This window comes from Peromyscus californicus, unplaced genomic scaffold, assembly GCF_007827085.1.
Source record: "Peromyscus californicus insignis strain IS unplaced genomic scaffold, ASM782708v3 Scaffold_9__1_contigs__length_137607984, whole genome shotgun sequence".
Lineage (NCBI taxonomy): Eukaryota > Metazoa > Chordata > Mammalia > Rodentia > Cricetidae > Peromyscus > Peromyscus californicus.
The window spans coordinates 481,228-592,500 of NW_026294617.1; the positions used below are offsets into that span (position 1 = coordinate 481,228).

The 111,273-nt window shown below is 37.5% G+C and overlaps 2 protein-coding genes across 2 annotated transcripts; both read right to left on the bottom strand.

Moving 5' to 3' along the window:
• Positions 1-558: 558 nt before the first annotated feature.
• On the bottom strand, positions 559-30,935 carry Cpa3 (carboxypeptidase A3). The gene is made up of 11 exons (XM_052732108.1): positions 30,868-30,935; positions 30,650-30,725; positions 27,576-27,700; positions 16,498-16,600; positions 16,291-16,392; positions 14,693-14,794; positions 13,225-13,335; positions 11,850-11,940; positions 10,686-10,888; positions 8,458-8,542; positions 559-746 (listed from the first exon to the last, which is right to left on the bottom strand). Exons 1-11 carry the CDS (start codon positions 30,933-30,935, stop codon positions 559-561), a joined length of 1,254 nt encoding a protein of 417 aa, XP_052588068.1.
• A 6,894-nt stretch (positions 30,936-37,829) lies between these two features.
• Cpb1 (carboxypeptidase B1) lies at positions 37,830-63,427 on the bottom strand. The gene is made up of 11 exons (XM_052732110.1): positions 63,363-63,427; positions 63,197-63,272; positions 55,852-55,976; positions 49,999-50,098; positions 49,805-49,906; positions 48,871-48,972; positions 47,885-47,995; positions 47,712-47,802; positions 46,692-46,894; positions 40,184-40,268; positions 37,830-38,017 (listed from the first exon to the last, which is right to left on the bottom strand). The coding sequence occupies exons 1-11, from the start codon at positions 63,425-63,427 to the stop codon at positions 37,830-37,832; spliced, it is 1,248 nt and encodes a 415-aa protein (XP_052588070.1).
• Between the last annotated feature and the right edge of the window lie 47,846 nt (positions 63,428-111,273).

Genomic DNA, 111,273 nt, shown 5'->3' on the forward strand with positions numbered 1-111,273 from the left:
TATTTTGAAGATATAAACAATGTTCACTTCTATCAGAAAAAATACATGTTTGAAAGGCAAATTACATATTTGAAAACTGAAGATACAGTTTCCTTTCATCAGATTGAAGAACCATTGATATCTGTATTTGTTAGACTATTAAGGCTAACAAATAACAATACTATTGTCAGACTATTAAGGCTAATTGAGAAATGCTGAGAACATGGTTTATTAAAAACAGAGGATATTTTATAAAGCATCAGAATACAATCTGTTTATTTTTTATTTTGGGGATTACAACACAACATTTTCATTTCTTACAGAAATATCACTTCATAGTATTCAAATTCTGCTTTCTATCAGGCTAAAATTTTACTTACAAAGAAGAACTGTAGTTAAATGGATTTACTCAAAGTTATATTGTTATGGTGCTATTGGGAGTAAATAAAAACAAGAAGAAAGCAACGCAGGACTTCATGAGCAAGAGAAGGATGGATTCAGGTGACGCAGAAGGTTGTCTTTCCAGGGAAAGGCTCCCCCAAAGAATTAATTGGTATATTCCAAACCAAGGGCAATTCATTAGGAAGTATGCTTGAGGATATACTTAGCAATAAATTTGACAGAAAGCATGGTTTCTTTACAAGTTGGTTTTATCCGTGATTCTGGAAGAAGGAAACCAAATTTGCCTTTATCACGGAGCTCAAAGGCAAATGTGTGTTTGATGCCCAGGTCATAAGCCCAGTCTAAAGAAGAACCTGATGTCGGGTCTGCAAAACAGAATCAGTAAATATTTCATTAGAGGCAACTACTGAGGCTTTTTTCTTTTTAAGACATGGGAATTGCTGGCGCAGAGAAGATAGCTCAGTGGGTAAAGCATTTGAAATGCAAAGATGAAGTCCTGAGCTTGGATTCTCAGTACTCATCAAAAAGCCAGACATGGTGGCTCTTGCCTATAATGCCAGTTTTGATAGGATCCCCATGGTTTGTTGGCCATCCAGTTTAGACACTGGTGAATTTCAGTTTTCATGGGTGACCTTGTCTCAAAAAAATAGAGTATAAAACAATAGAGAAAGAACCCAATGTTGGCCTCTGGCCCCTAAACTCAACACACACACACTCAAAATTGCATGTGTAAAATTAACAATAACAGTAATTATATATATATATAGTTGATTGCTGTAATGACAAAGTAGTATAAATGGTACAGAATGCATTTGTAATCTACCATATATTTTAAATATGTACTGCATTCAAAAATTTTAATTTTTTTCTTCTTATTTTTTAAAATTAACATACAAAGTAATTTCATTATGACATTTTAATATGTATCTGTTGTTATACTTTTTTCACACTTTTGATCTCCTGTTATTTATGCTGTCAGAGAAAATTGTTTATAGTTATAAGACCAAGAAAGTTCAAATTAACTATTTTAAGGACATATTTAATACTCAAATCCAAATTTTATATCAATTTCTGTGAAACTTTACTAAAGATGCCATTATTTAGTAAAAAAATGTTTAAAGACAAACATCTAGAGAGAGGTTTCTCTCTTTGTGTATGTATTGTATGTATTTACACTGTGTGAAAATATATGCTAAATATATGATTGCATACACCTACTATACAATATACTTATACAACATATAATAAATGCATGTATATGTTTTCCTTTGTGTAATGGAATAGTACTTTTGTGTTTAAAATCATTGATATTTTAGGATATGCTTAATTGATACCAATATCTTAAGTTTAAAAATAAGAATTTAAAGCTTTTATGAAGAAAGAAGGGATATTTGGGTGGGAAGAGACAAACCAATTATTCAACAGCTACTTATGAAATCTCTAACATGTCCAATAGACTTTACATGGGCTGAGCACAGTAATGGACCCATCTAGTCCCAACAGTATAGAGGCTTAGACAGGGACATGGTATGAGGCCAGTGTGGGCTACGTTGTGAGACCTTATCTCAAACAAAAATAAACAAAACCAAAAATAAACATAAAACAACAACACAATAGCTACCCAAAACAAGCCCCAGAACAATGTATTTATTTGGTCCTAGAAAGGGCAGGCAATGCAAGTTTACAAAGATGACTTGTGCTTTTAGGATCTTGCAGTTTAGAGGAGAGACAAAGGTGAAGAAAACTTTAGTGCCATGCACAGCTGTAAATGCCACAGGGAAGAAGTCCCACTTGATAAAGATTTAAAAGAGAAGCAATATTGTGCTTACTGAGCAGGACTCATATTCAAACTTGTCAAATTCACTTTCATGATGCAGAGCGTATTAGAGGGCTAAGAAGGAGAAATATACATTTTTTTTCCAGGTGGAGGTAGAGAAAGGCATTCTGGCAAGTGAATTCTAACAGTGAAAAAAACAGGGGCATTCTAGGGACCTGTGAGGTCTGTTAAATAAGCAGTGATTTGGAAACCTTGTAAATCAGATGTGTTCAGACTTTTTTGAGAAGCAATAGGCAGTTTCATACTCTTTATAGAGTACGGGAGGCAGGGGTGGGAGGAAGCTTAGGTTATAAAGCCTAGGTTAGAAAGTCTAGACACCAAATGTTCAGCATTGTGAAGTGAAAGGCAGAGCTAAGATAGAGACAACATATCAGGTATGATAATGGGGTGGTAGATGACATAATTTGATTAAAAAATGACTAAAATTTCAGTCTGAATAGTGGGAAAAATCTGCATTGTTAACAAATTTGGGTGAAGTAGGGAAATGAGAGGATCAAAGAGGAGAAAGGGAGTGAAATTTGGCCTTATTAAGAAGACATTCAGGAAGGAAGCTGGGGAAATCAAGCTGTTACTGACAAGGCATTATGAGTGGAGGTGATGCACATATGCTTGGGATTATTTCCTTGTTGGTGGATGGATCTACTTCTCATTACTAATGTTTCTTAGGTTTTGCTCTGAAATTTATTTTATATGATATTTAACATAACTTCTTCCTTCTTTTTTCTTAGTTTTTACCATTTTTTATTTGAACCTATCTGTATAGATTAGAAATAAGTTTCTTATAGATGGCACATTGATGAATAACAATGAGTTATCTTGAGTCTATACACATTGAATGTCAGATGAAATAGTATTTTTTATTCAATCATGAGGACAGATTATTATTATATTATGTATGAACGTATGCATATATCTCTATCATCTACAAACCCATCTTTTTCTCTCTATTCCTAGTCCACTATTCTTCCTTTCTGCACTTCTCAGCCTTCTTCTGTTTTTGTTTCTTTTGTTATTGGAAAGATTCCTTTAGCAATTATTTAAAGGAAGATCTGAAGGTAATAAGTTCTCTTTGTCTTGTGTCTATTTCCCCCTTTGCTTATGTTTAGAACTTAAGTTGCTAGGTCTTTCTTTTCAGCATCTGAAACTAGAGTGTTCTTTTTGATCTCCACGGTTTCAAATGGATTACAATCAAATATTTTTGGATAAGTCAGGACACACTTTTCATTGAAGAAGTTTATAGGAATCAATTCTACTCTTGTTCCATGTTCTGCATTGTGGTAAGTATTAGGGATTCTGGGAGGCTGACTAACTTATATTAACATAACTATAACTCTTTTTAATTTTTTCCTTTTATTGAAAACAGATATTTTTCACATAATATATCTTGATTACATTTCCCCTGCTCTCTGTTCTTCCCTATTCCTCTCCAACTCCCCTCCCATTTGGATCCACTCCCTTTCTGTCTCTCATTAGAAAACAAATAGGCCTTGGGGGAGATTGATTCCCAATTTTCTAAGAAAGTGACATATTGGTTTCCAAAGTGGCTGTACAAGCTTGCATTCCCACCAACAGTGTAGGAGAGTTCCCCTTGCTCTACAACCTCTCCAGCATAAGCTGTCTTCAGTGTTTTTGATCTTAGCCATTCTGACACGTGTAAGGTGGTATCTCAGAGTCGTTTTGATTTACATTTCCCTGATGATTAGGGATGTTGAGCAATTCCTTAAATGTCTTTCAGCCATTTGAGCTTCCTCTGTTGAGAATTCTCTGTTTAGTTCTATAGTCCATTTCTTAATTGGACTGTTGGGCATTTTGATGTCTAATTTCTTGAGTTCTTTATATATTCTGGATATCAGCCCTCTGTCAGATGTGGGGTTGGTGAAGATCTTTTCCCAATCTGTAGGCTGTCGCTTTGTCTTGTTGACTGTGTCCTTTGCTCTACAAAAGCTTCTCAGTTTCAAGAGGTCCCATTTATTGATTGTTTCTCTCAGTGTCTGTGCTACTGGTGTTATATTTAGGAAGTGATCTCCGGTGCCAATGCATTCAAGACTACTTCCTATTTTCTCTTCTACCAGATTCAGAGTAACTGGATTTATGTGGAGGTCCTTGATCCACTTGGACTTAAGTTTTGTGCATGGTGACAGATATGGATCTATTTGCAGCCTTTTACATGTTGACATCCAGTTATGCCAGCACCATTTGTTGAAGATGCTTTCTTTTTTCCATTGTACAGTTTTGGCTTCTTTGTCAAAAATTATATGTTCATAGGTGTGTGGATTAATGTCAGGGTCTTCAATTCGATTCCATTGGTTTACATGTCAGTTTTTATGCCAGTACCAAGCTGTTTTTATTACTGTCGCTCTATATTAGAGATTGAGGTCAGGGATTGTGATGCCTCCAGAGGCTGTTTTATTGTACAGGATTCTTTTGGCTATCCTGTTTTTTTTGTTTTTCCATATGAAGTTGAGTATTGTTCTTTCCAGGTCTGTAAAGAGTTGTATTGGTATTTTGATGGGGATTGCATTGAATCTGTAGACTGCTTTTGGTAAGATTGCCATTTTTACTATGTTAATCCTGCCTATTCATGAGTATGGGAGATCTTTCCATTTTCTGACATCTTTTTCAATTTGTTTTTTCAGGGACTTAAAGTTCTTGTCATATAGGTCCTTCACTTGCTTAGTTAGAGTTACCCCAAGGTATTTATATCATTTGTGGCTATGTCACTCTTAGGCATATTCCCAAGGAATGCTGAATCATATCACAAGGGCACATGCTCAGCTATGTTCATAGCAGCATTAATTGTAATAGTCAGAACCTGGAAACAACCTAGATGCCCTTCAACCGAAGAATGGATAAATAAAATGTGGTAATATACACAATGGAGTACTCAGCAGAGAAAAACAACAACATCATGAAGTTTGCAGGCAAATGGATGGGTCTAGAAAAAAATCATCCTGAGTGAGGTAACCCAGACTCAGAAAGACAAACATGGTATGTACTCACTCATAGGTAGATACTAGATGTAAAACAAAGGATAACTAGACTGCTAATCACAACTCCAGGGAGGCTACCTAGAAAAGAGGACCCTAAGAAAGACACAGGGATCGCCCAACAACAGAGAAATGGATGAGATCTACATAAGCAAACTGGACGTCGGGGGTGGTGGTAATGAAGGGCAAGGGTTGAGGGAAAGAGCTTAGGGGAGCGGGAGATCCCAGCAGAGAGGGAGAACAAGGAAAAAGAGACCATGATAAATGAAGGCCCGATGGGAATAGGAAGAAGCAAAGTGCTAGAGAGGTCCACAGAAATCCACAAAGATACCTCCACAATAGACTACTGGCAATGGTCGAGAGAAAGCCTGAACTGACCTACTCTGGTGATCAGATGGCCAAACACCCTAACTGTCGTGATAGAATGCTCATCCAATGACTGATGGAAGCAGATGCAGAGATCCACGGTTAGGCCCCAGGTGGAGCTCCAGGAGTCCAATCAGCAAGAGAGAGGAGGGATTATATGAGCAAGAGATATTGAGACCATGATTGGAAAAAGCACAGGCACAAATAGACAAACTAGCGGAAACACATGAACTGTGAACCAATGGCTGAGGAGCCCCCATGGAACTGGATCAGGCCCTCTGGATAAGTGAGACAGTTCATTAGCTTGAACTATTTAGGAGGACCCCAGGCAGTAGGACTGGGACCTGTCCTTAGTGCATGAGCTGGCTTTTCAGAACCTAGGGCCTGTGCAGGGACACTTTGCTCAGCCTGGGTGCAGGGAGGAGGGCACTGGACCTGCCTGGACTGAATCTACCAGGCTGAGCAGAATCCCCAGGGGAGTCCTTGCCCTGGAGGAGATGGGAATGGGGATGGGCTGGGGGGAGGGGAGGAGGAGGGAGGACAGGGGAATCCATGGCTGATGTGTAAAATTAAATTAAATTATAAAATAAAAAAAATTTTAAAAAGCCACAAATTATGTCTCATTAAATTGTATAAATAATGCCAGACTGTTCTGTTCCATACTTGTTAACTAATTCTGTAATAATAAAATCAATTTCTGTTGTAAAACAAACAAACAAACAAAAACAAAAAAAGAAAACAAACAGGCTTCTAAGGGATAATAATAAATGAAACAAGATAAAGCAAAAATTAACATATTGGAGTTGGGCAAGACAAACGGAGTGAGAAAAGCCCAAGAGAAGGCACAAGACTCAGAGTTTACACACTCAGTAATTCCATAAAATCATTAAGCTGGAAGCCATAACATATGCATAAAAGACCTGGTGAAGACCCATGCAGGTCCTGCTCATGCTGCCTCAGTCTCCATGAGTTCATATAAACTATTCTTACGTTATTTTAGAGGGCCTTGCTGTCTTTATGTCCTCCATCCCTTTTGGCTCTTAAATTCTTTCTGTTCCCTCATCCAGAGGGTTCCCTGAGTCCTGAGGGGAGAAGTTTGATGGAGACATCCTAATAACTATAACTCTTGCCAAAAGAGAAGAAGTTATCTTAATCCACAGAGTCTGGTCTTTGGGAAAAATCAAAGCATGTTTTTGTTATTGTTGATTTTATTTCTTGAAAATAAAAAACACTGGTTAGTCACAAAACCCAAATAACAAAAGTCATATGCATAGAAGTGAGGACTTTGGTTTTGTTATAACTTTACTTTGTATTTTCTTTGCCAATCCTTGTAACTGAGAAGCAGTATTTGATCATGGTTTGGGGTCTTTTTGTGAGGATTAATTTAGATCATGTGAATCAAGTGCTGAACCCAGTGACCAGCTTATGAGTCAACTAACAACTACAGATGATACTTAGAACGGAGTCTGAAACTTGGCAAATTATTTCTTCCTGTTTTTGGGAATGGGGGTTTATATGAACATAGCCATGCTCATTTTTAACGTATTGTCTGTGGCTGCTTTTAAATTATAATGCCCCAATTGAGTAGTTACAACAGAGGCTATTCTGGCACTAAAGTCAAAACAAATAGCTGACCCTGTAGAAAGTTTGCTGATTCCATGTAAAAAGAATAAGAGATAAGAAAGTTCCTTAAGACTAAGCAAACTAAGTAAAAACCCAACAACAATGAAAGTCTATAATATTGAAGAATTAGAAATTGGGGTGAGAAAATAAACAAAAGAAGAGAACTCAAATCTTATCTCCTTTCCTACACTACCACACATACTCTTTCACCTGTAGCAGGAAGAACAGATCAGAGGGACAAGAGAATACGAGTCAACACACCCACCCACCATAGATTAATGGGAAGATACTACTAGAATGGAGATAAGACCAAAGAAGAGATGATTCAATTCAAGTTAAGTAGATGAAACAAGATGTGGCCTCTGCCCCAACTAATTCTTGTTCTGCTGAAGATGAAAAATTGGTTTTGGGGAACAGAAAGGTAGATAAAGTAAGCTATAAATTTCTATTGATTTAATAATTTATCTTAATTTTATAGCCCTGTAAAAGTTCATATTAATTTGTCTCAAAAACTGCCCTCTCTCAGGAGACAGGCACATCCTGTCTTTTAGGTTCACATGTAATATAGAATCTCTTGTAACAGCTGGAGTTTACAATCTACAAATTTGGTATATATATGTGACAGGAATCTAAAAAGTTCTTATTAATAAAATCAAACCTGAGCCAGGTATTGGGGTGAACTGGAAGATCAGAGAACCAGAACAAGCCACAGCTACCTCACCTCACTGGATCCTCAGCTGGTCTTGTTTCTTCAGACTGGAGGCCTCTGAGTCCTCAATCAGGATGGGCCTCAGCTGAACTGCTGCTCAAAAGCCTGAATGCTTAACCAGGCCAAATGCTTAACCAGCCAAATACTTCTAGTTTCTGGTCGTCAAGCCTTTCTGCTTTCTACCACCACTCCCTGGGATTAAAGGCTCACTTTCTGGGATTAACAGTGTGAGTCACCATGCTTGGCTGTATCCTTGAACACATGGATTTCTGCCTCTGGAATGCTAGGATTAAAGGTGTGTGCTACCACTGCCTATCCTCATATTTAATATTGTGGCTGTTCTATCTCTGACCCCAGATAAGTTTATTAGGGTGCACAATATTTTGGGGAACACAATACCACTTTCTCTCTCTCTCTCTCTCTCTCTCTCTCTCTCTCTCTCTCTCTCTCTATATATATATATATATATATATATATATATATATATATATATATATATATATATTTACATAGACATAAAGAAATAGTCATAGTAAATGACAGGAAAAACTTACAAATTGTTGATGCTATTGGACCGTAGATGTAACGGGTTTCATATCTAGTTGAAAGAACATCAGTGGCAATCCTTGCAACCTTGAACTAGAGAGGAAAGTGAGAGAGGGTTACAGAATGCTATATGAATACATTTTTTAGGAGTTAAAAACTAATTTTACAGGTTATTTAGCATTTGAAGATCAAAATAAGATAAATGGCTAGGTAAAAACATTGTCAAAGTACAATCAATCAATTATATGGAATTTTGTGTTTTCTCTCTCTCTGTATCCTTTTTTAAAAGGGTTGAAGATTTATTTATGTAAGTATATGAATGTTTGAATGTTTTTTCCCATGTGTATGGATGCCCATGGAGGTCAGAAGAGGGCAATAGATTCCCTGTAACTGAAATTATAGATGGTTGTGAGCCACCATATGGGTGCTGGGACTCAAACCCTGGTCTTCTGCAAGAACAAGTGCTCTACATAGATAAGCTATCTTTCTAGTCTGGTGTGTCCTGTCTTTCAGACTCTTTTTGGCTTCAGATAATGACCCTTTCAAAATCATTTTCTCCCATCCCTTTCTCTGTAATAAGTCCATTATTGATACAGAACTTTTTTGACTTGTGCTAGCAGAAGAGAGGTAGTTGATTCATTTTTGTTTTAATCTTCATTGACTGGACTCGTGTGTGTGTGTGTGTGTGTGTGTGTGTGTGTGTGTGTGTGTGTGTGTTTGCATGTGTGCATGTAAACACTACTTGGGATCTAACACAGGACACTGCACGCTAGCCAAACACTTGACCACTGAACTACATCTCCTGTATAGCTTACTCATCTTTAAAGTGGTCCTGTTATGTTAGGGTTTCTTTTCTGGCATGGCATTTCATCATGTATACTCAATTGTTTGTGGGAGGGGAGTAATTGTTAGGATGAACATTAATGGATATAGTCTCTAATATATTTGAACTCCAAATGAGTGTTTTTTCATCACTATGTATAAATGTATATAATTAAGAAATATATTTTATTTAATATATAAATAAATTAGCTGTTTTATAAAACCTTTCAGTTTACTTAGAAAGGCTTGCTGTGTATATCTGTGTGCATTTTCATCCCCTCAAAGTATGCAACTGCCTTGTTGTATCTGCACAAATTAATCAACTCCTGAGTTCAGATTCTTAGCTAGATTGGATCATAAGCTACAGTGTGATCACAGAATACTTTTGTATTTTCTTAACGTATAGATGGAATTAATGGCTGCTTGAAATCTCAGATTTAGTTAACATTAAATGTCACTGTGATGAATACAATTGAGTGAGTTCAAGATTAAAAATCATGTCCCAGTTTTTTCTTAAGTTGATTTGAACTGTCGGAGCCACAACATTGACTGGATGCACTGTCTGCTAGCTACTGTGTGATTTGGGATACCAGACCCTGTATACTGCCCATATTATCTTCTATGGTAATTCAAGATAGTTACCTATGTGCAGGTTAACTATGTGTGCATGGTGTTCTTTCTAAAACTTATGTGATTAAATCAGTTTTCATAGAAAAAAAATCATGTTCAGTGGATCACAGATTTGAAATAATATCATATTCTTACTGACAGAGCACTATGATATTCGTAGTGTTCTTTAGATAGTGGAAGAATTCATATTTTAAGATTACTAATAGAGAAAAATATATCATGGATCTCCTTTAGTCTGGTGTCCAGAGGTTAGAACTAGTTACTATCTCTGCTGCTCAATTAGGCATTTGCCCTACATGGTTCTATAGTATGCCCCAAAGAAAGTATTAAACAGTATTTATAAAATGACTGCATATATTAGAATTCTATATCTAGGCCATCTAATATTAGAATTCTATTCTTGATGGTCTAGACATTTCTTATAAAATTTTCTTAGAATCACATTTTAATATTTTACTGTGTTTACAATTATCAAATAAAAAATCTAAAGATAATTATTTTAACTACAGAGTAAACTTCATTACTTCTTTTTCTGGTATTTGAAATGTGAGGCCTTAGTGTGGTAGCAAAATTGTATTTCTAGGATTTGGGAAGTTGAGGCAGGGTGGATGGTGAGTGTAAGGTGAGGCTGAGTCACATTGTGCATTCAACGCCAACCTGAGTTACATAGTAAGACCATGTCTCAAAACAACCAACCCAACAAAGTGAAACCATTTCAGCATATGTCAAAGTTGATGATGATATAAATGTACAAACCACTATATATATGGTGTATTTTACATACCAGGTCATTGTGGTTGGGTGGCAGTTTGGATGTATAGCCATAAGGAAATAATAGCATTTGGGAGTAGGAATGGAAGGTGATATAAGCCTTGATTGAGTTCAGATGGCTTCGAATGAAGTTGGTGACAGCTTTTGTCTCTTTCTCAGACTCTGGTGCAGGGCCCCTGTAGACATCCTGGCATGGGTTTTTGGTGTTTGGAGAAGCTACAGAAGAAATGTGGATGAGATCACAATGTGCTGGTTACTAGCACCACCCTTGCCTCTTATGATATGGGTTTACCCAATGCTGAAAACTTTGGACATCTCTTGTTACATGATCACTAGAGGTTTTATGTACACAAGTCCAAAAAACTGTGGAAGTATTGTTAGCCTTATTTGCCCTCCTTTTATAGGTCATAGTAAAAAACACAAGCATCCCAAGGCTTAGAGCCCATATCCATACCAGTTTCCATTCAGCCTCAGCTCCGACTCTTGGAGAACTGGTATAAACCACCTGTCTTGAGTCCAAATTTTTTTCAGTTTCTTTCAGGAGAATTCTCTATATTAGGGATAGCTGCTGCTATTCAATATGCATTATGGTAGAATAGAGTTAAAAGTTGTGGTGACTTTTTAAAAACCAAACTAGGCAAAGAAGAAATGCCCAAATTGGGACAGAGGTATGGTCTCCCTAAAGTCTGTAATGATAAAGATGTGGTTGTATAGAAATGAATGCATCATCTGAAGTAGTGGGTTTAACTGGGCACTGTATTCCTATTATACTTTTTAACTGCCCCATCTCAGATGGTTCTTTGTTAAGCACCTGAAGAATCATTACTTGTATGTTGGTTTTAACAGCTGGTATTTCTCAACTTCTTTCAGGTTAGGAAGTGGTAGGGCTCAAGATCACCCAAGATTACCTGACTTTTGTACATCTGAGGTGTGTGTGTGTGTGTGTGTGTGATGTTCAATAAGAGGTGGCTCAATAGATACATAACATCTTTTCCCACTTTCTCCCATAGAAAGTCTTCAAAATATCCCATAGTATTGATGATTTTCTTCCATTTAACAAATAGGGAAATCAGCACTCACTCAGGGATCTCTATTATTGCTGAAATCAGTAGGTGGTTTATTTGAACTCAAGGTCTACATGCAAAAACATTTTCTTGACAACAAATCTGCAACTCACAGTCCCATGAGACATCGAAGTTCCTGTTGAGGTCAGTGCCAATGCAAGTGGAATTCTGGTTCTTGGAACGGTTTTTTCTCCACATTCGGTTCTGCCAGAAGGGACATCAAAGCATGTAAACATGGTCAGCTGAACTTTTCAATGTGACCATCTCAGATTCTCTCTGTAGGTGTCTTGTAGGTGACATCAAGAGATTTATTTGAAATCTCTATAGTTAACTTGAGCTCCTTTATTATAAAGAAATGTTGTTTTCTTACAATTTCTAATATTTTCAGATACATAATTTTTAAACTTAATGTTTTAAGCATTGATGAAAATTGCCATAAGTTTAAAAATGGTTGATTAGTTTTCTATTAGAAAATGATCATTACCTGTCTGAGAAAGCAGCAAAATGTTTGTATTATTTTCATAATACCTGAGCAACCAGACCATCACAATTGATCAATGGACAGAACATAAGAAACTTGGACATGCTCAGCCCTAAATGGCACTACCTAAATGGGATATCTGTATCACACCTTTCCCTTCAAGACTGAGAGACCTCTGGGGAAGAGGGACTGGAAAGATTGTGAAGAGCCAGAACTGGTAGATGACATCAAGGAAACTGTTTTGTAGACACAACAGGACAGATACACACGTGAACTCATAGTGACATGACAGCATGCATAGGATCTACACTAGCTCAAGCCAGACAAAATTTCAGCATGGAGTAGGGGAGGTGGGCAGGAAGTCCTACCCTAGCTGAGGAGCTATGGATATTTGATTGCTGCTAGGAGAGAGAGTCAGTTTTCTTTAATGATACTGGATATATCAAGCACTTCAGGGCAAGCCCCATGCTCCAGAGTATTCGACTAACACAAACTGGACTTTGTGTGTGTGTGTGTGTGTGTGTGTGTGTGTGTGTGTGTGTGTGTGTTAAAGAGAGACAGAAAACATGAAGTTGGGTGAGTAGGGAGGTGGGAGTGCATGTGAGAAGAGGTGGGAGATGGTAATAAGTAAGATAAAAATACATTTATGAAATTCTCAAAGATTAAATAAAAACATTACTTTAAAAAATTTAAAAATAAATCGGGGCAGCGGTGGCACATACCTTTAATCCCAGCACTTGGGAGGCAGAACCAGGAGGATCTCTGTGAGTTTGAGGCCAACATGGTCTACAGAGCGAGATCCAGGACAGGCACCAAAACTACACAGAGAAACTCTGTCTTGAAAAACAAAAAAACAAAACCAAAACAAAGCAAAAAAAATTAAAAATATACCTCTCTGAACTGGAATCAAATAGTTACCCAAACCTTAAAATAGAAGCAACAATAAATAAAAACCAGTGACTAATACATTACATAAATGCAACAAACAAGCATATATACAGCAGTACCTGTGTCCATGACCAAATATATCCATCTACATTGAATATAGGCAGAATATAAAAGGTCATCCGGTCCAAGAGTTTGGTCATGATTCTATTTTTTCCATAACTCTTAGTTGCCTAGAGGAGGTAGAAAGTTAGGTTGCTATTGAGAAAGCTAGATTCTATTAGCCATAGCTACTTACCACTCTTTGAGTTGTTTTCCAAGGCTAGATGGTTTTAAACATTTTAAAAAGTAGATGAAGATAAATGAACCACATAGATTATAGGAAAAAACACTTTTTAAATGCAAAGACATGAACTGAAATGAACATTCTTTAAAGGTTGACTTAATTATTCATACTGGAAGCTGCCAGATATAGCCTGTATAACCACAGAAGAAATACAGCTAAGTGAAAGTTAATAGCACCAGGTACTTGATAAGGTCATTCTCTTATGTCCCTTAAATAAATATAGATCAAGTCTGTGAACGCAGGGAGATAGGAACATTGGAGAAGTTTCATAAATACTTGTAAATATGAATGAAGAAAAGGCCTTTTTAGTGCTGTGAATTCAACCCATGTTCTTGTGCACATCAAGCATGTGCTCTACCCACCAAAGAAATTCACATGTATATGTGTGTGGTGTACCTATGCCCCTGTGATTGAAGGCCCAAGCTTGACAACAGGTTCAGATGACTGCCTCAATTTCTCTCTATTCTCACTGAATTCAGAGCTTGACAATTTAGCTAGAGTGGCTGACAGAAGGTCCCGAAGATCCTTTGTCTCTGCCCCCCATCCAAGTCCCCTCCCCCAGTGCTAGGACTGTAGGCATGAGCTTTGCCCGTCATTGTTACAAGAATTATGGACCTCATGCTTGTGTGGCTAGCACTTTACTGACTCAACCATTTCCCTGGCCTCAGAAAATTAATAAAATTAATATAAATATCTGGCAATGATTTATGCTTCCTAGAAATCACAAAATATTAGGTTCAATTTCTAACAATAATGATAAAATAAAAAATTTAAATGTCACAAATTTAGAGATTGACCTGTCAGGGTTTCTATTTTCTGGCACAAATTCTTCGTTATCTGAGCTTTCATGGCTATCAAAATTCTCAAAAACAAAACCAATGAAATATGTAAAGCAAAACTAAAGGTTTATGTTCTGAGTTTATCAAAGAAAATTAAATTTTTAGTTTATAACATAAAATTGGTATCAGATTTTTACATAACTGCAGGATAAAATCAGTATTATAGCTAAAAGAAGTTGCTTTCACTATCATAAACTTTCAGGTGAAGTTTAAGGAGTTTGAAGGAGGATATGATTCTATAAAAACTGCAATGATGAATAAAACTCAGGCCTTATATGTGCAGGCAGAGGCAAATGTAGATTTCTCTAATTAGGTGGAGCACCAGACTTTTGGAAAGGAATGTTGTCATTCAGTAAAGCATTGGAGACCAGTCAGAGAGATGTTGATTGTGATCGGTTCACTTGCCTGATAGACAAACCACTGACAGAAAGCTGGGGAGACCCATTCTCGTGCATGAATGCCACAGTCCATGAAGATAGCCTTTCTTGTTCCATCTTTTTTCCCAATCTGTTGAAATGAGGGATTATTTTGCATTAGCCCTCATATTAGTCCCTTGTCATTTCAGTGGTTCATTTTCTCAAACATTATTTTCCTTGCCTGTTGTTGAACATGAACCGTGATTATGCATACTGTCCCCAGGGAAGATAATGGCTGCTATTCTGACTATACATAATTCATCATCTGTTACAGGATAATTTTTTCAATAAAAGTTTTTCCAAGGTTCAGAACTGCTTTTAGGGTTCTTAAAAAGCAAACAAAACAAGAAACAACTCAGTCAGGCGCTAGAGACATAGCTCAGCAGTTAAAGTACTTGCTACTCTCACAGGGGGCCTGAGTTCTGTTCCCAGCATCCATATCTAGTGGCTCACAACTGCTCCAGCTCCAGGGCAACTGACTTCCTCCTTTTGACCTCTTGGATACCCATACTCACATGTCCATATTCATATGCAGATATCCAAACAAATACATCCTTAATAAACAAAACGCATCTTCAGAAAATGAAATTTAGTGTCAGTGAGAAGGCTCAGTGGATAAAGGCACTGGTTGCTAAGCCTGATGACCTGAGTTCAGTCTTTAGGACCCATATAATGAAAGGAAAGAACTGGCTCCAAAGGTTGTTCTCTGTCATCCACATGTGTCATGACATACATGCAACTACACACACACACACACACACACACACACACACACACACACACACGCACTAAAAAGTTAAAAACCCATAATCTCTTCTTGGACAGGATGCCACATGCATACCTGCAATCCCACCACTCCTGATTTTCAGGTCAGCCTGGGGTATGCAGCAAACTAAATCTTGTGTCAAAAAATATCCTTGTTCCCTCAAAAATAAAGTTTTTCTTACTCCATTGTTAATGTTCTGTGCTGAGATAAGGACTGTAAAGCTAGTTTGTAAACTGGATTGAGGTCTGGTACTGTATATGTAGAGAGGGGTACAGGACCAGTACCTGATATTTGAAGGACTTCTGTTTTAAATGGAGTTCAGACTTGGTTTTGGTGGTTGGAGGCATTGAATGAATGGTGATATAGGTTGTGAATGCCTTCTCAGTTTTTAATGAGCTGCTCAGGCAGCAGAATCTTTGTCCCTTAGCTCTGTTGCTTTAACTACTATTCTGGTGTTACACATGCAGGATATTTAACTTTTTCATCATGGCATTCATTCACCATTTTTATTCCATTTTAATGGACTGGGAAGGAGTTGTAGACAATGACACTGCAAGGCATTGTAACAGAGCTTTCCTGTGAAATATTTCTTGCTTTGCTCATTCATGATCCATATCAGGTGCACACTCCTGGTTTTTTTTTTTTTTTTTTTTTTTTTTGATTGCATAGAAGATTGTAATATATGTTCTTGAGTTGACAGTTTGAATATTCAAAAAATGACATGTTTTCCAATTTCAAATTTAGTTCAGCTGCCACAAAGTGACTTTTGTGTCCATGTTTTAAAATAAGAAACTAATTAATGGGTCTTGAATTATTTTTACCTTGAGAACATATAATGGGTTATCTTCAACAGTTGATCCGATTTTAATTCTTGAGACCATTTCAGGATGTTTCTCTACCATTTTTTCAGTCCAAGAAACAATCTTAAGAACAAAATCAAATTTGAAGAATTAAAATAAAGGAAAATTGCATAACAACGAAAGAAGACAGTTATTTAAAAAGACCGTAATAGGCATTGTACACTATACCTTGTCCCAGTCGTTGTACTTTGCATAACTATGCCTGCCTGAGACTTCATCTTTCACATCAAACTGTTTCTCTATCTCTTCTTGTAGATCATGTATCAGAATTCTGTTAGTCAGAGAACGATAAAACACATTTATCACATGAACACTTTTATCATAGGAAAGGGAACGTTTTATCTTTCATTTGCAGGAAAATGCCTCTTCCTCTCCTCTATCTAGAATAGAGCCCACTTCCTCATTGCTCTGCTGAAGCCATCTCCTTTGAATAAGTCGTTGCATGGCTTCTGATCCCCCATCTATCTGAGCTATCCAGAACTTAAAACAGCCTTGCCCAGAAGTAGAGATTGTAGTAAGTATATATTATGCCTGACATTTTGAAGATTTTTTATGTAAAACATTTCACTAATAAGTTTGATATTGCTTATGTGCTTAAATAGTATTTGGCATATATTTAGTTAAATAAAATTAATTATATCTATTGCTTTTTTCCCTTACAATGAAATACTGGCATGTTGAAATCATATACCTGACTCATACTGTGACATCATAATGCTCCTAGCCTCCAAAGTGTGCAGAGGCACATCTATACCACACAGGCAATAGTGGGTATTCTCATGCACAAATCTCCAGAACAGATTTTATTGCTTTAGCTTTTGAAATTTGGGGAGAAGCTTGAATAACAATGATGGTAATAAAACTGGGGACTTAGCACTTAGCACAAGCTAAGTATTTCTCTAAACTTTTATGTTCATTAAGTCACTTCATCTTCACAAGGGATTTTAAAATTCATTTTACTGATAAAAAAAATCTAAGGCACAATGTGTTCAAATACATTATCTAATGATAGAGCTACAATGTGGGTGGCTAGTTTGCTTTTCAGGGGCAAAAAAAGTCAGGAAAAGTCAGTGAGAGGGGTGACACTGTTGGGGTCAAAAGGTTTATGCCTCTACTTTAAATTTACATCTTTTTTTTTGCATCAATACATCTCAGTATTCCAAGATCTTATAGACTGGAGAAATACTGGCCACTCAAGGTCTGCCTGTATTTAATTTTCAGCTCTGACTTCCATTCTGAACTTCTCATAAATGCATCAAACTACTTACCCTTAATTTTTCTCTTGTACTCTATCCTAAATGTGTTTAACATGGACCAGATTCCACTTTACATACATTATTTGATCCTGTCAATATTATCACTATTTAAATAATCAGGAAGTTATTGCTCAGAATTATTATGCTTATAATTTGTAACTTGATACACAATTTGTTTATTTATTGAATGTGTGTGTGTGCACACTCGTGTGTGTGTGTGTGTGTGTGTGTGTGTGTGTGTGTGTGTGTGTGTGTGTAGTTCAAAGGCAACTCAGAGGAGTCAGTTCTCTCTCCCCATGTGGGTATCTGAAACCAAACTCAGACACACCGACTCATCAGCACACTCCTTTACTCACCTAAGCACATTGCCAGCCCTGTAGTTAAAATGTCTATGTATTTGGAGTTGGGAATTAGAATCCAAAATACTTCAGCTTTGTTTCAAAAGTTCTGTTTTCATTATGCACACAAATATTTTAATGTATTTTTGTTTGTGGATTTACTATCAAGTTTTATGAACTTGTTTTTGAACTCATGTAGTAGGAAATTATATGCATAATAAAATCTAATGCTGAGTAAAGTACTTCTTTATTCTTATCTTCAAAAAATCTTTTGTTGGAATAATTTTTTATTTTAAAAATTTGTTTTTTGGTTTTTTTAAAACAGGGTTTCTCTGTGTAACAGCGCTGGCTGTCCTAGAACTCACTCTATATATCAGGCTGGTCTCAAACTCACAAAGATATGCTGCCTCTGTCTCCTGAGTGCTGGGATTAAAGGTGTGCACCACCACTGCCCTGCTTTGTTAGAATAATTTTAGAAAATAAAATCATCAGAAAAGTGGTTTCTTGATAAAAATTTTGATATTAATTTATGGATAAGTTTGAGAAGAATTTGGCTAAAATTGTACTTTTGGATATTTCAGCAAAATGTTGTATATTTTGATTGCCTTTTTGTATATTTTAAAACTAGTTTTGTAAGTGGCATTTTCTCTAGTAAACTTTTAAATTGGTTATTATTAAGATTAAAATACATTTGTTTTGGTTACACTTATGTATTGCCTATTTTATTGGTTTTAAACTTATTGGCCTTCTACTTTTAAATTACAGCTATGTATTAAGGGTTTCCTATGCAATTACTTTCTCTGTGATGAACTGTGTTTTTTTCTTAACTTTTCCCATTACTATTTCTTTGCTTTATTGTGTTGGTTAAAACATAGAAAAATAGTACAACTGGAAGAGGGCATTGTTTGTTTTTTTTAAATTTTGCTTTTGATTGGAAAAAAGTCTATCTATCATTCCCCATTAAGTATGATGTTGAATGCCACTTGTGATTAATATTTTAGGGTATACTTAGATGATGTTTGTATTATATCACATTAAGGCAAAGTTGCATTGATGTCTATTATAGCTTCCTGAGTGTGTTAAATACTGTGTTATAGCTGCAGAAGATTTACAAACATCCTTTTTGCTTCTTTTACATACAGTTTTAAAATTTGTGTTTAACCTAGAAGGAACAGATAAAGTGAGTCTCTGGGAAAACGACTTGCTTAAAAACAAGCCTTATCAGAGGACACAGAAAAGTAAAGGTACCTGACAATATGACACAATGAGCATAGAGGATTCTGGATATTCGTCTAAATGGTCCAATGCCTCTGGGTAGCTCCTGTACCCTCTAAGGATGTCACTCTTACAGTATGAAAATCATGATTATAATGACAGTCTTTTACCTAACGAAAAACTATAGTCAATATATTCTACTATGAGGCACAGAAAGCTGTGGATTAAAATAGAAATGTTTTTAAAATATTTAAAAGAAATAATTGAAAATTTGTGACAAAGCTCTCTGTGTCTGAATTATGCAATTGTGTCTAAATTATGTAACTTCTTATTGACTCTATATAAAGGTAGTGTCCTGCTATTGCTCATGAGATGACATTTTCTGTTTGTTAGCAGCAAATCCTGAGCTTAAGAAGGTGCTATCTATCCTTTAATGTGCTCTGTAGTCATTTAGACATACACTCAAGTCATCCAATAAGTGCAGCAGCTTAGGTTCAAATGCTTTTGATTTTGAAACTCAGTTCTACTCTTGATGCTAGATCTGACCTTGAGCAGATTAAATATTTCTCTGACCTTCATTTTTTTCCCTTTTCTAATGAGACCAAATATATCACCAAGGGTTATGAAGAAGAGGAATGAATAGGTGATGAGTTGTGCTCAGCATTCCTTAGGCATCCACTGATCCTAAGAACAGTGAGGTTGTTTCACAGTTGGCAACCACTGTTCAGAGTTAACACCCTTTAACTATATTTGACTATTTGTAGTCATGTAACTCATTGACACCCCCCCCCCAATTTCTTATGTTGCGTTAAAACACTGCAAAGGTCCTCTACTTGGTTTCTTTTTGTGAGTTGGCTTATAGATCTGGCTCTGATGCAGAACACAAGAGTAGTGTACTCCTAATTAGAATTTATTTAGCACATAGTAGCAAACACCACCTACAAATGTGAATTCTTTTTAGGAGCACTGACAGAATCATTATGCACGCATATTTAACTCACTGTCTGCTTCACATTTTCCTTATAAATTTTGGATTTCTGAGGATTTAAAGGTGTAAGAGCAATTTTGGATTTGGGCATGTGGCACTAAAATTCCTGAAGAGGCTTGAAAATGTGTTTTGCAGAGTTGCTACAGATACAGTTAATTGTTTCAACCTCTAAAGAAAACACATAGCTTTTGTCCCACCTGCATTAATAGAAGTAGGCTAATCAACAAAAGTAACATTTTGGGATCCCAGAAGCTGATTCACAATTCAAGACCATATTAATCAGTCACAGTAACCTTATATCAAATAATATTTTTAGACTTAACACTGGTCATTTCAGCTCTCATGATAAGTACAGCAAAAAGATCCATGTAAGTGGAAATATAATCTTTCCACAAATACAGCTGCATGAGGACACAAGACTATTGCTGATATAGACTACAAGTTATACTTAAGGCTGGGAATTATGACCTAGGGCCAGATGTCATTTTTATAAACCCTTCCACTAACCAGAAGCCAGATTTAACAGAGAGAATCAAATTACTTTTTTTTCAAATATTATTTCCTAGATTTATTTACTTTGTTTGAAAAAAGTTCCAATTCTAAATGCAGGAGAAGTGATAAAGAATTATCACTGGGGATGTAATAATACAAACAGGTGATGTTTATCAAGTCTTCATTTTGTGTCAGGTACTATGCTCAGATTTTTTTTTTTTTTTTGGTTTTTTGAGACAGGGTTTCTCTGTGTAGCTTTGTGCCTTTCCTGGAACTCACTTGGTAGTCCAGGCTGGCCTCGAACTCACAGAGATCCGCCTGTATGCTCAGATTTTTACCTGTATTTTATCATGTCAACATTGTCAGCAATGGTGGTTGTGTATTATCACTCCATTTTACAGAGGACCTTAAATTTATTTTCACAATTGTCATAACATAAAGCAGTTGAGCAGGAATTTTGAAGCTACAATGTCCAACTCTGTTGACATTGTCAGAACTATTACACAACAGTGCTTTCTTTTCTAGGTGAGAGCTCTGGGCTCTGGCTCCCAAGTCATAGTCTTCTTGGTCTTCAGAAATTCTTGGAAGGTTTTCCAGTCCCCCTGTTCTCATGGGAGACTTGACTCAGTCCCAGTCTTTCAAAGTGAATGAGCCCCCACTTGGTTCAGAGAAGTGGCCAGATGAATCCTACTTCCTCAATTTCAAGGCTAATTTTAGAGAGTATCAAAGAAAGATGAGATAACTATGGGTCAGTCTCTAACTGCTCTGTGTGTGTGTGTGTGTGTGTGTGTGTGTGTGTGTGTGTGTGAGAGAGAGAGAGAGAGAGAGAGAGAGAGAGAGAGAGAGAGAGAGAGAGAGAGAAAGATTTTTAGGTTGTTTTCTACAACTGGTCTGGGCTCCCTTTGATGTCCATGTTATAGCAGAGCTATTTAAAAAAAATACATATTTAGGTTCTATAAAATTGAATTTGGTGACTTCCTAATTGGGTTACCATGTGCATTAAGCTCAGAATTTGCTGACATGGATTTTTTAATATCTGAGGCATATCATGTGTTGAAAAATAAACTCTGTGGTATTGACTTGTTCTCTAGAGAAAGGGAGAACATCTGATAGGAGCCTTCAGTTCTCTGTTGCATTGAATGTGTCTGTGTGTGTGAGCTCACGTACACATGCATATAAATGGCCTTTCCTCCTCCTGTGCTAATAGAAGGAACCAGCCATATAGAATCAGTTCCTCCTTATGAATCTGTGAAGTAGCTGCTTTTAATGCCCCCATTTTAAATAGTGTCAAATATCTGACTTGAATGAGCCTGGCTGCTGGCAGTTTTGCTTCAGAATATTTTTCCCCTTATCTACCACTCTCCTGCTTTTTTTTTTTTTTGCCATGATCTTAAGCTTTTGCAGGCAAGTTCACAAGCCTGCTATATGCTTGAGCAAATAATATGTAGACGATCAGAGCAGGAAGAAAAATGAATGGAATAGCATACTAAGTAAGTCATTAGCTTTATCTAATTGAGACAATTATTTAGCAGGGTGGATTTATGTTTGAAGCACAAATTTGTATCTGGATGAATATTATTCGGTAATTAATCATTGATGTAGAGTGTTGAACATCACTGTGTGAGTCTGTATACTTCTACCTTGCATTTCTGTGTAATCTTGTATAGTTCTTATCACAATTTTATTCTGTTGTCATTTGAGTTTTATTGTATTAACAGCTGGTTTCTGAATTAACTTATATGAACAACTTTATTTTCTAATTTTAACATTTGATCAAAGAAAAGACAATGCTAGAGATTATCTCAATGTGTAAAATCCATGAAAACATTTAGAGTTTTAATTGCAGATTGAAATATGGTATCTGCCCTCTGACACCTAGTCCAGTATATGCATTTATTATTAAACATGCATTCGCCAGTCTGCTTGGGCTTCTTAGTGTACACTGGTTAGTTGCACTTTGTATTTGGCCTTTTATGACTTTGTAAAAATATAAATAAAAAGGAACTAAGCATTCTATTTTAAAATCAAATCTGTTTTAGCAACTGAATTTTCTGAAAATTAAAAAAATATCATGCATAAGTGCTTTAAACTGAAAAATCATTTGTGTGCACTGCTTAATGAAGAGTGTCTAAGTGAATCATGTGTCCAACCAGTTTCTGTGGTTTCAGTCAGCCTGGCATTTTGTTCTTAGAACTCTCCTCTGTTATTGACTGACACATAGTAATGCACATAATTCATATGCAAATAAAATTATGGATTTGAATACAGAATTTGAAATTTTTTTTGTTTTTAAAGATCACTTTCCACTTTTACATTTATGAGGGAGATATTTAATTACATATCTTTCCCATGTGTGAAGCTAAATTGAGACACTTTCTAGAAACCCTGTTGTAGATAGATAAGTCTAATTTTAGCAAATAGTTTAACATTTTGCTTCTTGATGCAGGAAGCAAGAAACTATCTGGGTCAGAGATTAAATGACACTTATTGTGAGTATCTTATTTACACTTTACAGGATCAGGGCCACTTCAGGACCCAAGAGGGAAAGGATGAGTATTTGATTAGGTGTATGGTATCAACCTCTGCCTCAGTCTTCCAGTGACTCACTTAACCATCTATAGTCATGTCAAAAATTGCGCATTTTGTCTGCATTAGAAGAATAATAAGGAAAACAGAACTCTTCATTTTTTGATCCTGCTGTTCAAGCCAGAAAATACAGAATTTGGCTGAGCACTATTGTATTCTAGTTTGAGCTGGAACTTTGCGAAATTGATATCAGATCTCTATTAATTATTTAAAGTGAAGGGTGTAGCCCACTGGAGCACAAATCACAATTGAGAAGTCAGGTTTTGGAGTGAATCCATGTAGATGATGTGAGGTCCTTGTGCTCATAGAGCACTAGAGAAAGCTTGCAGGCTTTTCTCTTTAACAGAAGGAATTTATACCTGTTTTCTGCCCAGAAAGCTGGGACTGGATGTAGTTAACAATCTGGGGGTTTATTTATTTATTTTTTTATCTGTAGGGTTAGGCCTCATTCGATACCCAGAGATTGCTGAGTATTATTTCTCAGTCAGTAAAACCCATTCTTAATAAAGAGTCCCATGCATTTTGCAAAGGAGTCTACCACATCCTTCCTTCCTAGACTCTTATTCTGGCCGTTGTTTCTTAGTCAATAGAACCTATTCTTATGGAGGAAGTTTCAGGTACTTTGCAAAAGAGTTTTGATGCAACCATGCCTTAAGTTTAATCATGATAATTGTTATGAGGAAACTTTTTTCCAAAGTTGTACTATACTTAAATAAGTCAAAAATAATCTTCTCAGGGTCAGACTCTAGAAGTTTGAACTCAGATAACTACATCATGTCAAACCGGATTTCCTTCTGGCCTCACACAGCTCATTTATCTGCTGGCTATAGTGTTTACAGGTACCCCCACAAATCTAGAGACACAATGACCAGTATTAAAGGGTGGAGGAGTTGTTTCTTTCAGATGAAAAGATCAAGATGCAGCCAAATTTAGTGTAATATGACAGAATGTCCCAGGGGTTTCTGCAATCTTAGGACTGAATCTGAAATCTCTGCAAGGTACCTGTTTCTAATTTTAATGATTCTATTTATGAAAATTTAGAAGAATATATACAAACATATTAATCAAAAAGTTTGAATGCTCAACTTTCTATATTTGCATCACAGTCTTCTTGAAGCAATAGCAAAAACAAAATCAGTGATCAGTAATTAATTCAATAATTTCTGCTATTAAAAACTAGAATCAAGAGTATTTTTATATTTGCTTTTATTTTAAGCAATAACATGTTTATGATACTGTAAAATATCATAAATACGGTTAAGCTGTGGTGGGTCACAGCACACCTTACTATGCAATACAATATTATAGACATTAATATCTTTACTTTATTAGAAGCAAAAAGGCCTTTTGAATAAAGCATTAACTTCCACAGTGAAATATGCTGTAGCAAGTTCAAAAGGAAAGAGGTAGCATTTATTGATGTTTGACATGATGATAGTTCATGGTGAGGTTAAAAACGCATCCCTCAATATCATCTGAGTGTTTGAAGGTATAAAAACACAGTTTATTTTCTAAATTGTGAATTGGTTTATGATATTCATCACAAGGATATTATCTTGTTTGTATCAATGGTCCCAGGACTCAGACTGGTATATGACCCATGGTTGTTGTTCAATTATAATTTCTTTTTACTGTTCCAGGGGGCAGAATTATTTACTCCTTAACTGGTTATTTAAAATTCTTTCTTCTGCAGTTTAAGTCTTATTCTATTACTTTGCTTTTGTTGAGGTCAATTTTCTTTCCTAAAAATATAATTAATTTATTGATTATTCTCTCTCTCTCTCTCTCCTCTCTCTCTCCCACACCCCCCCCCCCCGTGTGTCTGAATAATAAATTTCCTTTTATATGTCAGGACAATTAAAAAAAGAAGACAGTGTTAGTCATTACCCATAGCTCACGAACCCTGGGCTGATTACTAATCAGTTATGATGATGTGCCCCTGCTTAGGCTGTCCTGCTTGTTCATATCTGAGCTCTCTCCTTATGGAGCTAGAAGATGTAGGCTACTGTCATTTATTTAGATCAGAGCAAATGTAAGATGGAGAGTAAACTGCCAATAACCCTATCACCTCTACAAATATACTCCAATAGTCTGAAAGAAACTGTAAATTTTATCTTCTATACACATCACTTTAATGTTTGGCAGGCCCAATTTTACAATAGTTCCATTGTATGGATGTAACTGTAAAATATTTTACTGAATGAGGTAACCTAGACCCAGGAAGACAAATGCCAAATGCCATATACTCTCTCCTATTTGTGGAATCTAGCTCCAACTCTTTAGATGTAAGTAGATAACCTGGAATAAATGCAGAAACCAGGAAAGTAGAAAGGGAGAAAAGGATAAACAAGGAGAAGAGCTTAACCTGAGGAGGGTACAAGGAGAAAGCAGAGAAAAATAACACTAAGAATATTTGAAAAAGCTGTAGAAAAGCATATATATTTTTTTTTTTTTTTGGTTTTTCGAGACAGGGTTTCTCTGTGTAGCTTTGCGCCTTTCCTGAGACTCACTTGGTAGCCCAGGCTGGCCTCGAACTCACAGAGATCCGCCTGGCTCTGCCTCCCGAGTGCTGGGATTAAAGGCGTGCGCCACCACCGCCCAGCTAGCATATTGTTTTATAAACTTACTTAAACACACCCACAGAGTTAATGTTGAGTTAATAGAGTTCTGCCACATGAGGTGATAAAGGTCCTCCTATGGAGCCACAGACTAACAAAGCCCCCAGTTCCAGTCAAGGCCAGCCTCCCTTCATGCTGTTGGTCAGGGGTCCAAGGCACGCCCCCAGAAACAACATAGGCTGTTGCCCTTACCCTTGGTTGTCTCCCAGACCTTGAAGGTAAGACCTATATTTGAAGACACTACACATTTCAGACACAGGACTTGCTGGAACGGATCTGGAAACCTTCTCCCTGAGGATTAGCTTTTACCATATCAGAAGGTGTATGCAAGCTGCCAAGGGAGAGAAGCAATTAACAGTCCTACCTGCTTGAAAAACCTAAGAACCATAGCAATGACCATCTGACAAGGCAAGATATCCCCTAGTGACACTTTTATTCTTCCTTCCTTTCTCTTTTCTTTTTGTGCTTCTTTTTTTTTTGGTCTTTTGAGACAGGGTCTCTCTATGTAGACCAGACTATCCTTGAACTCATAGAAATCCTCCTGCTTCTTCTTCCAGAGTGCTGGGATTAAAAAAGCATGTGCCATCACGCCAGGTTACTGGCACTTTTATATTAAGAGTAAACAATAACTGTTTAGTTGGACTTAAGGCTCATTCAGTAGGAAGGAATTCATAGCTGGAGAGGTCATAGAGCCTAGAGCAGTGGTTCTCAACCTTCTTAATGCTGTGACCCTTTAATACAGTTCTTCATATTGTGGTGACCACAAACATAAAAATGTTTTTGTTGCTACTTCATAACTGTAATTTTGCTACTGTTATGCATCATAATGTAAATAATTTTTGCCCAAAGGGTCATGACGCACAGGTTGGGAACCACTGCCCTAGAGAAAAACCTATTACTGCCATTTCCCTAAGTCAATATTGCTTCTACCTACATTCTAAGCACTTATCCATATACCCATAGACTTAGCTCTAACCCTTCACCAAAGAAGCTTCATTTTGCAAGAGATGGGATCTTGCAGAGATCCACAGCTGGTCAACATCACAAAGAATAAGTAACTGTGGGGTGCCAAGCCCTAGTTTGTATATCTAGGATACAATCTTTCCACTTAAGTTGAGGAAAACCTTGCAAGAGAGGGCAGAAAGATGGTAAGAACCAGAAGATCAGGATTTCTGAAAGATGGTGACTTCTAGATATAACAGATTTGCTTTGCCCATGAAATCCCAACAATATAGTTGCCTACACAAGGTCTGCATAATGATCACAGCAGTCAACACGCCAACATGGATAAGACAAATTTCACAAGACCCATTACTAGGTGAAGAGCTACAAGAAGTCTATAACTGCTGAAAGAGGGATAATCAGTTTTCTTCAGGGATGAGACTCATGATAGGTTATATAGTCCCATGTGGTCAGCTCTAAACACATGTACTTATGAGCAACACTAAGTGGTCTCAGTAAGTATATGTGTGTGTGTGCGTGTGTGTGTGTGTGTGTGTGTGTGTGTGTGTGTGTGTGTGTGTGTGTGTGTATCAATAATTATAGAAGATGAAGTCATGAATTCCAGAGGGTGCAGATGGAAGGACACAGGAAGAGATGGAGGATGGAGAGAGAGGATTGGAAATGATGGAAATACAGTGTACTCATGTATAAAATTCACCCCCCCAACCCTCAAAGATTTATAAAACATCCTAAAGATTTCAGAGTTACTCAAACTCTATGAAACATAAATAGAAATTTGTCCAGGACTTACTCATAGTTCATTTTGTGTTGTTCCAAGGTAGACTGGATAGTTTGAGATTCCTTCTCACTAACTCGGAAATCCACTGTCATATTAGCAGCAACATCATGGATAGCATCTGGATACCAGAAATCAAGCTGCAGAGACAAGCTCACTGTTAGCTGTAGCTTGTTTGTTTACCAAACATGTATACAGTTAAAAAGCTGAGCGTGGCCATGCATATCTATAACTTCAGAACTGTGGGGATAAAAACATGACGATTTCTGGGGCTTGCTGGTTACTGGGTCAGGGAGAAATCCTTTCTCAAAGGAAAAAGGCAAAGTGATAAAGATATTTGAACATTTCTTCAGGCCTCAATTTTCAAATGAGTATCATATAGGTTATCCCGAAACAAGAGAGCATGCATTATAGCACACAGAGATACCACACACACACTGACCATGTATTATGCACCATAAAATGGTGTAGAGCTCTTTATAACTAATAAGCTAATGAAAAATGTTTTGACAAATGTATTGAAGAACTGTTGAATATTAAGGAGTAGGAAATAAATTAATTTATACTAACTAGTGTTTTAGGACAATGCACTTGTCAAAGCCAGTAGAAGAGACAACTTCTTTGGTTAATCTCCCTTTGCTTCTATCATTTTGGATGTGAATAGGATTATTTCATAATTGATTTAACCACAGCTGTCTGTAATCTGGCTTTTAGAACTTTTTGGCTCCTCCCATGGATTTCTCTGTGAATTCTGGAATTTCTAGGAGGTTTGTATTTATCAAGAAGGTGTACTTTATTAATTTTATTATTTTAATAATACATCCTTGATTAAGTCATTGGAACTGATTATTTTTCAGTGTTCCTTAATGAAAAAAAAAACCAAAAACATGGCCAATAGGATTCCCTGGTGAGTACTCTGGATATAGTGAGGTGAATATATATCCTTAGACATTCTGAGATTTCGTAAGTGATGATTTCCTCTTTGCTATGTTCCCATAGCTAATTTCAGCAATTTGATTAATAAGCCCACAAGGACAAAATTCTGGTTAAAATAGAGAAGATTCCAGTTCTTGGGTTTCTTTAAAATTACAGTCACTTTTGGAGCCAAGTGAAGTACAAATTCTCCATCTAGGGGATGGAAGAGAGAAGCCCCGTGTCTGCCTAAGAGATGCAAAGGAGATGCTCAGTCTCCACCATCACACCCCATCTGGGAGATGCAAAGGAGAAGCCCAATCTCCAGCATCATATCCCACCTGGAAGATGTGAAGGAGATGCCCAATCTCCACCATCACACCCCACTTGGGAGATGTGAAGGAGATGCCCAGTCTCTACCATCACAACAAGACTGAGGCATGTTCGAGTTACCTTTGATGTCTCTTAGTTACATCACACGCTAACTCTTGGGCAGTCTATTATAGGACAACATGAGGTTTTTATGAACCAACCAACATGTCTATTTACTTTGAAACATCATAGCATAAGTTGGACACATCAGGGGTTAGTTTATGGGCTAGATATCAGCATTACACAATAGCAATATCTGTGTTAAAGAACGAAAACTTGGAGAAAAAATTTCAAGCTCAAAGAACTGTTGTGAACATTTACTAAGTAGCAAGCACAGAGGTGGATGTCACAGAAGTGTCTCACAGGAAAATTGTAAGAGGAGGTTTTGTGTAGCAGACAATGCTGAGTACACATATTTCTATTATGTTAGCCAACAGCAGAGGAAAGGGCAGGATGTCCTCACTTAGATAGAGCAAGGCAACTTCCTGCAGGATATATTGACCCATCTGAGTCTTGTAGAAACAGAAAGACTTAGTCAGATAAAAAATTGGAAAATAACATTCCTCATGAGAAAATGGATACAAGATTGGTGAAATTGTGATGTCAGTGGATCTCTAGGGGCAGGAAACAGAGAGGAGGGGTTTAGGACTAAAGAGTGTAGCTATGTGGCAAATCACGGAGGACACTGGCCACACCAAAACCCACAGAAAATGCTTTAATAGGTTTTTTTTTTTTTTTTTTTTTTTTTTTTTTAAAAAAAAAAAACAAAACAAAAAACAAAACCAGAAGCCTGTGGTATCCATTTGCTGCTGCTGTTGCTACTGGAAATCAGCTGCATGTTACAGAAGAAGAGGTAGATGCCCTGTGAGCATCTGTAACTTGCCTAAGTCCACAAAGCCAATCTGGCTCTAAAGAGCATGCCATCCTCATAGACATTTTCAAATTAGGAAGCATAGCTGTCAAGTTTTAAGATTGCGGTGAACACTTGGCTTTGTGGGAGGCAGGACTAATTTAATACCCTGGATGTGCTAGAAAACAGACATTGGAAATGCTCCAGGACAGGCAGGATGGACTTGCCATTGGCATCAGAGGAGGTGGTGGTGTGGATGTGAGGAATACTTAAGAATTAGAATTGACAGAACTTTTTTTTTACTGTTTTGACTGAAGAGATGAGTGTGACTAGAATGAAAGCCAGGCTTGGTTCTGGGTTTAAATGTGATGTGTAATCTCGGCCCTTTCACTTACTATCTTTCTACTTCAGGTCCTGTGTCTTAAAGGTGTTATTTGCTGGTAAATATGAAACAGAAGGTCACTGGTGACTTGTATAAAAGGAGTGGCTAAACCATAGAGAATGTCCCTTTTTCTGTTGAGTTTAAGGAACTCTTTACAGTTAAGAATATCCTTTGAAAGTGTACCCACTCTTAGCAAAGCTAACTTCAGCCAGTACTTTACTCTCATTAGTTTGTACTTGAACAGAAGTCACCAGGAGAAATTGGAGTGGATGTTGGGGTTAGGTTGATGCAGAATACAGACAGGAGAGAAAGGGGGCAATGAGAAAGGTGCCAAGAATGTCCCTTGTTTTACAAATTTATTTAGAAGCTGTTGGTTGTGAAGCTGGAAGGAAAAGCAGTCAACTATGGAAACAAAACTGAGGTGTTGGCTACTGATGAGTTATTCTAACGGTTCCTGTCATCTCCAGTTGTTTGTCAGCCTTTGGTATCCCTGTGGGCATTGAAGATAAAATGAAAAAGAATATCTCTTAGAGAATAAAAAAGAAAGATATAACACCCCTTTGAATGCTTTACCTCAATGGTTTCGGTCAAGTCCTTTAAGACACTTGCTTGCTTTTCATCCTGGGGCTTCACACGGAATACCTTCTCCCTTCAAGTAGTCAAAAGACAAAAATCAAAGAAGTAAAAAACCCAATCCAAAACAAAACAAAACAAAAATTCAGTGAATTGTAAAGACATGTTCCTTCATTTTCTTCTCACCCAGAGACTGGACCAAAGGAAGGGAAATTTACCTGTCAAAGCGGACAGAAGCAGTAGCAAGCGTGGTGGAGACAACAACCATAAGCAAAAAGAACTTCATGGTTCTTCTTTGCTTGACCGGCTCCCCTCTACTGGTTTTATACCTCAGCTTTTATCTCAATGAGCAGCTGATTTCCTTTGGGGCTTCGAGGGATGAACTATCCTCCCTCCTCATATTTTTACAGTTGAGGGGTGGGCAGGCATGTGAATATCCAGGCTTCTTACTACTTTCTTAATAATAGGAAATACACACTTCTCAGAAAAAGAATGGGAAGAAAATTACTTTAGCAGGTAAATTGCCCAAAGTGATAGGATGGAGCTAGTTACAGAGCTGGTACAGGGACTTAGTTCTGTTTGTTCTAAAATACTAGCCTCTCAGTAAGCTTGAATTGAACAGCAGATGAAATCTATTTATATGTTTTAAACACAAAAGTTATTAATATAGTTAATTTTTGTGTGTATGCTTATATGTGTGGAGTGGAGTTTGTGCACGGCATGATGTGTGTGTGGACTAGAGGACAACTTACATAGAGAACAGATTCTATCCTTCCATCATGTGGTTCTGTGGGGATTGGACTTGGTGGAAAGTGCCTTTAATCATTGAGTCATTGAACTGGCCTCTATCTTCATCTTAAAATTTACAATTATAACCTTGAATGGATTTGAGTAACTGCCAGAGAACTTTTATGCATAGTCTTAAGTAATGAAACTGTATAGAGTTATGGTTGTTTTTCTTTTCTTTTCTTCCCTTCCTCCCTCCTTTCTTTCTTTCTTTCTTTCTTTCTTTCTTTCTTTCTTTCTTTCTTTCTTTCTTTCTTTCTTTCTTTCTTTCTTTCTTTCTTTCAATCTTTCTTTTCTTTCTTTCTTGTCTTTCTTTTTTTCTTTCTTTCTTTTTTTCTTTCTTTCTTTCCTTCTTAGGGGTGTAGGGACAAGGTATTGCTATGTAGCCCAGATTGGCCTTAAAACTCAGAAACTTCTTGCCTCAGTCTTATCAACTCTGGGATTACAAGTGTGTGCTACCATGTCAAGCTTGGTTACATATTATAATTATCAAAATAGTATTATTGGAGGATGTCCTTATTACTGAGGAGGAGTGGATACTCCATTCAAGAGAGCTTCATGTGTTCTCCCAAGAATCTTGTCTAAACACTGAGGATAAGAAAGAGGAAATTTTTTTTACAAATGCCTTATGTCTTCATTGGTCAATGTTGCCAAGGATAGAAACTCTCAGAGGAAAGGCTTGCTCTGTTGCTTTTTGCCACAGATGTGTTGGACAGGGGCAAACAGTAAAGGAAACCTTGGTTTTAGATTTAGACAAACTTAAAATGGTTCCTAAAACTCTCCTGTACCAAAGTGTACAGTGTCTTGCCTTGATTCCTTGTCTGTAAAGTAAGGATGCCAAGAAGATGCTGATGAATAATGGTAGGGGTTACCTGAGATAGTGTATGTAATTGAGTTGGCATCTGGTAAAGGGCTATGAAGTATAAGCTCACCTTCAGGTGCTATGAAGAGACAGGCCACTGTCAGGGCAGAGCTGATTGGTATCAGTGTGTATCATGTGGTAGATTTAAGTAGAGACAGTAGTAAGATTTAGGGATGAAACCTCTGCATTTATGTTGATGTCTCCTACTTCAAGAAACAGAACTGTTTGTTTCTAGGTACTTTATCTTCAGATTTAAAAACCTGTAATTGACCACTGAAAATTATTTTGCAAACTGTAAGAAAGTGAAAAAACAAAACAAACAAACAAACAAACAAAAACTCCCTTAATTCTGGCAGTCTAAGGCATTTTTTTGAAGTTTTTTGTTTGTTTGTTTGTTTGTTTTTAATTAGTCACTGAGCCTGATGACCTGAGCTGGATCTCTGGGAACTACATGGCAGAAGGAGAGAACCAACTCACCTGGGCTATCCTGTATGTCTGCATTTTCCTTGTACAAAGTTGGGAAGAGGCTTGATTTTTCCTAGGGATCTAGATGATTTGAGGACATGATAACCTCATGATAGTTCTGTGCTGATAAACTAAGTGCATCTTTAGACTTGTAATATCTATTGTCTGTTGATAACTCTGTGTTTCTGGTAATATCTTGACCTACCATACATTCAGTGTCACTGTGCCCCACAACCCATTTACCCTTTGAGCAATGGGCAATAGATTTCAGGAATATTCAGGAAACTTTTACTCAGAATGTGTTATTCCTTGGCAGAGTTTAATGCAGCCTCCTATCACCATATCAAAGTTTATAAAAAGGCTTGTCCTATATGGAAAGTAGAATGAATAGCTATGAGAAGTCATGTCATCTCAGGATGGACAATGTCAGCCTGTGGTATTTCACAGGATAAACGAGTCTCTTCAAATTAGAAGTTTAATACTTCACATAGCAATAAGCTTCTATCTTTTGGAGCCTCAGGCTCTTAGAACTTTTATGGCCATGCTAATCTAAGCACATGTTAAGATATTGTTTCATTTTTTAGCTCTACCTTTCCACTCTCTAACATTATTACCAGAAAATGGAAGTGAAAGTTTCTTGCGAGTTAGTAGGATCTTTTTAATGATTTTTCTTCTTAAAATTCAATCTAATGAACTGCTAGAATATCTTTAGATATCTCACTAAAGAGTGCGCTGAGAGGAAATGCTGCAGGCTGCAGAAATATAAAGTAGAAATTCAGCTGACTATGGCAAAGCTATTACCTGGAAGAATCAAGAAATTTTTCCAGAGGAAGCCAAGGCTCAAGGAGTATTTGGTGTTGTTTTGTAGCCAAAAGTTTCCCTGTGTCCTGCCTGGTCCACAGCTGCTCAGACCCAAGTAAACACACAGAGGCTTGTATTAATTAAAACTGCTTGGCCATTAGCTCAGGCTAACTACTGACTAGCTCTTATACATAAACTCAGCCCATTTCTGTTAATCTATATGTCACCACATATTCCATGGCTTTACCTGTGTGCCATTACATGTTGCTTCCTGGATGGCGGGCTAGCATCTCCTGACTCAGCCTTCCTCTACCCAGAACTCTCCTTGTCTGCTTATCCTGCCTGTACTTCCTGCCTGGCTACTGGCCAATCAGTGTTTTATTAAACTAATGTACAAAAGCATTATCCCACAGCATTATTTGGCTTCTAATATATCAGCTGTTTTCTGCTATGAATTTCATGTGCACTATCATAGCTTCCCCAATTGATTCTTTTCCTAAGAACTTCTAAACAGTGTGGAGTGATCATCCCTTGGGCATATACAACTAAGGTATTTGAATACAGTCACATAGGCAAGGCTTCCTGCTTCCAGGCTTTCTCCTACTTTTTAGCATTAGAATTCAGATGTTTGCCTTCCACAACTATCTCCTTTAGCAATCACACAAAACCAGGACCAGCTCTGGAAAAAGCATCCAAGGACAAATGGCAGACAGAATAAGCTCTCCAGACCATCTGCTAGGTAAATATCCATGTGGAGACATCGCCTAGGCCAGGTTTAAGTTAGGAACATAGCTTTGCTTCTTGTGCAAATTAAGCTCAAATCCCCTTTCTCTCATAGCCCGAGTGGCACCTTGGAGCAACTTACTTAGAGCAAAAGGGCTTTTTCATACCAGGTGCTTCAAGCTGTGACACAAGTTACCTACCTATTGAGTACTTTTTCCCTACCCTGCCAGAAAACAGTGGCAGAAAAAAAGGGCAGTTTTATTTCAGTGACTCATAAACTCTTTTACCTAACCATTTCTAAGATTGTAGTTTGAGCACATTTATGATAAACTCATAGTGTTTCACCTAACCACTTCTAAGAATATATTTTGAGCACATACATTCCTTTTCTGATTTATTAACAGCTTCCAGCCCTTATTTGACCCCACCTCCTTTACTCACTCCCCTTTTGGGTTGCAAGTGAAGCTGATTATCAATGCTCTTATGGGGACCTTGAAAGCCTCTCATTGTATTGTAAAAGAGTTACTACTGCTTGTAAGATATGGAGACCAGTTCCCTGGGAGGACTGGCAAATTTTGTCTCAGAAGAATAAAGTGAATGGTCTAAAGAGCTAGGTGTACTTAGATTCATTCCCTCAGATTATTTCTTGCCATTCGTAGCATCTCTTCAGGAAGCCCCAGGGAAAGACTATTAGAGGTTGGACCCTAATATCCTTTGTTAAGGGAAAAAAGTGCTGGATTTAGTGGTAGATACTGAATTTATCATTTTTTTTCCTATGGTGCTGGGAGTTAAACCAAGGTATTGGATTCTGTAATTTAAAAAATAATATTGATTGGTTGATTGTGTGTATACATGAATGCCGTATGTGGAGGTCAGAGCATAACTTTGTGGAGTTGGTTCTCTCCTTCCACTATGTGGGTTCCAGGGCTTTGTAGCAAGTGTTCTTACCTGCTAAGACATCTCAATGGTCCATAATGGCTTGGGTTCTTAAAATCAAAGCAAAGTACCTTATAGATGCTGTAGAGAAATTTGTCTTCATTAGTTTCAGAAAAAGGTAGCATTTTTTTAAACAAATATGCAAGTGTGATGCAGGAGTGACTATCTGCTCCAATGAAACAGTTTATCAAAATTCCATGTGACCCCAAAATTAACTTGATAATTTTTCATGGTTTTTAACCTGGAAAATGTGTCTTTCATCAATTCATATGGATCATTTTCAAAAACAGACTATATAGCACTGGGTGTTAGATATGCAGAGATTACGTAAGTGTAACCAGAAAATGTCCTGCTAATTTTTAACTAAACCAAGACAGACACACTTCAGCGCAGTCAATAATGGTTGTTATGGGAGCTTGGAGCTTCAGGAAGGGCTCTGGGGTGGAACTGGGCTCACCAAGTGGAAGAAGAAGCTTTCTCGTGAGCTAAGAGTGGGTGCTCTCACATGGGCAAGGATGAGAAGGGGTAGGTCAGCTGGGCAGGTGCTCACTGGAACAATGTATTGGAAAGGAGTGAATCAGACTTCTGCTTTTTTGTTTTTCTTGATATATCTTAAATGCACAGAACTCTTAGCCAACTGCCTGTTAGTTTTCATTAGATAGAAAATTATAGCAAAAATGGCCTGAGTGTTGAAAAGCTCAAATACTCAAACTCCTGATAATATTTGCATGTTTGTTTTCATATTCCTTACTATCCTTAAATTATCTCTCCAAATTTTAGAAAAGTCCACATGTATTCCTTGACATTTCAAAAAGCGTTCAGTTTACGACTTTGGATTGTTCTTATTTATCTTCATGATTTGCATAGTTTGTTTGCTGCATTCCTTAGTTAGGCATCAGTATTACTGGCCAGAGGCAAGGTAAGAGAGTGGCCTGTGGAACAGGAATTGCATACCATTTCATCAGAATTTCACTTTTAACAACAGTTGAATTAGCTCTGGAATTTATAGCAGGAAGCTGTAACTGAAAAAGATGGGCGAGAGCTACATATGCACATCCATGGGAACATATATAACATATATATATTATGTATATATATATTATGTATATATATTATATATATATAATATATATATATGGGAATTTACTTTTTGCACTTGAGGATCTCTCAATTTAAATGATGGATTCCTAACTGCTTTGATGACTGATGAGTTGTAGCAGCTGTACTGCTGCCATCTTGTGGGAAATCAGGGCATTAGTCAGTTTTTGGCTTGACAGCTTCTCCCTGACCCCAGATGGCTGTGACTTTTAAATGATTTTTTATTAGAACATTGCTAATTTTTTTCCCCTCCCCACATTGCTAATTTTTAATGTATTATGTTCATATTATATTGAATATGGAAGCATATTTTCTTGACACTACATGTTTTTTCTATAAGACACTCCCAAATTATAAATTAGGTACATATTATTCTACTTTAAAAATTGAACTTGGCATGATATATTAGCTCACTTTCTCCTAATTCCAGAAAAATATCAATTCATGTGTGATATGTAAATCACAGAGGGACTTTTGACCCTTTTATTGGCCCAGCTGGTCTGGCCACCATCTCTTGTCTTCTTTTCAATCTGCTGGCCACAGCCAGCTGTTCTAAGAAGACTGTAGCAATGTCATTCAAAACCTCTTCCATGGTTTCCCATGGTTCTAAGACCAATGCCTCAAGTTTACACAGGGGTCTTGACTTTGCGTGATGTGGTTCTTCTCTTCCTTCCCAAGCCTACCTGTGCCTTCTCCATCAACTCTCCCAATTCCTTACTCACTAGCTTTCTTCCATTACCTTTAGAATGATCACAGGAAGTTGTTTGTCACTTTGTACAGCTTATTGTGACTCATTTACCCATATTATAACATGTCTTCAAAGCCTTTTACCCACAGCAGGATGTACACACCTTATGTTCTTTATGAACAGTCTAGACTTATGTATTTGGTATATCAAATAACTAATTATCTTTATTAGTTTTTATTTTATCAATTAAAATAAGTAATTATTTTAGTTGATTACTTGTGCAATGTCTGTCTTGTCTAATGGCCCATATATATAGAATAGGAAGATGTGTAATCATTCTCTTTCATTGTTTCATCTTCAATTGCTTAGTAAAACTCATGGCATGCTCTAGGTAATTCATTATGTCACTTGAATGAGCTGAGATAAAACTTAAGCCAAGATGTCACCTTTCCAACTGTACTAAGTTTTACAATCTCCCACTTCCCTCTATATTTCTTCTTAATCATAAGCTTCCCATTATAACCCAGGTTCTCTGCCAGTGTAGGCAGCTCCTCAAGGACTAGCTTCTTCATAACTGATCACACCAGCACCAACACACAGATGGCTTGCTCATTGTTCAGTCACCCTCCATCTCAAACAGGCAACCCTCTGTTTTCCAGTAAAATGATTTTATTAGGATGAGTTTTGGAGGTCCAAGTATGTCAATACATGCAGAAAATGAAAGAAAGATTAGAATCTGCAAAGCCTCCAAACAAACAAAAGTCAAGACAGACAAGAAATGAACAGTGAGCATTTTGAAATAAGGTGCGTTGTGATCCTCACTAATAGAGATGTTCTAGGACATAATTGGCTATGTACTTGACTGCAAGCATTGTCTCCTCACAGGTTTCGCGGATCTGGGACTCAGGAAGGAGAAAGCCATAGATGCCTGTATCCCGGAGTTCAAAAGTGAAGGAATATTTGATTCCTTGGTCATAAGCCCAGTCATCTGAGCCCCCAGCAGCAGGATCTGAAATAAGAAAACAGTAGGGGAAAAGAAATCAGCTTCTCTCTTTAACTACAAATTCTTCACTGTAAAAAATATTATGGATAGGCTAACCATCTACTCAACAGAAAAACAAACAATTTCAAAAAATCAATATAATTTTGCCCCAGAATTATTTTGTGAGAATGATCTCAGAAAGTATTTTTAGTGACATGAAATTCTCAGTGCAATTACATGTGGTTGGAGAGTGCACTATGAATAACTCATTAAAGAACGGATGTCTCCCAGGAAAGCAAGGAAAGCAAGGAAAGCTGAGTAGTAGGAGGACAGTACCCAAGTTTGTAGAAACCTCAGAATTATGAAACTTGACAACATGAGGGCAAGGGTGCCCCTCTTCTCTTTTACTGCTAGAGATTGAACCTGGGGCCTTTTTCATGTTAGGCAAGGCCTTTAACACTGAGACATGCTACTCCTATCCCTAGGTTTTCACTTTTTATCTTTGGTGTCTGACAACTGGCCTGGCACAGTTATTCATTTAGTTAATTCACTAAATTATAATTTTGTTGTCACTAATATATTTGTTTATTATTGTTCATTGATTTAAATCAAGAACTGAATATCTCTCACTGAGCTGCAGGGCCATGTGCTCATCTTTAGAGATGCTGGGACAGAGGAGAGACATTGTCCCTACCTCTTATTGGCTTGCACATGGTGGCAAGATAAAGCTAATTTAACTCATCTGAATAAACCCATGGTTAAAAACAGGTGCACAAGTGAGTCATTTCTGTCAGAACTACCTTAAAAAGACACCTTACAAAGTAAGGCCACAGAAAGCTCTATTCCATCCTCAGCCTCACCAAACACAACAGCTTAGGCTGGAGCCTCCTCAGCTGCAGTGGAGGCCTTTTGATGACAAGGCTGAGTCTTTTTTCCTTGTGTCTATTTCAAATCCTTTCAGAACTTGGGCAAAAAGAAATCATTGGAAGGTAGAGGAAAGTAGAAATAGAAACTGAAAACTGGTTCTGCAGAATGTGCCTTTTAAGATAATTTCAAACTCTGCAGTGACCACAATGCTGCGTTCCAACTCAACCCACCCACCTCTTTCTGTTTTGTTTTTCTTCTGTTTTGGGGTGTGTGTGTGTGTGTGTGTGTGTGTGTGTGTGTGTGTGTGTGTGTGTAGAAGATGGTATTGAATCTCTTGGAACTAGAATTACAGGGGGTTGTGACTCAACCATGTGAGTACTGGGAAGTAAACCTGGGTTCTTTGTAAGAGCAGTTTCATTCTCATATCATATGTGTTCTAGTCCCTCCTTTCTTTTCACCTTTAAGACCTCTTCCCTACCTTACCCTCTTGTCCCCTTCTCTAGTTCTCTGGCGTTTATATACACTGGCTCTGGAACACATATACACATATGTAAAGCCAAGATCTGCACATGAGTGAGAACGTGTGGCCTTTGTCTTTCTAGTCTACGTGAGCCTACTCCATATAACATTTTCTAGTTTCACCCATTTTTTTCTTCAAAATTGATTTCGTTTTTCTTTAAGGTTAAATAAAATTCCACTGTATTCATCTCTCTCTCTCTCTCTCTCTCTCTCTCTCTCTCTCTCTCTCTCTCTCTCTGTTACTTATTTGCACACATAAAGGAATTGGGTTCCTCTGAAGAGTGGCTTATTCCTCAAGAAACCCTCCTTCTTACCCACAATTACTCCATACTGTGTTTTCATCCTGTAAAGATTCTTCAGCTAAACATCTTAGTTACTACTTTAGGAATAAGATCCTCAGCATGCAGGGCACTTGGGTTGGGTGTGTTCTTGCTTTGTAATCCTAATGTAGCACTTCTTAGCACCCGTGTCTTTCCATGCTTGCTATGGTGACTTCCACAAAGATTTCTTTGGTCTACCTAGTCTCTCTTATCTTTCCTGCTTCCCTCCTCTGCATCCTTCCTTTATTTTTATTTTAGCACCTACTGAAAGCTTGGCACACAGTAGATGCCCAAGAGATACATGCAGAAAGCAGATGTTACTGTTGTTTGGAAAGAATATTTATTTCTCTATATATCTGTTTGGTAGAAAAATATATTTTTCATTTAAAAATCACTGTGTGGTAAAGTTATACATCTTAAATGGTGAGAAAAGAAAGGTAGTGGGAAGCATGTGGTTTTTTTGCATAGTTCTGAAGCCAAGACTCACAGATTGTTGTTGCTCCTGGGCCGTAAGTGTACTTGGTGCCATGCAGAGTGGCAAGCTCCTTGGCCGCACCTTTCACCAGCGCATTCTGAAGAAGAATCATCAGGAAATGAATAAATGAAAGTAACCATGCCAAATAAACACAACCCCTGTACCCTTGTTTTTTTTTTTTAAAAGACATTTATGCCACGTTTGGGTTAATATTTTATACTTTTTCAATGACTGTTTCAATTTTTCCAGCTTAGTAATACTGGAATTCATAAGTAAGTCTTGTGAAAGGATGTCTTCCCCAATGTAAAGCAAAGGCCAGGAAGTCTTTATGCTATGACAAAGGTTGTTGATGTCATTGCATAGGAACAAAACATACGCCAAAAGGCAAACAAAACAACCATGACTCGACATGTGGTAGGTAGAAAGCCAACATTGAGTCATTACAGGATGGTATGAATTAGGGCTAGAGTATTAGCAGCTGAGCACACAGTGATTGCTTAGAAAATGTGACTTTGGAGTCAATTCCTCTGCCTGAGACTGACATTAACTTCAAAGGGCTGTTCTTTTATTGCTGTCACTATTAAAGGAACATTTAGTTTGTGCCTCAGCCTCTGCTGTCCCTGTCCTCAGCTGCTTTCTCATATGGACGTTTATCTCCTGGTAACCACTTTTAGGGTTACCACATCATGTGTCTTCAGTGGCTTCAACTTCTTCTTTTGGCAGAAAGGCTCATTGTGACCCCATCCAGTCTCAAATCTCATCTCATGTTCTTTCTGAGGTAGGATTTCCTAAATGGTCCCTGCACCCTTCCACTTCCTCACTTTACGCTGACTTTAGGTATTCTTCTTCCTTCACTGGAATGCTCTTCCCCCTCTTTGCTTAGACAGAGAATTTCTATCATCTCTCAGGTTTACTTTTATGTTATCTTCTTTGTGAATTTGCCCTCCATTCTTTTTAATTGCAGTGGTCTTTCTTTTGCAGCAGCCCCCATCTATCAGAGCTCTTCCGGTCTATTGAAATCAGTAAGATTTGTGGCTAGTCTTTTTTATTTTTCTTTTTAACTTTTGTTCTTTGTTCTTTTTCTATATAGCTCAGGTTGACCTTGAACTTAAACTGTCATACCTTGATTAGGGTATTCATCTCTATCCTCAGCAGGCCACTCAGTAAAGATTGGGTGAGTGAATCCTGTGCTGGGGTTCAGAGTCATTTACAAATGGGTCAGATCTGGATAGGGAACATAGTGCCGAGCTTTTCAAGTTGTCTTGTGACCTCCTGAGCAGAGATTAAGGATGGCATGGGAGTGGGCAGTAATACTGTGTATTTATGGTTGATGGACTGTCATATTTAGATACTGACATTTACCACAAAGGAAGAAGTCTATGAACTCTTTCTCTGATCCTATTTAAAGCCAAGAGACAGAAAAAAGTCAGAATAGACATTAATCAGCTAAAATATTGTATTTTAAATCCCAATTAACTTGTCAAAATTCTCTGCACTCAGTACAGGTATTTTCTTTGGGAAAGCCCAAATAATTTTGCCAATATTACTCTTTATCTTTCCAATATCATCTGTTCACATTATACCACCACAGAATTTTTCAGCAGAATGGAATGCCATGTATAGCAGTACACTCAGTGGGAATGTTCCAAATGAGCTGAACAACTAGCTCCTGTTGAGAACTTTGGCTGGAAGTGTGATTCTGGCATTTGCCACAGTGTCAGGTAACTCCTTGCCATGTGTGTGTGTGTGTGTGTGTGTGTGTGTATGTATGTATGTATGTATGTATGCCCCTGCACATGACTCTCACTCCAATCCCCTGCACACTGCCAGAGTTAGGCTAATTGTCCAGAGTCCCTTATTACAGTGTAGAATAACAAGAGGCCCCAACCAAGCCTGAGATATGAAATAATTCTGAGAAATTTAACTTGACCAGAGTTTAACTGTCCTTGTCGGTAAACACGTGATAACAAGAACCTCATATTATCTCTGACTTTGGTTTCCTTCCTTCTGTTCTGTGATAATCTTAACTTATACTAAGGGACCAATAGGAAATGATACTTTTATAATTTTGGTGCCCAATGAGATCTTAAGCTTCCAGCAGGCACCAAGGAGAAAGCATTTGGAACTAGGAAATTCCTGATTCTGAGTAACAGGAGGATCCTGATAGCAGTGAAGACAGGAGTCAAGGAAAGAACTGGTGTAGGAAAGCTGGCCTGCTGCCTCCCCAGATCTCAGGAGCAATGTGGAATAGAGGAATGAATGCTGCCATTGACATGAAGCAATGTTGTCCTTCATTTGACCTGCTTCCTATTCCTCATTCTTTGATATTCAAGGAAAACACAAAGTGTGAGTCAGTTGAATTTGCAGTTCAGAGAGTTCTTGTTTTGAGAGACATGGTGTTTCTCCCAAATAAATTTTAAAAATAAATACTGTGTAACACAGGAAAGGGGCAACTTTTGCCAAATGAGATTTGCAGAACACCATATATTATTTTTGAGGAAGATAAAAAATCGATGAGAGCCAAGAGCCTTTGGACAGAAATGTGACTCTGCTCTTACCTTTGTTTAGAGCAGTTTCTCAACCTCTGCTCTTCTGGTATTCGGCTGGATCACTGTGTGTGTGTGTGTGTGTGTGTGTGTGTGTGTGTGTGTGTGTGTGTGTGTGTGTGTATGGGGCGGGCAGGTAGGTTTCCTGGTACACTGTATTATGTTTATCAGCTTTGTCTGTCCTCTACCACGAGATGTCAGCAAACTCCCATAGTATGTCAATCAAAATGTCTCACAAACATTACCAAATGTCTTCTCTGGGCAGGAATGGGTCGCAAAATAAGTTCAAAATGATGTAAAAGATACAGTTATAGCTGATGAGAGTTTAGGAGAAAAGTTAAAAAGGAAGCCATAGATTTTGTTTTGAAGGTGTCTCTGCTGATAACATTACAGATATGCCTTCAGCATCTTGGCTCCCCAAAATATCATCTTGCCAGCAGGACTAATAGATTTAGCAAAAATATAGACTCCCAGTTAAATGTAAATTTCAAAAAAAATAGGGACATTGCTCCAGTATGAGTCTACCTCATGTAGGATTTGAGACACGATTATAGTAAAAATTAGTGGTTTTATGGAAATCCAAAATAAATAGGGAGTCATGTAACATATCTGGCTAGTATTTACCACATCTCTAGCTCCAGGGCTCACTGTGATGCAGGCTTCTATTTTCATATCCAGTGTCTTTCACAAGATGTCCAAGCTTTTTCTCTCAAGAAGACTCCTTAATCCTGTTTTTTAATCTGACTGTTGTTGGTTTTATTCTATGCTTTCAATGCTCCATTCTTTCCCTGCCCATCTGAATCATGTCCATTCTTTAACTCTCAGAATAAATACCACATCTCCCTCTTTCTTCCTCCTCTTCTTCCTCCTTGTCCCCATCCTTCTTCTTCCGTTTTGGAGAGGGATTTTCTACTCAGCCCTGGCTGTCTTAGTACTCACTATGTAGATCAGGCTGGCTTTGAATTCACAGAAATCAGCCTGTCTCCATTGCCTTAGTGCTAGAATTAAAGGCATTTGCCACTGCTACACCTCCTTTCTTATCAAACCTATTACACTTGCTGCTATTTCTCTCTCATGAATCCCTACAACTGCGCACAATTAAACTCCTGGTTATGTACTTTATGAGTTTCAGTAAGACCCTAAGTTCTCAAATGGCAGGGGCCTTAATTCATGGAAACTTGGTGTACATTCAATGCAATTTCTGTTAAGTCATGTACTATTGGCCCAGGAGGAGAATTTTATCAAGCCAAGAAATTCCTGGAACTTTGTAATGGTAGATCAGTAGCAAGCTTCTTTGTTAAAAGACATTTTATGGTTTCATTTAAAACTTTTTGGGCAGTTTTTTGTTTATTTGTTTTTGAAATAGACTCTGAGAAAATACCTTAAATAGATACTTTCTGCCCTCCTCCATTCACCTTAGTTGTCAGTGGCCTCTTGACTGTGGGATTATGGCTTTGTAGTCATTAAGCCGGGACATGGTGTCAGCAGTGATGGGCATGAGCATAGCACTGCAGTTGTCTACCTTCAAAATTATATTTATTCCCTTTGAACCTTTATATTTATCTATAAATGTGACCTTACATTGTCCTCACATGCTTAAGTAAGGTGACAGTATCTTTTTATTAATTAATTAATTTACTTACTTACTTATTTTGAGACAAAGTCTCATTATGTAGACCTGGTTGTCCTGAAACTTGCTATGTAGACCAGGGTGGCCTTGAACTCATATAGATCTGTTGGCTTCTGCCTCCTGAGTGCTGGGATTAAAGGTGTATGCTACCACATTCAGCTTGACAGGATTCTACTTTTGTAGCTCATTAATTAAAAATTTAATGAATAAGCAGTGAGTGACATGCCACGGAATGGAAGATGTAAGTGCTATCAGGCAATCTAAGTAAATACTTTGTAATAGCCATGGTCAGAGGTAATTGCAAGTGGGATGCAAAACTTTTCTCATAGATTTCCTCAAAAAAGTTGATGGGATATCATAGTAGAATGCATAGAAATGTGTGGGTCTTAAATTGGTCAGTGGAATTGAATTGAAAACCCAGATATAAATCCATACACCTATGAACACCCAGTTGTTGCTGTTCCTTTAATAAAGAATCCAGAAATGCACATGGAAAAAAGATAACATCTTCAGTAAATGGTGCTTGTCAAACAGGATGGGTGCATGTAGACAAATATAAACAAATCCATACTATCACTCTGCACAAAACTCAACTCCAAATGCATCAAAGACCTCAACATAAATCCAGACACAAAGAACCCAATAGAAGAAAAAGTGGAGAATAGCCTCGAACACATTGGCACAGGAAAAGACTCCCTGAACAGAATACAGCTAGCACAACTGGCAAATGCAGCCATATGGCTAGGGCTGGAGGGATTTTCCACTATGCGTCACAGTTCTTAATTTCCTCTGACCATAAATATCTCCTAGTTTCATACTTCCTTGTCCTTCAGAATTTTGAAAATTCAAGTATCATTTTATGAGCTTTAAAACTCCATTTGATGATAATAGCATTATTAGGAAGTCTACACTGAAGGACCGGATGTTTTATGAAACCAGTGGAAATTTATGACCACATTATGTTCTTCCTTTAAATTATATTGAATGACTAAACACAAATTACACTCCACATATTCTTATTATTCCTGCATTTTTACTGTTTTGCTGAAGATGTATTTTTTGGGAGGATTTTATAATCTATAGATATACTTTTGTTTTAATTTGTGTGTGTGCATGTGTGTGTGCATGTGTGTGTCCCCAATTCAAATGCTCTAAATCCTATCTTGCTCTTTTGGGACATTGGTCTCAATTTCTGATAGCTAGAATTTTTAAAATATGCATTGTTTGAAGGATTCAAACATGTCTTTAAAATATATGTACATTGATGTGTGATACTTATTAATGTGACTTCTATGAACTCATAATAGTTAATTGCTCATGTGATTATATCTTGATCACTGAGCAATACTGCTAATATTAGAGTCAAAGATACTTAAACTTTTAAAAATTTTTCCTTATATTTAGAAAGCCTAAATCACACTATTTGATTACTGAATGATTTATTACTGTTTTATCTTATCAAACAATGAAACAAATAATTTAGGACCTCATAGATCAAGCCGTTATCTACTAAATGTTACAACTTTGTAATACCATCTGCCATGTTCTGTTTGTGTCAAACCTAGATCAAGCAACTTGGCAAAATAGACACTGACAAAAATGAGGTGTGCCATCAAGGACTTTGTTGATTATCTCCAATACAACTAAAATAATCCTTTCATCAGTGCTGTGATTTGAAAATGAAATGTCCTCCATATGCTCATGTGTTTGAACACTCAGTCTCCAGTTGGTGGCACTGTTTGATTTTTAGGAGTTAGAGTCTTACTGGGTGAAACATCTCACTGGGGGACAGGGTGTGCGGTTGTGTAGCTTGGCCTTTCTGTTCCTTTTCTCTGTTTTCCATGTGTGGACGAAACGTGACCTCTCTGCTTCCTGATTGCCAGACAAGCCTTATGCTCTGTCCAGCCTTCCCTGCCACGATGGACTTTATATCCTCTGAAACCATAGGGCAAAATAAATCTCTTTTCCCTTAGCTTGCTTTTTGTCTGGGTAGATTATCACAACAACAGAAAAGGAACTAATACAATCACTATTGTGGTAAAGCTAAAGGGAACTACTATTGTTTTGAATATTAGTAAATAAATTACATTCAAGGGAGATTGTTCCCTGTATCAAAATTCCATTTCTTTCATTCAGTTTATTCGGACAACTCAATTCCTTAATATATAATAGACACATACATACTACACACACACACACGCACACACACACACACACACACATACACAATTTTTACTCCTGAGACTAGTAAGAGAATTTCCAGAAATTGTTCTGATAACTTTTTCAGAATCAGAATAAAAAGTTTCAACACTGAAATGGTCTCCCTCCCATTGCACCCACTCACCAATTCCTCATAGTTCTCGGGCAGCTTATAGTCATAGGAGTAAGGGTAGAGCATCATCTGGGAGTAGGAGTGAATCGTGAAATAGGCCTTGATAGAGGAGAGGTTCTTGCGGATGAAATCTGCCAGGGCCTTTGTCTCCTTTTCAGACTCTGCAGCTGGTCCACAGTACGTGTCAGAGCAGGGACTTCGAGAAGCTCCCACTTCTGTAGAAATGTATGTTCCTATTAGTGGTCAATGATCACCTACTGAAGTTCTCATAGGAGATGTTAGGTGTTTCCGGTTTTCAAATTAGGAAGCTAAATAATATAAGGCATTTTCTCAGGAGTCCTTACAATAATTCTTCATGGTTTCTTATCTGTCTGCCATCTATCTGTCTATCTATCATCTATCTATCTGTCTGTCTGTCTATGCATATATTAGGATGACATGTTTTTAAGATGCTATAATAAGAAATTACATATGAAATCACTAATATCTTTCTGCTATAGGCCTTTTTTAAACATAAATATTTATGAAGACAAATAGTATCCCTGTGTTCTGACTATACTTTGGTCTATATTGTATATTTGTATACACAGTGAAATCAAGACAGCATTAATTAATATTAATTATTTTAATTAATAAATTAATTAAATAAAATTAATAAAGTGGGATACTTAACAATATTCATGAAAAAATCCTGTTACTATGATCACTTAATTGTATCACAATTTTCTTTAAATGATTATTTTTAATACTGGTGTCTAAATGATCCTCAGATTAGATTCTGTAAATACATTTCACACATTGTCAGATTATGACAATTGTGCACTTCCAGAATTTAACATAGCTGGGAATACAACACAGAACTTTGCTTCAAACATTTTAATCAAATGAATCAATAAACTATATTCTGTGCATTGAGAAAGTTAAAATTTGATAACATAAAACTTTGTAGTTTTTCTTGTTTTGAAGATTGACCTATTGTTTTCTTATGCTACTTCACCTCTTATGCTTTTTAATGCTGTCTACAATACTCACCACACCAACCAGCATTAAAATTTCTATTAGGGTCCACGCCCACACAGGAACTTCCAGCTCTAGTAGAGCGGGTCTTTCTCCACATTCGGCTCTGAAATTAGATTCTATAGTTACATCAAATACCATAGGAAGTAGCTGGTGTGAATTTCACACATCCTTCAGAGTTCATGTACCTTAGTCCAGGTGTAGACATAGCCATCAATGTTGACCACAGGCAGAACATAAAAGTCCAACTCATCAAGAAGCTGTGTCATGTGGATCTCTTGTCCATAGGTACGGACAGCCTGTATGTGAATAACAACATAGGATCTCATGGAATGGAAGAGATGATGCTGTCAAAATTTACATGACCTAGGTGCATGTTAACTTTGGTAATAGAAGCAGGGTTCTCTGCCTAGTTGCCAGTCTACATTTAAATTCAACATTTCCCTGGGCTTTCTTGGATAAGTCATTGCAAATTAATTTAGAAGTCCTTTGAACAAAAGAAATTAGGTTTTGCATAATAAATTCTTATATTTTAAAATCATATCAATGTAAGATTTTAGATTTAGAGAAGAGCTGTAAAAATAGTACAGGGAGTACCCACACATTATCTAGATTTCCCTAATGTAACTCCTTACAGTTTTATGCACTAATTTTTGTACCCTTCAGAGGGTTTACTGAAATCATTATTATTATGATATTCTAAAGGTGATTTTGTTCATTATTTGTGCATATATTGGTTGGAATTCTCTTGTAATAAATGGTTATTTCTTCTTTGTTTATGAAGTATCTATTTGTACCAATATGAATGAATGGACATTTAAAAACTTCAACATTGTAGCTTATCATTTTAGCTTATGGACAGGTTGGTGATTTATCCATACTGATCAATTTTTTAAGGACAAATCACTGTTTTAGCTGTAAGCCAGTCCACCAAAGGCAGTTGAAAAAGTATAATTTAGTGAAATTGAAATAAACCCCTTTTTCTACTTAAAAATGTGTACCTTATAAAGGTCTGTTGACACGTTAAAACTAATTTTCCTCAATAGGAACTAGGAATTTTGACATTTGTGTGTGTTTATATATATTTTACTTTCTCATGTTATTAGGCTATAAAGGAATTAACTGAAATTATTACTTTCTATTTCTTCTGTCAAAAATTATTCTGTGGACCTACCTCTCTTACAAACCACTGACAGAATGCAGGAGAAATCCACTCTCTTGCATGGAAACCACAATCAATGAAGATGGCAGGCTTATTTGGTTTAGCTTTGCCAACCTATTGTGAATGAAAAGAAATGGAGAAATGTGATTCACCACATGACAATTAGGGGTTAACATCCACTCCCTTTGGACTCAATAGGTGAATCCTAACACTGAAAGTGTTTTTGTCTCTGAACGATTACCATGTTTAAGCTGAGAGCTTGCATTATTATTAGGCTTATCAAGCCTACATTGCCACAAGAAGCTTGATTACTCTGCTCAACTATGTTCCTGTAACACTTATTCTCAGATACTATTATTAGATGATGTGACTATGACAACCAGATGACTAATTATAAGTAATTATAATTGTTGCTAATTTTATGAAAAATTTTCTTCTCTCTACTTATTTCTCATCTTTTCATTTTGCCACTAGAATTCCAGAACAAAAGTAACATTGAAGATGATGGAAACAAGTTGTTGATGTTCATCGTAATGTGGTCTGATAAATGAGAATAGCCTGACAGATGATTTCCAGCAACAGCTTGCAACTCGCCAACAAACTTGGAAACCACTTCTGGGAGAGGAGAATTTCATCAGTTAGATTTCATACAGGGATGTGGTAAAATTTATAAGACTTCTCTTATTTTACTAGATTTTCCTTCTGAATCAATCAAAAGTAATTATGTAAAAATGTACATAGAATAAAAAAATCCAGTGAAGCTGAACTATAGAAAACTTTATAGAGTTTTCTTTCTTTCCTTCCTTCTTTCTTTTGTTCTTTTTTTCTTCCTTCCTTCCTTTCTTTCTTTCTTTTTTCTTTTAGATAAGCATGTCTATGAAACAGATGCCAGTGAAATCAGAATTCATTGATTTAAGCTACTCAGGTTATGTTTAAAAATTGTTACCTTGAGGAGATACATGTTACGTCCTTCAAATGTGGTTCCAATGGTGCTCTGAGAGATGAGGTCTGGATTCTCACTGGCAACTTGTTTAATCCAGGACTCTATCTACCAAAAGGAATAATTCTTGGATTAATGTGACATTGTTGGTTCAACCCCCAAGCCCCCGAAAAATTATCAGAATCAGGGATGCCCCATACCGTTTCCCATTTGTTGTACTTGGTGTAACTGTGTCCACTTGTACGGGTGTGACTATCAAACTGGGCTTCCAGAACATTTTTCACGTTGCTTATCAATACCCTGTATGAGTCAAAGTGGGTGTTTCTCAATATAAGTATATTCTTTCCAGGGAACACACATGAAGATGAGAGCCACAGCTTTAGCAGAAGCTGCAGTGCCTCCCACTGGCTCACACAATTGCCTTCTGACTTTTATTGAGGCTCTTCAAGCTGAGCTACCTAAGGGAGATTCTATTATCAATCACAAGAAGTGAGACATCAAGGACCCTGAAGAGCAGGAGTATAATGGAATCTTACATGACCCATACTTCACATACTTTAGGGACCCTAAACACAGACATGGTTTTTCTTTGATATCCAAACATTTACCTCAGGGTCATGGGCATCCACACAACAGTACATTTCTGAGTTATATTTCATTTTTTAAACCTCAAGTATTTTCCTGATTTTAGCACTGAAAGCTTCATGTCTTAGAAACCTACTCACTACCACCAATGCAATGTGAGAGTTGGCCGCTGAGGGCCAATCTGCAGGATTTTAGGAAAACAATTTACTGGTTGAAAATTCAAAAATATTAACAGCACTAAATATTTATTAGGTTAAAAGAAACTGGCTTTAAAGAACTAGAATTGGTTGAGTTGGGGGAAGGACAGAGAGGGAGAGCAAGGAAAGAGATATCTTGATAGAGGTAGCAATTATGGGGATAGGGAGAAACCTGGTGCTAGGGAAATTCCCAGGAATCCACAAGGATGACCCCAACTAAGATTCCTAGCAAGAGTGGAGAGGGTGCCTGAACTGGCCTATCCTTGTAATCATTAATGACTACCCTAATTGTCATCATAGAACCTTCACCCAGTAACCAATGGAAGCACAGATGGAGAGATTCACAGCTAAGCACTGGGCTGAGCTTCTGGAGGCCAGTCAAAGAGAGGGAGGAGAGATTATATGAGCAAAGGGGTTCAAGATCTTGATGGGGAAATCCACAGAGACAGCTGACCTGAGCTAGTGGGAGCTCACAGACTTTGAATGGACAGCTGGGGAATCTACATGGGACCGAACTAGGCCCTCTGAATGTGGATGAAAGTTGTGTGGCTTGGGCAGTTTGTAGTGACCCTGGCAGTGGGACCAGGATTTATCATAGTGTGTGAACTGGCTTTTTAGAGTGCATTCCCTATGGAGGGATACCTTGCTCAGCCTTGATGCAGGGAGAGGGGCTTAGCCTTGCCTTAACTTGTTATGCCAGGCTTTGTTGACTCCCCATGGGAAGCCTTACTCTCCCTGAGAGTGGCTGGGAGGTGGAATGGGGGGAGGTGGGAGGGAGCCTGAGAAAGGGGAACTGTAGTGGGTATGTAAAATGAAAAAAATTAAAAAGCAAAGAACTAGTGTTTTCTTTGCTGTTTGGCTGACCTGATAATCTAATAACAGTTCTATAGCAAGGCAATACTAAAACTGGAGAGGTAGAACCCAAGAGGCCTGTCTATTCCTATAAATTCAGTTGAAAATTCCTATATTAGGGTCACATGTATGTGGTATAAGTGTGTGCATGTGTATTTATCTGTGTCTCTCATTATTACTTTGAGTGGAAAGTATGCTTGGAAGGGAAAAATATCTGAGTATCGATGTCCTTGATCTCTGAATATTTCAGAACAAGGTCAGTTTGCAAAACTTCTGTCATTCACAGTTAAATTTTCCAGTGGTTTTAGCTGACATTAGAGAATTGCAGACACACATCAAAAGTCTTCTTTTAGTCCCCTGGACCTATCAGTGACACCCTTTGAACCTCCCATGTAGTCCCCCCCCATTTGGAGAATTTGGGTATGAGTTTGTAGAAAATGCAATAAATTAATGCTGAATGACTTGAATTCTTGGTAAATTCTTTCTTACAACCTAACTCTCTTAATATTTAAAAGAGGAAAAGCAGAAAATCTTAGAGTTTATCTCAGCAAAGAATTTTTCCTTGGAATAGTCATCAAAACTTCCTTAGTGAGTTAGTATTCTGTGGTTCATCCCAAACTTAGTAGCTTAAAGCAGCATAGGTCTATCAATGTATAATTATGGAGTTCAAGAGTCCTACACAGATCTCACTGGGCTGAGAGAAAGATATCAATGTGGGTATGTTCTTGTCTGGAGCTCCTAGGAAAGAACTGATCCCTCTGAGCCTTTTGCAGCTCCTGGAGGCTGCCTAAATTCCTTGGCCATGGTTGCCTCCTCCATCTCCAAAGCTAGCTATGGCAAATTGACTCCTTGCTTTCCATCACTTGGGGATGAGGATGAAGACATTTGAGGGATTACAATTATAAGTGCTTTCTTTGTATTCAACATCTTAACTAGAAGGGCAAAAATTTGAGGGGAAAGTAGAAGAAATCATGAGTTGGGAATAAAAAGGTCAAAGTAATGGTTTGGCTCAATTTATGTATTGACTGCAGAAAAATCACACACTCCCTGGGCCTTAATTTTATGATTTGAGAATGGGGCTTTTGATTAGAGGATTCTCAATATCCTTTTCAATTCTGAGATGAAATGAAACCCATTTTCTTGCCTTAAAAAGTAAAAACTTTATTTACAACCTTTATAAACTAAGAAAACGGAAATACTAAACCTTTGGCTATAAAAGAATTGGGAAAATGATCTTCAGGGACAATTGAGAGTGAAAAAGTAGTCAAACACAAACAACAAAAAAAGAAAAACAAAAATCTGAAAACCAAAAACAATCGACTGAAAGAAAACTTTTAGAAAACAATTCTATTTCAGTATCATCCAGTAGAAAGAACAAATCCTGCCAAATACAGATGAAATTCTTGGAATGAAAAAAGTATCCAGCAGAGATGGCAGGTGATATATACTTTAACTTTTTATTTCCTTAGTGCTTGGGCCTAATTAAGCACAGGGCCTTGCATATACAGGGTGAGCACACAGTTGAGCTGTATCCCTAGTTCTTTATATTCTAAGATGTGCTACAAAATATGTAAGTTACATGGCTTCTTACTGAGTATCCAGGGAAAATACATCCTAAGTTAATTGTTCTTCTGCACTCCATAGCCTTAAGACTTTCAGTAGACATCTCTTATTTAGAGCCATAATCATTGCCATTGCTGATAGTCAGCAATTAGTGTTGGGTAGAGGAAATAGCAGCAAAGTTGACAAAACATGTAGCTATCCTTTTAACACAGCCCTCTTCAAGTTCAAATGACTGAGAGAATACTTAGCAACTATAAGAGGCTGCTGCTTTTGTTTTGTTGCAGAAAGAGACATTCTTTTAGCATTCTCACCATGTTAGTCAACATTTTTATGAATAATCCAGACAATAAAGTATAAAAAATGTTTAAATTAAAGATGATACTCAATAACAATAATATCCCTTTGCACATTAGGAAAGAGCTTCGGAAGACGTTTATCATTTAGCAATTTTAGTCAAATCTTGAATTATCATGGAGCAAATTTTAAAAGTCTGTGCACAAAGAAAGGTAAATTATAGCTTTATATCCAAGGCTTTGTTCTTAAATTGGGAATTGAATATTGTTGATCAGATTGAAATATAATGATGACTGCTTGAAGCCTGGGACTCACTTCAAATGACCCTTTGCAGCCTTGTAGCTTTCTTTATTTCTTTATTTGCTTCTTTCTTTCTTTCTTTCTTTTTATTGGCTTTATAAGATTTAAAACAAAGAACTACTTTAGCTGTATCACAAAATATTGTTATAAATAATTAGCTACTATTGCAAAAGCTTAAAACAATGCCTCTTAATATAGTAAGGGCATCATTGTGGTTCTAAAATACATAGACATATACACTATCTACTTTCATATACTTTTTATGATAGCGCTATTCAATTTCCATTTAATTTTTTAAAACATGCAAGTAAATTAGATCACTGTAACTCTCAATAAAGTACAGAACATTATAGCTGGAAAGGAAAGGGAGACATGGTGTAGTCTTACTCCTCCCACCTCTGGCAGATTCTGGAAAGTAGACTATTGAGCAGTAATATGTGGCCATTGTTATTCAAAGATACTTGCCTGCACAGTTCTTTTTTTTTTAAATTTTGTGTGTATGAGTGTCTTGCCTGCATGTATATCTATGCACCATGTGCATGTAATGCCCATGAAGGACAGAAAAGGGCACTGTATTCCTTTGAACTGGAGTTACAGATGGTTGTGAGTCACCATCTGGGAACTCGGAATCAAATGCTCAGTTTTCTGCAAGAACAGCCAGTGTTTTTAACTCCTGAGCCATCTCTCCAGCCCTATAAAAAATTTCAATATATAGAAAAAAATGATAGTACAGGCAGTTAGCAACATTCATTCTCTTTCTCACATACACAATTTTAAAATAAATAAGTCAATAAAAAGGCAAGTGCATTTTCCTTCTTTGTAAACAGTAAACCAGAGCAGAACTTGCAATAGTAGTAAGATTATAAGTGCAAATTAATAGCATGTTGTTCATTTATCACTGTCATCTTTCCTCATTACATCCTCATCCTGTGGGTTAGGAAACTAAGGCTTGGGAAACTTAAGTAGATCTTAAGGTCTCATGCCAGGAAGTTGCAGAGGCAATGATAGGCTCTGGTTTGGTTTCCCCTAAGGCATTCCCTTGTTGTCCATGCCACTTCTGATGATGGCACAAATTGTATAGTTGACTTCTCACATGTTCCTTGACATGGATACTATTTCCTGCATTTTTAAGATGCAAAAAACCCAACAAAGTAATTTTTATGCTAAAATAGTGTACATCTTATTTTCTCAAACCATAATGCAGATCTGCATGTGTAATCAGGGATTTCTGGATAGGTATTTGAACATCCTAGACTGGGACTCAAGGAGTTCTTTTTGTTCCTCCTTGAGCCACCCGTGGAGGAAGTGCTCTGTATTGTCCCAGGATCATTTCTTCTCTTCTCTCCTGCAGATGCCACTGAGTTAGCATGTTCTTTCTTAACTTAAAGCATGTCATCTGTTCTCTACTTAGATTATGGTTTTTCCATGTTTTTGTCTGGCTGACCCCTACATACTCTTCATTTCTCAACCAAAGCCTCATTTCATAGGTCATCCCTTCCTTGAGCCATAAATTTCATTCATTCTGCTCAATCCCCAGTGCTCTGTTCTAATAACTATTTTACACCGCTGCAATCCTTCTCTTGAAGTCTATCTTCTCCCAATGGATGTAAAGTCCTACCTACTCTTTTCTGTATCTAATAACCCAGACACTTAATATCTGTTTTGAACTGTTAATCAATGGACACCATTCTTTTCTTTGATGGGCATTCGGGAACGATGTAGACATACCAATGTAATATTTGGGGAGAGTATCTAACAGTTTATCCAACTCTATTCTTGTTATTTAGAGTTTATGATCCTTTCTTTTTGACCCTTCTTCACTTCTCCTGATACAAGTGGTAGGGTCTTTAAAAAGGATATATTATCTCTAGACTTAATCTATAGGAATGTGAAGAGCCCCCACAACATGAAGAGCCCTCACTGCCCACAAGAGGTGTGGTTGGCCATTCAGAGAGAGGAATTGAGGATAAAACTATGCCCAGATGATAACAGTGTCCTTGGCTTGGCCTTTACTTTCTATATCATTTTAAAATCAGTAGTAGGTCATATATTTGGCTAGTTTGAAACTGAAAAACATTTTCATTAGAGCAATAACTGAACACAAAAGCCATTAAATCTTAATCTATGGGTTCTTGTGCCAGTTCTGCCATTACCTCTTTGTGTAGGAAAAAACATAACTTTCTCCTCATTTTAGCTTCCCTGGGTTATTCACAGGCTTAATAAAAGGGGAGAGTATTCTGATAGCTATAAAGAAGAACTTACTCATAGTGAAATTCATTCTGCTCCAGAAAGTTCTCCACAATGGCAACATCTTCTGCTCTAACATGAAAGTCAACTGTAGTGAGAGGTTTCACTTGTGTAGCAGAATCTGGTTTCCAAAAATCAATCTGAATAAATAGAGATATGAAAAAAGCATCTATAGTTCAATGACAAGTTAGGATCTAAGATCACATGAATGCTTTACTCAATACAATTATTTTAAAACTTAAATCATTCAGGGAATCTCTTATAAATATCTCCTTTGAATTAATAAGAAACAACCAGTTATACGTCAATAAAAATGTCTACAAGGCTGGGGAGATGGTTTCATGTATAAGAGTGCTTGCTGCATAAGCATGAATTCAAATGTCCAGAACACATGCTACAAAAACAAGCTGAGTGTGGTTGCATGTGCCAACACCCCAGTGTTTAGTGAGGGGCAGAGAGGAGCAAAGACAGGAAGATCACTTGCTGGCTACCAGCTTCTCTCCAGGTTCAGTGAAAAATTCTGTCTCAAGGGAATAAGTTAGAGAATGATAGATGAGATATCTGACATCCTCCTCTGGCTTCTGTGTGCACAGATGAATATATATATATATATATATATATATATATATATATATATATACACACACACACATATATATAATACAAAGCATAGGTGCGCATATATCTTAACAAACACTGCATTATCATAAACACATACTCACGCACAAATATATACAGATATATAAAAAATTAAAACATTGATTAGCAAGAAGCATGAAGAACATAATTATTTCTCATAATACTAGTTTATTACAGTATTCTCTGGCTGTCCTTTTCTGTTTTTCAATTTTATGGAACACTTACTTATTATATTATGATAGCCATCTCTGTGGTAATGGATAAAGCTCATGAGTGATAATGAATCCACTACAGAACCAAAGGTAGTAGAAAGAAATTGTGCCTTCCTTTTTTTTTCTTTTTTTTCTTTTTTCTTCTTTTTTTTTCTTTTTCTTTTTTCTCTTTCCCCCTCCCCCTTTTTTTCCCCCCGTGCCTTCCTTTTTTTAAGTAGACTTATTTTCATAGTCTTGGAACTGATTTCTGTGAAAGTCACAGTAATACGAGCCCAAGAACATCTTCCTGATGTGTTCTCCAGTGTGGCCAGAAACAAAATACACTTGGGTGTCCAGTAGTATATTGAGAGTCTCATCTTATTCATTAACTGCTATTGGGGCTTATTACATAATGGGCTTCAGGTTGGTGACATAGTAGTGGGTGAATCAAATATGGCCTTTGTTTTCTTGAGGGAAACTTTAGAAAAAGTTAAGTAGGAAATAATAGTGTAACTAACACATTTAATTATTCTAATGCTTTTATTTATACATACATCACCACAAATATCCATTTTCATGGAAAAATGTCAGATAGGTTCTACTGCTTCTTGTACATATGTTTTTGTATTTCTTCTTTACATTGAAGTCTAGAAGTCTGAGATAAATCAGACATTCAGTCTTGCTTTGCTACTGTGTCTCACTCAATACATATCTAGACATTTGTGAGCTAGGCTCAGGGCACAAATGTGTGCTGGTGATAATTGTGACCATTTTTGGGGAAACTGTAAGAAAAACTGGGCAGATTTTGAGACTGTGCACCAGAAACTGAGGAGGCAAGGTTTTAAGGTAACCAAGTTTCTGGTGCACTTGCATGGAATCTATTAAGTAAAACTGGCCCTGCTGAACTTGAAACCACTGTACCAGTCCAGTGGATGCTAAGCCATTGTGGGGGCTATAATAGATGCCAGGTCAGCAGAAGGACATGTGATTCCAACAAGAGGGATCCCAGAAGAAGGTGTGATTATGGATATAATAGACAGTTGACAGGATATTATATCAGTAGGTAGGAAAGGATTGGTTAAACAGTGTAACACAGAGAGTTGAAGTAAGGAGGATACAGACTGGAGCTAAAATGATAATGGTGACAGTATAAAGGTAGACCCCAAAAAACACATAGAAAGCTGGGTGTAGTAACAAAGCCAGCACTATAAAGAGAAAAGCAATGAGGATAGAAGGGAAAGTCCATTTTTGAACATTAGGTTTAAATTAGTGTTCCTGACCTTCCGATATTATCTCAGTTGCAGACACAGGGATTTAACATTGGAGTCCTCAAAGTGTCTGTAGCCAACATTGACAGTGCCCATCTCCCTCATAATTACTGGGACCGTTCAGTGTCTCAGGACCCCTCTTTCAAGAGCTGTGCCTCTTCTCTTGAGGTTCTTTTTTCCAGAACTAGCAAAAGCCAAGTATATGCTCCAGGTGGACATGGGAAGCTGCAGAAATAACTCAAGGAACTTACTGAACATTTGACCCTAGGAAACAACTGTCTAGGTTTCCAACTCATTAATCTCATGGGTGAGATAATTTTGAAGTGTGTGGTTTGTACCATTTCCTGGAGATTCCCTGTGGGTTACGCTCCAGTTATCCTTTGTGACAGTGGTTTAATAACACTGCATTGACTGTGTTCCCGTCTCCATATCACCCCCTCCCTTGTGTTTTCATGGTGCTTACTGCACTTTCAATTGAGCTATTTTTTTTTCAATCTTGAATCAGAGTCTCTTCTAGAAGAGTATTTATCAAGATGCTAACTTTCCACCCAGAGCAACAAATGCCTGCATAATATGTTTGAGAATGGTTCTAACATAACCTCTCTTTCTGTTATGAACCTGTGAATTACCTTTCCCGACCTCCTCACTTCTTACTCATTTTCCTAGCTTTGCCAAATATTGGAAGACTAGATGTGTCTGTGTAACTTTCCTTGAACTTCTGCTGTAAGAATGATGGATTCTTTAAGAGGTGTGGTGATATATTGTGTACCCTAATAAAATTTGCCTGAAGATCAGAGAACAGAACAAGCCACTAGATTAAACATAGATGCCAGGCAGTGGTGGCTTTTTAATCCCAATACTTGGGAGTCACATGCCTTTAATCCCAGCACTTGGGATCTCATACCTCTGCTACCAGTATTTGGGAAGCACATATTCCTTTCTCTGCCCAGCCATATTACTTCCTTCCTAGTCCTGGGATTAAAAAGAGGAGTAATTATAATGTTTGACAAAACTTGAAGACCTAATTTGAGGCTGTTCAACATTTTCAATTTGACAGGCTAAACAAACAGCACAGTGTTAGAGTGCTTGTCTGCTATAGGGAAAGCTCCGGACTTGATCTTATACCTACTCCTGCAAAACAAAACAAAACACCAGAACAAAACATTCCCTTTGACATAAAGATTGGTGTGGTTAACATCCACCCATGTGGAGCTCTGTAAGTGTGATGCAGAGCTGCAATCCTGGAGACAGACCCATTGCTTCCTAGGAACCAGGAAAACAGGAGGAACACTGCATTCCCACAGCAGTTACAAATCACCAAGTGGTTACAAATGAGAACCTCAAATAATAACATAAGAAGAGACGGTGAATTTCAGGAATTAGAATGACTTGTAAATGAGAAATAGGGAAGTGAGGTGAAATGTATGATACAAAATGTAGCCGGGCGGTGGTGGCGCACGCCTTTTATCCCAGCACTCGGGAGGCAGAGCCAGGTGGGTCTCTGTGAGTTCGAGGCCAGCCTGGGTTACCAAGTGAGTTCCAGGAAAAGGCGCAAAGCTACACAGAGAAACCCTGTCTCGAAAAAACCAAAAAAAAAAAAAAAAATGTGAGAAATTGAGCTATAAGGGCCAGTGTTATAAAACTAAAATTATAACATTATATTATAGAGCACTGAGTGACAGAGATCCACATAGAACATTTGTCGGATTATAAGGGACTATCTTTAAGAGGTAATCTTGTGAAAATAGTCAGCCAGATGGTGTGTAACTTGAGTCCTTATTAAAATATGGTACTGTACCAACACAAAGACAAGATAAACTAATGTATCAATCGGAAATTCAAGCTGCGTACATTGCTCAGTTGGTACAGTGTTTGCCTAGACACAAAGTTCAGGATCTGGTCTAGCACTGCATGAAGCCATACATGACTGAAAATGCCTGTAATTTTAGTACTTGGCATTTACAATTTAGTACTTGGAAGGTGAAAGTAGGAAAATAAGAAGTCCAAAGCCATCCTCTGCTACATAGCATATTCAAGGTGAGCCTGGGCTACATGAGTTCCTATCTTTCCTGTCAGATTCTTTGGAAAGTAAATTTGGTAGATAAAAGCAAAAGTTTTCACAAATTTGAGTTTTCACAAATGTGCACAGATTTGTTTCACACTGTGAGTTATTGGGAGTCAAACACCTAGTAGGTCTCTCATTTATCTTGAGGACTTTTTTTTTCTTGTTTGAAAGTAAAGCAACTTCTACTCTAGGCCTAATTCAGAGAGCAGGAAGGAACTTTCTTATATGTCAACAATAAAAGAGATAATAATAATTTTACATTAGACATAAGAAAATATACTTAAAACTCCAGAAAGATAATCCAAGAAAACCCAGAGGACTGAGAGTTAGTGTCACTATAAATGTATTGATTGAGGAGGTCAATTATGATGTGAGTGAAGGGGTAAAATAAACCCCCCACTCTGCAATTACAGATGACAAGAATGTGCTGAAGCACAGTGTGGCTCTGATCCTTCAATATATCCAGCTCTTGAAAGGACACGTTCAAAAACTGGGAGGAAGGACACACTGGCCAAGGATAAATAAAAAGACTAGATGCCCCTTTGATGATCTTATCAGGAAGGCTACAACCCAGAATACACTGCACCCTCATGATCACTAAAGAGAATTTAAACCTTTTGAAAATTTATGATAGAAATAAAGAAAAACATAAGGAAGAAGCATGCATCTTCCTGTGTTTAGCTACAGTGTGCTGCCACAGCTGCAGGAGAGCTGGCCTATTTACCTCTCCTTTGTCTTCCATCTTTTCCAAGATTTTTCAACTTCCAAAGAGAACACTGAGGTTCAAGGTAGACGAGAGAAGTGATTATACTGTCATGGAAATTGTATTCAAAAGCTCAATCCGATGATAACAGCCACCAAGTAGTTACATGGTTCCTCCTATTTTTTTTCAAGTGGTATGCTTATATTCCTATTTGAACTCTTACAACAGCCCTCTAGGGAGATACTATTATACCATCACAAATGAGGATGGTGAGGTGCAGAGAGAGCACAAGACCAGCTTCAAGTGGTATGTCCAGAAACTAAGCCTGGTGAATCTTAGACCAGCCCCTCTGCTTGACCACAATAAAATGGGAAAATTGAGATGATTAAAACAATATGGCAGATAGCATTGCCATATTGAGGAAGAAAGGGGTTCACTGGGGAGTGGAGGAGTTCCTTGGGAAATAGATGAAGCAGAAGAGGTAGCTCCTGGAACCTGGCATTGATTCCAACAAGCTACAGAGCCAACTAGAAGCAGATGGACCATGAATGATCAGAAAAAGAAGAGTGATCCCTGGGAAGCAGCATGGTTTGAAGGCCCAGTTAATCTGATACTTGGAAGATGCAACTACTAGCCTGGTAGAATCTTGATCTTGGAAGCATGATCTTGATGAAGTATCTGTCCTAATACGCCTTTTCATAAGTCAGAAAGCTACACAGTGCTGTCTCTAGATAACACCCCCCTTACATAAGGTTGTTGAGCATACTTATTCTATGGACAGCAAGCTGCTGAATCACTTTCATTTTTAAATGCCCTACATGACACATTGGAGACTAATAATAAATATGTATTTACTGAATGAACTGTAATGAAGGCCTCTTAGTGTGGACACCTTACTTACTCAACATTATCTTTATCCGTGAAAAACACAAATCAAGAAGACATGCTTGGGGTGCTGGAGAGGTGACTCAGAGGTGAAGAGAACTGGATGCTCTTCCAGAGGACCTGGGTCTCATTCCTAGCACCCACATGGTGGTTCACAACCATCTGTAACTTCAGTCCTAGAGGATCTAATCTTTTTCAAAGATTTGTGTGAGGAAAAAAAAAACAATGATTCATATTGTACCCAAGTTTAGTAGAAGTAGAGTGTGTTCTAATATCCCTAAGGTGTGAAAAAAATGGGTCTGTTATGCAGCAAAGGCAAGCAATAGCCCTGTAGCATATATATCCATCAGGGTGCTCCTGGAGGCCCACTGTCAATTCTGAAAGGTACATTTTCAAGAAGAAATGGGAAGACTGAACTGTCTTCAGATGTGACCAGAATGCTCCAAACTCTATAAGCTAACAAAAGGAGAGACAATAGAATGGCACAGAAGATAAACCTTAGAGCTAAGTGGTATTTGACTCAGTTGCTTCTAATGAGTCAAAGTTAGAAGAAAGGCAACTTCCATCTTGGTGTATTACAGAAAACCAACAGGGTGGTTTGTAAAGTGTTCCCATTGTCCCTAGAAGCAATTGCCAATCAAAGCTAGCAAGCAGGGATGCTACTTCCTAGAAGGAAATTTCAGATTTGAAAGAAAGGCTAGAGTAGATGATTTTCTGTTTTCTTTCAACGAAAACTTCACATTTTATGATTATGACACTTTTTGCCTTTTACATCATTTCTCCAGGCCTACCTTAAAAGCTAAAACAGAAATACACGTAGATGATAGATAGATAAAGAAATAGATGAATGGATGGCTGGTTAGATACATGGATGGATGGGTGGGTGGGTAGAGGATGGATGGATAGATGGATGGATGGATGGGAAGACTGACACCTAAGAGATAGGAGACTATTGTAGCTCATATACTCAAGGATAAACAGCATTGACCCAGGTGGTGCTATTTGTACTCAGAAGTAGATTGTTACCACATTATGCATATAATCAAAAAATGTAGATTCTAACCCCATGGATATTTTTTGAGTAGTATCATTTTTTTTAAGCAAAAGAAGAGTATGGAAATCACTGGTGCACTTTGCCTTCCTTTTCTCCCTCAAGTCATATCATTAAGGCAACTAGAATCAAGGTCAGGAAAACTCAAATTCTGTGATTAGGAATGAAAAGAAAATCAAAGGGAAAGATGACACATGGATTACGGAAATGAATTTGAAGTTGGACAAAAGCCTGGTTTTTCAGTCATTTCCAAATTGGCTGTTTTTCTCCTTGTCTTGGAAGGGAAGTGACTTGCATGTTAAATGTTCTATGACCTTCAAGACAGATTCAACTCATCTAACTGTCACTGTCAGCTCTTCTAAAAGGTTGTGTGGATTTATAATACTACAGGGCTTGCTACAATCTAATTTAAGCAGCAAAAGAAAGCATTGTGGCATTAAATAATTTCCAAGTTTTATTCCTAAATCCTTCAGGGAATATTTCATGTCATTGCTTTTTGGTAGAATCAGACTAGATCAGGCTTTGGAGTTAGTATAAAGCAGAGAACTGTCACTTTACCGGCTTGGTGTTGGCCAGCTCCTGAATTAAGTTGATGTGATCTTCATCAGGTACACTGACACGGAACACCCGATTACTAAGTGGTGAAAATAATGAATAGAAACTTAAATTTCAGAAATTTGTCCAAAAGCTAGCAAACTTGCTTTGTAAGGAATTATGGACTTACCCATTAAAGTCCTCCTCAAAAGGATGAGCCAAAGCTACACTCACCAGAGTGAGTAGCAGCAACATTGTGCCTGATTAGGACTACTGGACAACCGGGTCCTACCTGTTTTTATAATCCAGAGTGTTCTTTCTGTTTTTCTCCAGATTAAAAAAAAGACACTATCGGATCTTGATTAATAATTTTCCTGGCACAGTTACCTCAGTAGGCATATAAAGTTTAAGCAGTTATCTTTCTCAACACCTGTAGAAAGAGCAAATGATCTCACGTCCATTTACACATTAAATCTAGATTCATAGGGAGGTGGTTTAAATAAAATCTATGTTGCAATCTTTTAATTTTAATTTTGAATTGAGATCTATGTACAGTAAGTCAGATAGATGTAAGTATGCTTGATGGGCTTTGACAAATGTATACCCCCTATTAATTAACCTCCCCTCCAAAGGCAGAAGACATTTCCTAGCTTAAGAAGTTTCCTTTGTACTTTCTCTTGTATATTATAAAACTTCCTTCAAGCAATTATTATTGAAGATTTTAGCCTTATATTAATTTTGCCTATTCAAGCTTCATGTAAATGAGACTGTATTTACCATATACATTCCTTTGTATAACAACTTCTTTTGTTTTTGAGATTAATCATCTTTTGTTTATAATATTCATGTCTTCCTATTCACAAGCACGATTTCACTATATGAGCATACTCCAATTTTTCTAGCTACTTTCTTGTTAGTGAATGTTTGTATCATTTGCAACTTTGTGCTACTACAAATAAAACTTGGACAAACATTTTGCACAAGTCTTTTTGTTGACATTTACTTCCGTTTGGTGGAATTGGTGAATAATAATTTGGATGCAGTGTTAACATGATCCTACCAAGCATTTCCCACACTGTTTACATGACTTTAAGCTTTGAGTAGTTGCTCTGAATTTTCTACATTTGTCACCTTTCATTTTGCTAATTCTAGTAACTATGAAATGACTTTAAAATGATTGTAGTTTGCATCTTCCCAATGATTGAAAATGCTCAACACCCTTTCATGTGTTTAATGATAATTTATAAATCTAGTTTTGTGAAGTATCTACTGAATTCTTTTGAAAAGAAATTCATTGCTTGTTTTTTTCCTCTTCATTTTTTGCAGGACTTCTTTACATATCTTAAATACATGTACATTTAAGAATTTTCTTATTTGTGTGTGTGTCCTCACAGATATGTGTGTGTATGTGTGTGTGTGTGTGTGTGTGTGTGTGTGTGTGTGTGTGTGTTTAGGACTTCTTTATATATCTTGAATGCATATTCTTTTAAATTTTTATTTGTGTATGCATATGTGTGTGCATATATCTGTTCATGCCATAATGTACATGAGGTCAGAGAATACCTTTCGAGAGTCTGTCCTTTCCTTCCACTGTGTGTTATAAGGATAAAGGTCGGGTCAATTAGGCTTTAACAGTAGGTGATTTTTATCTTCTGAGCCATCTTATGATTCCTAAACACAGATTTGTTGTTAGAAATCTAGTTGTAAATATTTATTCCCAGTACATAGTTCATATTTTCATTAATGTTTTCTTTAGAGGAATAGAAATTTTATGTTTTCTTACAGTTTCTTTTTTTCCAATTTTTATAATTTGAGTTTGTATATTTTTTTCTGAAAGAGATTGTTGTCTATCCCAGGATCTCAAACACATTCCCCTATTTTCTCATAGAAGCTTTGGAATTTTAGATTTTTTTTTTGGTACGATGTTATATAATTTTTAAATATTTGGATATCAAGTAGATTCAGTTTTCTTTCCTTGATGAATTAATTACTTTGGATTCTTTGTACTTCCTGCTATGTTCCATGTACCTTTTGGTATAATGTGAGATACTACTGCAGTGTCTTGGCTACTACCTTTTAAAGTGTGCCTTAAGATCAGGCAATAGAGCTTGCATTTTTTGTTTTTGAGACAGATGTCTCTGTGTAATAGCACTGGCTGTTCTGAAACTTTCTTTGAGACCAGGTTGGCCTTAAATTCACAGAGATCCACTTGCCTCTGCCTCCTGAGTGCTGGGATTAAAGGTGTGCACCACCACACACAGCCAAATTTGTTCTTTTATAATATTGTTTTAGTTATGGTAAATACTTTACATTTACATATATATTTTAATTTTCATGTAAAACCTTACTTTCACTGGGATTTGCATCAAATTACAGACAAGTTTGAGAATGAATTATATCTGTTATACTGGGTCTTTCATTTCATAAGAGTAATACTTGCTGGCATTAGTTCAGTCTTTGTTGAAACATTTGATTTTTTTTCTGTCCACAAGATAGTCAGTTGCCCTCGCTAGTCCCAAGCATGTTGGCAGAGGACATTAAACTCAAGTCAGAAGCAAAGGAGTTGGTTGCTCACGACATAGCATGAAGCACAAGAGTCGAATTTTTATCAGTTCTGTTTTTTTCTTGGTGGGATAGGAATCATGTGTGGATCAGTTCAAGCAGATTCTCTGTACATAGGCTTGCATCACATGGGAAGCACACTGAGTTAAAAAAATATCTCATGGGTGGGGGGTAGGAAATGCTTGCAAATTCGAGCAGGCTTTATTCCAAATGAGACAGCAGTTTTATTATCCTGATATCAAATAGGCCTTTCCTTTGCGTTGCAGTAAGGGCAAAGAAAGGACATAACATCTCTATCTTCTGCTGTTCAACGTAGAGGGACAACACTAAATAAAGCTGTCCTAAAGATGGGGAAAGAGCATGACTCATAGTGGCTCTCAACAATTTTTATCTTCTTTAATGAACCTTCCCATTAATATGCCACTTGCTTAAACACTCCAGTTATTCTGACTGATGAGAACTGGAACTAAATTCATTCACTCTGTCTAACATGACACCAATTAGGCCTGACTTCAATAGGACTCCATGTGATGTAATGAAGCTTGTATGTAGTATCGACATCAGGGCTTCCTGTCCAAGGTGTTGGGCCCAATAGGTGGAACAATTTGCCATCAAAACTTGACAGATTTCTCAAGTTTCAGTATTGACTGCTTACTTTTCATTCATTCTGAGTACAAAAAGATCTACTAAGGTACAAAAAACTCCATTACAACTCATAAGAGGGAATTCCAGGTCACTTCTGTGGTTTACAACAGCCTTGGCCAGTGAGTAAGAACTGACCTTATTGTCTTCCAGGGCCAAGATGTTCAATACACTGTATGCACAAATGATTTAGAACCCAATAAAGGGTAGCATTTGATTGTTGTTTCTCTCCTCAGACTTCTTTAATGTCGACTAAAATGTCACCATTTATCTTTAATAACATTGACATTTTTAAAGAGTGCAAGTCAGTTGTCCTTTGTTTGACTTGTCTCCTTATTTCTCATGATTTCATTAAGAATTCAAAAACAATTAGTCTCAATTACATGGCATTCTGAATATGAAGCTATAAGGGATTCATACACCTTTACTTTACAGATAAAACTAAGTAGTAAGTTGAAAATTTAGGCTGCCTTAATTTTGACAAGCTGGCTTTTTTTGAGATATCATTCCCTTCTCTATGCTATCATTTAATATTTTGCTTTTATCTCTGCATGTTAGTTATTTCATTTTGGATCTTGGTAGAATATTTCTGAATCTTTTTCTCTCATTAGGATTGCAGGCTCTCTGACAGATTAAACTGGGTCTCATTAAATTGGATCTTATTCAGTTTTTTTATGACTTTATTTCTTACTACATTTATATATTTAGTGTTTGTGTGTGTGTGTGTGTGTGTGTGTGTGTGTGTGTGTGTGTGTGTGTGTGTGTGTGTGTGTTCGCGCGCACGCACGTACATGCCACAGTGTCTTTGTTAGGGTTACTACTGTTATGACAAAACACCATGACCAAAGCAACTTGGGGAGGGAAGAGTTTATCTGACTTACACTTTCACATTATAGTCCATCTTTGAATAAAGACAGGACACGAACTCAAACAAGGCAGGAACCTGGAGGTAGGAGATATTTCTGAGCCTATGGAGGGACACTGCTTACTGGCTTTCCATGACTTACTTAGTCTGCTTTCTTATACAACCCAGGACCACCTGGTCAGCCATGACACCACCCACCATGGGCTGGGCCTTCCCCCATCAATCACTAATTAAGGAAATTCAGAAAATGCTAAGGCTTTCCTGCAGCCTGATCTTATTACTTTCTCAACTGAGGCTTCCTCATTTCAGATGAATTTAGCTTGTGTCAAGTTGAGACCAGCTAGGACACATGACTTGTGTGTAGATGTCAAAAGACAAATTGAGGGAATTGGTTCTCTTCTTCCAACATATGGGTCTCACAGGCTCCAGATTTTATTCATTTTAATTTATATTGTAGTAAGTACAGAGTTATTTGTTAAGTAGAAATGAAAAGAAATAATAACAATCTGACATATCCACAAAATCCCAATTACTTTGGTACTGTTCAATAACCCATTATAGGGAGATTACTATTAAGACAGGTAGGCCTTTTATAGGAAGTTCAAATGTTCTTCCTTTTGGTTGATAGGAATGATCCCTTCCAGAATTCCCTGTAATTTTTAAAACTATGTGAAAAGTCACATGAAAGAAAAATTAGAAACATCTCAAATCATAATCCTGCTTCCACTATGTCTACACTCTTACGGTTGTCAGTTTCCATTGAAAGATTCTTCTTAGAACCCCTCCACCTTTCTGTGTCTCTATCTCTCTCTTTGTCTCTCTTTATATATTTCTGTCTCTCTCATTCCTTCTTTCTATCTCTTTCCTCTCCCCATCTCTCCTTCTATTTCTTCTTCTTTTTTAGACATGGTCCACTATTTACCCAGTCTAGCCTCAAGTTCCCTCACAGCAGTCCTCCTGTCTCAGCCTCTAGAGGGCTCTGTTCACAGGTGTAGGCCACCATCATACAGAACTTATAAGATGTCTTTTGATTATCACACCCATATCACACATTGTGCTCTGGCTCCTACATAAATGGTAAATGGCACATTTTATTCATTATTCATGAATTTATTTTGAATTATCCTAACCCAACATGCCATGCACATGCATTTTATCCTACTGCAGAATTTTCCAGATTCTGATTTCACCCAGTTCCATTCAGATCTTGAGAAGTCCTCTCTGGGTGTCACTATTTCCCAAGTGAAAGTTAAACTCATAGGTCGATGCCTTTACTACAGGGAAGGCTAGGAGAGTTAAAATCTACTTTCAACTTTGCTAGTGAGAGGATTTCATGCTTCTTATGGGTAACTTATCTGGAGAATTCTCTAAATTAAGATAATGAGTTCAGATCCAGATGGCTGAGAATCATAAACATCTACTCAGGAAGGACATGATCTGTCTGACTTGCATTTTGTACTATGAAAATACTTAAGAGTTTATCTCAAATTAGTGATTTGTAAATCTAAGTAGAGGGAAATTAGGTTCCATAGTTTTTCATAGATATTGACATTTCTGCTTCCAGTCTCATGTTTATACTTTAAATTACCCTGTTGTATGACCAAAACTATACAGTTTTGGTGATTAATAAAGCAGGAGGCACCTTGTGTCTGTCTGTGTTTTGTGTAATTGTATGAGATTTTAGAGTGTCTATAAATGGCTCCATGGTGTTATAATTCATCCTATATATAAAATCTTTAAATATTTGAAAAAAAATTTTCCATAAACACATTTCATAATATTAAGTACAAAAGCGTTCTGAGGTCAAATATGTTTGCTTTAAGCTAAAATAAACAAGCTTCCTTTTGAGTGATTTCTCAGGGCCTGTAATATGTGCTGTAAATTACCGAGAGTGGAACTTGGCATGTAATATTTCCGGAACATATCTCCCAGCTGTGGCTGGGGTTGACTGAGTAGAGCTAAAACAAGGACTTAAACCCAATCTTTTTTTTTTGTTTTTTTCTTTATTAAGAACTTTTCTACTCACTCCACATGCTATCCACAGATCCCCCCCTACTCCCTCCTTCCACCCCAACCCTCTTTCCCAAGCCACCCTGCATCCCCACATACCCCAAATCAAGGTCTCCCATGGGGATTCATCAGAGCCCAGCACACTGAGCCTAGGCAGGTCCAAGCCCCTTCCCACTGCACCATGGCTGTGCAAGGTGTCCAACCATAGGCACCGGATTCCAGAAGCCTGCCCATAGACCAGGGACAGATCCTGATCCCCCTGCCTGGGTGCCCCCTGAACAGTTCGAGCCAAACAACCGTCTTCCGTGTCCAGAGGGCCTAGTCCAGCCCCATGGGGGCTCCATAGCTACCAGTCCACAGTTCATGGGCTTCTACTAGTATGGCCGGTCATCTCTGCACATCCTCCCATCATGATCTCAACGTCCCTCACCTGCAGTATTTCCCCTCTCTCTCATCAGTTGGATTCCCAGAGCTCAGCCTGGTGCCTGGCCGTGGAGCTCTGTATCTGCCTCCATCTATCACTGGACAAAGGCTCTATGATGACAGCTAAGTTATTTGCTAGGCTTTAAACCCAATCTTCCATTCCCATGCATCTGGCTATGGATCGGTTTCTTCAAACGCAGTGCTTTGGACATAGTTTGGAAATATCTGGACTGACTTCATGAGTAGAATTAGAATTACCTTAGTTTAAGGTTTGGCACTGTGGATTTCTGATCTATTTTTATTTGACAACTTCATAAACACATATATAATGTATTCTGATTACTCTTTACTGTTATGGGATGGTCTTTCGATATGCTGTGAATATGTGCTGCTCCCACTGGTTAATAAATAAAAATGCTTTGGCCTATGGTAAGGCATGATAAGAGCCAGGTGGGAAATCCAAGCAAAGATACAGGGATAAGAAAGACAGAGTAAGAGGTAACACTGTGAGCCGCTGGGATGCAAGATGTAATAGAACACAGGTAAAGCCATGAGACACAAGGCGATACATAGATTAATAGAAATGGGTTGATTTAAGATGTTAGAGCTAGCTATCAATAAGCCTGAGCCATAGACCAAACAGTTTGGTAATTAATATTAAGCCTCTGAATGATTATTTTAGAAGCTGCTGTGAGGTCAAGTGGTATACAGAAAATTTTCCAGTTACACTTTACCCCTATTCTTTCTTGTCTACCACCTATCCTCCCAGTTCTTTGCCCAGACTCTTCATTTTGGGTTTTGTTTTCTGAGAGATTTACTTTAACCAGAAGCATCTGTGTGACCCTTAAATTGGAAATAACTCTTGGAGTCTGGTGAGATCACCAGTGGGTACATAACTCAAGGAAATGAGTTACACTTGCCCTGAATCTATTAGTAAAACTATCTCCCTGAATTGATCAGCAAGTATGGTTCCTGATCACACCTCCAGCCATTTCTGACCATCGATGGTGCTTCCTTGTGCAGAGCCAGTGTAGGCAATCACAGCTGCTTTAAGTTCGCAGTTGTGTCTTTTGTTTCCCATCCTTTCTTCCTATTGCCTGGCTGTTGCATTCTTTCTACCTCCTCCTCTAAACCTTGAAGGGGATGTTATAAATGTCTTATTTAGCTTTGAGCACTCACCTGTCACTTGTTATTGTCACTTGCAGCCATGTATCTGCATTCACTACTATTCACTGAACACCACATCAGAACACCTGCTGCAACCCCACCAGTCCCTCATCTCTAGTACATCCCTTCTAACCTCCCTCCACCACTCATGGCTTTACCCAAGCCCCCAACTCCAGAAGACACTCCTTGGGAACCTATTTGCCATTCTGGCCAGGGAAACAGATAGGCTAATTGCATATCTTGACCTCTCTATCCATTCCTCCAGTTCATATTCCCCAGTCCTGTCCCAAGTTCTGCAGCAGAACATCTGCTGTAGACTCCTACCCCCTCTGCCCTCATCTCCAATAAATCACACAGATCTTCCCTTCCAAATATTCTTCCCCTCACCCATAGTATTATCCCAGACCACAACTCCAGCAGAAACTCTTTGAGAACCCACAGGCTAGTCTGACCAGGGAAGCAACTGGGCTAACTGAAGGTCTTCACCTCTCTTTCCACTCCCAGCTCTGTAGCAGATCTGCTGCAGCCTTTCCTCACTCTTTGCACCCATTCTGTGGGACTGCCTAAGCAGATTGGGGGGACACCCTGCTTTCCTCTCTCCAGGGAACCTTCTTCATGCCCCAACCCATCCCCACTCCTAAGTGTCTGCTCCCAATACCCAGAAACAGATTTTACCTGGAATCCCCAGTAGCCACACCTATCAGAATCCCCCCAAAATTTCCTACAATATTACACATAGCCACCACATTCTTCTAAGAACAAGAAAGGAAGCAGAAACCAAGGAACAGAGCACCCACCAACAAACACAAGACCAGATATCAGCACTTAGAATAACAATCTTCTCAGTCCCAGATGCCCAGATGCTGGCATAAAACTGCAATAATTAACAGCCAGGACAATATGTCTCCCCCAGAGCCCAGCAGCCCTACCACAGCAGGCTCTGAATATTCCAACATAGTTGAGGTACTAGAAAAAGGCCTTTTAACAGCCTTTATGAATATGATAGAAGTTCTTAAAGAGCACATGAACAAATACCTTAAAGAAATCTATAAAAACACAAACAGTGAAAGGAAATGAAGAAGACCATTTAAAACCTAAAGGTGGAAATAGAATCAAAAAAGAAAACCCAAACTGAGGGAAATCTGGAAATGAAAAAATTCAGAACTCAAAAAGGAACCTCAGAGACAAGCTTCACCAACAGAATACAGAGAATTGCGGACATTTAAGACACCACAGAAGAAATGAATACACTGGTCAAATAAAATGTTAAATCTAAAAACCCCTGGTATAAAAAAATCCAGAAAATTGGGGACATTATGAAAAAAACCCTAAGAATAGTAGGAATAGAGGAAGGAGAAAAAAACACAGGTCAAGGCACAGAAAATATTTTCAAGAAAATCATAGGAGAAAAGTTTTTAACATGAAGAAGGAGGTGCCTATCAAAGTGTAAGAAAGCACACAGAACACCAAATAGACTGGACCAGAAAAGAAAGTTCTCTTACCACATAATAATCAAAACACTAAATATATAGAATAAAGAAGGAATATTAAAGTCTGCAAGGGAAGAAGACCAAGTAATATATAAAGACAGAACTATTAGGATTACACCTGACTTCTCAATGGAGACTCTAAAAGTCAGAAGGGCCTGGGTAGATGTGCTACAAACTCTAAGAAATCACAGATACCAGCCCAGACTATTAAATTCAACAAAACTTAGAATCAACACAGATGAAGAAAATAAGACATTCCATGAGAAAACCAAGTTTAAGCAATATCTCTACAAATCCATCCCTACAGAAGGTGCTAAAAAGAAAACTCCAACATAGATGTTAACTACAAACAAGAAAATTTAGGGAATAAATAAAATCCTGATGAGACCAAGTCAAAAGAAGGCACACACACACCACACACCACCACCACCACCACAAATAACAACAAAAAAAACCATGAAACAACAATCATTGGTCACTGATATGGTCACATCAATGATCTCAATTTCCAAATTAAAGATGGACGTGAAAACAGGATCCATTTTTTTTTTCTTCTGCATCCAAGAATCACACCTTAACATCAAGGATAGATATCACCATAGGATAAAGGACTGAAAAAAGTTATTCCAAGCAAATGGATCTAGGAAACAAGTGGAAGTAGTCATTTTAATACCCGACAAAATAGGTGTCAAACCAAAATTAACAGAAGGAAAATACACCAAGAAGACACTGCAATTCTTACCATCTATGACCCAAACACAAGGATACCCAGATTTGTAAAAGAAACACTGATACAGCTTACCCCTCAAAGAGTCATGCCACTATTGCAGCAATATGCACATTTTGACATTTAGGGTCCAGCACTATTAATGTCGTTTCTTCTATAGCAGTTTGCAGAGTACCCCGTGGAACTATGAAAACTAGTCAGCAGGTTGGAAGTTGCCTGTTCAGTCAAAGTTGATTTCTCTGAGTCCTGCAGCCAAACTGTGTTGTCTTCAAAAATAGGATCTTCCTGTCTAGTTAAGGCAGGCAACCAAAAATCAATGACAATAGCCTGAGTAGTTATGGATGGGAGTACTGGAGCTTCCCTGACTACTAACTCATGGGGAAGAATGATGTTTGGCAGAGATATTTTTATTTGATTACCCATATAAAATAGAAAAAGGGAAATGTGGTGGTATTTTACTTGTACTGAAATGTGATTTTAATTGTATGTTAATAAATAAAGTTGCCTGGGGGTCAGAGCTATTAGAGCCATAGCAAGTGCGTGGCGGCGGTGGCGCATGCCTTTAATCTCAATACCATAGAGGACCTGGAGGGCTGTACATACAGTCAGTGATGAGGCAGTCACGTGTTTGGGTTTACAACCAATGACAAGGCAGAACAGCTAGACTATATAAAGACATACACACAGGAAGTAGGTCCCTTTTGGAGAGCTCTCTTGGCTGAAGCAGGAAGGGTAAGGCTCTTAGTTCTGACCTCTTGGCTTTCTTCTCTGAATCGGCTCTGTGTTTCTTATTTAATAAGACGGTTGGTTACATCTACACCCATATCTTCTGGGAATAGCATTGTCCATTCATGCTCATTACTTTCATTCAAAGTTCTATTTTTTAAGTTACATATTTTTTAAATTAGCTACAAATCAGCAGGTTTCTATAAGGTCACTTCATAATCCTGGTTTTAGTTATTTATCCCCTACCCATTCCTCTCCCTCATCCCCACCTTCTTATCCTCATCCCCCACTTACACATATAATATTTTGTAATAATGATAAATAATAATTTGTATATATATACATATGGTATTTGGATGGCTATTCTTGGTTGTTAGCTTGACTATATCTGGAATGAATTACAGTCCAGAAATGAAGAGCATACCTGTGAGGCAGGAAGACACAGATTTTTGATCTGGATTTTGAGCTGGGATGACACACGCCTTTAAGGCAGATTTTGAGGCCTGAAGACACACCTTTAAGCTAGGCCACACCTTCTGCTGGAAAACCTGTATAAGGAAGGAAAATGGAAGAAAGAAATTTCCTTCTTCTTTGCCTGTTTGCCCTCACCTTGCCAGCACATCTATCCCTTCATTGGCATTGGAGCCTATCTTTTCAGGATTCCAGCATATACAGAAAACCAGCTGAGACATCCAGCCTCGTGATACTGAGCAACTACTAGATTCATGGACTTTCCACTCCACAGCTAGCTGTTGTTGGATTAGTTGGACTGTAGCCCATAAGTCATTCTAATAAATTCCATATATATGTATGGAGAGAGGGAGAAAGAGAGAGAGAAAAAGATTCATTCAATAAGTTCTATAAGTTCCACAATTATAGAGAATCCTGACTAATACAAAATGCAATGCGGTGTTTTTGATGTACATTATGGGATGGTTAAGTTCTATAACATTTGAATTATTTCATGGAGCATTTTCTTTGGCAGTGGTGTGAAAGGAGACTAAGTCCTAGAGAAAGCTACACCAAGATTGCTAAAGGGAGATGAGCCTCACAGCCCAGCACTTTGGGAGCAGATTTTTTTTCTTGCTCACTAGCCAACTCCTGTTCTCAGGAAGTCTTTTTTTCCTTTTCTTTAATTTTTTTTGTATTTTTGAGACTATCATATAATTACATCATTTCTCTCTTACTTTTTCTCTCTTCAAACCTTCCATATACCCCTCCTTGTTCTCTTTAAAATTCATGGCCTCTTTTTTCATAAATATAACCCTCTCAGTTCAATGCTACTTTGTATGTATGTTTTCAGGGCTGACCATTTGGTATCGGATAACCCTTCCCTGGAGAGTTCTTCGCTGGAGGGTGCTCTTCCCTGGAGAAGATAATTTCTCCCATTCTCAGATTTGCTTAGTCACCTGTTGTTCTTTGTATAGGGTTGAGGCCTTATGGACTTGGGCCTATCCATTTTGACTTGTCTACTGGTGTTGTCCTTATTCAGCTCACATTTATACAGTCATATTAGTGAGACCATGGATGCATCTTCTGACATTCTAAGAGACACAATCTCACAGCAGACTCCATGATCTTCTGTTTCTTACAATCTTTCCACCCACTCTTCTGCAAAGTTCTGTGAGCCTTAGGTGTGGGACTGTTTTGTAGATTTATCCATTGGGAATGGGTGCCACATTGCTGAATAAATTATCTTTATTTTTATTTCTAGCCATGTGTCCCTGATGTGATTGATTGTCTTGGGACACAAGAATTTGGGTACTTCAGGATGTGGACTCCAACCCCAACTCCATGCCCAAAACAAGAACTCTTAAAATACATTCCTTTAACAATATTCAGGTGTGTAATACAGTGATATGAACTTATTTGGTTATTGCCACCATGATTTATAGCAAAGAAAATGAACTATTTTTTCCTGTATAACTAAAGTATTGTGTCCTTTGGTAAACTTTTTTCCATAACAAATAAGGATAAACAGAATAAAAAATTTTCTCAGTCTGCTTTCACAATCTGCATTTTATACTGTCTTTATTCTTTGAAGGGCAATAGATATATTTCCACTGAACAAATTAATGTAAACTGAGTGTACAAACATGGAGATATATATTGGTGTTTTCATGTGTGAGTAATTTACTTTTCTTTGTTGATTCCAGGCATCTTTTGTAACATTTTTGAGACACAGTGGTTTGTGTTTCTGTAGACTTTTAGCTAATGCCCTAGAATAAATGGAACAGGTGACTCTGTCTACAGAGGAGGCTCTCACTAAATTAATAGGAGATAATTTTTGTACACAATTTATTTCAGAGTACAACATATTGGGAAGAATAGCTACTTGAAATTCAGTGACATAAAAGTTGCAGTTTTTGAAAGTTTTGTTTGATAGAAAATGTAACTGACAAAGTAGTAAACTTCTCAAGGTCAATACAGGACTAAGTCACAAATATTGGACAGTGGCAGGGCTTCAGAGGCACACTGAAAGACATAGCCCAAGCATTTACCTGGATCATTTTTGACAGAGATATTAGTAAAAATGTTTCTCTGTCTTTGTACAATCTTCTGTTTTTTCCATGCCTTCATTCCAACATTATACCCATTAAAATATAACTTGGTTTATCATGTCTCCTCTTAGCACTTTGTCTAACAAATGGTCACAAAGAAAAACATTCTCCAAAATGACTGCTGCAGTGTGGGAACATAAAAATGGTACCAGGAAGAGCTAAAATATACTGTCTATTCCAGTTACATAAGCCAAGTGTATGACAAAGATCTACTGAGGTGTGGGAGGAACTGCATATATTGTCTTTGCTTGTGGTAAAGGGGCAGTCTATGTCACACTTAAAAGATTTTAAAGAGTATGAAAATGGCTCAGATACAACTTCACTAGTAGAATATATGAAGAGAATCTGTCAGGACTTTGCTGTTTCTTGTACTTGTGGAATGAATTGTAGCATGAATCTTAAATGGTCTTATTAATAAAATCAAATCTGAAGCCAGGTATTGGGGCGAATGCTGGAAGATCAGAGAAGCAGAACAAGCCACAATCACCTCACCTTGCCAGTTCCTCAGCTGATCCTGTTTCCTCAGACTGGAAGCCTCTAAGTCCTCATCCAGAATGGATCTCAGCTGAACTGTTTGTTGCTCAAGAGCCTAAAAGCTTACCCAGGCTCTAGTTCCTGGTTTTCAAGCCTTAAATACCTTTCTGCTTTCTGCCATTACTTCCTGGAATTAAAGGCGTGACTCACCATGCCTGACTGTTTCCAGTATGGCTTTGAACTCACAGAGATCTAGATGGATCTCTGCCTCCAGAAGGCAAGGATTAAAGGTGTGAGTGCCACCATTTTCTGGCCTCTATGTCTGTCTAGTGGTTGTTCTGTTCTCTGACCCCAGATAAGTTTATTAGGGTGCATGATATATTGGGGAACACAATATCACCACAATGAATTGTTAATATTTTGTGTATTTAATAGCTTACATGCATCAGAGGGATATAAAATGAATCAACAATGTCTTGGAATGTATCATTGTATCTTATACTGGCAAACTCTGTAGTTTGAATGTCTATGTGGAAGCTCATATTCAAGTTTTCTTACTGATAGAAATTTGATGTCAAGAACTACAACCCTATACACTAAGAATATATGACAAGTGAGAAATGAGACTGTAACAATGAAATTATTAATGTTTTGTTAGACTGTTTCTGGGTTTCTTCACATTAGCACTGATGACAATTTGGGTTAGACAATTCTTTGTGTGTCTCTGCCCTGTCACTGATAATGGTAAACAGTCCCTTTGTCCTTACCTTGCACCTCTCACCTCAAATTGTGATATTCAATGGCATCTTCAGACATTGCAAGATATTTCTCTGGGACTAAATACGCCCTAATGAGAACCACTGGTCCACTGATATAGTTGTCTTGCTTCTAAATCAAGATGTGGCTTACATGAGCATGGACATACACATTAAGGAAAAGACATATATGTATATACGGTGACCATAGACATTGTCCATGGATTTTTGAGTGGTTGCATCACCATTCCTAGGAACCAGTTAAAGCATTAAATGGCAACACAGCCTTAGAGACAACAGTCTTTTGAATGCCAGCCGGAAGTTGATGCCTACTGCAGTAGAATCTTGAGGCACAGAGAATTTTGTGGCTTTGGAAGATGTCATGGCCAGTGATATGAAGTGGAACAAAACCACCCAGGACCACTGAAGTTCTGAACAGAGCCCAAGGAGGCAAACTGACATGCAGCTGGAAAGCAACAGCAGTGTTTTGTTTGCTTTTTCTGTGGCCCTCAAAGAGGGCAGACATCACTGATTTTCCCCAATGGAGGGAACTTTATTTTTTCAAAGTTCCTTGGGACTTACTGTGAACATCTGCAAGTGCTGACAGTGTCCCAGGATAAGGGACTTCCCTGAACAGGACAGCTGGGCTTGGAAGCCAGGAGTTTTGTTACTACTCCTCATTTCCCCAGGGGTCAATTTCTCCCTTTTTCCAGGGATGACAAGTGGGGCAAGGAAATGAACTACTGTGCACTTCTCTTTGTTTCCTTCCTGTCTTAGTTATGATTCTGTATCCCCAGAGTGTAGTAAAGATGAGGGGTTCATTAAATAGTTCTTCTCTCTCTGGGACCCAGTTAAATGTTTTTGTTTGTTTTGCTACCTTTTATGTGTTTGCCCATGGACCTTAGCACATTTTGTGCTGCTGTCTGCCTAATACTATCAGTAAAAAACAAAACAAAACAAAAAAAACAAGAAAAGAAAACATCTGTACAAGCAGTAAACACTCTTCTTTTGTTATTTTACCTTTAATATTAATATTCTTAAAGAAAATAGAATTCTTGAATCAATGTAATTTTGCTAATTTCTGAGTTACAGAACTATTTATTTTCTTGCCCTCTTTCCCTGTCTTTCTTCCATCCTCCTCTCCTCTCCTCTCTTCTCCTCTCCTCTCCTCTCCTCTCCTCTCCTCTCCTCTCCTCTCCTCTTCTCTTCTCTTTGCTTTTCTTCCCCATTTCTGTCTGTCTCTTTCTTTTTAAAGCCAAGATGTCATGCAGCCTCAGCTGGCATTCAGCTTGCTATATAGCCAAGAAAGCCTTGAACTTCTGATCCTCTTGCCTTTATCTCACAAGTGCCAGGAATACAGGCCTGTGTCACTATGTCCAGTTTATGTGGTGCTAGGAATCAAACTCAGGGCTTCATGTGTACTGGGCAAGCATTCTGCCAACTGAGGTATGCTGTGGGATGTTCTGTATGTCAAATGTGTTGCTCTGATTGGTTAATAAATAAAACATTGGTTGGCCAGTAGCCAGGTAGTAAGTATAGGTGGGACTAACAGAGAGGAGAACTGAGAGAACAGGAAGGCAGAGAGAGAGACACTGCCAGTCGCCGCCACGACAAGGAAGATGTAAGGTACCAGTAAGCCACGAGCCATGTGGTAAAGTATAGATTAATAGAAATGGATTAATTTAAGATATAAGAACAGTTAACAAGAAGCCTGAGCCACTAGGCAAAACAGTGCATCTGTCTATTTATTTTATAAGTGGGCTGTAGGACTGCTGGGGCTTGGCGGGATTCAGAGAAAAAACTCTTTAGCTACAGAGGTACATTCTCGAGCCCCCAGAATTCTTGAGAATGTGTGTTTTAAGTGATTTAAAGTGAGTGTCTTTAAGCCTGAAGTGAATGTATGTTTTTCTTATAAAGAGAGAGTACTTTAGTTGAAGCGTGAATGTGGAGGCCAAGGTAAAAAAAAAGAGGGAGGTTTTGGATGATCTTTGTGTTGGGCACCAGAATATGTGACTTTAAAATATAGTGTTGAACTGAGGGCAATTTGAGCAAGCAGATATAGAAGAGTGTCTCCAACTTCTCTCTGCCTGAAATCAGAAATAGATTTATATTAAAAAGCTATATTTAAATTTTTTTATTTTGCATTTTATATTTTCCCATTCTACCAAAGAGAATGAAGATTCATGACTGAGCACTGCTTTTGGCTCTTACTGGTTTGCCATTGAAAGACTCCCTACTGTTAATTATCCTGTCACTACACTTCTTGCTCCTAGAACCTTCAAATCATATAGTTTGTACTTCTTTAAAAATTAACTGTTGTTTGGTAAGGGTACTATATATATGAACTAAAATTGTAAGTTGGAGTTGGGGATAAAGCTCAGTGACAGAGCACTTACCTAGAAAGCACCAGGTTCTGTGTTCAACTTCTAGAATAATCAAGTAATAATAATAATAATAATAATAATAATAATAATAATAATAATGCCAGCTAAACTCAGGGTGTTCTTCCCTAGGTATGTCCTATGCACATATGAAAGACACAAGTTAGTAAATATCTCTTGCCTTTGTTACCTTATCTTTTATAATGTCTGTTTCAGTGTATTCCAAGAACTATGTGTATTATCTTTCTCCTGACATCCTACTTTTTCTAGATTCTGCAGATGGGTTCCTCAAAATAATGACAATAGTCAGCCTAAGAGTAGACATTGTACTAAAGTCCAGTCTTCTAGATCTTTTTCTGTAATGCCCAGTGTTAAAAGGAAAACAAATATGTCTCTTTGGCCATTCTTTTCTGAATTCATATGAATTACCAAGAGAAAAACATCTATGAGAATTAATTTGAACTGTGACTCTTGTTTTGGGGTACCTATTTGTTATAGGTCAATGGGTAGCTATTTTTCCTGTTTGTTTGGTTTAGAAAACTGGCTTTGTGACCAGTCAAGGTTTTCTCTGGTCTTTACCAACTGTTTTTTCAGACAGGTGACTGTAATAGGCTGGAAACCTGAGATATGAAGTTCTCTTCTTCCATACCACCTAGAAGTTGAGGTCCAAGGTCCTTAGGGGCTTTATCATTTCAACATTTCCTGCTTTTGGTTGGTACTGGAAAGAAAAACTCTCATTCTGACAATGAAAATCCTGTGACATGAATGATCAGGAATATATTATAGGAATATTTTATAGAAGACTATTCACATAAATATTAGTTCTTGGGCTGGAGAGATGGCTCAGCCGTTAAAGGCTAGGCTCACAACCAAAAATATAAATATTAGTTCTTGATGGCTTGTGTCAACGAAGGTATTTACTTTCTCAGCTGTCTCTGGAAATGGATTTTTAAATCATAGGGGTTAGATCTCTATACCCTTTCAAAATGCCTTGGGCATCATGGTCAGTCTATAAATAGGCTTTTCTCTGGTGTCTTGCACCAGATTGCTAGTGTTACAGGAATGGATCTGAGTTCAGAGGGCACCACTGAAGTTTCCAGATTCTTATATCCTAGAACAAAGAATTATACCATGGACATACAGTAAGGTAATAGAAATAGAGATAACTTACTAAAGAGGTAGTTTATGAAGAAAGAGAAACAAATACTTCTAAGAATTAGAGTGGGCTAGTGAGCTCAGAAAAATAACATGCTTAAAAGTACACACTAGACCATGAGGCTCCTCATTTATACAGCATAGTTTCTCCTGCTTCTACATCAGGGACTTTTCTTGTGCCTGTTCTATTTGTTACATATAGTCCAGGTGGATAAGGGTGTCAGTCTTTTTTGTCAACTGGCTTCTTTTTTCTGCCACAGCTCCTTATTCAAAAAAATTTTAAAGAATTATTTTATTATTATTGTTATTATTATTATCATCATCGTCATCATCATTATCATTATCATTATTATTATTATGCAGAGGAGGACATAACAAACGTGTATAGGACAGAGGAAAACTATGTAGAGTTGGTTATCTCTTCCCATTTTTAGTGTGTTTTGGAGATGAACTGGTATGGAAAGTTCCTTTCTTTACTGTCCAAACCATCTCCCCAGCGCCATGAACCAATCTCTTTATAATTATTTTCATGCTGATGATAGGCATACTCACTGCCTAGTTTTGTGCCTACCACATTTATTGGGTTTCTTAACTTAGGAATTGACTAAAATCCCTGTATCATAATGTGTTGAGCATGAAATTGTCAAATATCCTAGAAGACACAAATTTCACAAATTTAAAATACAATTACATGATTATGCCAACCAATAACCCCAGAAAGAATGGGAGCCATGAAAGCCTTTCTTGGATATCTTGTTCTTGGAGGTGTGATCACTTGAACTATTAAAAAATATTGATAGTTACACATTGAAAATGTGACCAAAAATTTAAAAAGAAATCCAGTAGTATAATGAGCTAAAAGAAAAATAGTGGAGGATATAACCAATGGCTGCCAGTAGAAAAGTCAAAAGAAAAATAACGAGTTAAACCAAAGCAAGCTTAGGATAGGACTAAGTTTTGTGTTATTATAGCCAGGTTGGCTGTAATGTTTTACCTGGCATGCTAGCAACTCATATTCCAGAATTAGTGGGTAGACCTATGAGGCTTGAATAAATTTGTTCATTTTAAAAGTCTTATTTACTCTTTGTTTTGAATTATTACCAGTCACTTTACTCTTTGGATATACTTTCTTACCTGTTACATATTTGGCCCAAATTAATCATTTTTCATTTTTACTATTGAGGTCAGTTAGAGGCTCCTTGGGGATTCATTTAAGGAGTAGGAGGAGTTCCATGGTTCCTTTACTTTTCTTCTACTAGTTGTACCATATGCTGGGATGGGTCAAGGTCTTACTGACTTTGCATCTTCCTTTGGGAACCCCAAAGACGTTTTGTTTTATGTTGACCCCATCCTTTCTTTTGTAGGATGTACACTGGCTAGAGTCCAACCTCTGGGTTCTCCATGTTTTTTCTGACCAAGAGGACAGGTGACTCACTGGAGCTATAGGACACTTTTAGAGGTGTTATGTACTTTGTTCCCCCTAGACCTAGTTGACCTGGGGGCAAGAGCCAAAACTTTGGCAATTTTGCTAACCTCAATATCTTCAGTGGCTTTGGCCTCTTAGTATGTTTATTGAAAACCCAGAAGGTCAGTTATACCAGTAGTAAAACTCAAATTATGGGCTAAAATTTATCTTTTGACTACTATCAACAAAGAAAACTGAGAAAAATTGAACATATTTTGGATTGAAATTAGGACATAATCCCCCAAATTTATGATATGGTCCTAAACATACTTCTATGATTTTATACTATATGTGAAATAGGATTCTGCCCACTGATTATTATAAAATCAAAATACTGATCAACTTGGAAAAATGTTGAAGATGTTTAATGGCCTGCAGTATCAAATTTTCATACACACCTATTTCATTAGTATGAAAATCTTCTTTCATCTATAATAAATGATTTAATTCTATGTATACCAGAGACTTGTTTTCTCAAATTTTATTTTTACTTTTTTCATGTTACTTTTCTGCTTCTGTGATAAAACACCATGACCAAAGTCATTTCTAGAAGAAAGAGTTTATTTTGTCTTATGGTTCCAGAAGATTAGAGTCTATGATGGCAGGAGGAGGCATTGGGCAGGAACAGCAGCTAGAGTAGAAAGCTGAGAGTTTACATCTCAAGTATGAAGCAGAGAAAGCAAACTGGAAATGGTATGAGTCTTTTAACTCTCAAAACCCATCTCTAATGCATGATCCAAATTAGTCTTAATAACAAAAACCTGGAATCAGATATCTGGGTAAAAGCCGAGTGATCAGAGAAATAAAGGATATCTCTCTGACTACTCAGACCGAAAAGGGGCCGAGATCCTGTCTTGGCCCTACCATATCACTTCCTCTCTCTGCTTAGCTGTATCATTTCCTATCTCCTGTCTGAATGGACCTCCAGACCTCTCTGGTTAACTAGTGACTAGTTCCAGCCTCTGATCTTCAGGCAAGCTTTATTTGACAGACCACAAACAAAATATCACAACATTTTACCCTTTTTGTTTAAAATAAAAAGAGGTTATAACTGACATAAGAAAATTATATACAATCAATACATAACTATATACAAATATATACAGGCAGTAATTACATCAACAATGTCTAGTCCATTAACATTTGACAAATTCAGAGAAAATACTCCATTATCTATCCTATCTTGGTGAGTCCAAGGGTAATTCCTAATTCACCTTCTATCCTAATTTGCATTACTAACCCAAAACTATCTTTTGATGTCTCTCAACCCTATACACTTTATACCTCTTTAGTGAGTTTCTTTTCTTAATTTGTTAAAATGGAAAACTTTAACTATCCAGTCTTCAATGCCCTCAGAAACCCAAGAAGGAAATAATATTATCTGAGCAAGCAGGAAGTGCAAGCAAGCAATTTCCAAAAATGTGAGAAGTGACAGAAACAGTTGGCTGCCTAGACAGTCACCCTCTGTAACATCAGGCCATCCATCTTCAGCCTACAGGCCTAGCATATCTGACAGATTTTTCTGTGAAGCAGGATAATCTGAAGGGCTGTCTTATCTTGTCTCGGCAAAGTACAGCAGTCACTCTCTTTTGTTTCCTGCTTGTCCAATTTGTACAGCATATTATCAGTAGTTGAGGCAAGGGCACTTTCTTGCCCAATGACTAACTTTTGCCACAATGAAAGTAAACTCCATATGGAGTTTCTTCAATGCCCATCATCTTTTCTGAAGTAGATTGGTGCAGATATGTCTCATCATCATAAAAAAAAGAACCCATGTTATTAAAACATCTTAAATTCCATATTCTGTAGATCTCAGAAGTGTTTGAAGATCACTTGTCTACCTAAAATTATATCTGTTTGACCTTAAAAACATGCCTAACATGACTAGAAGTTTAATTTTAATAGGTGACTACTAACCTGCATTTCTTTATTATCATAAATAGTTTGTAATAATAACTTTCAAGGACTAGAAATTTGCATTACATTGTTAAATGAGTTGTATAGATACAATACTTTGGACAAGACTAGAAATGTATGTACAGTATGTTCTAACAAAAATTACCTCAAATTCGTATCAATATACAAAAAATCCACATCAATGTAAAATATTTAAAACTAGTAGTTGCTTTGAGGTTTAAAAGTAGATTCAATAATCTACCTTTTTATCCTCTCATTTCTCTAACATATATACAGTATGACAAAAATAACCTCAATTTTGTATTAACATACAAAAATCCAAGTAATATAAAATATTTAAAACTAGTAGTTGCTTTTTTGGTTTAAAAGTAGATTCAACAATTTACCCTTTTATCCTATCATATCTATATTACTCCTTTTTCTTTTCAGAGTAGATTCAATAATCTACCCTTTTATCCTATCATTTCTATACCCCCTTTTTTCTTTTCAAAACACGAACCCTGAATCTAATTTCCTTTGTTCAGCTTTTTTCCTGACCATTATCAATAACAACTTGTAATCAATCACGCTAAACAATGACAAATATCCATAACCCACAGAACAACCAAAACCCACCCCCCCCACATCTTGGGAATATGGGCGTCATGCTATTATAATTACTCCCTGCTGTTTGGCAGTGATAGCATCTTTAGGGGACCCTGAAAAAATTTGGGGGTAATTATCAAGTCCTGGGAGAGCTAGCTGTACAATTCATTGTTTAGTCTCTGTGTAATGGGAAAATGCAGGACTTATCTCAAGTCCTGGCTACAGTAGTCTGTGAGGCTGGACCATCTCAGCTAGCCACCTTGAAATTGTCCTGAGTAGTTTGTAGTCCAAAGCTGCTGTGGAATGGTCTGTATGTCAAATTGCTCTGATTGATTAATAAATAAAACATTGATTGGCCAGTGGCTAGGCAGGAAGTATAGGTGGGACTAACAGAGAGGAGAAAAGAAAGAACAGGAAGGCAGAAGGAGTCACTGCCAGACACCGCCATGACAAGCAGCATGTGAAGATGCTGGTAAGCCACGAGCCACATGGCAAGGTATAGATTTATGGAAATGGATTAATTTAAGCTATAAGAACAGTTAGCAAGAAGCTTGCCATGGTCATACAGTTTGTAAGCAATATAAGTCTCTGTGTTTACTTGGTTGGGTCTGAGCTGCTGCGGGACTGGCGAATGACAGAGATTTGTCCTGACTGTGGGCAAGGCAGGAAAACTCTAGCTACAAATGGCACCCAATGTGTTGGCAAGAGTTTCCACCTAAAACCTGAGAAAAAAGATTCTAAAATGGAGCTAAAAACAGTTCCTAGTTGTTTCTCTCAAGCTAGCGGCAGCCTGTGTGTTTGAGCTACTATGGCAGGTTCCTTGTGTGCGCACTTGACCTGCAGTATGGCGGGAATGAGGCCTCTGTAAGTGGCACATTAAGCTGCATGGTGGATTTAGCCTTTGCTAGTACAAAACAAACAAAAAAAGAGGTTTCTGGGCTACATGCTACTTTGATAGAAGCATAGACTCACGATGGCTCCCAGAGCTGGCAGTAAATGTACCACTGCCATGTTGGGAAGCTGAGGTGGGCGGAGCCAGCAGCCACAGAGCCGTTTCAGTCTTAGAATGCTGCAGTTTAAAGCAATAGGCTCAAGGTAATATAAAAAATAAGCCACATAAAGATGGCTATCACACAGAGAATCTGGACTATGTTAGCTTTGATATTTGTAACTGAAGAAAAACATTTGATTGCAAAAGCTGTTGAGTTATGCCAAAATGTATATTTTAAAGGTACCTTGACTTCAAAATTTAGATGTAAGGATCTGTTGCTTTGGAAAGAAGGCTGTGCTTTTGTTTCTGCAGAAAGCCAGAGGCTATGGATTTGTTCTAGATTAAGATACATCAGGTTTGACCAGCCAAGACCACCTGAAAGGTCTCTGATGACACCAAGGCCCAGATGATCCAACATCCAAAACCGTTTCAAGGCAACTGGCTCAGATGATACACCCTCACGGACTACTCCATAATCCTAAAATTTTCTTTGTGTCCCCATAAGATACAGCGCCCCCCTCCAGCAGAAAGTAGTAAGAGAAGCTACGCCCAAATTCCCAAATATACCAAGCTGGCTTTGGAGATGTGTAAAAGTTAAAAACCTTCCTCTTTAAAAAGAAAAAAGAGAAAAGGGGAAGTGCTGTGGGATGATCTGTATGTCAAATTGCTCTGATTGGTCAATAAACAAAACACTGATTGGCCAGTGGCTGGGCAGGAAGTATAGGCGGGACTAACAGAGAGGAGAAAAGAAAGAACAGGAAGGCAGAAGGAGTCACTGCCAGACACCGCCATGACAAGCAGCATGTGAAGATGCTGGTAAGCCACGAGCCACATGGCAAGGTATAGATTTATGGAAATGGATTAATTTAAGCTATAAGAACAGTTAGCAAGAAGCTTGCCATGGTCATACAGTTTGTAAGCAATATAAGTCTCTGTGTTTACTTGGTTGGGTCTGAGCGGCTGTGGGTCTGGTGGGTGACAAAGATTTGTCCTGACTGTGGGCAAGGCAGGAAAACTCTAGCTACACAAAGCCAATCTTTGGATGGTGTTTTTCAGCTTAGTGGTGTTACCACAATCCAGGTGGAATTGTCATTGGGGGTCCCATCATCCTTTTGGAGATTTCAAAGATCATTGTTAGGCATGGTCTTGGTTCACTGAAGAAAACTTAAATATTTTAAATGTCATATGCAGCAGATCTCAAAGAGGTTAAAGAATCAATATTTGTTATGTACATCCAGAGTACAAAAACTTAATTCTTAATTACCCAATAGAGACTCAAATCTGAAGTCATGTACAGGAAGCTAGATGAATCCCTTTTCTAGAATTAGTTAGTACTCTATATGACCATTAATATCATGACAAAAAGTTTAAAATATATTAGATATCTGGGTAAAAACTGAAAGATCAGAGAGTAAAGGAGCAGCCACAGTCACCTCTTACCTCTCCAACTCCTCAGACCAAAATGTAGCTGAGATCCTGTCTTGACCTTGCCTTATCATTTCCTCTCTCTGCCCAGCCATGTCACTTCTTGTCTCCTGTCTGTACAGACCTCTAGACCTCTATAGTTAACTAGTGGCTAGCTCCAGTCTCTGATCTTCAGGCAAGCTTTATTTGTCAGAACACAAGCAAAATATTACAACATATCTCCAGTGACATACTTCCTCCAACAAGGCTACACCTCCTAAATCTATACAAACACACTGCTAATTGGGGACAATATATTCAAACTGCTACAATGACATATTTTAACATTTGGTTTGTTTTAGTCTCTATTTTTAGTTTAGAACAATCTTATGTCAAAACATAAAAATTCTTTCCCATTTAAAATAATTTCTTCTTTCTATAACTTTACTAAAATACATCTTATATCCATTATTTTATCTTTTTTTATGTTTTACTGTTAGGACATGGTCCAAGAATGAAGTAGTGTAAGGAAACTTCTGAGTACTTGTGAGAAAATTCCAAGAAAACAAACAAATGAGTCTTGTGGCCTCAGTTTCTTCAAAACATGGAATTGTTCTTCGGATGTGTTTGCATGTTCCTCCCAGTGAGTTTTCTTCAGATTATTCAGTATAACTGGCTATTGTTATTTCTTTATATGCCTCTATGGGAAAGCATCTTTTAGAATCATACAGCTTGTCTGCCATGCACAGTTTGCTGTTATGACTATATACTTTACTCATGTGACTCCTCTTAACCTCAGAGTATAAACTGGACTGCTGTGAATAAAGTTGGCTATTGCAGGAGACTTCAGTCCAGCTCATCATTGGCTCCATTCTCCAAGGTCTCACTAATATTCTAGAGTAATAAACTTTTTACTTATTTATTCTTTCATAATGTTATTATACAAACATATATAATCATTTTGATCACATTCTTCTCTATTATCCTCTCTTGTTCCCTTCTTCCCTCTTATTTTCATGTCTTTTTGTTTGTTTGTGGCCCACTGCATTTAATTTGGATTGCCTAAGTTACTATGGTTGGTTAGGCAAGATATGCTCACTGATGCAATAGTGGCATTACTATCATGGGGATAAGCACTTCCTGATTCAATTTTAGGTTCCTTCTACAGGAGAAATTAACTCTTATTACTGTATACATGCTCAATATCCCTAGGTGGTAGGAGAAACCTGCTACTGTTGTTTTGCTAGATGGACAGAATCTCAAACTTCTTTCTTAATATTTATGCTTATATCCACACATAAGTGTTGATATCAGCTTTGGTGAGAGAAGTTTCTGAATGGAAGTTGTTTACAAAATTCACATACTTTTGCTCAGCAATGTTCTTTGATACTTTATTCACAATAGCCAGGAAATAGAACCAAACTAAATGTTCTTTAACACATGAATGATTAATGAAAATATGAATGAATATATGTACAATGGAATACTGTTTAGCTGTAAAAAAAATGGAATTGTAAAAATTTTAGGTAAATTGATGGGCCTAGAAAAGATTTTGCTGAATGAGATAGCCTGGACCAAGGAAGACAAATGCGATATGTTCTCTCTCATTTGTGTTTCTAGCTCCAAATCCACATATATGAGCATACGATATGGAGTAAGCAGAAACCAGGAAAGTATAAAGGGATCATAGTTTGGGAGGGCATCTTGGGAAGGGAAAGCAGGATACAGGTGACATGAAGTGGGAAAGGTAACAATAGGGTGGAGGCTGCAACTGGAAAAGTAGGGTAGAGGTCAGTACAGAAAGAGAAGACAGGACACCAATGGTGGTTTGATAAGGTATCATGGAATCACATTACTTTATATTTACCTAAACTTATAAGCAATACATATAAGTGTGTATATATCTTAAAACTAAGCCACTTGCGCTGACAATGCTCCCCACAAGAACTATAGACTAACAAAAACTCCTGTAGCAGGCACAGGAAATCTCCCTTCTAATGGTTGGTCAGGGTAGTTCACATGACTCCCAAAACATTATAGATTATCAATGTGGTCCTTGGTTGCCTCTCAGGTGCTGAGAGTAGGCTTCTATTGCTGAAGACACCACACAATTTTGACTTGGATGATCTGAACTAGGTATGACCCAAAAGCCTGTTTCCTGCCATTGAGCTTCAATGCTTCTAGAAAATACTATGTGTGTTGCCAAGGGAAGGAAACAACTAAACAGCTCTAAACAGCTGCAACGTCAATGAATCACAACAATCACAAGCATAGCAAGACATATACAAAGGTGCAATAAGTGGCTCTCACATGTGGGTGGCCACCAACAGCTGTCTAATTGGACTTAAGGCTCACTCAACAGGAGGAAAATCATGCTGATATTAGAAACATTGCCAGCTTCCTGGGGCTAGTGTGGTTATGGACCTTAGAAAAGAATCTATTCCTGCCACTTTGCTAGACCACCATAAATCCTTATAACATTCTAAAAGTTATCCTTATATTCACAGATAAGTGTAGCTTCCACCTGTTATCAAAGAAGCTTGTTTTTAAAGCAAATGGAGACCACCACAGAAAAATCACAACTGGATATAATGCAGAGATCAATAGATCATGGAAATCCCAGTCCCAGTGGACACATCTATATTAAAGCTCCTGCATCTCTGGCTCAGCAAACATGGAGACAAGGGGATAGAAAGATGTTAGAGCCAGCATTTCAGGACATTTGCTATGAAAGTGTCTCCTAGAAATGGCTGCATGAATAAGACCAGAGCAATGGCAATATCAATAGACATGTTAAATTGGATAGAGGACATTTTCATGAGGTCTCAACCCTAGACAAAAAATTACAGGCAACTAATGACTCCTGGGAGAAGAATTACCCTCTCTCAGGGATAAAACCAATTATTAGTTGTTCCAATGCAGAGTGGTCAGCCTTAAAACCATATACACACCAACAAAAATTTTATATATATAAATATATTTTATATATATTGTGTGTGTAATGCACATATATGCATGTAACAATAACATTAAAAGAAAAAGAAGCTATCAACTTGAGAATAGAGAGGATATGGAGGGGGCTCAAGGGAGGTTACATGGAGGGGCTGGAAGAAAGGGAGGGGAGAAATTGATACAATTATATTTCAATTAACAACACACTAAAGACTGAAATGGGTGCAGCAGGTTAAAAAATTAAAATAAAACAGTGAAAGACTTTGAGCATGCTGGCATTACAAGGGAATACAATACAATGCAATACAATACAAATAGAATAACTAATTCAAGAAACTTTGAATGTCATTATAGAAAACTGAATATTAACCCTGGTGGAAATGAAAAGGACTGAAGGGCAGAAGGGGAAGAGATTTTGTCAGTCCTAAGAAGTATGAAGACTTGGTTGATCTTCTTCTGGGTTATGATCATCTTGGCAGGAATGGGGATATTTTAGACACATTTGTGCTCCTCCCTTTGACTATCAGACTATTTATTGAAGCAACAAGCCCCAACTAGTTGGAATTTCTCTAGGTTCTCATGCTAAGAGAAGGAAAAGGATGGGACCAAGGTACCAAACAGAAAGGGAGCCCCTCTCTGGGAAAGAGATTTTATCCAGTTTTTACAACTTGTCAGGTCACTTTGGAGAACAAATTGGAGCTGAGACAAAGATAAGTGGTCACTATGGTGCAATACCTGTTCAGTTTTCAAAGTGTGAACGTTTGAACCTTGGCTGAGCTTCATCAAGATTACTCTGGGTTCTTTCTGGACTTTTCTTTTATAGCATTTAACAAAACATTGATTCTCATTACTATCTAATATAGGTCAGAGATTTTGTATTTGTCAGTGCAATTGCTTTTAAATAGGAAGAATTTCATGTTGAATTCAAATATCAAAATAGAACCACAACTAAGTTCATTATGTGCCAGAAATAAAATAAGACGTAATCTGAATTCTCTAAAATGTCCTCACTATCCCAGGCCCCCTAGAGAAACTAGAGGTTTTGAATATCAAAGGAAATAGGGCATAAGAAACCTCCTGTGTTTCTCTTAGTGTTATGCATATGCTAGTGGTGGCTAGGCAGAAGATTTGGCTTGCACAGCTAAGTGCTTCTGTCTGGAGGAATAAGCAAATAATGCTGTAAGAATGAGCTACCTCTGGTTATAAACTAAACATCACTAAAGTGCACTTAGAAGGATTAGCAAAAGTCCAGAATGGAAAGCAACTAAATAAAATTCATTTTCTTTTTAGTTCAATTCTATGATTGATGGGAAATTAAAAAAAAAGAAGAAGAAGAGAGGTGACAGTAAGATGTTATAACACAAAGCTGTTTATAGACATTATTTTTGGATGAGTTAAAGATTAGATTTTTAACCACTTTCTTTGTTTTAAAGATCATTATTTATAAAACTTATTTTTGGATTCTCTCAGTCAATGTTCTGTGGATTTCAAAATAAAGACATCACACAATTTTTATTTATTCCTTGTAATACAAATGTTATGGTGAAGTAAGTGGATAGATGTGATTTCTTTCTTTATGGTATGTCATAGTGTAAGCATAACATAAGCCTGTTTACCCTTGGTGATTTGACACCTACCAGCCTGGTGAGTGAAAGAAATTTGGCATGTACCACACTAAATCTAAGAAGAGCAAAATAGGTGCCAAAATAAACAAAAGGTATTCATATTATAAAATGTTCAACCTTGCTTCCATCTTCATATTTTTATTTTTATATTTACTGGTTTTATTATTAATTATTTATTTTGAGGCAGGGTCTCACTGTGCAGCCTTGGTTGGCCTAGAACATGCTACTTAGACTCAGCTGTCCTAGAACTCACTGAAATGGGCCTGTGTCTGACTCCTGAATGCTGGGATTAAGATGTGAATCACCATGTTGAGACTTATTGTTAGAGACATTAGCCAATAGAACATCAACATATTATTTATTCAGAACTTATTCTGTGTCAGGCTAGTATACTAGGATGTGGTAACTAACTCTTGGTTTTCACAATTTATGAATTAAAAAAACTAAGGCTTACAAAACAAACAAACAACAACAACAACAACAACAACAAAATCTCAAACTGCTAACGGTCACACAACGGTCAAGGAAGCCAAGACTTGGTTTAAATAACATGTTTTTATGCACATGTAAACAAACAGACAGGGAACCCTGAACAAGCTGGAAATGAGTCACAAAACAGACAAAAGAAAACAGGAAAAGAGTGAGGATTCAGGCCTGGCTTTTATACAATTATTTCCATCTGTTTCCCCAATTTACTTTTTCTCATAATGAATTGTGAATATCAAAATAACACAAAATCTATCTTAGAAAACTAAAGTGAAGAAAATACTTCTTGTTTCTTTATTGGCTAGATAGTAAATGAATTTTCCCAGTATAGATTCTTGAAATTATTTTTTTTTTTTTTTGGTTCTTTGAGACAGGGTTTCTCTGTGTAGTTTTGGTGCCTGTCCTGGATCTCACTTTGTAGACCAGGCTGGCCTCGAACTCACAGAGATCTGCCTGGCTCTGCCTCCCGAGTGCTGGGATTAAAGGCATGTGACACTGCCACCCTCCAGTTTAGATTCTTATAAATAATTTTGTTTTACAGATAGTGTTCTACACAGGTGGCTGAGTTTGTTATTGTTTTTATGAAAATTAATTCACTTGGTCTTTCATGAAATTATATTTGAAGATGTTACATGTGACTCATTGAAATGAAATATTTAACATTTAATGAATTTCATTTTCTCATTGGAAATCTAATCTCTCTGCTAGAATTTTATGGGACAAGAAGAAGAGACTAGGTCCCCACTGTCACACTCATCAGTTAAAGGTATTCCTAGAGGAATCTAGACTTTTAGGGATCTCAGTTTAGGTCTGTTAGGTCACAAAGAATGCCCCTAAAATAGTGGCACAGCTAACAATAGTCTGGAATGGCTACCCAAGTTTAGCTGAGACAGATGACCACAAAGAAACAGAAACCTAACCCTCAGCATTCCTCAGAAACTGCATGACTTGGGAGCCTTGCCTAATCAGGTATTTCCAGTTTCCTCATTCCTTCCTAAAGGGTTGTCTGCCACAGGCCAAAGAACCCGTAAAACGGCCAGATTTCCACAGGTACATGCCCACTTCTGATGGGTATAACCTGGGGACCTTGTTCTACCCAAGACAAGAAAAAAAAAATCTCCCAAGAGGAAGGGATCTGCCCTTAAGTCTTCAGAAACACTAGAAAACCTCCTTGTTCCCCCTGACTGGCTGCTGTTCTCTGTCCTGAGAGATAGTCCAGCAGTTTGTTTCCTCAATAAACTGTCTTTCCACCTGTTGAACAGTCTAGTTCTGTGGTCGAACAGCTTACAAGGTGAACTTGCTTTCATGGATTCAGAACAGAAAAGAATTTCAGAACTAGCCAGTTCGTGATTTCTGTAAGAGTCATTCTTCATTGGCTTACAATAGTCATATATAACATTTTAATGGGTTTTGAAGTTGCTATATACAAAGGGCTGCTAGAGAATTTAAGTGAAATCATGGGGGACTCACAGAACTGTAATTGATAAGGTAAAGTCTATCTCACAGGGAGATAAGGAGGCAGGATATCTTCATGTAAACAGTTAACAGTCTTGGTTGATATTGCTAGGCAGTGTCTATGGAAAGGGTGAGACCCTATCCAAAGTCAAATAAATGCAGGCTTTGAGCCTGGTTCATTGTTTCTTTAATACAAAATGTCTATGTATGATAGAATATTAACTCTATGTCAGTAGTCTTTATGGCAAGTGCTTTAAATACCCACTTACTGTCCTTCCCTTTAAAAAATACTGGTTTTGATGCAATTTATGATTTATGCTGGAACTTTTGCCACTCAGCTAATGAGCTATTTAAATATGACTCTGGGGTAAAGGGTTCCTCCTTCTTCCCATGTCCTTATAATTTTCTCTGTCCTGCCTCTTATTCACAATTTAAAAATAAATTTAATTTGAGGGTCTCTTGGTGTTCTATTCCTTTAGTATTCTTTTTAAAGTACTTCATTAGTTACTGTTCTGTAGCAGTGACAAAATGCCCTGACGAAAAATGTTTAAGGAAGGGAGGGTCTATTTTGACTCACAGCTCAAATTACAGTCTATCAGGATGGTAAAGTCAAGGCAACAGAAACTTGAAGTAGTTGGCCACATTGTGTCTGCAGACAGGATGAAGAGAGCAATGAATAGATATTCTCAGCTCTCATCCTCCTTTTTATGTAGTTGAGGATCTAAGACTAAAGAATAGTGCTGCCTCCTTTTGTCTGGATTTTACCACCTCAGTTAACCTAATAAAGACAATCCCTCACAGACTTGGCTAGAGGCGAATTTACTTAATCCTTTGGAGGTGTTTCTGGAAGTTTGTCTCCTAAGTTATTTGTGATCCAATCAAGTTGACACTCAATACTTAGCATCACAACTTCTTTCTTGGGGAAGGGGGGATGTCAATGGTATTTTGAGTTACATAGTGGCAGTTTGTAGTTCTGTGACCTCTAACACAACAACCATAAATTGCATCAAGAGCAGTACTTTTTAAGGAGAAGGACAGTAAATGGGTATGTAAAGCATTATTAAAATTCAAGTATCAGGGTTTAGTTTACATTTGGAGTGTGAGTAACAATTTTAAATGTTGAAAAAAATTTTTTTCCGAGACAGGGTGTAGTTTTGGTGCCTGTCCTGGATCTCACTCTGTAGACCAGGCTGGCCTCAAACTCACAGAGATCTGCCTGGCTCTGCCTCTCGAGTTCTGGAATTAAAGGCGTATGCCACCACCGCCAGACTTAAATGTTGAAGAATTTTAATAATCCTCTTAACTGTTCATAGATATTTCCAGTGTTTTGCTAACACTAATATGGAATTAACTAATGGAACCTCAATTTATAGAAAGAACTTGAAATTTAAGTAATAGAAACAATGGTTGAAAACCCACTTTGTAGAATGGCAACTTTGCGAACTTCTTATGGACAAAGTTTAATAAATGATTATTATCTACTTTCATTCTGATCTGAGGAAGCTGCTTCATTTCTTTTGTTTATGATGAAGAGGCTTGATTTGGAGCAGACAGAATCCACCCAGTCCCTTGACTGTGTTCCCTGGTATATTTCCCTGTGCCTATATGTACATGGCTTGATCCACATAAATGATTCAAGGTCTGTTCTGTGAGCCTTCTCACATGCCCATTTTATACTGAGAATCTGGAAAGGTTGAGCAAAGAAACTGGAGTGAAGGAAGAGAAGAGGGAGAGAACCTAAGAATGAAGGGAAGATAGATACAGAGAGATGAGGGAGAGAAAACTGCAGGATAAGAAGATAAAGAAAAGAGAGCTGTGTGATTCGGCATGATCTGTGAACAGGAAAACAAAAGCAGTACAGAAGAATTTTCTGGTAGGTTTTTTTCCACAAAAGCAGAATTCTTAACTTAGAAGCCATGCATAAAATTCATGGGACCCAAGAGTTTATATTTGAAAAAAATTTCATCCTTATTTTGTCTCATGTTTACCTGAAACTTAACTTGGTACACATTTAGCAATCTGCCTATCTGCAAATCTCCGTATGATTGGTGAGACTCAGGACTTTGTGAATAAACAAGCCACAGATATGTTCATTTTACAATGCAATTGTGGTAGATATCCTGAAATATTACTTATAAAATGTCTGAGATTTTCATTGATCTTAACTTTAGTGAGGATATACATAAATTATTACCAGATATTCAAAAGAGTGTGGACTGTGTTTCAATATGATCAATTTCCTTTCCAACTTTATGTCTTTCAGTTTTGCATTTAAAAAAATCATTTGATCTCTTGTCCATCATTAATGTCCCCTATTCTACTGCTCCTGGTTTGCTTTTATATTCCTTCAGATTCTGTGTTCCACATGACTGAGGAAAAACTCAAGAGCTGAGTCAAAACTAGGAACACAGATCATACAAATTTGAAGGTGGTAGGCCAAGATGGAGTGAATGAACATGTCACTAATGGAGGAACATATTTTCATAGAACCAGTATTTTTCTCTGACTGGCCTTTAATTCACAGCAATTATCTTGTTTCCACCTCCTGAATGTTGAGGTTACATATTTGAGTCATGACACTCAGACAAATTATAGTTTTGTAATTGACAATATATTACCAAGTCAACCAATGAAGCCTTACTGTGAGTAACTGTGTTTGTCAATGAAGTAGATCAGATTCTGATTTGATGGACAGTCAATCAATGAAACAGGCACAGCTGCACATTTGGAAAGAACACTGAAGATGTAATTGATGGCTGAGAGAAGCAGAAAGGAGCTATTGACTAAAGAGAAACTGCCTTTTTTACTCTAGAATTTTGTTTCAGACCAAGAATAAATTTTCTGTTAGGAAGTCATATTTTAATTCAACCACATGCTGAGTCCTATAATTCTATCTGACTTTTCATTTTTCCTTATTTCTTTATTGTATATAATATAATTGGTGCATGGGTGTATATATATGTACATTGCTTTCGGAAAAAAGATTGAATGGCAGATGGTATGCCTTAATTTAAATCAAATGACAACAAAATAGAAAAAATTGCCGATTCCATGACAATAGATCCTTTCTCTATTAGTAGTATGTTCATTCAGCTCTTATCTTTATATTTTAGTGAGTTATATTCCTCTCAAAGATTTAGCAAAAAAGAACAATCAACAACACAAAAATTCTTGCATACTTTGATTAGTGAATTTCAAAGTTTTTTGTTTACTGTTGTAAAACCAAACGTGATTTTATTTTCTTGTGCATGTAGCTATTTTGTGTAGGGTAATATATCATGAAGTTGGAGTAATTACTATAAATTATGAAGTCTAGATAATTTTCCCTTCAAGATAAGCATCACATTAAAATAAACTTCTTGTTAAAAATATTCCAAATATTTTTATTTGGAAAGAGGTCTGTGACACAAAAATTATCAGCAATTATGCTCTTGATCACCAGGGACAAGGGCCTCAGGCTGTGAACATAAATACCCTTATCTTTATCTACACAAACATGAGCTTTTCATGTTCTATGAGATTAAGAAGGTTCAGAATACTGGTCCAAACTTTAAAATCTGTTGCTAGTGACTTTGACTTTTAGCATTGGTGTTCCAGTGAAAACACACTTCTTCGTACATGGTCTTAATTTCTTTATTTTTTTTTTCTCTGAGACAAGGTTTCTCTGTGTAGCTTTGGAGGCTTTCCTGGAACTCACTCTGTAGCCCAGGCTGGCTTCAAACTCACAGAGATCCGCCTGCCTCTGCCTCCTGCATGCTGGGATTAAAGGCTTGTGCCACCACCGCCTGGGAATATGTTTGTTTTGGGGAAAGAGACGCTTTATTACAGAAAGAAACACGGATTTAGAGAAAACTCTAAGATGTTTTTGAGTCCTGAGGAGGGAACAAGTGCTCACTGCTAAGGAAATGGAATTTCTTATGAGGGAATATTTTTGGCTTCTGTTTGGGACAGGGCAAGATGCTCCATAGATTCCTCCTAAGAAAGATACTATACAGAGAATCTCTTCTATTTGGCAATAAAGTTCAAATGACTTTGGCCATTTCAGCACTAATCTGACCTACTGACCTGTTAATCCCCGATGTCATCTCACAGAGCAAAACATTGTCTTTAAACTTACCTGGGTTCAGGGCTCATTTCCTGCCAGTGTCCAAAGCTTCTGTGAAAGGCCAACATTTACTTTCTGTGTTGTTATCCCCCTCCTTTCGTCCAGATTGCAAGAGCAAATTTTAACAACTACTATTAGAAAACATGGCATTGTTTATTGGATTGACAGATCTTTTCATAGAGTTGTCAAGTCTGTGACTGTAGCACTTGGTGACTGAGGTAAAGCTGAAATTAACTATTACATTTTACATAAACATTCCTACATATTTGACATGGTTAATTCTTGTTAATTTGGTGGAGTTGTTAATTGTTAGTAGCACAGAAGGATTCTTATAATTATTTATTATAATTATATATTATATTTAATTATACATGTGAAAGGGAAAAATCAGTAGCCATCTTGAGAGATAACCAAAGGTATTTGCTGATCAGCAGTTTTAGAACTGACCAGAAGTTGAACTCATGGGAAGACAAGGCTGGAACAATGAGTCTGTATATCCTGGACTTGGTAAAACAAGATATGGGGAGTAATGGACTCAACTGACCAGAAGTTGAACTTATGGGAGAATAGGACTGGGACAATAAATCTGAATGTATCTATCCTGGGTTCAGCAAAAGCAGGACATAGGGAGTAAAATATTGATGTCTTTGTAGATACCCTGAATTCTGTTTGCCATCAGTAACTTCATGCTTATAGTTCAGACAGTAACTTCAAAGAACTACCTCACCCCTAGCCCCCTCATTCAATCCCAAGCTGCATTTACACCTTTCCTATATAAACCCCTTCAAGTGAGTGCTTGGGGCCGTCCTCCTCCACCCGCTGTGTTGTGTCAGATGTTGAATGTGGACCAAGCCTGAACTTGCTTGCTATCAATAAATACCTTTGTGTTTTGCGTTGGATATTGGCTCTCTGGTGGTCTTGCTTGGGAGTCTTATGACGCGGGCACAACACATGTAGTAATTTAAATGAAAAATGTCACACATAGGCTCATATATTTGAACAAGTGTGTTTGTGGCACTGTTGTAAGCGTGGAGCCTTGAGAGACAAAGTATGCCACTGGGGGTAGGCTTTGAAAGTTTATAGCCTTAGCTCACTTCCAGTATACTTTCTCCTTCGTGCACATATATGAAGATATCTGATTAGTTAGCTTCCTGCTCTGACTGCTTGCTGCTGTGCCCCCTGCCAAGATCAACTCTTATCCACTTGGAACTGCAAGCCAAAATTAACACTTTCTTCCATAACTTGTTTTTGGTCAGAGAACTTTATCATAGCATAACATATCATTTCATTATTAATAGTTTGAAATGGGAGGTAAACAAACCAAGTTGAAATAAAATATGAACACATGCTACTGTGTTTAAATATTATCCTTTCTTGACAATTAAAAATTTTAAAGTATTTGCAGTGTATATTATATGTGCTTATATATTTATAGTATATGTAGTAAATAAAACATGGCCAAGTATTTGACTTAATAATCTTTTAGTCAGAAATACAGAAAATGGAATCTGTAAGAGATCTTAGACCTTCTAGGTTCTCAGTCCAGTAAAACAAGGCAAAAATAATCCTTTTTTTTTTCATCATTCCGCCTCTCTACCCAAGGGTTGGAACCAGCCTTACTGTTGTCATGTTGTATTGACCAACTCCCAATCTTTAGCTCAGATAAACAGTAAATCCTGTCAAACAGCCTAAGTCATATGCTCCCTGGCCTCCTCTTTGGTCACATAGTAGAAGTCATATATTAACTAAGTATGTTTCCTGATGGTGTAAACTTTCTTTTCCCCAAGAAACCTTAAGAAGTACACATTTGCTCTGGTGTGGGCCTGAAACTATTTCAGGCACCTTCTGTGTAGCCAACATTAATAAAATCTTTAGCCTAAAAGGTGATCCATCTTTATACCTTTCTCTGCCTTCTCCAAACCTAACAGAACTCTTGTCTCTTTGAACTGTACAGAGCAGCAGTAGCCAATGACTACACAGTGTCCCATTCAGATCAGCAGCAGTGAAGTGTAAAGTGAAAAATGTATCATTGACAACATCTGCTTTTTCTTGCTATCCAAGAAATTAAAAATCATCTCAGTTTCCTTTTTAGCTTTTTTAAGCTACAGCTGTTTGGTGCCCGATTCTTCAATCATTTTGATCTGATGAAGTTTATTGGTGGTGACATGCACATAGTGGAAGGGCTGAAATAACATGGTCAAGATATCTGAAATAAGTTTCTTCAGTTCTATCTAGGTGAGTATTATCAGAAGCATTGTTTCATGGCCATACACTTGCCCCTCTCATATTTAGAGTATATTTTGTAAAGGGAATAAAAGATCTTTTTCTTTCAGTAAACTTTATGAACAAAGTTGTTTAAAGTAAGAAAAAAACAATTAACATTAAGTATCAAAGTTCTTGAATGTACCCACAGTTCCTCTATTGTCCCAAGGAATTAATTAATCTGGACAGATGATACCATAGGTGCAATTATGACACATTTCTTTTTTTTTTTTTTGCTTACAAACTGTATGGCCATGCCAGGCTTCTTGCTAACTGTTCTTATGTCTTAAATTAACCCATTTTTATTAATCTATACCTTGCCACGTGGCTCGTGGCTTACCCGCATCTTCACATGCTGCTTGTCCTGGTGGTGGCTAGCAGTGTCTCTGACTCAGCCTTCCACTTCCCAGCTTTATTCTCCTCCTTGTTCCACTTATACTTCCTGCCTAGCCACTGGCCAATCAGTGTTTTATTTATTGACCAATCAGAGCAACACATTTGCCATACAGAACATCCCACAGCACTCCCCCCCCTCTTTTTTTTCCAAAAAGGAAGGTTTTAACCTTAACAAAGTAAAATTACATATAATTTGGGAATTTGGGCATAGCTTCTCTTACTACTTCCTGCTGGAGGGGGGCGCTGTATCTTATGGGGACACAAAGAAAATTTTAGGATTAGACAAATTTCATTTTAAATAATTTTCTCAAAATAAACCACCAAAATTCCTCATAATAAGCTCTGTCGTTCATTCATCCACTTGAATAATGCAGCAATATTGGGGACACATTTACCTCATAATTATTTTGTTGGAGGAAAACAGAGTAGCTGCAGTTTTGTGTAGATAACTATCAGAAGCAGTTGTTATATCAAAATATATTGATCTTGGCATTTAGAGGTTTAGAGAAACACAATTAGAATTCAGTAGTACTGTGTAGGCATCCTGAAGAAAGAAATGTTGGCTCATTTTCTAGAAACATTATGGATTATATTGTAGATGAATAGAAAATCCAGAAGCTTTCCATCATGTAGATTGTTATGCATCTAAGTGATCAGTAAATACATAAAAGCTTTCCATCTTCTCACTTCTTTGAAAAATGGTAGGTTAATATCTTTCTCCAAACTTGGACCTGCTATTTTATTCCAGAACACACAACATCTATAGCAACACAACCCATTCATTATATGAGGAAAATAATCTTAAAGCTGATCTTGTAAAATGAGCCTCATACCTCCCAGTAAAACAGATTATTCCTCTGATCCTCCATAGGACTGCACATTGGAAAAACCCTCAATTAATAAATGCATAAAATCACTACTTTCTGCCATCAATCATAAATTCAATTTTTATTCTATTTCATCCCACACTGTTTCTCTTTTTAAAAATTGTCATGATTCTGTTGGTTTAACCTTACACCACAGGTCTCTTTGATACACAGATTACACCAGTATCTGGCCATCTGTGTGCTACATCATTTCTACTGCCTCCAAATCCTCTTGGCTTCTCTTTCTAAGGTCTCAGTGGGATATTTGACCCTTATGTGAATTATGGAGACAGTCAAAGACTCAAAGAACACTGGGTCACCATGGGAAGGATGCACAACCCTACCAGAATGACCCAGGTAAGAGGATAATATTTTGATTTTTTGTAATGCAGAAAGAAACAACAAATATCCCATGCTTATTTTTCAAATTAGTTGTCTTGTTTTGCCTTAGGAGAGGCAAGTTTTCTGAGCCAATATTTAATTGCTATTGCTACTCAGTTTTAAAGTCCACATCAGACATTTGCTCCCACTATCAGAAAGAATACTCAGCTGGAGGATTCATTATGAAAATAGCTCTTTTCAACATTTCCTCATTGTGGAAACTTTATGGCTTGCCTCTTTTGCTGTGGGTGCTAAGTCTGTCTTGGGATACCAATTATGGAGCTGGGTAGAAATACAACAATTTCCATCACATGCTAGAAAAGTCAGAGCCAAAAATCAACCCCAAGGCCACAGTGAAAACTCTTTGGTTTGTGCTAGACAGGATAATGCTTGCCTTATTCTTAGAGGATGGTGTGACCAACAGAAAAGTACTGAAGGTGCAAATCAACTCAGAAAATCTGGATTCTACCTTGATGTTCATTCTTCTGCAGTTTAGACATAAACTCCCCAGGGCTGCCAAGTTTATGTGTTTAATGTAATGTGTCCTTATGAATCCAGTTCACAATTTACTCTCAGAAAGAAGAGATAGATTCTATTCTGGATACCACTACAGGCTTCTTTAGGGTCAAAGGTAGAGATATTCATTTTTAGGTGAATAGTCTGTTTAAAATGATTAACACAGGGCTGAAAAAACTGTATTATAATGGCCAAATGGAAATCTCCATCCAACTGTAAATTAAAATTATAAAGAAATCTTAGGGCATAGAATGACTATAAATAAAAAAAATCATTAACAAATATTCATATATTGAAATGTACTACATAATATCATTTTAATAGAAAATGTAACTCTTCTGTAACTATATAACCTCTTCAATAGTTGGTATGTCACAGAATGATATATTTCTTTGCCCACGTTGTCACCTTTTCCCTCTTTTAATGAAAATAGATTTTTTTCTCATGTAATATGTCTTGATTACCATTTTCCCTCCTTCAATTCCTCCCAGTTCCTCCCTATATCTCCTCCCATCCAGTTCTACTCCCTTTATATCTTTTATTAAGAAACAAACAAGCATCTAATGGATAATAATAAATATAATACAATGAAAGTAAGATTATTACATTGATGTTGGACAAGACAAACAGAAAGAAGGGAAGGAGCCCAAGAGAAGTTATAAGAATCCGAGACCTCCTCATTCCCAGATTCATGAATTCCATAAAACACTAAACTAGAAACCATAATATATACACACAGAACCTGGTACAGGACCTCTGAGATTTAGAAGGCCTTGTTATCTTGGTGTCTTTCATCCTCTCTGGTTCTTAAAACTCTTTCTGCCTCCTCTTCCATTTGGGTTCCCTGACCTCTTAAAAGAGGGATTTGAAGGAGACATCCCATGTAGGTCTGAGTGTTCCAAGGCCTCTCACCCTCTGTAGAAAGTCTGGCTGTTGGTCTCTGTATTTGCTCCCATCTGCTACAGAAGGAAACTTCTCTCACAATGCCTGAACAAGGCACTGAACTATCAGTGTAGAAGAATGTCATTAGTAGTAATTCTATCACCATGTTTTGTTTATTTGTTTGTTTGTTTTTGAGACCAGTAGGATTTGGTTTTACCCTAGGTCTATGGGCTAGATAAACTCTGGTTCTTGATCACCCACACAGTGTAGGGTATGGGTTCCATCTCATGGAGTGGACTGAAAGTTAAATGAGGTATTGGCTGGTTACTCCCACAAACTTTGTGCTGTCATTGCCCTTAGTATATCTTGCAGGTCGGACACCATTGTAGATCAGAGGGGTTGTGGCTGACTTGGTATTTACATTTTTCTTTTGATAGTGTGTAAAGTACCTTCCTGTACCAAACATGATAGGAAGTAGGGATAAAGGCTCTATGTGGGTACCAGCTTGACTTCTCCATGTTCAATAAGTTGTGTTGGTGTTGTTCTCAGCAATAGAGCCTTGCAATCAGTTTGTGGAGAGCAACCTATAGTCTTGACAACAGCCTGGGTTGTTGGGGGATTCCCATGGGACTCCTTTAGCCAAAAAAAAATTAGATGTAATCCAATTCAGGTACTAGAAGCTTCATATGGTGAAAAGAGATGGCCAATTGGAACTCTATCTCCTGCATTATTTGGCTATTTCATTTAGATTGCCTTAATATATGTATATATTTTAGAAAGCTTCTATTGTACTAGGTTTCCATACTACCCCTCAAATGACCCTTAATTTAGCTATCTCTCCCTGTATTCTCTCCCTTAGCCTCCTCTACACTCCCCCTCCCTGATACAACTTAAAAACAGTAAGATATTTCTGTAAAAAATATAAACAATCTCTTGGCTTCTAGCTTTCATTCATGATCTTTTTGCTTGATGTCTGCCGGAATAACTTTGTGTCATTTGTGAGTTATGTGTTTACTACTTTGTGCTGAATATCAGGGGAACTATTTTTCTCCCTGTGCATTGGGTCATTTAAAGGTTGTTTTGACTGGTACTGACTGATTAGAACTGTAAATTGTTACATGACTCTTCCATTCTTGTTGGGAGCTATAGTGTTGGTATTGGCTAATTAATGGGCTTAATGCTGCCCTTTTGCTAAGTAAGGTTTTTTTGTTTGTTTGTTTGTTTGTTTTTCTTTCTTTCTTTCCTAAAATAAAAACAATGTTGGAACTATCAGAAAACAAGCACAGCCCTTGAGAGCAAATTATGATTACTGTTAATCATATAGTTGTGATTATGACATGAAATCTGCTTCTATAAGGAGCAAGCATACTGAAGGAAGAGTCTGCAATGCTGCTAAGAAATGGCTTTGTAAATATCAGTTTATATGTGTCCTCTGATAAAATTGTTCCTTAATTTCTAGATTTCTATAAATCCTAGCTTTGAAAAAAAAAGATAAACTCTTCAGGTTAAATTCTGCTGACAAATATGAAAAAAAAACTGGGAAGATGGATCAGTGGGTAAAGTGCTTGCTTTCTGAGCATGAGGACTGGGGTTCTGATAACAGTACCTAGGTAATAAAAGCTGAGTATGGCAGCATTTATCTATAACTTATACTTGGGTAGGGGGAAGGCAGGGATAGAGACAGATGGAACCCATGGATTGGCTGGACAGCCAGGGCAGCTGAAACTGTGGACCCTAAATTCAGTGAGTGACTGTTTTAGTTAGGGTTTCTATTTCTGTGAAGAGACACCATGACCACAGCAACACTTATAAAGGAAAACATTTAATTAAGAATGGCTTAGAGTTTCAGAGGTTTAGTCAACTATCATCTGAAAATATGGCAGTATGCATGCAGACATGGGGCTGGAGAAGTAACTGAGAGTTCTACATCTTGATCCACAGGTAGTAGAAGGAGACTGCCACACTGGATGTGGATTGAGCATATATGAGACCGGGAAGCCCACCTCCACAGTGACACACTTCCTCCAACATGGACATACCTACTTCAAAAGGCCACATCTCTTAATAGTGCTACTCTCTATGGGCAAAGCATTCAAATGCAAGAATTTGAATAGATATGGGAGCCATACCTATTCAAAACACCACAGAGACCTTGCCTTAAAATAAGATGAAGAGCAATAACAGAAGACACCTGAAAAATATTGTGAAAAATAACACAAATTCAAAACACTTAAAGGATTCAAATCTGTGCCGTTTCCAAACTACAATCCAGGACTGCTCAGCATATTCTAACAATGGTTCTAGGGTTTTGCAATTCATTTCGAGTCATCAGACATCCTAAAACACCCATGACTCTGTCTTTGCCTCTTCTGTTGGTTTCTTTTCTTTTCTTCAGTAAACTTCTGGCCTACATGCACATGCACACACACACACACACACACACACACACACACGCCAGATGGATTTATTGATAATGTAATTTTCTGCTTTGCCATTAAGTTGGCCAAATTCAGATCATTTAAGCAATTCTATGATGGGGCTTTAGTGAAGCACACCATGGATATTCAATGGACAGGGGAGTGTGTTTAAGCTGCTTATTTGCTGTGTATCTTTTAGAAAAGACAAAGCCATGAAACGTACTTAATGCATCTCTTTCTCTTCCAGTTTTGAATGCAGTCAACTTGTGATTCCTGACAGTTACTGAGTCCCAGAACTCCACAAAGTCTTAGCATTTTCACTTAACAGGAGAGAAATAAAAACATGCTCCTCAAAAAAAAAAAAAAAAAAAAAAGAAAAGAAAAAAAAGAAAAGAAACCAACAGAAGAGGCAAAGACAGAGTCATGGGTGTTTTAGGATGTCTGATGACTCAAAATGAATTGCAAAACCCTAGAACCACTGTTAGAATATGCTGAGCTGTCCTGGATTGTAGTTTGGAAATGGTACAGGTTTGAATCCTTTAAGTGTTTTGAGTTTGTGTTATTTTTCACAAGCAGCTTAAGTTATAAGTAATATTTTAAAAATAGTTACTGTGCCAAAAATAAGGGCCATATTTTGAGTGAAAGCATCCCACTATTTTAGTGTAACTCTCCATGTAGGAAATGCCTCTTAAGTGAGCACGTGTGTGAATGGAAGGTATTCATTGGTCTATCCTAGAAGTAGGCGATGTGTGTTCCAACTCTGGCTGTGGAAAATTGACCTGTGGTGTGGCCCAAAGGTCAGAGGGTATCAAGAAGATCTCTGGGAGTCTGTAAGAACACAGGTGCTTAGGATGCATCCCAGACCTAAAACTTTAGGACCTGTATAGCCTACTAAGACCCACAGGTGATGAGACTTGAGGCTTTTAAATTCGGGGTAGTTCTGCTTGAGTATTAGGTCTCTAAGCAGAGTTGGGTTCCTCTTGACACAGCCTTGCTGTGCAGGCTGTCTCTCCATTTCGGAGCTGTGATATCTGACGGTACATAGACACTGTGAAGAATCAAAGACACTTACCTGCTTCTGAGCAGGGACCATTAATTATAGCAGTTTTAAAATGAAAGGCCATGCTTCTTCCTAACCCTCTGCAAACCGACCTTCCCCTTCACCATTTCCAAGATCCCTAGGGGCTGAGTTTTCATGTCGGCTAATTGCCTTTTCCTGTTCACAGGGTCAAGTTAGAGTGAATATTTTATTTTTATTTTTATTATTTATTTATTTTTTTTTTTGGTTTTTCGAGACAGGGTTTCTCTGTGTAGCTTTGTGCCTCTCCTGAAACTCACTTGGTAGCCCAGGCTGGCCTCGAACTCTCAGAGATCCGCCTGGCTCTGCCTCCCGAGTGCTGGGATTAAAGGCGTGCGCCACCACCGCCCGGCTAGAGTGAATTTTTAGTTCCCAGAGACAGCTGCTCTGAAGTTGTCCCTCTAGAATTGCTCTTCCATGTTCCATTCCTCGTGAACATACCTTGTCTCAGGTCAAAGCACAACCTTCAGAGGATTTATGTCTTCATCTATGAATAGGGATATGGGATGAGAGCAATAGTTGTTTTCTCTTCTAAATTTTATACCACTTGAAACCTTATTAGAGCCTTTTCTGACTTGATGAGGGTTAGGGACAGAAAGATTTATGAAAGTGTTACATAGTAAATAAAAAAATACTTATTTATCATGGGCTGCCATTTTGGTTGATGAGTTCAGAATGTGAGGACAAGAGCTGTAGGAAAAGAAGCCTGCTCAGTGTGCGTGGGCAGGCTATGGACACACCACGAACAGCATAGTGTCTTCCATGAACTTCAGTGAGCTCTATTCATGGCCCTTTTTCTTCTGTTTCTTAGTAGTAAATGCTCTTGGTTGGTGTGAGGGGCAGCTTGCAGGGGAGAGGAAGGATGCTAAGTTGTTGTTTTCTAATTATCCAGCAGTTGAACATGGAACTGATATTACAACCAAGTGAGCAGGTTTGTCAGGGTGGATTCTTTCTGGGGCTATCTTTCACACACCCACACTCTAGATTCAACAGTGAAGGTCAGGAGAAGGATTTCTGTATGGAAGAAACTAGAAGTCTAAAGCTGGCATGTGGGGTATAGAGGCCACAGTGTAAGTTCACCATTGGCAGCAGCAGGGTCCTCACCAAACTGTTCAGTGTGGGAGAGGGAAGGGTTTAGTATATTCTTTTATATTAACTGCAGTGTGAATCCTAATTGGTCTTAATAATAAAAACCTGGGTAAATATTGAAAGATCAGAGGGACAAAGGAGCAAGCCACAGCCACCTCATACCTGACAAACTCCTTAGCTTGAAAGGGGGCTGGAACTCCGTCATCCACCCACTTTATATTCCTCTCTTCACCCAGCCATATTACTCCCTACTTCTTCCTCTCTAACGCTCATTTGTCCAGTGGTCTTCAGATTCCTTAGCTGTAAGTCTTCATTCTCCTGAAAATAAAAAAATAAAACCCTTCCCCAACCTTAATTTTGAGGAGGTTCCCTTTTGGCAAGTTATATCTAATCAAATGAAAAGCCCTTGTAAGTCTTACAAGTTAGTTTAGACTGAATGGTAATGTTGTTTGATGAACTATCACTTCTCCTAATCAAGAGGTCTCTCTTATTCAAATCTAATCTTTATTAATTTTGATTTATGGTTTCTCCTAAAATTTTTGTTTTAGTTTCTAAAGCTGTTCTATTATCCAGAGCAGTATAGTTTTTTACAATATGCATCAGGTTCTTTAATTGCTCTGGGAAGGAGTTTCCTCCGTGATGACAAGAAACAAGTGAACTGAATTTTACATGGGAGCTTGCAAAAGACCCCCCAAGGCATTTCCCAATGGCAAAGGGTACCTTGTCTGTCACTTGTTGATCTACATTCATTAGTCCAATGCCTGCCTTTGCCACACCTTCTGTATAATACAGAAGGGAGGGGTGTTCTGTTGGGATTATTATTAGAAAAAACATTGTTTCTAGGAATGCCCTGTTTACAATCCCTTTTTAGGTGATCTTGTTTATAGCAATTGAAACATTTGACATTTTGATTTTTCTTCAAATCTCTGGAAATTGCCTCTCCTATCCAAGCATCATCATGGTTATGAGATTCAATATTGATTCCAATATGAGATCCATTTTTCCAAGGGTGCTGATCTTGCCTTTAATGGCCTAATTACCCTTTTCCATTGTGCATTAACATTTTCAAAAGCCAGAGATTCAATTATTATTTTTCTAGCTTCTGAATTTAGTATCATTCTATTTACTGCTCTAGTCAGTCTTTGTAAGAAATCAGTGAAGTTTTGTTTTGGGCCCTGTATAACTTTTGTAAATAACTCAATTTTCTTTCCTATTTCTTCAATTCTGTCCCAAGCATTCAAGGCTGCTGTGTGACATAAAGCTAGGGTGTGGTCATCATATAGAGATTACATTAGCATAACCTCCCTTTCTAACAACTTGGTCTTGGAAGACTTCCATACCTCTAGCCCTACTTCATTGTTCAATGGTCTGAGCCTCATCTTTCCACCAGATCCTCCATTGTAATTGAGGATCTGACTCCAAGACTGCTGTAACCAAGTCTCTCCAGTCTTGAGGGATAATTCTATTACAAGTTGACCATGAGTTTAACATCTGCTTCACAAAAGGTGAATGCATGCCATATTGCTTCCTTGAATCTCCTCAAACCTAACATTTGCAAAGGAGTCCATTCAGCTCTTACACAGTCTTGGGGATATCTATCATTTGACAGTTCCTGTAAGGTTACTGGATAAATTAAGATTGGCTGTTTGAAAACCTTAGGCTGTTCCTCTCTAACTTTATAATGCAATGCTGAGATTGGTTCTCCTTTAAATTCTTCTGTCTGGATCTGAATAGCTCTATATCTACTCTATATCTGTTTTAATAAGTTTTTCTAAAAATTTTATCTTTGCACTCATATTAACCAACTTTTGTAATGATAAAACAAAAATGATCAAACAGATAATATTTATAATTGACATGTAAATCTCATCTAAATTAATTATCATCTCAATTAATTGCTCCATTTTCAAACTGTCAGTTAGGACTGATTGTCATGTGCTGTTGTAGGTCATGACACAGTTACAGCTTATAGCAATGGAGAATACAGATGCCAACCCAACAGATGAATGGTTCTCTGATGGAGTTACTCTGTCAGGCAGGGCCTGCAGGGCCACGGGCTCTGAAAAACTGGTTGCTTTCATCTGTTATTTCACTTGTACAATAAGAGCTATGATATCTCTCCATTATGCATTTTCATGTAATGTGTACATGTAATCCCATGATTACATCTCAATCTTATGGGCACATGTATTTGTAGGTGGTCAGGAAGATTACTTCTCATTCAGCTGTATAATTTTGATGTATGGACTATATGCTAGGATGTACTTCATAACTAGATCTATTGTCCCACATGGAGTGTAGACACTGAAGCCTGCTTTGTTCCGTTCCTCAGACTAACTGCACACATTTAGCTCATTTTCACCTCAGAGCAAGTTCAAACTAGACTAAAGGCCATTGTGATTGGATCATAAGTTTAAAACTACAATTATGCACAAGGTCAGAGTTGCAGGTGTCCAACCAAGGATATCCACATAAAGAACTCTAAGAAAAGCATGCTAGTTCTTCACTTGCCAAGTCGACTGATAAAGAGCTATGTCTCAAAGTTTGTCACACTGGGCACTGTGCCCCCTCCCTCTGGTCCTGAAACCTTGAAAACTTGTGTTGCCATGGTAAATGGCTTGGTTCCTTATGGCTTACCCTAGAAATGTGCTTTTGACCAATAAGAGGTAACTCTTGTAATTTTTTATATTGCTTAAAGCCTCCTGTAAAAAGAGAATTTTTAGACTATATGAGAAGAAACAGGAGAATGGGAACAGAGAATTGGAATTAAGAAATTATAGACAATTCAGACAAGAAAATTAGAAGGAAAGAAGAGCAATAAAGAGACATAATTTGAAGAGCACATGTGTAAACGAATTCATTCATCCTCAGACGCCCTAAGTTCCTTTTGCTTCCTGTAGCATTCGATCTGAACCCAGAAGGGGACTTTGAGACTGGACCTCAAAGGCCCTCATTAATTATCATACAGAGACCTAACTCCCTCCATTGTAATAGTGTTTCTCATTTTTAAATGTGGGGGAAAAAAACTCTTTTTAACTAATTCCTCACTTTAAGAATCCCCAATTGTCTCACCAAATCTGCCAATAATGACGATTCAGATGATGGTAAAGTGTGGAGCTGACTGCTCTGCATAGAAGAGTAGAAGCCCAAGCAATTTTCAAAGCAGCCTAGTGTGGTAGCAGCCTGAGGAGGAGGATCCAGGGAAAGCCCACAACCCACTAGGAGAGAAGAAGCTAAAGAGCCAGCCGTCTTCATGGGGGAATGTGCAAAAGTGGCTAACTTTTGTGGGTT

Bases quoted from the DNA above. Each gene is read 5' to 3' on its own strand.
- Cpa3 (XM_052732108.1), bottom strand. From the start codon at position 30,935: ATGAAGTTCTTTTTGCTTATGGTTGTTGTCTCCACCACGCTTGCTACT. The intron at 27,701-30,649 runs GTAAAGCATTCA...TTGTCTCTGCAG, and splicing joins ACTTGACCGAAACCATTGAG to CTTGATTTCTGGTATCCAGA. The intron at 11,941-13,224 runs GTACTGCTGTAT...CCCTTCTGGCAG, and splicing joins ATATTTGGTCATGGACACAG to AACCGAATGTGGAGAAAAAA.
- Cpb1 (XM_052732110.1), bottom strand. From the start codon at position 63,427: ATGTTGCTGCTACTCACTCTGGTGAGTGTAGCTTTGGCTCATCCTTTT. The intron at 49,907-49,998 runs GTATGGGGCATC...TCCTTTTGGTAG, and splicing joins AGTACAACAAATGGGAAACG to ATAGAGTCCTGGATTAAACA. The intron at 47,803-47,884 runs GTACATGAACTC...ATCTAATTTCAG, and splicing joins ATGTCTACACCTGGACTAAG to AGCCGAATGTGGAGAAAGAC.